The sequence below is a fragment of the Mercenaria mercenaria genome, chromosome 3, assembly GCF_021730395.1.
Source record: "Mercenaria mercenaria strain notata chromosome 3, MADL_Memer_1, whole genome shotgun sequence".
Classification (NCBI taxonomy): domain Eukaryota; kingdom Metazoa; phylum Mollusca; class Bivalvia; order Venerida; family Veneridae; genus Mercenaria; species Mercenaria mercenaria.
In genome coordinates this window covers 44,898,923-45,043,101 of record NC_069363.1, presented here as the reverse complement: position 1 = coordinate 45,043,101, position 144,179 = coordinate 44,898,923, and the positions used below count along the sequence as shown (strand labels likewise).

At 34.3% G+C, this 144,179-nt stretch overlaps 2 protein-coding genes and 1 non-coding gene across 5 annotated transcripts; all 3 read left to right on the top strand.

The window, feature by feature from the left end:
• Positions 1-19,741: 19,741 nt before the first annotated feature.
• On the top strand, positions 19,742-20,479 carry LOC123525806 (uncharacterized). The gene has a single exon (XM_045304957.2). The coding sequence runs from the start codon at positions 19,742-19,744 to the stop codon at positions 20,477-20,479; it is 738 nt and encodes a 245-aa protein (XP_045160892.2).
• A 12,462-nt stretch (positions 20,480-32,941) lies between these two features.
• On the top strand, positions 32,942-33,017 carry Trnas-cga (transfer RNA serine (anticodon CGA)). The gene has a single exon. It is a non-coding gene; the product is annotated as a tRNA-Ser (tRNA).
• Positions 33,018-72,501: 39,484 nt separating this feature from the next.
• LOC123524922 (multiple epidermal growth factor-like domains protein 10) lies at positions 72,502-141,920 on the top strand. 3 transcript variants are annotated; one of them, XM_053538327.1, is made up of 8 exons: positions 72,502-72,706; positions 125,164-125,370; positions 126,531-126,614; positions 130,537-130,647; positions 136,071-137,414; positions 137,669-137,771; positions 138,509-138,603; positions 139,216-141,920. In XM_053538327.1, the coding sequence occupies exons 4-8, from the start codon at positions 130,581-130,583 to the stop codon at positions 139,278-139,280; spliced, it is 1,674 nt and encodes a 557-aa protein (XP_053394302.1). In that variant the 5' UTR covers positions 72,502-72,706; positions 125,164-125,370; positions 126,531-126,614; positions 130,537-130,580; the 3' UTR covers positions 139,281-141,920. The 3 variants fall into 3 exon arrangements, with proteins under 3 accessions (XP_053394302.1, XP_045159473.2, XP_053394303.1); XM_045303538.2 differs by lacking the exon at positions 125,164-125,370; XM_053538328.1 differs by lacking the exons at positions 125,164-125,370; positions 126,531-126,614; positions 130,537-130,647 and having other exon boundaries at positions 72,508-72,706.
• Positions 141,921-144,179: the final 2,259 nt, after the last annotated feature.

The following is a 144,179-nucleotide window of genomic DNA, read 5'->3' as shown; positions in this document are numbered from 1 at the left end:
TTTATTTTGAAATCATACATTGGTCTACATCTGTTCTGTTTATTTTATTCATTTTGCACATTTATGCTGCATTTTCACATATTAGCGAACACGTGTAGTGAAATGACGATTGACATACATTTTCACAACAGCCAATCAGAATGGTTTTGTAATCTAGAACGGAACTTCACCAGTGAAGGTCAAGCAAGTTTATGGTGTAACGTTGAAAAAACTTTAAACTACGCATTGTTTTTCTAAGACAAGATGTATTGAAGAAATGTGACCGGTACACAATGGAAGATAAATTACCACTTGTTTGATATCCATAGTACACATTTACCTAACTGCGTGCTTTAGGTATGAAATGCGCGATTGAAACGGGTTAGTATATTTTCCCCTTCATGACCATGGTTCTTATAGAATACTTAGGGGTAGGGTATAACATGTACAGAGGCATTTTCTTTCTGGTCTGGCACCAGTGAACTGGCCTAAGTGAATATCACCTAAGTCAGTTACATACATATGGACATTTACAGATATTAACATACATCAAATATTTTATTTTATGAAGAGCTACCAGATTTTTCACAAGAAAAACAGGAGCTGTCTAATGACAACGCGCTTGACTATTTGTATACCAGCTTACAAACAAAAGCTGTAGCAGATTTTTTTAAGTTGACAAAGGAGCATAATCTTGCTAAAATCTAAGCAAGAGTTATAAAACTTGCCAGGTGAGGTCATCTCGTGGTGCCAAAGGCGTGCGGAAAATCCCTAAAAAACATGACTACATGCAAAAAGTTTGATAAAAAAGCGCATAATTAAAAAAACAAAAACAAAAACAAATAGAAGCTGTCGTAATCTAACTTGTACTGAGAGGTCATCTTATGATGCAAAAGACATATGTGATTTGTCACTGTAGTTTCTGAGAAACCTGTTTACATGCAAAACTTTAACTTGAAATTCTAAGTTTAAAAGGGGTGTAATTTTGACGAAATAAAAGTTAGAGTTATATAACTTGTCATGGAAGGTCATCTCATATTACCAATGACATGTGTGAAGTTTGAAATCATTTGGCTGTGATGTTTCTGAGAAACATGCTTACATGCAAAACTCTAACCTTTTGTGACGCGGACGCCGACACCGACGCCGACGAAAGGGTGATAACAAAAGCTCTACTATTTGCAAAATAATAGTCGAACTAAATATGTTTACATGTATTCAACCCGTATTTACTAAAACGCCCGTAATATACCAGAAACTGTCCAAACCTAAAAGAAAACTAATTACAATCAAGCTAAGGATTAAGTGAAGCTACCACGGCATTGATTTATAGTAGGGATGGGAACGAATACTGAAATCAATATTCGAATGTTCGGTTTGCCATATTCGAATATATTCGAATATTCGGTTAGTTTTAATGGAAGCTTTAAATTCTTATTAAGTGACTGGCATATACACAACGTATTCATTTGTTTAAAGCGTGGATCATCGTAAATAAGGCCAAAAAAATGTTTATTTCGGGTAACCCGATCCTACATAGCGAAACCCGCCGATCCTAGCGTTTTATTTCACGATTCTGTCAGTATAATCATGAACATATTTAACTAATTCAGTGTTTTAGCTTCAAAATGATACAAAAAATCAAAACGATTATAATTTAGACCGTCGCAATTTTATCTAAAAATAGCAGGTCGTCCCATTTAAACACGTGACGCGCTGTTGTATTACCGCCGCCATTTTAAAAAATTTCAATCGGCGTGTAAAAATCGTCGTGTAAAATGCAAATAAGGCAGACTTAAACCGCCTTCAACATAAACTTGTGCATCAATCATACGTTTTTCTTGATTTTATTATTAACTACTTCAAAATTTAATTCGAATACGGCCGATTGCGGATGAAAACCGATTCTGCGGATGGTCTGAAACCTCGTACAAAATATTGTGAAAAGATCGACAATATCTACAAGTTTGGTATTGTTTTCGAAAAAAAAAAATACAACTTGTTACATAAAACAGGCGCCAATAAAAATGAACAAAAGATAAAAAGATATCACATTTACGGCTTATACAAACTGTTAATCCGTAGCGATGACCCCAGGTAATTATGCATTCAATTTTCTTGTTAATTGGACATCTTTTGACATGCATCTGACACATTGACGCCTGTTGCAAACTGTTAATAAGTAACGATGGCCCCTGCCAATTATGCATTGCTATTTTCTTGGACATCTTTTGATACGTGATAAACTAACATGACATGGTTTTATTCTGTATGTCTTGTTCATATTGCCCAAAATCAATGAAACTTATTTTGAAAAAAAAAATGCAATAATTTTAGGAATATTCGAATTTGATTTTCATATTCGAATATTCGACAGATTTTCGAATATTCGAATATTCGAACATTCGTTCCCATCCCTAATTTATAGATAACAAAATCCCAACTGAGGTTGAGATCGAGGTTCTACCGAGTGTTTATACACATCTTAATATTTAACTGGCGTGGAAGATTTAATTTCTAAATGGTTGTACCATATATAGTATAAATTATATTAATATATCGAAGCTGAATAAACCTCACTTTTTTCTGAAAAGTCGATGACTTGGTTTACCCGACGGTAATATCATTGTGTATGGAAGCAAAGAAGAAAGCCAGAGGCAACAGAAGCTTGAAAAGTCGCCAGAATGACCTTCATAGTGTCGTTGTAACAGAAACAAAAAATATTTCATTATGTGAAATTCATGTTTTTCCAAAAACGTATTATTTACAAATATTGATACATACATTTTGACGTTTCTTTTGTCCTCACTGGTTGGAACGGTACCTTTCGAAACATGTACATAACGTTTTAGCTAAATGTGCCGTTCATGTCTTCGCCATATACATTGAAGAACATGGTCGAAATTGATAACTGTAGAATGTAAAACCCGGCACGAATACTTATATTCAAACTGAAGCCAACGCTTATTCCAATAAACAGTATTATTATATAACAAATCATTAGTTTATATGTTCACACGTGGTTGAAGAACATAAAGCTTTCCGAAAAACAATGTAGATTTGGATACCGTGAAACATATAATTTTAGAATAATTAGTACGCTGAAATTTATGCTTGCAGACACTTCAGATATACAGCTGCGTAAGCTTATTACTATATCCCGTACAATTTAGAAATAAAGTGCAAACATTTACTATTTCCAAGGAAAGGTTCTCACTATCGATATATAATTAAATCATAAATGTTAAAAATGCTGTCTGTATAAAGTGACATAATGCAAAGGCATATATTACAATTTTACGAAGAAAGTCTGTCAAATAGGATAGTATAACACGGTTAGATTGAGAATGTTCATGAGATGAGATGAAAAGTGCAACACCCCTTACTTCCTCAAGCGTTAGAAACTTGGATACAGGGAATATAAAATGATCCAAGAGCCCTTGAAATGATAACATTTAGAACGGGAAACGACCAACATAAATCATAAATGCTGCTGTTGGGGTGGTTAAATGTGATACAAAAAAGATCTTTTTGGAAGCATAGAACAATGTAAACATGCGCCAAAATAACAGAATCGGCTTGATTTGAGTTGTATATACATTGCAACATCATATCTTGTCATATTTTTAAAAACTTAATTTAAAACAGCTTCTAAAAAAATAAACAGTGAAGATTAAACGGTTATTAATAAAACCCGGCCCGGCCCGGCCCGGACCAAACCACGGAAATAGCCGATTCCGATTGTACGGAAACCACCGGAAACTTACGGACGGAAGGCTAATATAATTACGAATGAATGGTGATACCATCATCTTAATCAAGGCAAATTTATGAGTATTTTATTTCATTATTACAGAAACTTACGGACGGAAGGCTAATATAATTACGAATGATATCGTGTCGATATCAACCTTACACATTTAGAATTTAGTAAAAAACACTGAACTTTATCATGCCCGCGAGGAACTTCTTTGATGAATGGGTTAAGACTGCGTGTTCTTTCTGGTTGCAAAAACGTCTTAATATAATTCGTAAACTTGTGCACAGGAAGTCGTTATACATTATATATATAGCGTTGTTTTGACGAGCCTTCTAATTATTTCCCGAAATTTGTATGGGTTTACATTATATACTATTTTATAATCACGTATGTCCAAAAAGTTGTTTATCTTCGAAGAAAGGAATTCTCTCGGGCCTCAAAGAATTTTGTTTCACCTGTGCATTTCTAAAGCCTAAATAATTCTTTGTGTCCGGTAACATGCCTAAAATAGGTAGTAAATAGGCAGATTTTTAAATACTTTTTTGTTCAATAAGACTTTACGGAAATTATTTTTATGTTAAAAAAATGAATACGAATAATTTCTAATATCACTGACACTTTTTTAAAAAAATAGAATGAGCAGTTTTTTAAAACTTTTTATTAAAAAGTTTTTAAAAAATCTCAAAGACCATAAAACATTTAGGGTCATCTGGAACAACTGATACGTATTAGACCCTCCTGGGGTCATGTAAAAATTTAGGATAGGTCGGGATACCGATTACGCACGAAGAATGCAGCGTTGAATATTGAAAAGTTTTACACACGGTATCCCATATTTTCAAAAATATTCCTGTATAAATATATAGAAACATACTGAGATAGGTTTGTTCACGCAATATTTCTGAGTATCTCTGGAACTTTGTCGACTGAATTGATGTACGATGAAAGTCACAAATTGAATATATTGTGGTACATTGCAGTTTGTGGCATAGTTTTTGCACTTTCGATAACCGATTTCGTATTTCGGCAGGTTGCTATGATGTTTTAAACATTGTTTTTTTTCAAGTTTGCAAGTAATCTCTGAATAAAACTGACTAACTTAAGTTATATTCAAATTAGTTCAAAACTATATAGAGTAGAATCGAGATACAAATTTTACCTTTTTTCATTTTTGTACAGATGGTCTCGTAATCCGGAGGTCGCGGGGTTGAATCCTGTCAGGGATTTTGACCGTGACTCCAGCAGTCCTTTCTTTCGGTGTGAGTACTGGTTAGTTTCCAGGAAGCAGTCATCGAGTGTATTTGACATTAGTTGGTGAACCAAACTCGACGCGAAAAAAGAAATCTTTTAAATGGGAACAAAATTACCATTTAACTGCACTCAATATATAGAACGATTCACACTGTTTCGTGAAAAAGACCAAGTAACTTGTTAAGGTTCGTTTTGATATTTACCATGCTCTATACTTTCAGATTATGCAATTAGATGCTTCAAGATTAAACTTCATGGTTAGACATATCTTTCAAACTTAGCAATTTATTTAGGTTGATTTGATATATTATTGTATACAGAATGCCCTTTCAGTCAGTTTGTTAGTGCTCAGCATTTTTGATACATAAACAACAGAAGAATCGTTTGAGCCCGCTAATCATAATTTACAAATAAGTCTGGAAAAAAGCAAATAAAACTTTGTATGGTTTGTTGTTTCTTCAAATCTGACAAATTTCTTCATTAAGATTTTTTGTAAATTATCAGTATCACAGGTACTGCAGACGATTTACTCTAACATTGCTTACTTTACTATAGTCACGTGACCACACCGGAAGTGAACTGTACTTGGATCTATATTGAGCAGCTTTAATGCTGTCGCATTCTGAGACCCTACGTTTTGTGAATTTTCATTGGTAAACCAAACCTATTGTAATTATGCAAATTAAATGTTTGCTCTTTTTTATATTCAGAGTAATTGCACGATAGTTTTGCAGTTTTTTTACGAGAGATCTGAGTGTAATTCTCCAGCTAAAATGGTTTGTTAAACTGCCCATGTGTGGCCAAATCCATAAAGCATCTCAGAAAAGTTTTAACCTTACACATGTTTCAACTTTACGGTAAAGAAAGTGTAATGAGCGGGTTTTTCCAAAAACAAGTTGTATCCTTCATAACTTGTTTAAATAATAGTAAAAGTTGATCTTCACCGATTAAAAGGGCCCGCCCGCTTAGCTCAGTAGGTAAGAGGGATCCTCGGGCGGGGCATATGTTCTACTTTGACTATTTGATAAACGACATTGTGTCTGAAATCATTAGTCCTCCACCACTGATAATTCGAGTGGGGGAAGTTGGCAGTTACTTGGGGAGAACAGGTTTGTACTGGTACAGAATCCAGGAACACTTGAAAGGTTAACTGCCCGCCGTTACATGACTGAAATACTGTTGAAAAAACGCGTTAAACCCAAAAACAAACAAATCACCCGTATAAAACATTGTATTGAAAAAGGTAAAAATTCGTACTTCTTACGCAAATCGCGTCGAGAAATCACATTTTTAGCCCTCAACCCTAAATATATAATAGTTGTACGTTTCTGTTTTTACGGAGATTAATTTATTTTTGGAGTTGTCCAATATATCCAAACGATAATTATGTTTCATTTGGTGTAACAGGCCCATTGAAACCTATATGTTTTCAAATGGAAGGCTAAGTAGTGTGTGTTTTTTTTTACAAATAAAATTATGATAAAAAAAATTGAATTGTAATATGAGCGAAAGTAAACAGGGTCTCCTTCGTTTTCGCGGTATTGTCTTCATTTTCTCCTACCCTATTTTCACGCGCAGGTATTGCACCCTCAATTTTTACATATACAAATGTTTGTATCTGAGGGAAAAAATAAGTTTAATCACCAAAAAAAGTTTACAACAGCATAAATTTCATTTTAATTATATTCTTATTTTGTTAGCCATTTTCGATTTCTTTCCGATCTTTATTGTTACGAGGTGTATAAACCCGAATACATGTTACACACAAAAGCGGCGTTAATGAAAAACATAATATAGTACTTCTTATTAAACATTTTACTGATCGTTCGCCGCTCAGTATGTATCTTTTATTTTCTGAAAATGTTCCTGAAATGTTTTTGAATGAAATAAAATTATAAAATGACTACCAGGTTCATTTTCATGCTGCAGTGCTAGAAAAATTTTGACTGCGCATATCAAAGTCCCGACCAACTTAAAAGTCAGAATTAGCCGGGAAGAATTATTTCCTGTTGTGGCTTTTTTAGGATTTTAAGCCCATTTTCGTCAACATTTTATTATACATTTACATTTTGAATACTAAACTCTTTCTCTACAGTAACTTACAATTGTCGCATTGAAAAATATTAGTCACGGATAGAGTTATTTCGAGGGATCACCCTCTCAGGAATACATTATTTATTTTATTATACCGGAAAATAAATGAAATGGTTTATTTAACGTTAAAAAAGTTATTACTTACCAAATAATGAAGACAAAATTAAGGAGGCTTTACTAGTAAGCATTTAGATTGTCGCGACTTTGCTGTATAAAAAGACTTTTTGATAAGTATAGTCTTGAGGTTACATATCGCTGTATTTATTGGCATACTTCATACTTCAACAAAATCAGCAGCGGTAACATTCTGAAAACGGCGATAACTACGGAACATATAATGAGAGCACTCATTTTCTTAGTAGTTAGTAGTTAGTTAATTTCCAATCCGATGGTGATAGTTTCAGTTTAATATTTGAAAAAAAAATGTTTTCAAAATGTTGCATGTAGAACAAATCATTCAAAAGCAGAAAAATAGGCCGGGTTTACACATCTATGAACACAAGATAAAGTAATTTAATCCTATGTATAAATTAGCGCATCGTCTTGTAATCAGTACGAAAGTATCGATCTCTCATAGGGGGACATGAAATGTAATATCGCATGCGCAGAAAAACAAAATAGCGTTGTTGCGCATGGGATATAAGAATAATTATTTTTTATCATTAAATCAAATTTATAGTCCTTTCCATTTTTCTAGATGCAGTCAATGTTCAACGATAAAAAGTCGGAGAGTATTTTCTCGAAGGCGGAGTCAAACACACATATTGACCTCCAGCTGTGACGCCCACACGTTATTACGTTAAAACAGTGCGACGTCGTATACAATTTTAACTACGAATTTCAAAGATGACCTAAGGCTGCAGACATTTGTATCTAATGTTTATACTTATGAGTAGGTGGATTTAATAATAAAACAATTGTCGCCTTTATGTGTGATCGATATGTGGATTTATCGACCTGTATACCGATATCAAGTCGATAAATTCGACCGAGGTTGATATGCTTTTATCAGGCCGATAAATCCCATATGAGCCACGCCATGAGAAAACCAACATTGTCTATTGGGGATTTTCAGAAACCGTTAGCAAACAGCATGGATCCTGACCAGACTGTGCAGAGTTGGTTTTCCACATGGCGCGGCTCATATCGACCTCACCAAAAGGCAATTATTGTATAATATGATTAGTTGCGCAGAAGTTGAAAATAACGATTTTGCGCACGAGATATAAAAACACTTGTAAATATGATATATTATTCAAGTTAAACTAGTGGGAAAATTGCATTGGACATTGTGTGGGGTATAATAATTTAACATCTGAATTGCACACATTTGTAATCCATTTTAAAAACAAAAAAGTTACCATCGTGTGAATAGTTGTATAAGCATAAGCTGAAAAAGTTCGTAGTCCGGCCAGACCGGGTTTTTTTTAATTCTGTGTTAAAAAGACATGCTAGTATTATTTCAAATATAAAAGAAAGAGAAATAAAAAAAATAAATAATCTAAAAATAAAAATAACGTTAGCAGTAAATTGTTAAAACACGAAAGTTCATTGCTATCACTACCCTCCCATTTATCCATATTAGATATTTACCGGTTTTTTTATTGTTTTGTTTTAAACAGACTGAGCGCTGAGCGGGCATGTTTCGAGGGGTGGGGGGGGGGGGGGGGAGGGAGGGAGTGCGGGGTCCGGGTCGAAACTTTGCGACCGCTCTTTCATATTTTATACTAACAGTTTATTCATTTCTACAACTTACTGTAACTCCAGGTATCATGATACATATCACCCGTTTTTGTTTAAAGCTAAATCATATGATTTATCATTTGAGCAACATTTTATGATATTTTTTTCAGTTTTCTTGTATTTCAGGAACAAAGACCTATTACACAGAGTTATAGCTCTTCTGGAAATGTTTACTTTGACACTTTTTATGAAATTTTGTAATTGCCTCCCTTTAATATGAAAAAATGTAAAAAGTGGACTATTTTTTTAGCTTTAGATATATTTTATAGTTTTATATTCAAATTTGAATACCTCAACAACCTGAAACAAATGGCAAGTATGAAATCAGCGCATAGCTTCGAAGTTCATCTATTTTCGATCTGTCTTGGTTGCGCAACCGAGATAGCAAAAGGAGTATAATAATAAATTTCATAAACTTATATTTCTAGTTAATTTTCGCAAAATGTGTACTATCAATGCAAATCTTTGACAAACTTAATATAAGAGTGTTTATATTTATATGTTCCCTAAGGCAAGATATTTCTATTAAATTAATACTTAATATGCTAAAACGCTATCTTGGTTCGGGCAAACAAATTTTATAAATACTTCCAGTGCACGTTATAGACCCCTTCGTCGTACTACACAACATAGTGTCACATCTTTAGGTGTGAAAAAACGACGTTCCATTAACTAGCCTGTCAAGTTTCTGTTGAAAGTATTCCTGCCAAACTGCTATATCGTGTCTGTCCGGTACACAAAATGACACATCGCCGTGACTGCCGAACGTATTACTTCTTTGATTGAGTGTGATTCAAATATCTTGTTATTTTAGGTCTTTGCTTATATTAAGTGCAATACTTCATCAAACATACGTATCATCAATATTAAATACTTTGCTTCTACTTTTGTAATAATGAAATAAAATACTCATAAATTTGCCTTGATTAAGATGACGGTATCACCATTCAATCGTAATTATATTAGCCTTCCGTCCGTAAGTTTCCGGTGGTTTCCGTACAATCAGAATCGGCTATTTCCGTGGTTTGGTCCGGGCCGGGCCGGGCCGGGTTTTATTAACAACCGATTAAACAACCCATCGTCCTGTTTAATTCTGCCCGATAATTTGCTGTTCTGTACGGTCTATATATTTTTAAGTTTTATATAATAAATGGATTGGTTGCTCCATTCATATATTTCATATAATGAAACTTTGAAACATAATAAATATTTCTCTATTCCTACAGGCGACATATGAAATCCACTTATAAAGGCCTGACCAGTAGGGACACTTTCCCAACCATACATCTAATAAAAGCAGTCTGGCTTGTGAACTTTACCCTCATTATGATAACTTAAATATGAAGGACGTAACACATTCGATATAGACACATTTTGTCAGACAGAATTCATTCGTACAACTAAGAAATACTCTTATCGTGGCAACACCGTTTATTTATGTACTTCTATTGTCATGTGATTATTAACAATATAATTGGTAGCTTGGTGCTTGTCTATTGTAAACTTTTAGTGTTCTGGAGTATGAACACGTTTTTTACATAATATAATTAATGATTTGATAATACTTAAAAGAATGGTAAACTTGAATATTCTGAATAGAACACATAAATGTCATCTATCCTTTGTACTATTTCAATCTACTGAACAATTCATTTTGAAAATATTATAGGGGTAAAATAATATGTAAACTCAGATGCATACATGAAAAGCGGGCAATTAAAATAATAATAATAATAATAATGATATTAAGGGTTACATTGACACTCGCCAAATCTATTACAGAAAAGTAATTGTTTTTGCTGGTTTTGGCTTATACTCGTAGACAAATCGACACTATCCATCTACTGATATTCAATTTGCGACTTCAAGACAACAATGTATAATATATCGAAAACTATAATTGTACTAGAAATAGATATCATGACAAATTCGTTTTGTGAAACGTTTGAGAGACAATAGCGTGATTAATAATCCAAATTAGGACCATTGTTCCTATAACGACACGACTGTCAATTATGCGTGACAAATGGGATGAAAGCTAGACTAAATTGGCAGACTTAAACACAACCTATCAACTCGAATAAAAATTCATGCAGTTACAAATTCTGTGTGCAACTGAAATGCAAGAAACAATGCATGGAAACAAAAAGCTTTCTTACATCAGTGATCAATTTTGAAATATGCAATAATAGTGTCATGGTCCGTATAAGTGTAAATAATACGGAAAATCAAGTCGGAATGCGTGAATGTCAAAGGTAAACCTACTATATCCATTCGCCCTGTATTCCAGTGCCTCGTGCTGCTTAAGACCATACAAAACAACAGAAAGATAAATATCAACTAGAACACTGCCCATTCATACAGAGAGCCTATAGCCATATATAATATATGTACATCTTGTAAGTGCATGCATATATAAAAACACCTTAGATTAGATAAACTGTGTGAGTACTATGACACAGACGCCGCAAAATAAGATACCCACCTCGTAAATACTTTAATAGACCGAGCCAATCTAACATAAGTATAAATACTTACCTCTTCTATGAACCTCGTATACTGCGTACTTCTGGCTAGATTGCTCATATAAAAATGTAAAGATTAACAAATTGACATTAAAGTAAGGTCCGTCACCAAATAGTCAAAGAATTGTCTTTAACTACGCTAAAAGGCGAGCGTACGTACTAATATAGCAGCTCGACGTGGACGTACTGCGTCGGGTGATAGAGAGGTCAGAAACGACAAAGACAGCTGTATAAATATTGGTTTCGGAAACAAAACCGGGCTGTTCGCTTTAGTTCATATTAGTATGCGTACAGTTTGAAGGCCGAAAAGAGCTAAAACTTCATTTCTATTATTACCTCTTCCTACAGTATTCCATATACATATTCTTTTAAATACTCCTAGACTCGTGAATTAATAATTGTTCCTTGAAAGATACGAAGTCTGCTTTTAATTGTTTTTATTAGCAAACACGTATCTTGGAAAACTTGCTTTGAACATTTGTCATCTTTTTTGGCTGAATTATGGCCCTTTTTGAACTTGGAAATTGGTTCTGTTTTCGTATATGTCCGTGTTTTGTTAAGACTTTTTGACATATGGCTTTTAAACTTTAAACACTTGTTTATAATTATAATTTCCATCTGTAGGCAAGAGTACATAACCCTGACAACTATTTTGGCTGAATTATGGCCCTTTTTGGACTTTGAAATTTTTGTCAAAACTATTTGAACTGTGGCTTTGCAACTTATAACACTAGTATATCAACATGATTTCCATCTGTAGGCAAGTGTACAGAACTCTTTCAACTATTTTGACTGAATTATGACCCTTTTTGGACTTGGAAATTAGTTAATTTTTTTTATACAAGTTCATTTTTTGCCTAACATATAACTTAACATATTTGCCATCATGGTTACACATTGCCATTTAGTGCAAGACTAATTGAGATCCACAAATACAGGAACATTTTTTTGTTTAATCAATTTTTTTCTTTTGTCTGAAAATCTATGGAAATATTTTGACCCCATTCTTCAATCAATTCTTCGAATAGTCGAGCGCGCTGTCATCCGACAGCTCTTGTTTATTTTGATGTACACAGGGGATTGCCCTTGTAAATTTTACATGAGGTACGTGAAATTTTACAACCGATCAATTCAGAATATATAAGGAACTTTTGTATCATTTCTTTATAAATATATGTCACGTTATTGCTGATTTATGTTTTTTTTCTTATTGAAATGTATTAATGCATATATCAGCTATGACGTTGCGTCCATTATACTGCCACACGTTTCCCGCAATTTTAACGTAACGTTCTAAGACGTTATATCCGTTATTTATTGATATTATTCCGTGGCCGAAACGTTAGTAAACTGTAAACAGGCTATATGTTTGGTTTTTATCCAGTGTACTTTTTTCATAAATAATGCTTTGGTATCGACAGTTTTATGACATTTATAGAGAGTATACCAACTCAGTAATGACTGAAACTTGTGCATAAAACTAAATAAATTAAAGTAAATTTAAGCTAAATGTTTATTATCAAATTATGTGTTAATTATCACAAAATACTATCATCCGAAATTATACATAAACAAGAGCTGTCTCCGTAGGATGACACATGCCCCCGATGGCACTTTGAATGAATAGTTATGGCCGATGTTAGAGTTTAGGACCTTTGACCTATGGAGCTGGGTCTTGCGCGCGACACATCGTCTTACTGTGTCACACATTCATGCATAGTTATTTTAAAATCCATGCATGAATGACAAAGATATGGACCGGACATGCCCATCAATGCACTATCATGAAAAATGATCTTTAACGTCTAAGTGTGACCTTGACCTTTGAGCTACGGACCTGGTTCTTGCGTGTGACACGTCGTCTTATTGTGGTACACATTCATGCCAAGTTATTTGAAAATCCATCCATCGATGACAAAGATATGGACCGGACACGTCCATCAATGCACTATCCTTTAACGTCTAAGTGTGACCTTGACCTTTGAGCTACGGACCTGGGTCTTGCGCACTGCACGTCGTCTTACTGTGGTACACATTCATGCCAAGTTATTTGAAAATCCATCCATCGATGACAAAGATATGGACCGGACACGTCCATCAATGCACTATCCTTTAACGTCTAAGTGTGACCTTGACCTTTGAGCTATGGACCTGGGTCTGGCGCACTGCACGTCGTCTTACTGTGGTACACATTCATGCCAAGTAATTTGAAAATCCATCCATCGATGACAAAGATATGGACCGGACACGAAAATTGCGGACAGACCGACAGACTGACAGACCGACAGACAGACAGACGGTTCAAGAACTATATGCCTCCCTTCGGGGGCATAAAAATTTAAATCTTGGAATATGCGTTTAAATTTCTGTCGAAATCTGATTACTTTTAAAACAGTTTAACCCCGAAGAAATCAAATCGAAACCAAAACACATTGCTGAAACTTTATGAATATTTTTTCGCAGTCTGAAAAGCGCTAAATTCTATAAATTTTAAATTGATGCCACATCAATTGCCTAATAAAACCATTATGAGGAAGTTAATTGTTTGGAAAATCTTTCCCTTAGGTAAATTTATAAACTTTGTGCCTTAGAGATTCTTCTTCGGAAATTTTATTGCCAGTACTGGCCTCAAGCATTTTGTGAATTATGTTGGCTTTCTGAGTAATTCTAGTTCACTGCGCACTTTAATCTTTAATCCAACACGCAAAATGTGATATTTTCTCATACTTAACTTAAGTATCATTAAATCATTGCAGTTTTGACATGTGGGTAGGTGGCGTTGAGATAATATGCTAAGCGTATGAACCAGTTCGGTAGGTCAAGGGTTAAGATAAAAATCATAATTATGTCCATCACATTTCGTTTACATACATAAGTTAAAAAAAATGTTTGAGGTATTAACACGAAATTTTGAAAATAGGTTGGAATAAATGAGACGATAGGCTCAATGAAACAACCCACAAGTCTCCCCTGACTCCCACTTATCTCCATATTAACCCAACCCATACCTGCCTGCTAAAGCATTCTTTTTTCACCTTTACTTCCTTGTGCCTAAGTATCTTGTCGCCGCTGCAAGTATCCTAACCCGTCCCACCCAAGTTCATGTCTTAGTTCGTATCCGGAGCATTACTAAAAGGAACATTCAAATTGTCTTTAAAGTGATTGATCAAATAAATCCTAAACTGAGCATTGATAGTACATGGGAGATTTTTCAAACATACTGAAATGGTAACAGAAGTTGTTGTATGATCGAGACATGTGCTCAGTTTGATTTAAAAGGCGATAATATATTGGCTGAAGGTTGGCAGAGGGGCGGATTGGGAGGGGGGGGGGGGGAGATTCTGACCCCCAAGTGTCTGTGGTTTTTAACATAATTATATTGTATTATGTGCTAATGTTGATAATTTGTAACCAGTCAGACTAACCAAACTAATAATTAGGTGATTTCTCATATTGCAAAAAATGTACTTCAGACACAACACTTGGCGGCGTCTTTGATGCTTGCATCAATGAATTTCCTTGTAGGAATCTGGAATTCACTTGCGATTATACAAATGCCTTCCTGATATATGAATATAGGGCACACCACGAGTACAATTACATTTCTACGCTCTCATAAAATGTCTGACGATGTCCGGTTACAATCGTTCGAGCTGATTAATAACCTATATAAAAGTTCTGTACAGCAATTAAAGGTCTAAATGTTTACTTTAAACGGATATAAACCACAGTGGGACTTCTTACAAATCTATGAATTGCAGATGGTTTGCAAGAAGTCCCAATAGGGTTTATGCCCGCTTAAATGCAAAAAAAGAGATAACAAAAGTTTTAACTCAGTTTTTATAAATCGTATTTTGCTAGTGAAAACTGGACGATAGAATATGATATATATAAAGTTTTTAGATCAGAATTCGAAAGCATGCATCATTATTATAAGTTCAAAAATGTTAATATAACTTTTTTCAATAAGATTTGTGACAACATCTAAGTTGATATCTAGAAAATACATATTTATTTTCATTTATGTCAATGAAACTGTATTTGACTTGTGTATCATTGTTGTATGTATGTATGTATAAATAACTTATATGAATAAAAGAAGCTCTGCTTCACAAAAAAAAAAAAAAAAAAAAAAAAAAAAAACTCAGTTTTTATATTTATATTTTTATAGTTAATCGATACAACAGTAAGCGGTTTTCTTTCTAAACTGAAACTAATTGTCAGGCTCTATCGATCTTTTAAACATTTTAATAGAACAGCACATCCAAACCCGATTAAATGCAATTTGTCATATTATGTCGAACATCCTTAAATCCAGAAAGATATCACATAGTCAATTTTGAAACTTTACCGTCAGAAAAACTACTTCTAGTTCAATGTAATGTTTTTGTCTAAATGTGAAAAGATTTCTTGAAACGACGACATTTTGTTCATGTCTTTTGCGAATTTTGTAATTTCTCAAAAAGGACACCCTTGATAATATTCTATCAATGTTGTTTTAAGAAAAAAAAACAATTATTGTTTTGGATTTAACGTCGCACCGACACATGATAGGCCATATGGCGACTTTCCAGCTTTAATGGTGGAGGAAGACTGCAGGTGCCCCTCCGTGCATTATTTCATCACGAGCGGGCACCTGGGTAGAACCACCGACCTTCCGTAAAGAAAAAACAATGGTTTTGTTTTCTATCTATACAACACATATGGTAAATGTAAATGTTTCATAAGCAATAGCTATCTAACTGATAAACATTGAAGAACAATAGCATAGCAATACAGCTACTCTTCTTCAACCGTGATTAAAATAACAAATGTGTCCGCTATTTCTGCATTAAGACTTTCGTGAAATATACGTATCTTTGACGACAAGTCATTGCTGTATGTAGCTATATGTAAAATCTCTACAAATATGAAATAGTCCCAACGGGAATACAAGAAAACGTTCCAAACGCAGACAATAATGTCTTATAAAAAGGAGAGGAAACAAGTCCATTTAGTGCAATGTGTTATAATAATACTGAAAAAAATATGTTCTGTCAAACGTTTTTTTTTCTCTCGCGACACTTTTTGTCGTTAACAACAATTTATTTGTCTTTAATAAGATTATGTGATAGATTTATTAAGTATACAGAGTGGAAATGTCAAATATGCTAATAACAGATTAATTTAGCATGTCTTAATTGAGCCGTGCCATGAGAAAACCAACATAGTGGGTTTGCGACCAGCATGGATCCAGACCAGCCTGCGCATCCACGCAGTCTGGTCAGGATCCATGCTGTTCGCTAACAGTTTCTCCAATTCCAGTAAGTTTTAAAAGCGAACAGCATGGATCCTGACCAGACTGCGCGGATGCTGATCTTTTTCAAGATTTTCTCCACTATCTTTACGGAACCATTAAATAGTTTTTACAGAATTCTCATAGTCACACTACGTTTTCACATGCTCTTTGACAGCAATGAGATACGACTGTCAAAAATGAACTAAAAATTATTCAAAGTACATGAACTAGAATTTTCAATGAAATGATCCTTTGAAGGCTGTTAATGAAATCTGGGAAGTGACTCGAGTACATAGACGGTTATTTATCCTGCTAATCACCAGACGAGACTCCAAACGTTTAAATATTAGTGATCAGATTTGTTACAGTATCATATTTATTTGATAGTGTCACAGTGTATGACATTGTATTAGTGAAACCATAATTTAATATGCTTACATAATGAATGCGTCAGACGATAATTATTTTACAATTTGTTTTATCTGCAATACCAGGAACATACAAGGGTTCTTCAATAAATATCTCCCCTTTACTATGCAACTTAAAATTAGAAATATTAAATGTTAACCTTTATGCAATATGTCCGTGCACATTATATCTTTTATTACGAAGCCATCACTCTAACTGACAGCTTGTATAAGTATTAAGGACACCTGCTATTTCTGTCTTACATCATGAACTAACTACGGCGATGTGTTTGAATTAAGGTTCATGTGGACATTTGTATATGGAAGTTTATGTAATAAACGTGGTTTACAAGAAATGTATGTATAGACGTGACGAATCTACTTTCGTTTCATCATCTCATTTTAAAGCTAGCGCGTAACAAATACAAACATGTACTTCCGTTTACATTAGTGTAACCTTCGGAGCCTCGTTTTCATTAATGTATCATGTGACGATAAATACTTTAACGAATACACAATTCTACTTTCGTTTTACGTTGGAAAACATCAAGGTTATAACACACTAAATAGTTGTTGTTCTTTATTGTCAGTACTAATTAAAAATCAAAAGAAAAGTGGGGGTCATGTTTGATGCAAGAAAAATAATTTCAGTCAAACACACAAACTGCAAAATCAGCTAAAAAATGAGACCCCAAATTATACTGGTGGTGTATGATCTAAGTTTCCATGAAAAATTTTTTCATGGTGTTATTTCATGATCAAAATGCTATCTTCATGTCAAGCATAGATCTGTCATGTGATTTTACCAAAACAATAATTATTGCAAAGAAAATAAGGAAAATAGCTCTACACAGCGAAAAAACTGAGGACTATTTGTATCCGCCATTATGCGACTACCATTTTTTTTCGCGCCATTTTTCTATTTAGTGTCTGTATGCCTCAACTTCCGAAGCCTCGTCTTGAGAAATGCATCACGTGACGAATACACAAAATTTCGACGCTCATTATAATAAATGCATCACGTGATCAAATCCAGCCACTGAAACATGAGCTCTTCGTTCAAAACCGCGCCGAAGCATGCGTCAGCCGCTGAAACACAGTTCTTTGTTTCAAGTCCGTGTTTAGATCAACACAGCCGAGTAACAGCGTGCTTATTATAAATTTAACTAATTATATACCTATTCCCGATTTGAAGGATTTGTTTACTCTAAAACATTCTGAAATTTAATCGAGCAAATTTTGTGACTGGATATTACTTGTCTGTTTTTACTATTAAGTTGGATATTTAATTCTTTAATCAAAGATTATGGAAAGCCGCCAATCAAGGGCGAAAAGTAGAAGAAATCGTGAACAATATGACATGAACTGTGTAGATAATTGGGGGGTTAAGGAATTTAGAGAGGCTTTGTGCAAGCGCGGAATTCGTGTGCCGTCGTCATTGAATAAGACAGCTCTTAAGGCCTTATACAAAGAAAACGAAAGTGTTAATCACCCGGACGAGCGCGTGTCATTGTCTAGAAGCAGGTCGCCTTCAAATAAAAATATCACTTCGTCTCAGCCACAAAATGCTAATTTCCCGCCAGAATTTTCTTTGTGTATGTCCACTCTGGCAAATACGATGTCTGCATTTACGGAGACTGTTGAATCTTTCGGACCGGCCTGTTCTTCAAGACTGCCTTCCAACGCCTTAGTGAATAGCACCGGAGATGGAATGCCAACATTGGAAGACATTTTTCCGACTCAAAATACGGATATCTCACAAAACGTGCAAATCGAAAACGAAATTGATAATCTACGTCACATCGCAGCTACAGCTCCCGGGGGTATTCCTGCCAGTAAACTTACTAATATTGATATAGTTTCGGACTCACTAAGACGCCAAATTCAAGCAGGACGTGACGTAAACCTGGCCTCTCTCCTTATCCCAGGTTACGACGGCGATATTAAAGACAGCAAAAACGACCCGAGATTATGCAAAAGATTAAATATAGAACAGTTTCGCTGCGCTTTTGGCAAGTTTAGGAGGATAATGTGCCAAAAATGGCCCGAGAGAAGAGCAGAACTCGAGGAATACGAGATAGACATCGGAAGGATCCATGCTTTCTACGGTGAAAATTTTTATAATTATCACTTAGCCTTCTCAAGCAAATCTGCAGAGGCCGTGAAAAATCGCATTCGAATTAACTGGGCTATAAGGGACGTGGAGAATTTCCAGCTCATCCTCGGAGGATTACGTGCAAAACAATGCAACTTTTGCTGCTCTACTCTACACGCATCAGAATTCTGCCCAAATAATCTAACCCATAATCAGCCTAGCCTCCAAGCTTCCAATATTGTCGCACCTCCACAAAGACACCACCCCTACGTTACCTTCAAGAACCGAGATACGGACAGGAAAGAAAGAAAGATTTCATTCTTCAACGGTTCAGAAATCTGCAACAATTATAACAACGATAAAGGATGTTTTTTAAAAAACTTTCAAAGGATTCACGTTTGCTCCACATGCAAACAATCAGGCCATGAAAAATCTTCATGCAAGAAGTTCGAAAGCAGCCACAGAAAGAAAAGTAATGGACAAAAAGAATGACTATTCAAGGCTACGACCCCTATAGATATCACGGTTTTAAGACATGAATTAAGAAACCACGAAGACAGGAATTTTGTACAATATTTATGCCACGGATTAGAACATGGTTTCGACACTATGCTAAACTCTTTACCTGAAGATAATAAGATTTGCAATAATCTCCTTTCTGCTTTAAAACAACCCGCGGAAGTCGACCTTCTCTTAGAAACCGAACTGAATAATGAATTTATAGAAGGTCCCTATCAATCACCGCCATTTGAAAAGTACAGAATTTCTCCACTTGGAATTGCAGAACGTAAATATTCAGGTAAAAAACGACTAATTGTAGATTTGTCAGCACCACATAACTCGCAATGCCCTAGTATAAACAGTTTGATCGACAAAGAAATGTGCAGCTTAAGCTACGTCAAGATTGATGACGCAATAAAGTCAATAGAAGGCTACGGCAGATGTGCGATATTATGTAAAACGGATATATGCAACGCATTTAAGCTCTTACCAATTAAGCCAGAGCAGATGCCGTATTTCATGGTTAAGTGGAAAGGTCAATATTATGTTTACACCCGTTTAGTGTTCGGAAGCCGTTCATCCCCAAAAATATTTGACAATTTGTCGAGAGCGATATGTTGGATTGCTAAAAATAATTACGACATAGAGTCGATTTTTCACTTGCTAGATGATTTTCTGACCGTCCAGGCGCCAACCTCTAATGGAGATCGAACCATGGCACTGATTACTCTCATATTTAATAAACTTAAAATACCGATTTCTCCTTCAAAGACAGTAGGTCCAACTACACAGCTCGAGTATTTAGGAGTTATTTTGGACTCAGAAATTACAAGCAAGACTTCCTGATGATAAAGTTCAGAGAATTATTGAGTTTATCACGACATTTTTGCACAAAAAAGCAGTCACTAAACGAGAAGTGTTGCAACTTTTAGGTCATTTTCAATTTGCATCAAGAGTGATACTGCCAGGAAGAAGTTTCGTGTCATATCTTATTAATGTTTCAACTACCGTAAAGGAACTTCATCATTATGTACATCTTAGTAAAGACTGTAAAGAAGACCTGTCAATGTGGTTGAAATTTCTTAAAGATTGGAACGGTATTTCTATGTTTTACGATGACATTTACACCTCTTCAGAAGATATGGAGCTTTTTACCTACACTAGTTCAACTAAAGGTTTTTCGGGTTACTATAAAAAGAAATGGTTCTGTAACAAATTGCCCGAACAAATTCCAGAAACGGCTTCTATGGCATCCGCGAATTGTATCCTATCGTAACTGCGGCAGTTGTATGGAGTAAACTTTGGCAATGTAAAAAAGTTATGTTTTATTGCGACAATGAAGCTACGGTAAATATTCTTAACAAAGGGCGATCAAAATGCTTAGACATTATGAAACTGATGAGGAAATTAACGTGGCTTGCTGCCGTGAACAATTTTACTTTCGAATCAAAACACATATCGTGAAAAATAAATGTTATCGCGGACTCTCTTTCCCGATTTCAGATGGACAGATTTCGAGCAGCAGCAGCACCAGATGCAAGCACGCACCCAGAGCCATGTCCACGCATTGCTCAAGTATTGTGGAATTATAAGCAGTAGTAAAACTGTAGTTTCTTATAATACCCTGAGTTTTATAAGAGACAAAAACGGAACTACCTTCGTGCTTTCTAACGAAGCACACTAGGACCGAGAAAGTAACATCTTCCTAATGAATTACTAATGTCCCGCATTGCTTGCTATTTTAGGGGTACAATCAAACTGTGTGGCATTTATTTAGGTCAGAACTCTCAGATAGAAGTGATTGTGTATACACTGTTTATTTGAGTAAAGAGAATCAGTTAGGAGTAAGCTTGCCTATAGATAATATCAAAGTTCCAACAAAAATGAATGACAATATGCAAGGTACATTACCCTAACAAATAAGAAGATTCTCAGATGATCACTTTGTTTTCACTCTTGAAACAATCCAAGCAGGTAACATTTTAAGTAACGGTATTTTAAGTAGCAAGCTCGTACTATCGGGCATTACAACGGGCACAAACAAATACAACACGGGATTATTATGTTTACTTACTTAGCTTAAACCTTATGCAAATATTAATGCCACACAAACCACACTTTCTTATAATCTTGTTTGCATGCATATATGTGTGTTGAGAGTCCACGGTTTGACAGTTCAGTCATGTTGCTATCTAGACCTATAACCATAGGTCGCAACAGCGTGACAGCCAGCAACCACGTCATAACCCAGGTCTACAACGTAGGCCGCAACGGTGGGACAGTTTTCAGTCATGTCACTACCCAGACCTATAACAATGGGTCGCAACGGTGTGACATTTTTCAGATATGTCACTACCCAGACCTATAACCATAGGTCGCAACGGTGTGACAAGTGCAACCAGCAACCACGTCATAACCCAGGTCTACAACGTAGGCCGCAACGGTGTGACAGTTTTTCAGTCATGTCACTACCCACACCTATAACCATAGGTCACAACGGTGTGACAGTTTTTTCAGTCATGTCACTACCCAGACCAATAAACATAGGTCGCAACGGCGTGACAGTTTTCAGTCATGTCATTACCCAGACCTATAACCATAGGTCGCAACGGTGTGTTAGCCGGCAACCACGTCATAACCCAGGTCTACAACGTAGGCCGCAATGGTGTGACAGTTTTCAGTCATGTCACTACCCAGACCTATAACCATGGGTCGCAACGGTGTGAAAGTTTTTCAGTCATGTCCCTACCCAGACCTAAAATAATAGGTCGCAACGGTGTGACATGTGCAACCAGCAACCACGTCATAACCCAGGTCTACAACGTAGGCCGCAACGGTGTGACAGTTTTCAGTCATGTCCCTACCCAGACCTATAACCATAGGTCGCAACGATGTGACAGTTTTTCAGTCATGTCACTACCCAGACCTATAACCATAGGTCGCAACGGTGTGACGGTTCGCAACCACGTCATTACCCAGGCCAACAATGTAGGCTGCAACGGTGTGACAGTTTTCAGTCATGTCACTACCCAGGCCTATAACCATAGGTCGCAACGGTGTGATAGTCCGCAACCACGTCATAACCCAGGCCTACAATGTAAGTCGCAACGGTGTGACAGTTTTCAGTCCTGTCCATAGCCAGACCTATAACAATAGGTCGCAATGGTGTGACAGTTTTTCAGTCACGTCATTACCCAGACCTATAACCATAGGTCACAACGGTGTGACGGTTCGCAACCACGTCATAATCCAGGCCTAAAACGTAGGCTGCAACGGTGTGACAGTTTTCAGTCATGTCACTACCCAGACCTATAACCATAGGTCGCAACGGTGTGATAGTACGCAACCACGTCATAACCCAGGCCTACAACGAAGGCCGCAACGGTGTGACAGTTTTCAGTCATGTCACTACCCAGACTTATAACCATGGGCCGCAACGGTGTGACAGTTTTTCAGTCATGTCACTACCCAGACCTAAAACCATAGGTCGCAACGGTATGACATGTGCAACCAGCAACCACGTCATAACCCAGGTCTACAACGTAGGCCGCAACGGTGTGACAGTTTTCAGTCATGTCACTACCCACACCTATAACCATAGGTCGCAACGGTATGACAGTTTTTTCAGTCATGTCACTACCCAGACCTATAACCATAGGTCACAACGGTGTGACAGTCAGCAAGCATGTCATAACCCAGGCCTACATCTTAGGTCGCAACGGTGTGACAGTTGTCAGTCATGACATTACCCAGACCTATAACCATAGGTCGCAACGGTGTGAAAGTTTTCAGTCATGTCACTGCCCAGACCTATAACCGTAGGTTACAACGGTGTGACAGTCCGCAACCACGTCATAACCCAGGCCTTCCAAGTAGGCCGCAACGGTATGGCAGTCCGCAACCACGTCATTACCCAGGCCTATCACGTAGGTCGCAACGGTATGACAGTCGCAACCTCGTTATAACCCAGACCTACACTTAGGTCGCAACGGTGTGACAATTTTCAGCCATGTCACGCGTCACAACCCAAACCTCAAGCAGGTTGTAATGGTGTGACAGTTTTGTTTGTTTTCAAACAAGTCTTGATGTAAGACCTACCATGTAGGTTGTATTGGTTTTATCATTTTCTATCATTGATGTAGTACTTTAGTTTTGTTCATAGAATACATATCTTTGACTTAAGTATTGCTCAACAAGGATTCCCACCTTCTTTCTTGGGGCTAAACATAAAATTTTGGAAGAAGCTATGCACCAAAAATCCTTATGTTCTTTTGGGCGTTAGGCTTTAATCTAAAGCCTCTACTCCCAAGAAAGAAGGAGGCATACTGGCTCACTTTCTACACCAGACTTTATCTGATTTAAGTTCATCTATGTATATACTTTGAAATATGTCATTATTCTTATCTAGTCATACTTTTCAGTCTGGTGTTTGTTAAGGCCAGCTATGCCAAAATAAAAGAATATTTAAACCAAGTAACAACTTTATATTATTTACTGATATAGACATTGAGTATAAATGGAAGTTTATGTAATAAACGTGGTTTATAAGAAATGTATGTATAGACGTGACGAATCTACTTTCGTTTCATAATCTCATTTTAAAGCTAGCGCGTAACAAATACATACATGTACTTCCGTTTACATTAGTGTAACCTTCGGAGCCTCGTTTTCATTAATGTATCATGTGACGATAAATACTTTAACAAATACACAATTCTACTTTCGTTTTACGTTGGAAAACATCAACTTCCGGAGCCTCGTCTTGAGAAATGCATCACGTGACGAATACACAAAATTTCGACACTCATTATAATAAATGCATCACGTGATCAAATACAGCCACTGAAACATGAGCTCTTGGTTCAAAACCGCGCCGAAGCATGCGTCAGCCGCTGAAACACAGTTCTTTGTTTCTAGTCCGTGTTTAGATCAACACAGCCGAGTAACAGCGTGCTTATCCACCATCCATCCCCACCGCTTCTCCTTGTTGAGTAATGCCAACTGCTTATAGGTGAGCTGGTCTCTTCCTTCTTTCTTAGTGGTGTGGCGTTAGGCTTTAATCTAAAGCCTCTATTCCCAAGAAAGAAGGAGGTAACTGGCTCACTTTCTACACCAGACTTTATCTGATTTAAGTTCATCTATGTATATACTTTGAAATATGTCATTATTCTTATCTAGTCATACTTTTCAGTCTGGTGTGTGTTAAGGCCAGTTATGCCAAAATAAAAGAATATTTAAACCAAGTAACAACTTTGTATTATTTACTGATATAGACATTGAGTATAAACTCAGCATTAAGTTCCCCAACTTGTCAATAAGAAACACTAATTGCGTTCTAATATAAATAATACGTAAAACATTAATAAATATAATGTATATAATTATGTATAAAGAATGTCCATATTCGTCACCGTGTATAGTGTAATGCTTTCAACAGTTCAATGCCACATTTCTAAACGGTAAATGTTGTAAAAAGTGCATGCGGCAAACTACAATATACTGCCTTTTAATTGTATTTCAATCATGTGTGATGAAAATTGACAACTGAAAGAGGGAGGGCCGTGGGTTAGGGTTATTCTGTTTATTATATAATAACGAAAATAAGTAAGTGCTTGAACATCTTGTCCCCTCCTAGCTTTAATTGTGACCCGATATCGGTTCAATAACCATTATTTTCTACGTACATATGTTTATAATTAGGTACAGAAATGGCCGTGTTTTGGTACTATATAAAGTGTATTGCTGCTCAGAGATTCATTGTAACATTTCAAAGTTGTCGTTGGAAAGAACATGTAACAATCTACAATGTTTCTTCTTTCATCTGTGATTCATTGGACAAGGACATTCGTTTTGGAAACGAATCATAACTTAAAATGATTTGTCTATGATTCTAAAAGTGTCGTCGATTGGAACATATGTAATAATATCACTATGTGTTACACAAAATGAAGCCTGAATTCGACAGTAGTAGTGTCATCGTTTGTCTGTATAGGTACCACGTCTCTAATTCTTACCATACAAAGTTAAAAATAAATTAAAATGTAATGCCATCTTTGTACTGATGTAGCTCGACAATACCTAAAAAAAACGGAAAATGCCTTTGCGTGCAAGAAAAATGCTAGCGATACCTCATTCTTTTCCTGGTTAGTTCCCGTCAAGCTGTTTTTTTTTTCATTACAGAAGGTTTGCTATAAATCAAATTGTCAAAGAGTTTGCTAACTGAATCAAAATGTTCGCAAGATGCATGTATGCTGAACTTTTTTGCAGAATACAGGTTTTGCAGATGTGAAATAATTGGATTGTGTGACTTTTTCCTGCAAATTTTAAAGAAGCATTGTTGGTTATTCATTATATTTTACATGTAAAAAGTAAATGAAATTCAAACAATACTGAGAAAATGCGATTATACGTTAATGAATTTGGTTAAATATGGAGGATGCCAGGAAAGATTTGAAAATTCTAAAATGTATTGCCCAGGAAATATTCTTTAGATTTGACAATTCTGTTTCAGATATACAAGGCTCTTTATCATTTGTGACAATTTCAGTACAAAAGGTCACACCATTTCACATACAAGCAAGCAACGTATTAGTTTGAAGCGACGTAAGATGGACGTTTACTTTTGTGTTTCTCAGACCTGAAAGGACTAAAAGTGTTGTTTTACAATTAAGTTTAGTGTAATTATTACTCATCGCATTCTGCATATACCATAAACTGTTTACTACCTTTTCCAAAGTGTATGCAGCAACGCAAAAGAAGACATATCTGATTTTTTTTCAACTTTATTACAGCGTTAGTAAGTCGCTTACACAACAGAAAATAAACAAAAGTTTCAAACAGGTATACTTTGATATACAAAGAATAACGAACCCTTGTATGGAGATTTAAAACTAGTATGTCAAAGATAAATTGCTCCCTTTTAACTTTTGTGTGCAGTGTAACCATTTTTGACATTTCCGTATAAAATACCGTTATTCAAGATAATGTAAAATAAAAAAAAATACATTCTTTTTAATAATACTCCCTCGGTATGGAAATAACTACATAAAATGGTTATTATTAAATGAAAATGTTCTAGATTTTTAAACAAATCATTAGTTGATACACATTCTACTAGTGAACGTAGAAATGATATTTGCTCATGTCATGCTTTCTTGTTGAAGTTCGGGATATATACCCAGGTACCCGCCAGAGTATAAAGTGAAATTTAGATTGGCACCTGCTGACTCCTTCTGTCATATAAGAAGGAAGATCGTCATATAGTCTCAATCTTATCTGTTTCATATTAATTGATAAACAAACGATACACACAACAAACAAACAAACTAAAACTACCTAAACATATACCTAAGATTTTAGATTATGAAAATCAATTTTATAAATAAAGGTGGGTGTTCCTGTATATAATAACACTTAAATATTGATTTGAACATTTTAATGCAGGTTGTTGAATTCTATATAAAAACATCTTAACTATTTTTATGTAGATGCCCTGTCAAAAAGTCCTACTGTCAAGCTGTTGAATATATATTGTATGTAATCTCAAACTACAAATGGAATATTGCGGGAAGAACATATCTGGCTTTGAAGTAGTTGCAATGTATATGCATATTGAATGACTTACTTCAGATATGTTTAAAATTCAACAAAATAAATTCAAAACTGAAGTTGAAAAGTAATGTTATGCACATAAGCAACGCAATAGCAGACTCGGTTCGATTGGGTCTGTTCATGAGAGGTAATGGAATGTGCAACACCTCTCACGCCTCCTACCACCGGCTTCAGTGGAATTCTATTATAGTAAAAATGAATGTTCTTGATGATCCCAAAAGACTAGAAAATAAGACAACACTGAGTCAAAGTACAGGAGACATTTTACAGCCGCCACACGGCTTGAAAGTATAAAAATCTGTTTGCAGACGAGAAAGTATAAAGACCTGCATCTAAACGAAGCAGTATGAAGAACCGTTTTCAATCGACATTCGCTTGTCAAGTAATGTGTGACCGGAATATATTCAACTATGCAGAGTATCAGCGTAATTCTAAGTTTTAGAACTGGTTATATTCAGATATTCGTACTCCAATTATGTTGAAGTTTAGACATTTTATGAAAACGAAATCCATAATAACACTGGACCTTAATGTTTAAAGCATGCATCTTCTCGCTTTTGTAATAGAAACATGTCCAGGTACCGAAACTATAAACGTTCAACGCTCTGAAACGCAATATTGTTTCAAGACTACTATCTCTCTTATATATTGTTTGAAGTTTTTCTGGCGATTAAAATGTCAAGAAATACAAATCACTAATTTAAAAATGGATGTTATTCATTGATTAATCAAGTTTTGGTCAAATTAAGTGTCAAACATTCTCTAAACAAAATATAAATTAATGTGAGTAGGCCGTAAATAACAAGGAGTATAATCATGATACACACAAAGACTGACAACTGCAAAAGTTAATCACACCACGCTCTGCCGCTACATCATTCCTAGGAGAAATAAATGTTCTTGCCTCAATACTACTTTGCAGCATTTTAGATGTTTAAGTCGCCGCTATGAATATCTAATTGTCTCCTGTCATTTATTTAAAAGACAGATATTGTTTCCATGCAGTAAATGCGGGGAATTATTGGAAATGTGATGATCAAACTATGCAGTGTACAATATCTATTAAACTTTTTCAACTGAAAACGACAGTATCAATGTGTATGTATTATATATGAAATTCTAGCATCCATAGAAGCATTTATTCTCTAACCTTGAAAAAAATATTTGCATAGAAAATGCTTGAAACATGCAGCATGTTAGTGTCAAAAGGTATAGAGTATATTGTAGATAATTACACAGGACATAAGTTACACACACATATGACCAATTTATGTGATTGAACAGAAAACCTCATTTATATTCTGTTTGGCTGTTCCTATTCGCATTACAATATGTCTTTTGATTTCATGATCTCTTCCATATCTCACCACAAGAACTGTATTGCGAGTCAGAGCTTTTCAAGAAAAATACATTTTATCAGGCAGTGCTATCAGAGAATAAAGATGGATATTTATGATTATGTTTAATACAATTAAACAGTAATGTCTATATAGTTGTGGGATTTGGTTTCGAAATCCATCGAAATCCTTTCCTGCACTTTGACTACATGCATTCCAAGACAAACATGTTTAAATACTTTTTTCCATACTAGGACCATGGTCAGCCTAGGATAATTTTTCTTGAAGACAAAACTAAGCATCGATTATATATTGTTTGCACACCGGACTCTCGTGCTGTTTATGTCAGTTAGCGATTATATAATGTGCTTAGTAGCTGCGCATTTTTCCTTATAGAAAGGTTTGTTATGGTTAAAACATAACGTTACAACGTTACACGAAAATGATAAAACTTGGCCGGAATTTTGTTGTTGTGCGTCTCTAAACGTCATGACGTCATTTCTGAGCAAGGAAGTAAATTTCCTGTGCTTTGTTTAACTATGCTACTATAAGCAAGATGAAAAAAGAAAGTATTTTGTTCTAGAATTTTTAAAAATAGGCATGCAAGAAAACTAATCTACCACTGGTTGCAGATGAAGATGGGAATATTCGGCCCGATGGTATCTGTTTAGACGTAACTCGACAGCTGAGTTACCGCTAAAACTGTTACGCTCGAGCCGGATATACCCATTAGCATTTACAACCAGTGACATTATTATGCTGATGCATCACAAATTCGTTGCGGTTTTGTTACAGTTTTATTGTTTCAAGTTAAAACTAAATTAACCTTAATTTGATAACTAATTATGTCTAGCACAGATACTAGCTGATATAAAATCTTAAGTTCTTTTGATGCTGCAACTGAGGCAGCAACTGAAGTATTTTTCAATTCTGGTGAGACTGTAATATAACACGAGAGATGTATGATTTTACGGACTATTTTACAGTTTTAATAGAGTGAGCGATAATTTTGCTAACAATTTGAAACCACATGATCGTACTGAAGTCAAAATAAAAATAATATCAAATGCAAAAGAGACTGCATGCCTCTGAATTTAAAGTGACCTGTTTTAATTGTGTAGTGTTAACATCATACAACAGAGGAGACACTGTCCAGATAAGGCGTCCTTACACACTTCATATACTCTACAGTGATTCAAAAACTTGCTTATTTTCATTTATATTTATCAAACACATACTCCTATTTAAACTGAAAATAACATAGGTTTATGAATGCTACCAAAAGCCGTCAACATTGACATAATATGGTGTATGTTTCATAAGAAAATAAGTACAAACGCCATAAACAGTAACAAAAAACGTTCATTTGACATTACTAGTATATCTTTTTTAGAGACATTCAAAACCAAGGCCACATTTGAATTAGCGAAACCATATTATTTTCCCATTATCTAGCATCATCACGGACGGACACCTAGATAGAAGGTACAACCACCGACCTCCCGTGAGGCAGCTTGGTGGTTTCCTCACACGAAAAATGACAAGTTTCTACGCCTAGCGAGGTTTCATAGAGGTGGGAAGCAAGTAATTCGAAGTCAGTGTTCTTAACCATTCGGTCACGAAGACCCCCTGAACTGTTTCGTTATCTGTCTTCTGGCCAGCTTCACTTGCCCTTAAAGGTGTTTCGTTTGATGTGCTGTTTTCTACAAATACACCGGACAAACGCGTTTATTGTTTCTTTAGGCTTCGTTTTTATATATAAGTATTTTAGTTTACATTTTCTTTTGTGCCTTTTTGATTTCGCTAGCATATCCTACTATATGATGTCATGTCATTAAGATTAAACAAGTTTTTTCTGAAATGGATATTACATAGCTGCATTTATGATTTTTCATGTTTTGACAGAGGCAATGTGGCTGAAAATTTAAAAAATAATTGAAACAAAAACTTCAGTCATTTTGATGCATTTTCTTAAAGCTTAAGTATGGCCTTTTCATGAAAATTTATCTGAATTGCTCTCGATGAAATTGGTTCATCAAAGACAAATTTGTTTTGTCTGTAAAAATAAACGCACATTTTCCTTTCCAGTAAATCGAAACATACAGGCGGGAGAACGATTCTATTTTGCATGTTATATGCTAGTTAGTACTAAGCCAGTTTTAAGCCAGTTTATAGTTGTAGTCAGCAACTGACGTATCATATCAACAATAAAATATTTAAATACGCACAAAAAGATGCATAATGTGGAATATAACTGTTTGCTTCAGCTATTCTTACGCGTTTACGTCTAGGCAATTCTTTTTTTATTGCATTGTGCAATACTGGTTTACTTTAGCTTAAAAACTCCATAGGTCCCTAAACACGACAAAAATGAAAATGTTGCAGGCTCAGTTTGATTGAGCCTGTTCATGGACAGTAGTGGAAATGCATGCTACCGTCCACGCCCTCTGGCCCCGGGTTGAAGTTGTAATAAGCATTATTACATTGAGTCCAATCAGTTACTTACGTTTATATTGGAATTAGGCTTTAGCAGGTGCTTGTGGGCATTACGAGAATTGCAAATTTCATTACTCCTCATGATCAGGTTCAGTTAAACCGAATCTCCTATTTTTGTGACTGGATGCGTACATCTTTATAAAGACTTTTTAAGAAAACGCCACTTGTTACTGCTCATACTGTTTAATCTTTCACGTATTATTTGTATACTTTTTGAAAGGTACAGTTTATAAAAAAAATTAATGAAGGGTATTTGTATATGTTCATTAACTACAAATTTATTTCAAATTTATTGTTTTCTCCCATATATCTTATTCTGTGGATCAAAGTCTAATCGTTTGATAAGAGTACTCATCAGCGTATATTATCAATTGTGCTGAAGGATATACTTTTTTGTTTTCGATTGCAATGCATATTCAGGTTAATATAGTAACACAGCAAACAATAAATACACGTAATATCTCTGCCTGTTGCACTTGGCTAGATCATATTTTACTTAATATTTATGGACACTGCGTTGCATTTAGAAACAAGGACAAATTTCCGATGGAAATTCAACAGTTGACAACTCCGCTTTCCTCTTCGTGCAATGCCGGGACAGGTTTGGTACACCATGACATTTAGCTCTTACTAGTGGCGTTCCCAGTGGTACTTGTGCTTCTGCAAAGTCATCGGATACGTAAGGTTGCAGTTCACTGGGTTTTGGTTTAAGCATTTTAACATGAGTACATTTGTGTTTAACAATTTGTTCCTGTAGCTCCTGTCACATGTGTAATAAGAAGGAGTAATGTTATTCATACTGTCTTGTAATAAAACATAATAGGGAATAACAAAAGAGGTTTTGCAACAGTAAATTATTGTTCCAAGGCGCTGTCCTATTCCGTCCCTTCTTCATTTATGTATATGTCTGTTTGATATTTCTATGTTACCATTATTGCACTCGACTGAGCTAATATGTGCAAGGGACCAGTCGCTGTATACATGCATACATTTATACGTACCCATATTTACATGTGAATTACGGTATGAGCGGCTGCGCTTTTTGAATGAGGTTTTGACTTTGGTGCTTGTTTTATCTATTACCTAACTGATTTTTATAATTAAATCAAATTAGTCAGAAGTGCAACGTTTTTTGTCTTTTATGTAAAAGTTTTTCTTACATGACTTACGAAAAAAGCAACACAATTCATTTAAATATTACGACGCAATTTTGCAACAAACATTTTGCAAACCAATGCAAAATAGTCATCTCCATCACTAAAATATTCCAACAGACTTGGACGCTAACGTAATATTTGACCTATTAAAAGCTTAAATTTTACTGGGAAAGTCACCATGCTTCCAAGGCATACGGTACCAGTATGTACTTAAACGGTGCAAATATACCAGCCTGACACACAGGGTCTGATGTGTGGCGTGACTGACCTGATGCTGCAGTTAAATTGACAGCAGAATATGTAGACATCTAAGACTAAGTAATAACTGTTATCAGATATAAATCATTCCAAACATGTAAAATGCCTGACAAGATATAAAAGAAAATTATCAATATTAATGCTGACCTAATAAGTTTCAAATCCGAGGCTTTGTACACAGTCTGATGTAAATCCTTAGCTCTTTCTGAAACAAATGAATTCAGAAAACTTAAAGCCCTTGTACGATTACGAAAACAGAAATGATATCAAAAACTTCAAACAGCTGTACAGAAAAACAAATAAATACTGTAATATGTCTCCAGACAGTAACGACTTGCTATATGAAAATCCCTTCTTGTCATGAATCTTTGCGCCGAACATATTCTTAGGTGTCACAGAACTGGCAAAAAAACCCAACAACTTTAAACCCCAAACTCAACATCACCTAAGACCGCCTCGGTAGCCTAGTGGTAGAGCGTCCGCTTCGAGTGCGGGAGGTCCTGGGTTCGATCCCCGGCCGCGTCATACCAAAGACGTAAAAATGGTACTAGTAGCTTCCTGGCTTGGCGCTCAGCATTAAGAGAATAGTGCTAGGACTGGTCAGTCAGGTGTCGTATATTGTGATTGGGTGGGGTATCATGCCACGTGTCTACGGCGTGATATTTCAGTGAGGCAGCGCTATAAAGTTGGGCATTGTGCTCTCTGCTACAAGTAGACACCGTCGTTTATATAACTGAAAAATTGTTGGGAAAGACGTTAAACCCGAACACACACACACACACACACACACACCCCACCCACCCCCCACACACACACACACACTACATCACCTTATGTCATTTTCTCCTGGCGTGTGCAGGTTCAGACGGTCTTGATTGAGATTGCCAATAAAAAAAAGACTGGTATAACAATACCACAGCTTGGGACTTTTGCATTTGACATTCAGATTTTGAGATTTTTGAAAATAACTAAAAACGAATGGAATATTCTAAGCTGAAGTTAACATAATAAAGATTATTTAAATTTTGCCTGTTACTCTATTCAGAGTGAAAGACTCATAACAAATATTTAGGGAAATAATGTCTGTTTAAAAATAGGTCAAATAAAAAAATGCTCAGATTAATGTACTTTCAAAATAAAAGCTATTACGTTGGCGCGGTAACTGACACATAACGTCATGATGTCGATGACGTCATTTTAGAGAGAGAGAGAGAGAGCAACTGGGAATTTCTTCCACGATAGAAGCCATATGACCTTATCTTTAGCGGATAGACGTTAATCAGACAAAACCGAGAAATAAAATGTCTAAAAACAGCATTTCTTAACACTAATGTGGAATATGACGTTAGAGTTTTGATGTTCTCGATATTTTTCAAAACGGAACACTTCTTTAGGTTGAGTTAATTGTGAACATAGCTTCAAGCTCTACTTAATTTAATATGAAACCTTTTTAAGCTGGGCAATCGTGCCCACTTTGAACTTTCCCTTCTGGATATAATAATCACTACAAATATTCCAATAAAAGTGAATGCTGTTATCAGTCAAAAGGAGAATTCTTTAATATTTGTAATGATGCTTGTTGAACTTATTTTACGATTTAAAACATGTATCAATGATTTTTGTTACGTATTACAATTTACAAAATAATATAGTTTGGTTGCCGTCGATGTAGAACAGCAATAAGTTCCTCCCTTACAGCACTGTATAGTATTAGATCATTTTCATACATGTATAAACAACATACACTTAACACAAGACTAGAACGTTAATATCATATATGTTGTCAGTGTTACCGCCTTTTATACCAAAACTGTTAATAACACAGACGTCGCCGTTTAAGATTAGAGTCATCAAAAAGGTAAACCATAGTAGTTTACTATCATATTGTAACACAATTCACGGTTCTTAATTTACAAGCTGTGTTCCTTACATACCGTAATACGTGGGCCTCGTACCTATTGAGCAAGGTCTAGCCATTTTGATAAAGTATAGTTAAAAATATTTTTCAAGACGGTGTGGCTTTCTATTTTTTGTATTTTTTATGATCATAATTATATTTCATTTGACGTATCTTTAAAACAAAGTTCCGCTTAGCAATAAGGCCGATGTTAGTGGGACAAAAGGGTTTTCTTCAGAGTTCATTACCTGACATGAAAAGACATAAACCTTGTTGCTACTACTTTCCTTGGCTGTATTTTGTGCTTTCAAAGGATCATTTGACAACCTTTCACAACAGAACAAATTGTATTTCGTCTGTAAAGGTTTAAAAGAGGCCTTCCAAAGAATGAAGCCTTTAGTACGTACATGTACCTGTTCTCTGACAGAGTTGAATTTGCTTAGATAGCATGTTGTTAGAACTGAGATGTCCACATTATGAATAAAAATCTTCTCATTGCAATTATCTACACGTAAGCATTTTCTATATATTTTGGTCAATCCCGCTTTTTTTGTTTGTTTTTTTTTTAAGGAAGGGGAAGTGGACATCTTTCATAAAAGTGGTTTTACGCCTTAATTCTTTGCTGAAGTTGTCGTAGTTATAAAAAAAAACAGACATTTACTCGGACAATTATTGTGCTTAACTGCAGAACGGCATTCACGAAAAAGAACGGCGTTCAAATATACATTCCTTTTTTTAAATTATACATGAAAAGTGTCCTGCAGGGCGAGATATATTCAACAAACTCTGCATAAGTGCTAGTGAAAGTAATTGAGAGATGTCGTGCTTCTAATAACATTTTGAAGGACTGGTGAAACATTCTACTATTACACCAAAGTCTAATGGAACATTTGCATAAATGTCCCCACAGTCAGAAAAATTATAAAACAAGTCTAAGATAAGAACATTCGTCACTAGCCATAATATATTTTGCAATCACTGAGTACTTCACGAAGAACATTACATTCTATCGTCTGCGAAATTAGAAATTGGTATTTTGTCTTTCCACGTGCAAGCACCAAACATTTCATATTGAGACAAGGAAAGCAATTATGCTCTTAATAAAGATAGCATAACATCCATAAAATGTGAAATATGGCTTTCATTTTGTTGTACTTTTATCCGAAAAGTATAATATTCTTCTGAACATGCATTTCATTATTTTACCAGTATTCATAACAATCACATTCTAGGCAAGATGATAAATTTGTCAGTTTATGCATTTCAACAGCTGTTTTTAACAAACACATTTTGAAATTACTGACCTTCTACTGTCGCCAGTAACAAACTGAGGAAAAATTAATAAACATGTCAAATGGATTATTTTAGCTTAATACATTTTATTGGTTATGCATGTTAAAGTTAATTTTGAATTTTAGACCTTGTGTATCAGATCTTTATTATTTCAAGAAACACACATCACAATATGCCGATACACACATGTAATATAACTTTTTAAAGGTAGACAATCATGTTAGTTTCTTTAGCATGGAACTCATTTAGATCTTTTACATGTATATCATTTTCATGAATCAAGTAACAAGCTAGGCATGATATCTATAGATGAGATATGTAGCACGGTTTTTAATCTTACAGCTTAGACTATAGAAATCAGGTCCGCGTTTCATGGAGAATCTTAAGTTAGTCCTAAATCCTAGGACCTAGGACCAAAATTAGGATGGAATAGGATTGCACTTAAGACCGTTTCAATAAACAATCCTATCTTTAGTCACAAAAAGTCGTTCAATATGAGTAAACCTGGTTAAAAGATACATAAGATTAATTCATAAGACTTTTAAATATTTGACATATAACATTTTGCATTCAGAATTTTGCAATGAGTAACTGTCATTATGCATTTGGCAATTAGCTCTCAATACATACCAGTCTTCCACACACTGTGGCCTTCCATACAATTCAGTGTTTTGTGGAATATCACGTGTGTGTGTGTGTCTGTGTTTGGGTGTAGTGTTTTTTTCGACAATTTCTCAGTCATATAAATTACATTAAATTTTTAGATCAATAAGTGTCTTTAGTTATGAGTTTTAGGAAAGATAACTCGTCTAAGAGATTTATCGTCCGAAGACCAGTAGAATATTAGTTGTTTTTTTTTCTATAAACCATTCATGGTAGAATTGTGCTTTTTTAATAATTGAGTCATTCTGTTAAGAAATTAATACAGAGTGTTAAACGTACCCAACAGATTGTTTTCTATTGCATTAATAATGTTTTGTTTGTGGTGCTCTGTGCTTCCGAGAAATCTACACTTACCTATTATCTTTTGTACATAGCAGCATGCCAACAACTGTGCTGTCAACATGAACATAATTGGATACGGACGATAAATCTCTTAGACGAGTTGTCTTTCCTAAAACTCATAACTGAAGACACCTATTGATCTACAAATTTGATGTGTTATCTTTCATTACAAACATAACTTACTTACTGAATATAGCTCGCTTAGTTAAGAAGACTTAGTTTGTAAGTATTTTTGGACGGACCAGAGGCTTCTTATTGCAGTAGGGTAAATTGTGGTGTATACACCCACAGATGATATGCAGAAACAGTTAATAAGTGGTTTTTAAGTACCGGAAGTGATATTTAATTGGACCAGAGGTAGAAAATAAAGTCACTTGTATTTTTAAGAGATGTTAATAAGACTTTGTACGCATTACTAAGTGAAAGAAGAAAGTAAAGAACACCAGAAAAATCTGACTCCGGCTAATATATATACACATTAAAATGCAGATATTTTGCGGAACTTTATTATAAATTATTTTCAATTTTAATATGACAAGATACTGGTGTGAGTGTCAGGAACAATGGCCCATACATATTCGAAAGTAAAACCATTTTTCAGGAATATGCACATATTTATACATTCTGTAGACAGAATAATATTATTTAGTTGTAGAACTGTTTGGCAGTCCTGGAAAGTATGAGTTATTGTCCGTAAATATTGATTTTCCTTTAAGACAACGTGAGGTAACGACAAAATTATAACGTAACGGGTATAACTACCAAGAAATCCAGTCAGTTAAAGCCGATTTTCACAAAAAAGATAATCTTATACTTACATGTTTAAATTCGCGATATATGTATAACAATATCGTATTTATTTCTAATATTTTCGGGGTGTTTCTCACGTAACAAATTTTACATCAAGCACGACCTTAGACAGAATCCTATTAGTATAGAAAAATTGAATGGACTATGATCCAAATTGACCAGAATCCAAGAAAGGGGAGACTTTTTACAGATGCCATACGACACTAAAAGACTGTTGTTGTGCTATAAGATGACTATTTCCAATCATAGAATGCAACAAAGCAAAATAACAGCACAGACTCTATTTGACCGAGTCTGTTTATAAGAGGTTAATCAAATGTGAAACACTCTCACGCCCACAACACAGGAATAAGTGGAATTTCAATATACAGTCAAACCTGTATATAAAGACCACCCTAGGGAGAGCCAAAATGTGTCTTTATTGGGAGGTGGTCTTTATTCACAGGTTAAAATACACTGTAAATGTTAAAATGGGAAACAAAACATGTGATCTTTAGAGCCAGGTGGTCCTTGTTCAGAGGTGGACTTTGACACAGGTTTGACTGTAGTAAAATTGAATGGTCTCCGTGATCCCAGGGGATTAGAAGTTATAACAACACTGAGTCAAGGTAAGGGAAGACATTTTACAGCTGTCACATGACACTTACAGGCTGTGATAGGCAATTAACTATATAAGATGATCACTTCGAGGCATAGAACGCAACCGAGCAAAACTTTAGCAGACACAATTTGATTGAGATTTTGCATGACAGGAAATGAAATGTGCAACATCCCTTACGCTCCATACACCGACTTAAAAAGAATTCTATTATGCTAAAATAAATGGATTCCATGATCTTAAAGGACCAAAAAATTATAACAACACTTATGTCCATGTCCGGAGATACATTTTACAGCCGACACAAGGCACTTTAAGACGTCATTTGTGTTAGACTATACAATCTTTGGAAGCACAGAACGCTACTAACTAAAAGTAATTGCAGGTTCAGTTTCATTTATTCATGAGAGGTTATGAAATATGCAAAACATACACGCCACTCTGCCCTGGCTTAAGCGGAATTATAAAATAGCAAAACTGACTCCATGATCATAAAGGAACAGAATAATCATATAACAGTACTGTGTGCAAGTACGGACAAGGACAGTTTAAATATCGAGTACGGAAGGCTACGTTTCTGATAACACAGCTCCCTCAAGCCATAACCCTAATCAGTGTTTGATGTACATGCATATACACATATAAAGACAAAGCAAAACAGACAGATGTAGATAATAAGGGAAGGCAAATGAATAAATAAAAGAACACAGTGCGAATACTTCTGAACAATCGGTGGCGAAATCACCACCAGATGTTTCAACCAGCACAGATGCTCATTCTTTATCCGGATCATTTTCCAAAGGACAAGGGCAGTGTCAATAAATTTAATCCCTACAAGAATGATATCAAATTGAAATGCTTTTACCTTTTAGGGTAAGAAGTCTGAAAATATGTTCCAAATGCATTTTGTAGAAGAAGTCTTTGATATTACTATCAAATGTATTATTTCACAGTATCTTGTAAGGAAACACAAAGAAACAACTATTTATCACATCTTTTGCCTAAACAACTTTCAGTCAACAGTAAACAAGGGTGCCAAGGAGGTCTTATATAACTAACCCAACAACACATGCAAAATAATGCATGCCAAAATACACAACGTACGTAATTGATTACGAAAAACTTCATTGGATTAGATTAAATAAACATTCAAACAGGTTTAGATCTTACTTTTTGGTTGGATTTCACATTATTGGTCTTGAAACGAATTCAAGAATTTTTAGCTTTGCTTATCAATCAAAATGTAACTTTTAATGTGTGGACAAATTAATTATAATGTATTTAAGAAATATAAATGTGGTGTCACAATCCTATTTATAACTATTATCAACATTGACTATACTCTTATGGCCCTAAAAGGTCTAAGGAGTTTAATGATAACTGCTCTAGGAATGTGAACAGTTATATTGTTGATATGCAGATGGATGGCGACGGCCAAATTGTGATAACTATAGCTCACCGCTGTGTACTGTGTGCTTGATAAGCTTATGCGTGTAAATATAACATATGCATATGACTGACAAACATGAACTACTGCTTTTAAGTCATTCATATTCAACGCTGTATTAGATTGCTTTAGACGCATTTCACTTGTTAACAAGCTCCTTTGTGACGCAGTTTCCCCAAAACAATCATTGTCATGCATATTTTCATAAATTCAGACATATCTGGGTTTGATCGTAAGAGGAATGGTATTATCTGTCACGAGAGTGAACAGGGTTATGGACGGTCAGAAAGCAATATTTGGGTCGTATATATGTTTGTTAGATTATTGCGTATCGCTTATACGAGTAAAGGATGTGCTTACTATAACAATAAAGTGCTGGCATACCGCATTTTCAGCGTACAATATCTGATCTTTTATTTCCTTGTGAAAAATACCTGTTAAATGACCCTATGAAAAGATATTTAATGACAACATAGACCGCAAGAAAGGAAAGTAGTAGCAGACCTGGTTGAAAGAGTTTGTTCATGAGAGGAAATGTTCATCGACCTTAATTCCTCAGCACTAGAACAACTCTATTACACATGAATATATTCCATGTGCCACAAGCATCAGAAGTAATAGCATCTCCAAGTGAACCTTTGCGGACAAAGCAACGTTCGAACATGTATTACCATAATAGTTAGATAATTCTCTAAGAAGAACGTCCGGAAGCATAAAACGCAATAAAAAAAGAAATAACAAGCTGACCCAATGTGAGCGAATCTGTTCACCAGAGGAATTGAAATATGTAAGATGCGTCATTCTCCAGTATCGGCTTGAGTTAAAATCTATTATAATACAAGAATATTTAATAGAATTATGCAATAAAAGATAAAACCTTGTTACAACACTTTATTTAATCCAAGGATATACTATCAAGAAGAATTGTTTTTATGATATGAAATGTATTCGTAAACATAACAAAAAATAGAACGCATTGAAATGTTACTGCCTAATAGGCTAATAGAAACTGATTTTTATGTATCTCAAGCTCGTGGGAAAATATGCGATTGAACTTCACAGTTTGTTTTTTATAACGAAACACTTAACATTAAGTTCATTTTTGGACGGTTATCGAAGACATACCGGCCAGTGCAAACACCCCTCCCCTCTAACAGATATATATACGAAAACATCCTTATTCGATTTTTTGATCACTCCTGTGAATTCGAAACTCGTTGGAATGAAATAGATACATACTTTAACAGTACCAAACTGAAAGTTTGTTTGTCTTAATAGGATTCAGTAGACGCTTGCAGTTTACGGATGATTAAAGCGACCCGCTTATTCCTTTGAACTGTGAACAACAATGTAAATGAGTGTTTGGTAGTAAACAAAATAGTACCCGATACATTTCCTATGTACAAAGAAAAGTATTTCATAAATTTCAATGTACACCGCCGAAACTGAAATTTGTTATATATAAATATGTTTATACAAGTTATGACGTCACTGTTTGTTGTGTATAAATATGTTTATACAAGATATTACGTCACTGTTCCGCTGTAGCTGGTAAGTGCTCTCAATTTACATTCAAGAGGTCGGGAGTTCGAGCCCCACCGGAATATTTTACTTTTTTTAATTTCACCAGTTTTTTATATTTTGTTTATGAATTAAACATGAATTTTGCAATTATTTTCACAAAAATCATTTGTGCGAAAACTAAAAAAGGTTTTTGTTTTGATGTCAGTTTCCAATGTACCGCCTCGATAGCCTATTGGTTGAGCGTCCGCTTCGATTGCGTGAGGTCGCGGGTTCGATCCCCGGCCGCGTCATACCGAAGACCTGAAAAATGGTACCAGTAGCTCCCTTGCTTGACGCTCAGCATTAAAAGGGAAACTTGCCTCTTCTCTCATACCCTCGTGGCGATGGATTCCATCAGGAACGAGGTGTCGAGAGCGATTAATATAAGTTGCAGAACTTTCTTCACAATCGACCTTAAATAAATTATGTATAAACTAATGTACCTCCTGTACAGTAGTCTGAGTACATCAAACTTTAAAAAAATTGGGGGTCCAAATTAGTGGAATGTTTGAAAAACACATATTGCTTCTCTCTCCTTTCACATATATTGCATCCATAAATCTTAGAAATCATTGACCAGTGTTTTACACCTTGGATAAAATTGTTGACTACACAAATGAGAATTAACATTCAAAAGGTTCCTACTACCACCCCTACTCTATAGAGATGAACAATATAAAACTTAAAAGCCCTAGACTGTTAGCAGTTTGGTAAATTAAACATGGCTTTTCGAGAATTTCTGTGTTCAGTGTTTTTTCTGTGTAAAACTCTAATCAATTACTTTTTAAAAACGTTTTTGTTTTAAATTTAAAACAAAAATGTTCATGTAAATGGTTGTTTGTCATTCTCCCATACAAGATGTCTAACATAGCAGTGTTTCTTGACCGAAATATGGCCCCATTCTTCCTTCCAAAATGAACGTAATTTGCATTTAGAAATTATGGATGATCATTGATACAAATATCATATTAATTATAATAACAGAACGTAAACTTCCTAATACGGATCCGTAATTACAATTGCAATAACTCCACGTCTTTTAATTTTAAGGGGCACTGGTGGGTTTTCAAGGAGCTCTGCCTTTGAAGTGGCACCGAATTTTATATCAAGACAAGTAATAAAGCTAAATATTTTGAAATATAAAAAGAATACTAATACAGTCGCTGAGTCATGGGACAAAAAGACGCGATCATTTTACTGGAAGCCGCCATATTGGAAGGAAGCTTGAACTTGTTGCATTTTCCTACGACCGGGCATAATTTGCAGTGCGGCGCTGTCGCAACTTTCGTACAGATCTTTTAAAAGATAAATTTCATTTTCAGGCAGAATCTTAATTTTCTTCACAGAAGTACATATTTATTTATTTAGCAAAGTTGGTCAGGCATTATTTCTGTTTTCTGATGGTCGCGTCAATTTACTTTAGAGATATCCGTAACCGCACATAAACATCTCTGAAGCTGAAATTGTATTGTACGTGCACTGAATGTCTAAAATTAGTAACAGTATTTTTGTCTAAGTTTGTTGTTATATAACCTGTATATAGCTAATGTTTTGCATTGTACTCGCACTGTCTAAAGAGTAACAGATATTATTTTTTATAAAATTTCCAAAATGAGCCGCGCTACGAGAAAAACTATATTCTGCGTTTTTAAGGTAACTGATAACATCTCTGATAGACGAAGGATGGGAGCCTAGCACTGGTCTTTCCCAGAAATGATGTTTCGGTAAACTGTCTGTCTGTGAAAATAGCTGAAATATTGTTGAAATCTAAAAGTAAACCAAAAGAAAGCCCGCCCGCTTAGCTCAGTAGGTAGAGCGTTGGTCTACCTCAGTAGGTAGAGCGTTGGTCTACGGATCGCAGGGTCGTGAGTTCGATCCTCGGGCTGGGCGTATGTTCTCCGTGACTATTTGATAAACGACATTGTGTCTGAAATCATTAGTCCTCCACCTCTGATTCACGTGGGGAAGTTGGCAGTTACTTGCGGAGAACAGGTTTGTACTGGTACAGAATCCAGGAAAACTGGTTAAGTTAACTGCCCGCCGTTACATGACTGAAATACTGTTGAAAAACGGCGTTAAACCCAAAACAAACAAACAAACAAAAACCAAAAGAACATATAAAACTAGACAAGTTGTTGAAGGCTATCGTTGATTAATCTGGTGAACATTTTAAATGTAACTGTTACTCGGGCCAAAAATATAGTCTCACATCTGGTGATTAATCACAGTATTTTTGTGTTAGTTTGTTATATAACCTGTATATTGTTTATATTTTTGTTTTGTACTTGCACTGAATCGGGGTGGTCATTTTGGCTAAATTTCCAGTAAAATCTTGTTTCATATTGCCCTACAAAGAAGCATGGGCCCATTGATCCATAGACCACATTTTCTTGATAGTTAACCGACGAACCCGTTGAATTTTGATTATGATTATCGAATCACTGTGACTTTCATATAGGTCATTAAAGTTAGTTCGAATTTCAAAGTCACACAGTTGCCTTGATATTGAAAACGATTCGCAACCGCTAGCTGAATAGTGCGTTTGTCTTTTACAATTTGTCAGCAGACGAGTCTTGTATATCTGTGTTTTACATAAAGGATATTACATCAGTGTCTTTTCATATTGAATTTATTAAACGAGTTGAATAAAATTATAAAAAATGAAATAAGATAATTTTTTTTTGTAAATGCCTGCACGTTGAAAATCCTAACTTTTTTCTTTTAGAATACTTTAAACTAGTCTAACATTGTTTTATTATGTTCTTTCTTTTCTCTTATAACCATGTCTGAAATGAGTTTGTTACAGAAGAAGTTAATTCTACCTAAGTATATAAAGAATTTACAAGCCTCCTAGTAAAACCTTTATTCCAGAATATAACAGTCTTTCCCTCAATCTTCTTTGTGTCCATTGTGTCTAGTGATGAAGCCAAAAAATCTACTGTGCAGCATTTCTGAGACGACAACACATGATAAAAGCAAGAACATGACACTTGTACTACAGAAAACGGATGGATATAATGTTGAAATTAACCTTTATCTGCCACTTGTGCACCACCAGAGGCCTACTGTACTTTATCTAATTGTTACTTTTTTAACGCCAATGCTCATTTTTGCTCAGTTTGGTTGAACACTTTTCAGGACAACCGTCCTTCAGTGCTTTCAGCGCTTTGACTGATATATATATATATATATATATATATATATATATATCAGTATCACAGTCATCTTAATCATTCCTAACCTACAAAAGGTCTGGAACACAATGTATTGTTTAATCGTCTCTATTTTCTTTTAATTTTATAAACCATCAAATGGTTTCACAAAAACATGTCGGTGATGACATAGTCTAGATTTTTATTGATCAAGTTTAGATTAAAGTCTAACATTTCTTGTTAGGAAATGTTAGTGCCAATAACGGTTAAAGTAAAATGATCTAAAATTTTATTATATACCTATATAAATTCTGTAAAAAATCGGCTTGTATTTCACAAGTAAATATGAACAGACAGGCCAAAATTCCGTATTGTACCTTTCAAATTCCGTATTGTACCTTCCGTATTGTATGCTGCCGGACTATTTTCATTAATATGCATGATCCGACACATTTCTATAAAGAGCGCACATAAAAACTTCAGTAAGTTCCATTTAACATCGATAAACATTGAAGATTTCATTCAAGATCAAAACAAGAATCTAAATGGTAAAGGTATATAATAAAAGGGTCATTATAACAGTAGCTAGATCTGGGACTTTGTATTCGGCTCTCGTGGATTTTGCCAGGACGGATCACACTCGGCGCTTGCGCGCCTCGTGAGATCCGATCTGGCAAAATCCACTCGAGCCGAATACTGCATCCCAGATCAAGCTACTGTTATAATAACCCTATTATATTGCTCTTCCGTGGAAACAGAAAACGACAAAACCGTGCGATCAACTACTCGGTGTTTTATACAATTGCATTAAGGAAATTTATCTATTATCAGTTTTTAGCTCGACTATTCATAGAATAGTAGAGCTATTGCACTTGCCCATGCGTCGGTGTCGACGTCAGCGTCGGCGTCGGCGTCTGCGTCCGCGTCCGCGTCCCGATTTGGTTAAGTTTTGTATGTAAGCTGGTATCTCAGCAGCCACGTGTGGGAATGGATTGAAACTTCACACACTTATTCACTGTGATAAACTGACTTACATTGCACAGGTCCCATAACTCTATTTTGCTTTTTTACAAAATTATGTCCCTTTTTTGACTTAGACATTTTTGGTTAAGGTTTTGTATGTAAGCTGGTATCTCAGTAACCACTTGTGGGAATGGATTGAAACTTCACACACTTATTCACTGTGATAAACTGACTTACATTGCACAGGTCCATAACTCTATTTTGCTTTTTTACAAAATTATGCCCCTTTTCGACTTAGAATTTTTTGGTTAAGGTTTTGTATGTAAGCTGGTATCTCAGTACTCACTAATTGGAATGGATTGAAACTTCACACACTTGTTCACTGTCATGATCTGACATGCACAAAGCAGGTTCCATAACTCTATTTTGCTTTTTTACAAAATTATGCCCCTTTTTCGACTTAGAATTTTTTGGTTAAGGTTTTGTATGTAAGCTGGTATCTCAGTATCCACTAATGGGAAAGGATTGAAACTTCACACACTTGTTCACTGTCATGATATGACATGCAGTGCAAAGGGTCAATAACTCAACTTTGCATTTTACAAAATTATGCACCTTTTTAAACTTAGGAGTTTTGGGTTAAATTCTTATATGTAAGCTGGTATCTCAGTACCCTCTAATGGGAATGGATTGAAACTTCACACACTTGTCCACTGTCATGAGCTGATAAGCACTATGCAGGTTCCATAACCCTTTTTTGCTTTTTTAAATTATGCCCCTTTTTCGACTTTCGTATTCATTCAATCGACAAGGCTGTTGAATAGTCGAGCGTTGCTGTCCTCCGACAGCTCTTTATATTTACTGGAGGTACTTAAGCAACTTTAAACAGCTACATAAATTTAACAGAAAGTAATGAGCATTAAAACCATAACTTCATGAAGTTTGGAAATTTTCACCCTTAATGTTCATCTGTTTTCACATTTGTGAATATTGTACACCAAAATGTTGTTTCACTAATTGGAACTTGATAGGTAGCACTGTTGGAAAATGAAGAGCACAAGAAAGAAAATTCTATTTTGTCTTTTCTCGCAATTGTATCCTTTTTGTTCCATTGTTAAAGGTACTACACGCACGAGAAACATAACTCTGCCTTGTATGACTATAAAATAATCTCCCTTGTCTACAGAATTGTTCAACCTTTAGAATATTAAGCCCTGTAAGAAGAGATTTGAATGAAAATTGTTTTTGACACAAAAAAATGAGAAAGAGTGCAAGTAAAAGCTTTAATGGAACGGGTTTTAATTGCGTAACATGTGCTTTAACTGATTATATAACAAGATATTATGACTGTGATTTATTTTCTCTGACACGGCACTTTTAGAGATTACAAATTAACATATTAGCAAATACCTTAGACAAATGAGCATGCGTATTAAATCCATATAAACCATTAGAGTAATATAGAGCGAACATACTTAACTTGAAAGGAACTCTAAGTAAACTAACTGACGAAAGTCTTCTTTAAGTATTAACTTATCTTTTTTTGTAGAAGTACTGCATTTGAAATGATACAATGATTTCGTTTCAAATAGCTTATCACATTCATGTCAATACTTTAGGCGATACTTCATTTCACTATTACCATCATAAATGTAGAGAAGTTTGTATAGAATGCATGAACACCGGAACTGAGGTTGCTTGAAACATGGCTATTTCTGTATGAATTTGTCCTTATTGTTTATTTTCATTACCCAAAGGGTAAATAATCTAAAATATAATCAAGTCAACATTTGCCAAGATAAATCTAGAGGTAATTGAACGTTATTTGCCTACAAGCTGGTATAATATTATAAGATTCTTTCACTGGTCGTAGATGCAGATGGGAATACCCGGCTCGAGGGTAACTATTTAAGGCGGTAACGAGGCTCCACCGAGTTACCGCTTAAACAGTTCCTCGAGATACGCCGGATATTTCCATCTATACCTTCCACCAGTAATTGAATTTTTTTTTCTTGCATGCCATGTTCAACAAATAATAGTAAAAATAAATTCAAACAAATGATTTTCTGATAGCACTTTTTTCTTATAGTATCGTATTAACAAAGCGCGGGAACTATACGTCCGTCAACAGGAAGTACGTCATGACGTTACAAGACGAAAACAACGCAATAGTTCCGGTTTTGTTTTATCATCTGCAGCGAAACATTTTTTTTCTGTTAAATGACGTTAAACTTTATGAATCGAGAAATATGTTATAAAGAACATAGAGAAAATATCAAAGTATTTGATTTTTATCCTGTTTTACGTAAAACATAATTATTACTTCATAAATCTACTATACGGGTGTTGTTCGTTATACGTCATTTACTGCACGAGAGTCATCTTACACCCCGGGATGTAAGATGGAGTTTTCCAGCACCTGTGAAATCAACAGAATTCCAAGTCTAGTATGCAAAAACATACCATGTTCTGCGTCCCCAATTTGTCATGGTGTCCAGCATAACCTAGTTCCATACAATACTTTCTTATTTGCTTTTAAACAATCCAGACTGTTCCTTCTTGGCAGTGCGTGATATACGATTTATTTACGATTATACTGGAACATATCTGTTAAATTATTCATAGGGGACACGTCCTACGATACTTGACGAAATTAATTCAAAAGCTTTTCTGTCACTCTATCCGTGACTTCTTCCTAGGTTCAATAACATTAATCAATTGTGTCACAGTTTTCTTCCTTGACATGGCGGGTTTTCCCCAAAATGGCTTACTTGGAATGCTTCTGTTATCAATATTTGTAAAATGAATATAATGTCGAAATGTACATAAAACGGTATGCAAGTCTATATAACATAAACAGTCGCATCACGTACATATTTCGAAACGTTCTGATGCTACCGTTATTTTCGAAATGTTGTGAATACATGGTCAAAAGTCTAAACGCCACATCTAATAAACGCAGTCGACTATGCAACACCCCAGATAGAAATAGGGAATTTGAGGCAATTTCAAGGCAAATAATCGGCACACCCTCAATACATACTGTGCAACAGCATATTTAGGTACCACATTAAAGGTTGTACCAACCTATCATACAGGTTTTCACGTGTATCACCTTAGGACGGAACTGCTTTGATACATGCGTCAGGCTCTTGTTTACATTTCAATTGATGGTCAGTCGTCGACAAATGAATTGAGTGCATATGTTTATATGGAAATGGTTCGTTGAACATACTATTCTTTCCGATACCATTAAGTGTGTTAGGTATCCACGCGGGGATAACGTTTTGTTAACAATGTCCACGGTAAGGAATACTAGAGAAATTTGATGCATCCTTATCCAGTTCAAATTTCCCCGTTGTGCGTTGCCATTATGTTCGCTTATAAGTACGTTTTGCATTTTGTAAATGTTGTATTTTCCTTGTCCTTGACTTTTAAGTTTGCTAAAGCTACACGGACACACGATGCAAAGCGCCTTAGCAATATACGTTAGACATGTTATTTACTTTAAAGAGAGACAAATCTGTTATACACATGTATGTCCTGATTTTCTTACGTTACATCCGGGTTATTACCAACAAATGCAAAACAATTATATTCTAAGCATTATGCTTTGGACACAGCTCAAACGTAACCACGGCTCTTTCTTAAAACCAAGACGTCAGTCGATTAATGAAAACAGTTCATGCGTGAAACCAGTATCCAAAAACGCACCGATTCTTTATATAGTTCCGGACAGTAAGCATCAAAAAATGCCTTTCAAGTCCAGTAATTATCTGCTTTCGACAAGTTTTGATGTTTTATTTTCGGATTTACAAAACTTAAAACACAAATTCGTCATAATGTTATGACATTGTCTCCTTTATGGTATATACAGGTTCTAAAATTGGTGTGACATGAACAGCTACTTCCTGAATCGTAAGCGACTTAGTAGACAACAATGAATTATTGATTTGGCCATTATAACGCTTCGTACGTAATGTTGTGTCATTTATTATACATCAAATCCGTCATATGACCTTTAGCTGTTGTGTTATTCGGACGTTGCTTACCAGTCCTTTCTGCTGTGACATAAATCAAAGTTCCAGACATATTCTAACACAAGACAATAAAGTTTTTATAGAGAGAATTGATATTCACAGAAAATATTTTATGTAGAATCGATTCATTCTTTGACGCACAATACAGCCTTTAGACAAAGAATGCAGTTCGTTATGTGTGTGTGCATGCGTGTGTATATGTTCGGGTTACGTTTTTTTTTTTTTCAAAAAACATTCTGCAGGCACATAACTGACGGTGTCTACCTGTAGCTGTGAGTATTATGTCCAAGTTTATTATGCTGCCTTGCGGGAATATTGCGCCAAAGACATGTGACATACCCCACCCAGTCACATTATACTGTCACGGGTTTGACCAGTTATCAGTTCCAGAACTATCCTCTTCTTGCTGAGCGCCAAGCGAGGAAATTATAAAAATCATTTTCACGTCTTTGTTCTGAAACAGCCAGGGAACGAACCCACAACATCCTCACTCTAAGCGGGCGCACTAACGTTAGACTACCGAGGCGGTTTATTTAAGAAATGAAATGATTTCTTTCGGTGTTCACGCGAAATCGCGAAATGAACGACAGAATAGGATCGGTGAATCCATGAATCACGCTTTGCTGATCCTATTCTTTCGTTTATTTCGCATGAACACCGAAGAAAATAGTTTCATTTCTTATATTTACATTATAATTCCTTTCCATTTGTAAACTATATAATATTATGAATTGCATATAATTTGTAGAATCTAAAATTAAAATAAGCTTCCCGGCCATTCTGTTCACTAGACGGAACAACTGTGACGTCATCTAAGGAACGTTCTCCCTGACTATACGCGGACGTCGTCAAAACAGCGGTCGGTTATCACTAAGCTGCGATGACGTAACTTTCGCGCCTTTCCTTTTGCTGTTCATACGAAATGAACGTCAAAAGTTTCAATGGAAAAGAATAGGGCGAATGTAAATATTACGTATTATCACATGGTTGATCTCGTTGGAGAGAAATAAAGCCATTTAATAAATGGTATTACGCTTTGACGTTGACGTTGTTTTAAGTATAGGAGACGTTGATCGAATTTACCTGGTCTATAAAAGGGTAAAGAAAGACGAAGCAGGAAAAGCTTACATGTGATAAATATTATATCAAATTTGTGTCTTTCCACATTGTACTAGTATTTAGGAAACTGGTTAAATACAATTTAAAGAATGATCGACAGAGCCTCGCATTTTATTATTTTATTCAACTCGGTCGATATATATAGAGACTTATCCTAAGCCTTCTTTACGCAAGGGAAACAATCTAATTATATAGTGAAATTGTTGAGTGAACACCGTTTCATAATCCTAATCCTGCCCATGTTATATCAGTGCAAAGGAAAGTAACCTGTCTATGATAAATGCCATGTATGATTACACAGTTATGCATCCAACAGTCTTGAAATTGATTTCTTCGATTTCCTCATATTTCTACATATTTCCCCCATACTTTGACGCATATGTATGGGTAGTTGAGATTGTTCTCTTTCCAGCAGTAGCTTTTTCAACATATTTCACCTTGTGAAATTCTGTGGGTTTTGACTTTTTAAAAAAATCGTCTGTTTGTTGACAAATTTCACCACAAAAAATGTCCTACTTTCCCCAGGGCAATCAATTATTTGATCTTTACATAGCTTTGTATTCAGGTTGCTAATCCATGTGGCAAGGATGCATGTTTTTTTCATGATTAGAGGTAAAAAGTGGGTAGTTTGCATGAGGTACTAGGTCAATTGTCACCTAAGGCTATCATAAAGACTTTGCGGAGTTGTCTCCATTATTTCCAAATATTTCATCCGGGATCATTTTTTTCAGCTCAAATAACTCTTTTTCAGGAAATGATATTTTAATAATTTTTTCAGTCCTTATATTCTGATGCAGTTGACTTCACATACATATAACATAGATAGCTCCTACTTGAAGTTTGTATTTTCAGTTACAATGCCTAATATATATATATATATATATATATATATATATATAATATATAATATATATATATATATATATATATATATATATATATATATATATATATATATATATATATATTCAATATGATAAGACACTCATGTAATATCCTCTATTCATGTCAGCTATAAATTCTAATTTTCATGTAGATATTGAACCGTTGAATGTACCTACATGACACAAAGAAATGAAGGTCTAAGTGAAATATGGGGATATTTCCTTTAAAAAGGGAATACAGAAACTAAAAATGAGAAAATACCTGCATTGATCATAAAGAAGAAACATAACATTACATGTATAAGTGTATCACACAGTCTGTATTGCTATTTATAAACTGTGAAATATAGGTACATTTTCAGTTTGTTGCTTGAAAGGGCATGATAGAAAAAATTCTATTCTAAATGCGAAAGAAACTTCATTCCAGGATGATCTCAGACAATATTGTACATTAGATACTGCGTTTGCAGTAACAATGTAGCTGTATATGTAACTGATACAACACTCTTGAAGTAACGAAATACTCTATTTTCATATCATTCGATGAAAATAAATAAGCTATATTCATATAAAAAACTTTAATATCCTCTATATCGTTTACTTTTATTGCACCTAAAATGTTCGTCAGGTATATGTACTTTATGTATGAAACAACTGCATTATGTATGAAACAATTGCATTATGTATGAAGCAATTGCATGACAGAAACAGTTTTGAAAGCATCCCGTGTAGTAGAAACAAAATACTTCCAAAAGGAGTAAAACGCTTTCGATGTTTTGAATAGAAAATGTTGAAAACAATAGATCGCCCAATCACGACATAAATGAAAATGTTGCAGACTCGGTTTGATCGACATTTTATATGTTATTGCAAAATATTAAATCCCTTTTCATCTCTCAGTTATTTCTAAATCTTAGATATATTGTTCGAAACTTTAGATTAAGTAGATGAAGGTTATGACATTTTGAAGTAAAGTAATGAAAAAGTAACTTCAATATGTTAGATAAGGCTTAAGGACAAACTACGAGCATGAAGAAAGTAAACGAAACATTCTTCGGAAGTAACAAGTATATAGGGTACGACTTCGAGGAATAACTTTATTTACACTTTCCCTGAAATTATGGAACATGATTGGATTATGAGTGTATTTTTGTGCAAACCTAAAAGTTGGAAACTCGACAGTAGTCTCTTTGTTCCCATTGTATTCCTATAACAGTCAGTTTCGTCCTGGTTCTTTAAATGTATTATTATATGTATTTTATGTACGTTTAAATCATGTACTTAGCCATACATACATTGGTATGGGTTGCGATTTAAGTAGGCTACGGTTTTTGCATAATATTTATGATTGATTTTATGTGCGTTTAAAACTTGCGAATGAAGAACTATTATAATTATATTCTAAATATAATAACATGGATAAGCACATTTCACAAACCTTACACGAACAGTGACAATATCAAACTTTATAAAAGCAGCCGTAATTATGTCTCCTGGGAAGCCTTTTCCATTAGTGGTCAAAAACAATTACTATTCATTTATAGTAAACTATTTGCCAATATCTTCTTTTAAAATAAGAACAAACTACAAACGGAAGGAACGGCGGAATGAGGCGATAATTTAGTAAACAAAAATGGAACGGAAATGAATCACTTTGTGTTGTCTAAACTAAAGACACCATCATTGTAATTTTATGCCATGTTTTATTGTTCTCGAATCTGTACAACAAAATGCAATGACGTCTTCCAATACAAATTATGGTCTTTGTTAATTGCTGGCAGATTTTCGTTGCTACAAAATTTAAGAAAGAAGAAAATATCGGCTTAGGGTGATCTTGCTGTATACTAAAATCTTGGTTATGATTATACAATTTTGAAGTAAAGTAATTGAATTTCGAGCACAGAATCTGGTGTAGTTTTGTCTACAAAGCAGTATTTTACGTGGGAAGAGCTGTATATTTCAGCCTCTAATTTTACGCAGCGGAATGATTGGTATCTGACATATGTCTGAAGCCCGCAGTATTATTTCAACAACATTTTAAAGGCGTATGCTAGAATTCCCTGTATATGAGATTGGCGAAAATTGGGAGAAATGCCGTTTTCAAGGGCAGATAACTCTTTTTCGATAACGGTGGCCTATGATTTTTTTTTGCATTTTTTTGTTACTTAAATGATTGTCCTTCAATATCCAAAGTTTGAAGAAATTCTGTTATTAGGAAAATTTTCGAACCAAATTCTAGCATACTTCCTTAAAGCAAATTTATATTTATAAGTGAAGCATTTATCATGATTAAAGAAATGATTTTACCGATTTATCTAGAGAGAGGAAAGTGATACTATTTAAACAAGAACTTTAGATTGCATAAGCTATCCTGTTGGCTCGTGCCTACCAATCACGGGGTCGATGCATTTCTTTCACTAAACTTAAGTGGTGCGTATCTAACGAGCTGACTCTGTATATGAGATAATTTTTACTGAAATATGGATCTGTTGATAAATATATATACATATATATAATGCGTAAGGTAAGAAATGTCATACTGTTATAATACTTGGGAGCGCGCAAGATTAACTGCCGGAATATAAAGAGTTTCCTGATATATCAAAAATTATAGACATTGCCAGATATTCTCTAATAATATGCGTCCGACAGTATCTTAATGGTATCGTCTTCTATGTTTCTTTGATTAAGGAAAAAGAAATGCAAATCTTTTTTTGTTTTTTTTTTTTGCTTTTTGTTTTGTTTTGGGTTTATCGCCATTTTAGTAATTTAATGGCAGGCAGTTAACCTAACCAGTGTTCCTGAATTCTCTACGAGTTAAAACCTGTTCTCGCATAACGTATAACATCACCACATGAATCAGAGGTAGGACGAATAATTTCAGAAACAATATCTTTTACCAAATTATCACGGGGCACATGTGCCTCACCCGGGGATGGAACTCACGACACCGCTATCCGTAGATCTGCGCTTACCCTACTGCAGTTGGGTCATACCTAATATCATAATGTTGTTAATAGTTTATTGTTACTTTTTATCTGATAATATGTTAATTTTCTTTGTATCTGCCTTGATGCTGTAGAAATGAGAGATGGAAACAATCTGTGATCGTATAACACAAAGACTTTTTATACACTCATGTATTTTTACTCAGACTTACTTATAAGTCTTGGTATTGGGTACATTCATCAATATTTCTGAAACGAGCGTTTTTGGCGCTGCACAAAAGCAAACTATTCGTGTTTGTTTTATGGAAATGTACTAGTTTCTTGTCAATGTGTGTCATAATTCTGTTAAATGTACAAGACCTTTGCAGAAATACTGGGTACATAAAACACTGAAGGACAACAGTATTTGGCACAGTACATGGTATATACAGCAACACTGCAATATTTGTAAGTGCTAATACATGTTCACAGAGACAGTACCTTCTTCGTCAACATTCATCAACACGACACACAATCCCGTGTGTCTTATTTGCTTAATCATTTTGCATTATGTAATATTGTTCTGCCTTGCATTTTCCAACAATACACATATACGTTACCATTTTTGACATTTTCATTAAAAAAGCCAATTTCAAAAGCAGTAATCAGACATCAACATATGCAATATTGCTAACTTATATTTAAAATTATATATCAAATACATATTTGTTTTCAGAAACGGGACCTCTACATCTGAGCATATGCTATGGAATGCTCTAGAAGTTTAGATCTGTATTTTAATCAATGTTTAATTAATTTCAAACGTCTGAATATACCAGATAATAAACTACTCAGTATATTTGCAACTGCACCATAATTTGAAATGTAAATCTCTGCATTCACACTTATATAGATTATGGCTGAAAATGTAGGAAATAAATTATGGAAGATTTTTCATAAAGACAAATTTTAATAACTGTCCACTAGCATGCTATTTTGTCGTGAAGTAAACATCAAAAAGTTGATATGATTTGTCTGCTTTAATCTATTAGATTCTGAACTTAGCTGTTAATCGGTCGTAACAAATCTAATTTGATGTAGCAATTGTCTTACCGTTTTCGAAAATGCGTTAGTAATCTTTTTCATGTCAGAGTTTTAACATTTAGCTACAGGTGATTATATTATATTATGTTTAAGGTTGCGGTTGGGTTAACGATATACTGACACAATAATTAGTAATATTCAACAAACATTGAATTTACGTTTTGCAAAGTATAACAAGACTTTATCCGACAACCACATGACATCCAAAGACTGTTGTTGTGATATTACAAAATCCTTTGGAAAAAAAGAACAGAATGCAATTATAAGTTCTGCAACTGTGATAAATTATGTTCCTTGTGGTACCGCAATGTCACATTTGTTTGACAACACCAAACCCCAAAACATATTTACTTCTGGACAGACAGAGAGACAGACAGATTCCTTTATTACAACCCAAGTATACATTTACATATACAATATAGGGACTTTCTAATAGACTTATTCATAACAGTATATATCCAGTAGTAAACATAAAGATAGATGCACAAGTTTAAGCAATATCAAATTCAAGCGTTAATAATGTCATACATGTTCAAAATTTGATACAGATGGTGGAGGAATTCATATATTTTTCTGATCAAATATTCAATGTATTAAAGTTGCATATAAAGGCGTCATTATTATATATGTATATATATATATATATATATATATAATAGAGAGAATTAATTAATACGAACTAAATCACCACCACAATATACCAGACCAATTACGGCAAAGCGCCTAGCAGTACAAACGAACACACACATGCCACAGCAAGTCCACTAACCCAATAAGATTAGTTTCGATACTGCTTTATATACGAGCCCGAATTGTACTACACATTCGTACTGGTTCAACATTTGCATATATATACTCAAATTTCTGTTTTTATGTCTCACAAATCAGTAGTGACTTTTTAGTCTTTATAACTGATTGGGACCAGAGAAGCTATATTTTCTCTTTCTGAAAGTTAACTGGATCTCGAGGATACATTGAATATATATAGATAATTTGTGTTAAGGGATACAATTATATTCAGAACAGTTGACTTTCCCATATGTGAGATCCGCTAGGATACAAGTTCGCATTATAAATTATTATATAGTAGAGAGAATTAATTAATACGAACTAAATCACCACCACATATATATATATATATATATAGATTGGTGTTTAGATTGGTGTTTATTGCAGCAAGCATATTGAAGTTTCAACATTTTAAAATACGTTTGAGATGGTCATTTGTCAAACAAGATGATTTTATTCAAATTACATGCGTGAATTGACTCGAATAAAGATATACATATGTGTATGTTTACATTTAAGACTATTTTTTTCTCATAATAAAAAGTAGTGCTAAGTCAATAAAGTTATTAAAAGTTGATACGCTATTTTTGCATAAAACAAATTGACGATAAAAAGGAAAGGCATTAGACTAATGTTTATTTCCGTACTACCTGCATTTGAGTAAATAATAACTTACTACTCCGTGTTAAGGAACATCAGCAGGTTCTTGAACATTTATCCGATGTAATTATTACTATTACTTTGTATAATGTTCTCTTTTACACGTCGATTTATTCTAAACCTCATACAATATGCCTATTGTATATAGCTCCCGTACATTAATCAACTGAATAAATTGCTTTTATTGCGTAGCTTGATGTATATACGCACATAGGTTTACTAAACTCCAGTGTTACGTTACCTTATTCGATATACGATTGAGCATGTTCATAGACGTTAGTGGAAATGCAAGTTACCGTCCACGTCCTCTACACCCGTGTTGAGCAGAACTAAACATTTACACATGTTACAAGTACCGAAATTAAGTTTAGAGACACCCGTGGCGGTGTACATGGAGACTTTAATGGTGCAGTGCCTTGCTAGGCGGCGTATGGTTCAAGTTAAAATAATGGATTTGACCTGAAAGAAAAAAAAAACAATTGACAGAACTTAAAAAAAAAGGAATTTAAGGAAAGGATCTAATGTGCTATTAATATAATTATATTCTAGCATATAACTGTTTTTGTCGTTTTCGATGGGAGTTTTAATAGATAGTGCAAGTGTGTTAACAGAGAGTTTTTCGCTCAGACGCTGTTAACATAATTATATACACAGGTACCTTTTGAGGCAAACCGTAAATGTCAAGAAATTGACGTAAGTGTAATTAAGCAACGGTGACATTCCCGCGCACCTAATGAACATTTAATGACCTTGACGGACAATATTTTCATTTCATAGCTTTTAAAACGTGTTACACTAGAAAAGCGTTAACATGTGTTTGCTTTGCGTAACGACATCTGCTTCATCTCTTGTACGTTGGTACCATCACCCTAGTGGGATCGCGCATAAGCCATTCCATAGGAATTCTGTAGATGTTATAACACAAATACATGTACATGTTTCATCCAATCCCAACATAATATCTGCTCAGATGATATCAAAACTATTCCACTGTTATAACACTAATATAATCTACTCGTTCTTGCATAGACATCATAACACATTTTAACATTTTGAATTTATTTTCTGTTACTATTTTCACACCATAGAATTTCCTTTCCATATAGTTGATAGTGTTCTCTTTATTTCTAAATGTCTTTGCTATTTCATTTTTCTGTTCGAATACGGGTTAGTTTATCCTTACGAATATTTCACAACAGAACACGGTCGCCTTATTGAAATGCCTAAAAGTTTGTGCAATCTTGACCATTTTTCTGAATAAATCAAAATTTACATATAAATACTTAGCGTACCAAACCCGATCTATTCCATTCTTCCGAAAATAAAAAAGTGGAAAACCACAGGTCGTCCAACAGTTTATATTTGTACAGCACTTGTTACGCATTGAACCACAGACTTCTTTAAGTACTATGCTATTTTGAAATGTATGAATTAGGTGGGTGGGGTACATAATATTATTTCTGAGGAATTTTGAAGTTACTGTAAAACAAACTTTTTTCCAATGTGACAATACATTTAAACCATGAAGACTAAGTACTGAACTCTTACTTTAATTAAAAGACTTAAAAGTGGTAAAAGTTATCAGCATGTTCGTGTCACAATTTTCGGTACAAGTATTCTATATCATCAAGCATAAATGCGAAAAACTGCAACATACATAATAAAGCTGAACTATCCGTATAAATGAGCTGAGCGTTTTTTTTTTCCATTTCCATTTCCATTTATTACTTTATTAAAAAAAACACATTACAATTAACAAGGTGTCGGCAAAATTTGTCATTGTTCTGAATGTTAAAGAAGTCCAAACTATAGGTATGGTGTGCAAGAAGGACAGGGGCGCTCACATAGAGCGCATTTAAACGGCTTTTACTGCTAAGATAAATATACATATCTTTACCAAAGTCCGCAAAGTGCAACATAGGGAATGGCAGTATTTTTTATAACAATATTATTTATTTACAGGCGGGAATTCTAACTGACCATTCTATTCAGAAAGCTGCGTTTTCGTGTACCTGATATTTTCCACTTTGGTTAAGAAAGCATTTTAACAATAGATAATATGACCGACTACAGAAGTGATATGACAGTAATAAAAAATACGCTTGTCCTAGAGGATGCTACAACCTACTGAACTTTAAAGTTTCAGTTTAATATTATATTGAACACCTTTGCCGTCAACATTACATCGCCCCTATTGGATGTAACCTATGTATAATATAGGTTTAATAGTGTAGGTTCAATGTGTGCGTACACTTAATGCCCACCACACTTTTGCTTTAATTTGAATTTAAAAAGAAACTAAAACTCTATGATAAAAACCGACTATATCGTTTCAGATATGTTAGGCAGTGAGAAAGCAAATGTATCGTTTAGCATGGATGATTTTGCACAGTGAATACATGCTTTTTACATTTAATTCCACAAGTGCATCCGCGCTACACTAGGAAGAGTGTTCTTATAATGTTTTGTTTTTCATTGTAACATTCAAATATTAAAACTTAAACATATATCTGGCAATTTCACAGGGACATTGCACGTATTGGATCGACATTTTATTTATAAGGAGGATTCCACGTCGGTGATGGGCAAAGAATTCGAAGTCAGCGACCTTAACCGTCCGGTCATGGAGACACCTATAGAAGCAACTTTTGAAATATTTACCATTGTGAAATTCTCACGCTGATTTTCATATCACGTAAATTGATCAATTTTGTCTCTGTTCCTCTTTTGCAAGTATTAAACTTATTAAATATTCAATTAAATTTCGTCAACAGAAATGATACCCCAAATGATATTTACCGTCAGAAATTACAAATGGTTTGTCCAATACACCATACCTTAAATTACAAAAATTTACACACCACGAGGGTCAGAAAGCATGAAATTTACGTTCTTGTACGTACATGTGAATCCACATGTTTGAAATGTAAACAAATAAATAAAAGTATTTCATTTTCGTGGAAAAGATGGAACTTTGATTGTCAATGTTCCCGATACGGAATATATACATTTGCATAAACATGAGACGTGTCTTCTTATGGGACTTACAGGAACACAGTAAGCGGTTGTTTATTTATTGTATTAATGTTCTAGTAACCTTTGGCACTGTTTTCGAGGACAAGTCGGCTTTGTGACACATATATGAAAATTTCTATGCATTCTCTTCTTGTACACTGTTGGGACACGCTTTTGAGTGATATTGATACTTTATAATTTACTTAGAGAGACATCTTTTCAACATTATTAAGTTTCTTTTCGATCCCCACGCATTTCTCGTGTTGTTTCGACGATCTCAGTTTTACAAAAGAATTTTACGATGTCAAAATAGCATAGCTCTTAAACAGAAAATATGCAGATTTTCCATCGTATCGTTTCAACTTGCAATGTCACTGCCCTTACATGAAATGAAAACGGAATTAAAAAGGCACCGAATATCTAAATAAATAGACTATTAAAGACCTTTTATTCTGGTTTGGTGGACAAAGTGACTTCTGTTCTTTTTAAATTGTACGCATTAGAGTAAAAACGTGTCTCGGCTAAATCAATTTCCCAAGAGGAATAATGTAAAAACAGTAGGAATGAAACGCAAATAACTAAGTCCTAAAAGACAAACGTCAAGTGTAAATTTTAATATAACTCAGCAGCAACATTACTCATTTGCAGATGAAAAATGCTTTTCAATTAAAATGACCTTTACACACGCAATAAATTATTTTTTTTGTCAAAGGATGGAACAGAATAAAACATAATGCGTTTTTCTCGGTATTAAGCTTGCATTATAGTTGTCATTTTTGGACAGCAAGATATATCAATGAAATGTTTAAATAGCGAAATAAGTTTCCAATCATCAGATGGACAGTACACTGATAGATTTGTTCGAATGCCCATATAGCTTGTAGAATCATCAAGGAACATCAATTGTAGACGAAGCACAAGAACATTGGCAATTGAATTTTTTAAGTATTAGAATAGTACATTTGACTATAGTAATTGATATACATTGTACATTGCACTTTTTCACACTAAAATCAAACATTAGATATTATAAAGCAAAAAACATCTTAATTGTCTATAAACAACGCACGGTTTAGTTTGGCATTTGCATTTGTAACAGTCTAATTATCTATTATTCAGAAATCAAATGCTATCTTACATGTTCAAATTTTAACAAAGTTCACATTCCCTCCAGATGTACGCCTATGTATAAATGCAATCCATGTTGTATTTTTCAAACCGACATATACGACCGTCCTGATTGTTGAACTCTGGATGACAGGACTAAGAATGAAACTAATCTCTGTATCTGTGAAATGTGACTTTAAACCTTGTTCTTCTTTGAAAAAAAAGTAAGTTTCATATCGATACAATTATAAAATAAACCAGTGGAAAACCACAGGCCGCCCAACACGACATAAACGAAAATGTAGCAGGCCCGGTTTGATTGAGCCTGTTCATGGACGGTAGTGGAAGTGTAAGCTAACGTCCACGCCCTCTAGCCTCGGGTTAAGCAGAACTCAACATTTACACGTGTTATAAGTACCAGAATGTAATTTAGAGACATCCGCAGATGTATTCATACGGCGGTGCACATGGAACCATACAGGTACATCTCTGCTTTGATGGTGTAGGGTGACTCTAGTTGCCCCTCATGAACTATATCCATATATCGTCAAATTTTCTCATATTCTTTTAGACATGGCCTGGCGCTTGGGTAGGACCGCTGACCATCCGTACGTCAGCTGTATCGCTTCTCCACATTGAAGGATTCTACACACCAAGCGGGGCTTCGCGTCTACAGCGGTTAGTGGCAAGTGATTAAAAGTCTGTGACCTTAACCATTTGGCCACGGAACCTTACCTTTCTAAAATATGTGAAATGTATCAATATTCTCGACATTGTTGAACCACAGTTGCACTGTTACGGCTCAGTATCAAACTGTTTGTGTAATTTTTGTTTGCAGAACATGCAACACGAGTATATTTTGCTTTTGTTTTTTTTTTTGGGTCAAATGAGGAGTTTGTAAATAACATAATACTTTGGCAAATACATAATTGATTCCGTTTTCGCTGTCCAAAGACGACTGCATCCGTGTAAGGACATATTAAAATACACAACTTCACCTTGAATCTACACTGCATCAAAATCCAAAATTACTTTTCAGATATTATTTTTACAGGTAGATTTTTTTTTCAGCAAACTGCAGTCATTAAATGTGGGTGTATAGGTCACGGAGAAATATTATATAATGCCAGAAACGTGATAGCGTTTATGAACCATGATTGATTAACCATTATTTGGTTTTAAGATTTAACATCACCTTTGAGCAAATGGTATTTCAGTTTGAACAGGGTAATCTTTCCGATTTTATTGTTCATTCGAAGCAGCTTTCCGCATATAGAACATATCATTTACTACATAGATGCAGTAGCGGAAGAATTGTTTCTAGATACACTGTTCTTTTGTACTATAGGGACAGTGAAATGTCATGCCTGGAAGAAGCACTTCCGAAAACAAGATGTATATGAAAACTGAAATAACTTTGGAATATGTACATTAACTTTCCAGCTTTGATGGTGGAGGAAGACCCCAGGTGCCCCTCCGTGCATTATTTCATCACGAACGGGTGGCTTCCTCGCATGAAGAATTCAACGCCCCGAGTGACAAGTCAGTCTTAAAGATTTCAGAATCTTTCTTTATTTTAACTCGCAATTCATAGACCTCGAGGACTGCGACTTATTATAAACATAGGCTAGTTTCGCGTTTAGTTCTCGACTTGCACGCATCATCAATACGTTAAAGCTATCGTAAAAAGTATCAAGCTGCCATTGAAGAGGTTGATATTTCATAATTATACAGGTAACCATAGGTGAAGTATTATAAGTATATAATTAGTATCGAATTTCAGATTTGATGAAAGGTATTTAGGCAAAATATACACTGAACCAAAACTGGATTAAACAGTTTCCGTAACTTTTCGTTTCGAAATCAGCTACAGCGTTCACATATACGCCGAATGTTGATCCAACTCTCTGGGAGAAAATAAATAGAATCATATGAAATGACTACAGTTTGGATGAAAATGATTTTTCTGCTTGTATATTAATTACACAAAGGCGCCGGAATGCAATGGGTTCGTGTGATCCATAAAGAACGAGAAGAATTTGAAGAACCATAGTCTTGTTGGATTCTGGGCATTGCAAATTATTTGAATAATGTTTTTGCATTAGCAAAGAAAAATCAACTAACTTGTGGAAATATAAAACTTATTGATCACAATGTATTCTAAATTGTTCGGTTTAGCTTTGTATCTTATTCGGTGTTTATGTTAAATGGCCCGAGTACTTTCGTGATAACGAACATGAGTTTCAAGATATGAAAAATATCCCGTTGAATAATTATAATTAAACTGGAACATTTTTAATCGGATTTTTATATATACAAGGTATAAACTACAAAGAACGGCTATTTTATTTATTTGCATTTTTCAAAACCGAAATGTATGAGAATCTTGGCCACATTTGTCAAGCTGTGCAGTGCATTACATGATTAGCAAATCAATATAAGATGAGGTGTAATCTTGAATAATTGAACGACGCTCGCATTTCAGTTGACGTTTCCTTCAATTAAGTTAAATAAAATTAATTTTCTTTTCCTCACGAAATAATTAGCCAACTTCTTTGCCTATTTTTTATCCAACGTTTGCTGTACAGGAAGGAAAACATACACTGTGTTTTTGTGTTTAATTCCAAAAGTAATTCATTTACATAAAAAGGGACCAGCACTGGTTCTTTCCTTGAAAGAGGGTTTTGTGTGTATGAGTCACGTACACCGGGATCGCTAATGAACCAAAGAACCAGACTAATAACATAAGTTACCTGAACTTGCTTGTCAGAACATTTCTCTATGGTCTTTGGGCTTAGGCACTTTTAGTTGAAATAAGGCAAAATTTGTATGACCAATCAGGGTACATATTTAATGCATATATGGACCATTCATGGTTTATGTAACATGCGTTTAAACAGAAGACTTTAGTTAATATACTTCTTGTTTGTTCCTTTTTTGTATTACACTTTATCTCTTGAGTTCTAGGTATGTCACCAAAAGTAGTTTATGTAAGGTCAAAGCTTAGCGAGGAAATTTTTTCATCAAGTGCTATCATATATCAAAGATAGTTGTATGAAACTAAAGAGTTGTACCTATGTAGTTGCAGTTGTACATTCCCATTCTATTAGAAAACAGTAATTTCATGAAAAAGCTTAACATTTTACATTCTCCGCGAAACCTGTATCAGTGTGATCAAATAAAGAAATAAATGTACAAAAATCCTCATCATATTTAGACTTTCTAATATTTTATTCAAAACAAGAAAATTCTGATGGCAGTGTATGATTGACTCAACTGACTGGTACTAGGTTTGTTGTATTTCCCTTTCAACTACAGTACTGAAAGGGAGTGACTAAACCAAATGGCTACAAGTCAAAAGATTTCCTGCAGCCAGAAGTTATACAGACCAGAAATTGTTATTAATGTATGTGTGACCATTCCGCCTAAAAAAGAAACTTATGGGTGAATAACGTGCTTGTTCATAAGGCAACAGGTATGATCGTTATCGCCCGTAAATTGTACGTAAACTTCCGAGATTAAGCGGGGATCATAAGTCACCTTATCTACAAAATCGATATTTATTGCCTTCAGGTCATTACTCTACATAGTATTTATGTTATAAGCGGATTAAAGATACTTGTATAGGGATTATGTGACATCAGCGAAGGAAGAGTGAAGTTTGAGATATCATAAAATTCAAAGTCAAATAATAAAGAAAATAAGTACTTAAAGTGCATATCATATCTTTCCCTTGCATCTTTATTTACATATTTCGTTGGTAGTACCAGAAAAGTATGTAGTCGTTCTAGGTAGTACTTAAAGGTCTTTTATCCGTGAAAACATTTTATCACATAAGTGTGTAAGGCAACATTGTAATATTTCAAACTTTATTTAGCAATATACATTTTTACATCAACACAAACTATAACAATGTACGTATATAATAACCATCAAAATAACTTCAGTTTCATTTATGATCATAGCATACTGAAAACATACTATGTTAATATGCAATAAACTTATAAAGAAAATACAACTGTGTACGCATGTTAACAACTTTTCTCTTTTTTATATATTGACCAGTATGAAAATAGAATGGCTTAATTCACAGTCAAGTCAAACGTTTGTTTTAATTTATAACTTTGTTAAGTATAATAAACTCGGGAACTAACTGAGGATATTTAACTAAAAAGGAAATGCAACATTGTGTAATTTGTCCATTTCTTTCTGGGCCTAATAAAGCGGAACGAGACATCTGTTTGAAATAATTCAAATTATCATTGCTATGTATAAGAAATAAATACAGTTTTATTTTGAAAATAGAAATGAAAAACCCACGTTAAGTTGCAATACGTTTTGTTTATCGGATATACACATCAATAGCTTACAAACGTGTAGTATTTTTTCAGAGTAGAAAGTATGACATATATAAACACATTGTAAAGATATAAAGAATTGACAATCATTTCCACTTAAACGTAGAACACGGCAAAATTTGCAGTTTCCTGTGTGCCTTACACCCAAGTTGCACGTGCAAAGTATGTACTTGAAAGAGGGTGACAAAGTTATTCAGAGATTGATGCCCACGGAGCGATGTACCCTGTTTTCATGTACGGAAGCATGCACACTTCAGAAATTGTAACATTTAATTTAAAAATCAAAAGTGTCGCTTGAATAAGCAATAAACAGAACAGATAATGATCTTGAATATGGGATACAAGCGAAATAAGGTAGGCTATAAGCCAGATGATTGTGCACTTTTTAGAAGAGTTTCAGATTTGTATGATTCTCGCGTATTGTATCATAATATTACAATTTTGATGTAGAACCAATCGCTGCATGAAGTATTTTACAAAATATAGGCCGATTTTTAGGAAACTTTACCAGTGGAGATTTTCATTGTACTTTTCATAACTTTTTTATTTTTTGCTCAATTCTAAAAATATCTGGTATAAGTATTTGTCTTTAAATGCTGATGCGACACATATATTTGTTTAGTGTTTGTTGCAAAATTATTGGACCGTGTCGAACTTTATTGATTTAAGCATTCTGCATGTAAAAGGTGTATATATTGACTTATTTTGTAAAAAAAAGCATGTAAAGATTAAGGTTGGAGCCGTGCCAACTAGAATTAACATAAAAGTGGATAAAATGTCAATGTACGCATAAGTAGATTGATCTGAAACTTTTTAGTTAACAATTTCATTGCAATGTTTTCATACAATGTTCAGAAGCTTATGACAAAAACAACTGGACCGTGACAAATAGTATTTATTGCAAGTATTCATTTGTAAATATTGACAAATACTACAAAAAATCATGCAGATGATAGCCAATAAGACGTTCATATGAAATAAGGCAAAGTATCAAAATGAGCTTTACGACTTTGTTACTACTCGAAATGCGCAGATTCTTGAGAAAGTGCTCAAATAAGGAACGAAGGTAGTAATTCGTCGATTCTGCCCCTGTGGTCACACTGAAAACTGATAGTAGTCTGTGTCAGTATATAGTGTTTTCTTTCCCGTCTAGATAATGTATTTAAATGCCAAATATAAAATGTACTTAAGCTTGAATGTATGTGGATGATTTAGAGCTACGTAACGTTATATTGTTCTATGTTTGTGTAGAAACTGCAGGGTAGAATGTAAGTGAATGTACGTACCTGCTGAAGTCTTCCTGCGCAATATTATCGTTTTATCAAGTATCTCAGTCACGTGAACATGACTTCACTGTTTTATGGAAAACCCAATATTTTTTTTATTTACTGATTGAAAAAATTAAACAATTGCCATTTCTTACAGGTACGAAGATAGTTATTAGCTAGATATGTCCCTGAAGAGCCGTGGCATTTTTTTCCAATTTCATTCTAGAATATTTCTGCAAAAATATTATCATTCTTCCATCTAGCTGGAAACTTTGATAAATAATTGATATGTAAGTTTGAGCAACCGGATGACGTTACATCATTATCATTATTATTGTACCACATATATATATAGCGCCCTTTCCATGATAAATATGCAAAGACGCTTTACATAGCACAAACGAAGCCTAGCAGGGCGCGAAATTAATCGTCTTTAATAGATCAGTTAGTTAAATGTTTTTTACGATATTGTATTTTGTTTCATGATTAGATCTGCTTACATCAAATTTAAAATGCTAGGTATCTTACTATCGTAATGTAATTTTAAACTGTTTTCTATAATAGCTCAATTACCATTTGTATTGAACATTATACAGATGTTGTTTATGTAAAGCACTTTTGAGCATATTTTTATATGAAATGAGTGCTATATAAATATGGTATATAATGATTATGATAATAATAATAATAATAATAATAATAAAGGGGGGGAGAGACATCCCTTTTGGATACATGCTTGTCCGGTTAACTTAGTTTAGTTCTTTGTGAATAGACAATCTGGTTCTTTAAACGTGTCCGGTGTATAGCTACGATACACACAAAGCCGTCTTTTCTTTGGAGTAACCGGTACAGTCCTCTTACCGGACGTTTTCTCTTCACTGCACAAAAAAGAAACAATTTCTCCACGACAGTTTTAGAATCCATCGAATGTATAAAACGAGCTCTCTGTTAAATACGAAATTAAATGTATCTTTATGTCGAGTTCTGTGTATCTTTATCAGTTTGTTTTGCAAAGTTGTGCGCATACCAAAACAACACACACACTTTTAAAATTTTGTTATGATGTTTGAGGTGTGTGCCAGGACGACACAAAGAAACGTGTTGCCTAAACCATGCGAAGGCCAATGAAACATCACGAAACATCCTAATAGCCACCATAGATAAATCAATGACATCATTTACATCTGACTACATACTGAAGTTATCACGTATATCGCAGAATAATTGAAGACGTGTTTCAGATGTTATCACCGACGAAATGAAATTGTTTAACGGGCTGAATAGAAAACGACAAGTTTTATATAAAAAAGTATACATATCTTTTTTTTTTTTACATTTGATATATCTATAAAAATTCTGTTTTCGCTCTAAACAAAACAGACACATTTGATAAAAATATCTATGTCTATATACTCAGGTATTTTTGTAAATGGTTTATTCAAATCCCCTTCGTAGATGTAAATATTTCTTTGTCCATTTTAGGATTTCTGTGTACTGAAAACTCATTTTGATGTGTCCAATCAAGAAATGCCCGAGTCATATATACATATTGATGGAAATGATATCTCGACTTGACTTATTGTACACTGGCTTACGAAAGAGACACTGAGTTTTGGTTCTTGTGCGATTGTAGAGTCAACGGTAACTCCTAAACATAGTCACACATTTCCCTCCAACCATTTCTCATAATATTATAAGCGTTTAATTTTGTACATTTGCTAGTCAGTCACACAAAGTTTTAATAACAATTTCATAATCTGGCTTTAAAAAACGAACCATTTTCTTGTGGAACTTAAGAATTTCTGAGCCCACTACCTGTTTTCTTCATTGAATTTTCCACATTTCTCTAAAAGGGTCCCGAACTCCACTTCTACTTTTACTAAAATTACACACACGAGTAGTCGTATGCGTACACTTTAACCTGATTTGCTAAGTTTTTTTGTCAGAGATGGTGTAAATGTCCCATTTATCTTCTATCAATTTAAAATTACGCGGGGAGGACCCTGGACTCCATCTCCGTTTTCTACTCTAGTTATGCAGCCGGGAAATGTGTACATTTCAGCCTGATTCTCTCAAATTCTTTATCAGAGATGTCTTAAAATGCACCATTTTGTCTTTTATAATATCAAAGTACTCTTAGGGAAGACCATTGAAATCCCAATTATGCAGGCGACTAATGCAAACATTTTAACCTTATTTTCTCATATTTTCTTTCGAATGTTGTTTAAAATGCACAGCTTTGACCCCGAACACAACCATCTACGTGTACTCCAATTATGTAAGCAAGTAGTATGACATTTTGCTCAGATTTTTGTATAAAATCGCTTGAAACTAACACAGTTGTATTGTATAGTGTCAAAACTTAAACTTTACAAGACCTCAACTTGGCTTCAATATTGCAGACGAGTTGTGAGTACATTTCTGAAATGTTTTGTCGAGACTGTTTTATCTGAAATAACTAAAAATACACCATTTTGTCTTGCAGAATTTCACAGAAAATCTCAGGATGTGCCCCTGTAACACTGCATTAACATATGCTACAACTCCACGTGGGTTCTATGGTTGAAGAAAAAAATGTTCAAATAAACTGATGAATTGTAAAATCGCAGTTTGTACCTACCCATGAAACACTATAGCGTAGTCACACCCTTAATTGTATAGCTGCTAACAACAAGTTCAGTTACAAGGTTTACTACAACTTATATTCTTACTTCATGTTTACTCATATAAAATCAAAACAGAAAAATGATAAAGAATCTTAGAACACAAATTTTTATAGCATATAGACTATATCTTGGGATCTCACAATTAGATTTCGTCCAAAGGACTTACAGTAAAACATCTTTGATTGGCATTTAAGTTATAATTTTTATCTACTTTGGAGGAAAGGCAGACATTACACATCACGTACTAGCTAGAATATTGATTAGATAGACATCATATATACCACGTCTGAATTAACATATTACTAAAGTTACGAATTATGAATATAAACGCACGTGATAAAGCTTGAAAAATACAAGGATACTGTTAATAAGGAACGTGATGTAGCATACATATAACACCTGTTGTTTACAAAATTGCAAACAGAATTCGTGACCCGGCAAATTGGTTACATGTTTAACTTGAAAATGCAATATATATGTAATAGATGTACATTGAATGGACATTAGAAGTAAATAGAATCAATTACAAAACAATAATTCATACACATATTATAATACAAATATATGAATTCTGCCTCCGTGTTTTTTCAAGGCTTGTTACGGCACTGATGTGTCTGCGCATTTCTAATGTCTATTTTATAAAAGACAAAGGTAAAGGTCTTGCTTATTATCGTGTCACCCCTTTTAAAAGACTAGCCAATTCGGTTTATGAGACACATTTAGTGTGCGTACCACCTGCCTCCCAACTCCTAGCACTTTGCGAAGGGTCGGGCGGATAGAAGTCGGTAACCGTTCATCGAACTTGCTCGTGGCTCACGAACCGGACTTTTCGGAACGAGTCCCATGACAAACATCCCCCTTCGACATCCTGATCCCGAGGAGGACGCCTTAACCACTGTGCCACGGTCACCAGTAAGTGTCGATACATAGAACATGAAAATGTGAATAAATACAAGGGCCAATTCCCCTCCACCCCTCCCCCTCTTATCACCTGGCGACTCATTTTGTAGATTCCCAATGACAATCGTATTCATATTAAGCTCAATATACATGTATGCATGTATGAAGACAAGGCTTTGACATGTTCATTTATTACCAAACATTTTATACTTTGCGTTGCGGCTACTAAAAGGTTATTTATTTATGACTCCTGATTAACTTGAATTTCAAATGTCACTAGATAAATATTGTTTTATTAAACGGCTTAGTCCTTTTGCAATTATGTCCTGCAATGCTTACATTAAGGGAACATCTTAAATATTTGTAATGGTGACAAACTTATGGCCAGTAATTGTGTTTATGTTTTTAATTTTCCTTTACTCGCATCTGACCTTGATCTGAAGGTTTAAAATTGTTCTTGACCCTGAGAACAAATTGTTGGATATTTCTGAAGTACAAAAAACTGAAATAACGGTGCTGAAAGCAAAAATCTGATATGTGTCGGACACTGACAGCCAAAGATACACGGACAGAAGGACAGACAGACAGATTTAAAATACTGAAAAAAGCTCGTACATCACGAAATCCCCCCTCAAACCCTTGATGCATTCAGTAACTGCACAAAAAAATGAACCTATTCGGTCATTGTGCACTGAACATTTGACGTACTGACATCAAATCAAAATAAAAGTCCTTTGTAAGTCATAAATGACCTCTAGATCAAATCTGATTTTAGACCAAAGCATTTTCTTGTTATTTGACAAAATATTTTAACTGTTCTGGGTCAATGTTTTACCTGTGATCTACTGATCTCATAATCAACAGGGGTCATCTGCTAGTCATGATCAACCACCCTATCAAGTTTCGTTAATTTCGTGCTTCTTATCCTAAGCGTACTCAAGTTATCATTCGGAAACGGTTCAACTGTTCCGGATCGCTGTGAACTTGACCTTTGACCTACTGGTTTCAAAATAAATAGGAGTCATCTTTTGGTCATGATCAACCACCCGATAAAGTTTCGTGATTCTAGGCCTAAGGGTTCTCAAGTCATCGTCCAGAAATTGTTTGACTGTTCTGGATCCCTGTGATCTTGACCTACTGATCCCAACATCGACAGAGATCATCTGTTTGTCGTGTCTCGTTATCAACTTTCAAAATCCTATGCCAAAACATCCTTGAGATATCATCTGGAAACGGTATACCTGTTCTTCATCAATTTGACCTTGACCTTTGACCTACTGACCTCAATATCAGTAGTGGTCATCTGCTGGTCATGATTAACCTTTCTATTAAGTGTCGTGATTCTAGATCCATGCGTTTCCAAGTTATTGTCCAGAAACTGTTTAAATGTTCCGGGTCACTGTGACTTTAACCATTGACAAAGTGACCTAAAAATCGATAGAGATCATTTGCTGGTCATGACCAACCTCCTTATCGACTTTCTTGACAAGCATTCTTGAGTTATCATCTGAAAACTGTAGACCTGTTCTTCGTCAAAGTGATCTTGCCCTTTGACCTACTGACCTCAAGATCAATAAAGATCATCTGCTAGTCATGATCGACCTTTCTTTTAAGTTTCGTGATTCTAGGACTAAGCGTTTACAAATTATCGTCAAGAAACTGTTTAATTATTCCAGGTCACTGTGACCTTGACCTTTGACTTACTGACCTCAAAATCAATACAAATAAATTTGCTGGTACTGACCAACTTCTCTATCAAATTTCATGATCCTAGGTTTAAGCCTTCTTGGGTTATCATCCGGAAACCGATTGTTCAACATATTAAAAGACCGACAGACTTCTAAACAACAATATACTCTTCCTTCTTAGAACGGGGGCATGAAAATAGGGCTTCACAACTAATCAACATGTCATTTACTACTTACAACATCGTTTTCGGAAAGATAGCTAAACAAACCTTTTCAAAAATCAAACATTAAATGTACCATTATAAGTGTTGTCCAATTTTTCTATAATTTTACAAATTCAAGGGCCTTTACTCTCATACATGCATATCTGTTTCAATTTTTAGCCCCCAGACTGATTAATAATTTCCTCCGACATACATTTCGCATAAAATGTTGGGAATTTGTATTTCATAAAGAAGTATATGGTGGATGTTGTATACTAATACCTTTTATAAATGATTTCAAGGGGCATAACTCTGACCCTTATTATTTACCATAAAAGGCTTGGTAGAGGTGGGTTCTACATCTAAACTGTTGCGTTATAGATAGTAGTATTGTATTAGATAAAGATCAAAGCTCTTCTAAAAAGTGCACAATTCGGCCATATTTTCAGCCTTATAGCCTACACTAAAAGCGTAAACTTACAACATTTAAAAGTATATCATCATTTAGATGAAAGATTAAATCAGCGAATGCCACCGAAGCAAATTCGTTATTTTAAACCATTTAAAAGACATAGCGAATAAATCGAAATTATCCTTCTTTATCTAATATGTCAAAAAACCGATAACATCAACTTCATCCTATCCCAGGTATAAAGTTCAAAAGTGAATATTTATCTAATTTTTATCATATTGTTCGTATCTGGTGATAAAACGGGATGGTATGTGAGGATATAACCGTTCCCTTAAACTAGGAGCTGGTAAGTCATTTACTCTTTGTTTTCATATATTTATTTCTACCCTCATTAATAACGTCATGGTGCCTGTGAAACAGACATTTTGATCCGACATTTCCGACATTTGAATTTTGATTACAAGTCCCCTCCCAAGCACCAAATTATTAATTAGCATTTGTGTAATCAATTAGAAAGGACATATAATGTACTTAGTTTATATTAATTTATTTTAGCTCGACTGTGATGAAAGTTTGACACTTATCTAAATTGCTCTCGAGCTCGTTCCCTTGAAAACAATCCAAGTACTAATATCATATGCTAAGACGTGGTCATGATCCAAGTGGGGCCCGAACACTTGTTCTCCTGACTGAACGGCCGATAACCTTACCACTAGATCACCGTCAAATATAATTTGTATTTGATTCTGCCATTTCCGAGTTTTGTATCTGAAAACGAAAGTTATGTCTTTTCCCAAAGAGTCTCTTTTTGAACTGTCTCATATGTAGGTCACTGACCGTAGTTGACTTGCATTTCACTGCATAATATTCTATTCCCCGGTTCTAAGATATTTTTTCTGGGGAAAAAGGTATAAGACTGAGTGAGTCTTTAAAATATTAAAAAGCTGGCTGGGGAAAGACTTAAAATTTACCGTAACTGGAAACTACCTGTATACCGAGTCGTCTGCTCGCATTCGGAAAAATCCGGACAATTCCGAGTCGGCCCGAGTCTTCATTTTAAAAGTAATAGTGATGTTATAAAACACTCAAAGGGTAAGTTAAATCAAATATTTTTTTAAAATTATTTTTACACAGTTGAGTCGAGCGATAATTTTCTGTAGATCATCACCGAAACAAAAACGATTATTTTCTCCGTTTCTCGTACTTTGTACAATATATAAACAAAACTTACCCTAAATTTTGGCAAAAAATAGAAATTTACAATTGACATCAATGGAAAACATGGGTGGTACGATTAAAAGTCCAAAGGGTAAGCGAAAGCGTAAACTTACAACATTTAAAAGTATATCATCATTTAGATGAAAGATTAAATCAGCGAATGCCACCGAAGCAAATTCGTTATTTTAAACCATTTAAAAGATATAGCGAATAAAGCGAAATTATCCTTCTTTATTTAATGTGTCAAAAAACCGATAATACCGATTATTGGAAAAATTGAAAGTTCAATATGTTTTTATTATACAATTACGCTTTAATGTAGGAAATATTACTCCATTCTACATGATTTACAGGTAGATCTATGAATTATGTATTTCTTAATTTATGAAGGTTATTGTTTTGAGCAAAAATAACTATATTCCCTTTCATGTATAACATAAATTTAAGCTCAACTCATATTCCTTGACTGTTGAAATACTGTACTAGAGCTATCACAAATGTGATTCATGCCTTCACCTGGAAATCGTTAACATAGAGAGCAAGACAACAAAGGAGAATAATCCAGGAAACTAAAGAGCCATTTAAAATATCCTTTATGCACAACTAGGTATCAATATTTATCATTGCTGAAAGTTTGAATAAATTATATGAAATAATGAAAGAGGAATTCAGGTCACAAATATTTCTCTATATAGGGTGCCAGCTTTATTGCAAAAACGGCGTTCCATAAATGCGATAAGCCAATCGCATATCGGTAAAAAGTCACGTGAAATTACCCAGTCCCCATGTGCTACACTACTTGTTGCATTCCAATATACCTGCGGCCTTTAGGCCGCAGGCAATAATGTAAACAGCAACAAAGCTACTATCTCACGTTTAATTACCTAGCTATATATAAACCTAATGTTTAGCGTCAGTCGGGCGAATTCAATTAACCATTTTAGCGTTGACATTTAAAAAATATGGCTGATATTTTTAAGTTTTTCTATATATCTGAAACGATTAACAAATTCTTTCCCAGATCAGTTTCCACATTCGTATTGTCCAAAGTTTGTACAGAATACAGGAACACTATCTAGGTTGACTCACTTCTGTTACAGAATAGATAAGTTGTATCGTGTCGAAAAAGCAAGATTTTCCTATCTCCATATCCAAAGGGAACAGGCCATCTATTTGCGCTATATTCAAACATATTCCATCTGTATCAATTTTCAAACACACGCACGCACATAAAATCACCCAGTTGGTAAGTAGGGCCTTTTACATATCATCAATGCAATTCTGCATCCAAGAATTCGTGATAGAATACATTTGTATCATATATACGAGGAGTGTTCTGAGAGTTATGCATTTTGTTATAACCTAATTATGTGCAAGAAACTTACCATCGGTTAAATTTTGATCAAAAATATTAGTTTTGGTGAGAAACACTAGTTTGATGTTTTGACCTCACTATAAGTCTTTTTAGTGTTAATAAAAGTTAACTCATATATTTGTTTCACGAAGTCTTCCAATCGGTCGAAATACAACCCTAAAATTTAATCGGCCGTTAGCTTAATCACCAGTTAAGATTTCCACTAACTGGGTCCAGACGAATCCCTAACACTTGCAATTGCAAGAGAAAGCATATCCTAAAGGCTATTACAAATTTATATAAAAAACTTTAAGAGCCGTAGAAGCACGAACCCTATGTATTTGCAGAAGACAGAGCATTAAGGGAACCAGCAGTAAGTACGCGATGTAAAAGGCAAGAAGACGGAAACTAAACACTTCATTCCCGTTAGAATATTAGAACCGCCTGTGGAGTCAATTACCACTTCCGTCAGACACAACCAAAGAGGAAAACGTAGCGTCCAACTATAAAAGGAGAATACTAAACATGTGACATGTCTCAAAATAGTCGTTATTCTTCTAATAAAACGTTTTATTTACAAAATACAGTTTGAAAATTGCAATGACCCAAAATCTTGCTAAGTAGCAAATTTCCTTCTCCATCGCTTGTCTTTGTTAGAGGCATAACCTATTTTGGTATGTTCTCATTTGATTTTGAATAAACCAAAACGATTTTTTTGCGTGATGTATGATTTATTTATCATCATCTTGGAATATCGCTGCTAAATTATTCATAGATCACACTTCCTACGCCATTTGACTTAAATGATGCAAAACCTTTTTATGTGATATATATCGTTTGGCACTTTCTCGGATAAATAAAAGTATCACATTTATCGCTATTTCTAACTATTTATTTGTCCTAAACGACTAACTAAGGATCATAAATTATTCATATATTTGTATAAGTTACGACATTGGGTATGGGAGCAAATGTAAGGACAGACTATGAGAACGCTATCATCACTTTCAAGAACAAGAACTTTAGATGTGGCCGGAAAGTTAATGTCTTCTAAAGAATACGGTACGAAGATATACTTTGCGAAGGTCAGCGGTACAAATGTACCACCACTGCATACAGGTTGATTACCAAAACGTACATGACCCTTAATGCATGCAGCTGTACAAAATGTGTACATTCTCAATCTAAAGTTAAACAATTTTCTGATAGGGCTAACATGAGAAAAGAAACAAACAAGCCTAAATTGTAAAACTGTAGAACAAACATAACTTGAAATGCATTAAATAGAACAATGTAGTTTAAAGGGCATTTCTTTGAGCATATGATTTATTAATATGCCTTGGTTAATTGACATAAATGAACAAAATGGTCGTTATAATTATGTTATGATTATAAAGAGAAGTGCTCAAGACTTTACTGCTGATTTTCTGCACGTAAGGACAGAATCCTAATTATTCATTTTTAAAGGGGAACAACTTTTTCAGAATATTTTAAGTGTCCATCGTACGGGACAGTACGACAGAACATGCAGATTGTTGGTAAAGATTTTATTCGTTTATCAAATATTTCTGTGTTTTGGTGATATACTCCTAAACCGTAACGGAATGGTATTGATGTATATTTACCTACATTCTATATCACTATTACTAAAGGTTTTTCGGATGCCATAGAATAACGTAGCCTTTAACCGTTTGGTGACAATTTCTCGTTATTATCTGCCTTGTTTTTTTCCAAAATCACAGACAACAATTTTTATACCCTAGTTAACAACAATTATTCTAGGACTTTTCAGTATTTTTGGGAAAAGTAATGTTTAATTTGAGCAGTGTTACATAATGATACTACAAAACACGTATCATCTAGTTAATATCATTTCATTTCATTCGAAAATTCCCAAGCTTGAATAAAAATTGTCAGTTATATAAATGAATGACTTAATAATCGTATTACATTTTTGTTCCATTGTTATGTTTTTTAACTTGGATATAGCCCAGGATCTATTACGCTGAAGGTGTAGCTGAACTGTCGTATTATGTACGGTCCGACTTACATCCGTAACATATATATTGAACAGATCAGATATGTTCTATGAAAAACAAGAATTTAGTGCACTTTAAGAAACTTCTACAAGAAATGTTAGTTAATATGTTCATTCCAAAATTATTATTTCCGTTCCCATATTTATGATGGTTTGGAGTAGGAATTCCTGGCAGGACTTTTTTCTGTCTTAGTTGAACAGAAATACAGTGGACGTTGGCAGAAGAAGCTCTAATTAGAAAAGGTGTTAAGTTTTCTTTTAAAGCGCCATTTGAATGTCTTATACTTATTCCTTATCCATAACTTCTGTACAGAAGTAGATGTTTGTCTTAAAAATATGTCTATCTAATAACGGGAAAACTGGTTCATTATTTCAACAACATGCCGTGTTTGCTACAATTTCATCAGACCTCTGGAATTCGAGAATGTGCTTGCTATAATTGTATGAAAAGTATGAAAGAAATAAGACAGCATAAGACGATGCCAATTACAGTGATAAATGATTTAATCAGTTCTGGCGTTTACAACATTGGGAATTCGTCCATCATAATAACATCTCCTCTTACTCATTGTTGTAAAGTGTTCCTACTCAGTGGGCTATTTGCGGGTCTTTCTGTGGCCTACAACCAAACCATACATGTAATAGTCAAACAGAGACCAAAATTGTATAAGTGCACTTTCTAACACATAAACGTAATGTTTGTAAATTTTCCCTTTCTCAAATTATTACCGTTGTCACAATCAACTAGTTTTCAGAAGTGCTGTTGTTTTCCAGCAGGGTATTTCTTTGTCAAAATGTACAACAGAAAGTGTATTTAATAGTTGCTCTCTCTCTCTTTAGCAAATGTGCGTTATATAAAAAGAAACAGATTTGTTTAAAAATGTATTGCAAGATTTAAAAGAAATTTCAGGTTATGCTGCTTAACCGTATCAAATAGGTGTTGTCATTCTTATCGATGCGCTTGTTTTTTACGGTCGAGAATAATGAATATAATAGGTTCCAAAATAATTTAACATCAGCTGATTTTATGGAGAGTCCATCGAGTGTAAAAATTGACTTATGCCATAGTTAAATATGTACCATATTTGATGAAACAACAAACTTCGTGCCGTACTTATAATAAATAAACCTGAAAAACAGAACAAAATGACCAAGAACAATAATATTGGAGTCTGTATAATCCATCAGTGTTCACTTACTTTATCATGCTTGGCATTGTTAGGTATACCGTGCTCCTCAACTCCCATATTTCCCTTTATTTTGAAGTGAATATAAATGTCCTCTATTGTTTAAAAATGACTCAAAACGTAGATATTTCATAAGAAAACTATGATTTTGAAAATATCACCATGGTTGTTAGATTCAGTTCAAGGCAATAATTATTAAGATGTTTTCCCTTTAAAATGATGTTTTACTCTTAGACTAAAGGACGTTATCAATACTGATGCAGATTGTGCAGATATATAACATATTTGGTCTGCAACAAATTGAAAAAATTAATTTGAGTTAAGTGATGTATACACAATTTGAGCGGTGATCCTTTCTGATGGTTAAAGTCGTCATTTGTTTGATTTCAAATAACAATGTATTTAAACATTTAACCATTTTACACCTTGTTAACAGATAACATCTCTCCGTCATAAATCAAGTGTTAAATTGCCTCTATAGTCTAGAGTAGACCACCCGCTCCGAGTGCGGGTGATCCTTTGTTCGATCGATCCCCGACAACGTCTTACCAAAGACGTGAAAATAGTACCTGTAGATCCCTGTTTGGCGCTCCAGCATTAAAAGGAAAACTAGCTTCTCTGCTGTCATAACATCTTGGAGCCTTGTTTGGAGGAAGTAGAGACAAACTTTATCACACTTAAAGGGAATTTATGGGTCTCGTATTGATACTGTGTCTTGAAACAAGGAAATGAAATAAGTGCATTTGCATCATTCGGCAAATCATTTCTGATACTGACAATCACTTTGGAAGCTGACACTTAGAAAAGTCAGGTACATATATTTTCCTAATATGCGTTTGATCCATACATTCAAATGAGGGCAACTATTTTTTATCTATATTTTTCTCATTGTTACATTTAATTCAACTGTTATAAAATAGCACCGTAAATTGTGGACAGAATATTTTCATGTTAAATAAATAAAATATACATGTGAGAAAGTTCTCATTTTGGACACGAAAAATATTATTAAATTTCTTTGTGTTTCCTGGGGAAAGAGAGTAGACATATACAAATAATTCATCATAGTTTATTTTAAGTATTAATTTACCAGAAGCTTTACGTCGTTCATTCAAACAAATGCTCCAAGTTCCAATGGGATATTCTCATTTCATCAAAGGCTTTATTCAAAGCAAAATGATCAAAGTCACGAGTTGTATTTAAAGTCTGATATACATTGTTCATTGCATTTAAAACCAGTGCGACTTGACAATATTGAATTTAGTCTAAAACTGGATTTTTTAGCTATTTAGAAGCTTAAACACTTATATGATTTTTTGAAATACATACACTTTATTTTTTTGTGTTGTATCAATTGGAATAGGATCTCTACGATGTATTTCTCTGAAATAAGAACTTATGTAAATGAATTACGATAAAGATCTCTATCAGATTTGCTAATTTGTTTGATGTTGCCAAAGTATGTAAGAGGCATTCTATTATTACTTGGTTATTAAAGTATTAATTTATTGTACAATGAATTGACTTGAAGATATGAAAACATTAACATGCAAATGCTGTTAGAAATTATGCTGCATTTAAAATTAGTTCTGCCTTCGAGATTGTTTTTCTTAAATGGTGAATTTGTGATTAAACTTAAACTTTTCAATATCTAAATATACCAGAAAGCCATGCAAATAAAAAACGTTAGGGACTGTGCTTTAGTATTTTTGCAAAGTTGAAAATTTGGGCCTTAAATTTTTGAAATGAGTACTATGAAAATCATACCCTTTAGCGACATTTTCGCAATAGAATGTTTTTGTTGTATGTAGTTTTGATAAAATTTAATGTTTGAATCAGTCTATAATTTGTAGTGAAATACAATGTATATGAGGTGCTTTATTTTGCCCAGAAAAATAAGGAGAGAGAAGAAAATGTTTTTTGAATAAGTATATCGTTTTCTTGTTTCCCAATAGTTCATGTCGATCCATATTTTATCAGGATGATTTACAAAATTTAAAACTACTTGGCATGAAATGATACTACAGTAGACGCGTGTCAGCGCGATATGACATTTACTCAGTCAAGGTACACGTTTAAACATAATTAGATCACTGTTTGAAAAAGCGTCTTTGACCGGTCATATCATTGATCCATGGATTATTTTCAAGTAATAATCGCATAATTATGTTTTTGGAACATTCAAGTACGGCAGTTACCTTAACCACCTGCCAAAAGACCCATGGTTACTTACGATGGATTAAAGTCTTAATCTATAGATGATTGATGAGAGGCCTTTAATTGTCATTGTCAGTCTCAAATGTTAAAATTTAAAAATAGGGATGGAATGTGTATCAACATTAAGACTGAGTTGCGCACCAAAGACCAGGTTCTTAAATTAAAACACAAGTTCACACATAGACGTATTAAAGGTCTTATTTTATGATTAGGTATGCACAACATCAGGACTGTCCGTGCCATACAATGTCTTAGCTGCATTAGTAATTACAAGAGTTTTAGAATAACACGCAATGCAAAATTACAGTATGAACACTAGAAACATTTGTTCCCGAGAAAGGTGAGGTTCAAGGCTAAACTCTAACTGTCTGTTATTCAAAGGCCATCGCGGGCTTGTAAATACTATATGAGCACAGGATTGTTGTAAATTATAGACTAGCTTAAAGGCCTACATCACGTTGTATTGACAATACAATTATTATTGAAATGTATTCGGAGTGCAATGGTGTTTAATATTTATTTGGAAGGCTGAAATTATAACAGAAATGTGCTCAGTTAATATGCTTTACTCACAGGTTTGAATAATTATAAACTGTGTTTCATTTCCGTACGCGAATCGTTTATTTACGTATTTCAAATAATTGACTCTACCATCATTATCGGGTCCGTTTTTCAACGTGCGAACTACCAAGTCTTCTATGATAAATGTACAATCTGATGTGTATTTAAGATACGAATAGTAGTTGTGCACAATTATCAGGTTTAAACTTTTGCCATTTGCATACTCAGTCCCATTGTGTGTTTACTTGTTTATGGTGTGCATTTCTTTCACTTTGACAAATGTATATATCAGACGTAGATCCATTTCAATAGACAGGTTATGGGTTAAATAACGTTCATCGAAAAACAGGTTACTTTGATATAAAAGACCTAGTTAGCAATTACAGAAGCCTCTCAACGTTCGTTTCATTTCAAACAAACTCATCACTAGAAGTTTCCAAGATGTAACTATTCTCGATTCATAAAGGGTCTCTTATTTCAAACAATAATTGTACAAATGCCTACACTGGAGTTGTAATTTAAAGTCTGATAGATACGATTGTGTCCCAGTCTGACATTTAAATACCATTGCGAGGCCTTTGGCAACAAATAATTGACACTTTAGTCGTATACTCGTAATTACTTGAGTTGGATTGTTTGATATTAACGAGTATTTTAGAAGCGTTAAACACTTATGTGTTTTTCATGTCATTCCCTTTATATTTTTGTATAGTTTATACAAAGTAATGGAATATCAGACTCTCTTACGATTATGTACTTTGTGACGTGACTGAAATAATGTTAACTTATAAAATAGAATGTATAAGGATAACGATATCTTATCCAGAATTTTGCAAATGTTGGTTTGGATGTGGCTCAAACGGTAATGTATAGAGGCACCATTCTATATTGCCCAGTTCCTACTTGGTATATTACAAAGTATTAATTTATCATGTACCAACGCTTTATGTGCACCTGAAGGACTCTGAAAGAACAATGCAAACTGCATGTATAAAGTAAATTATGGCACATTCTAACAAAATAGTTCCTCCTTCGAGATTGTGTTTTCCTTTAATCCGGGATGTATATTCCTGATGGTGTCTACTAGATACAAAATAAACGTTTAATGATCTTAAATTGCTCAGAAAGCCATAGCAATTCAGGAAACGCTTAAGGCGACTGTAGTTTTACTGGTAGTAACATTTCAAAGTTAGCAATGTAGGGCTTTATTTTGAACATACTATATATAAAAATGCACCTTTAGGCGACCTTTTCCAAGCAAATAACTTCCTTATAATGTTGTATGTAGACCGTTGATTGAAAGAGATAATTATGATGTTCAGTCAGTCTAAATAATTATGTCAGTGGCATACGTACAATGTATAATGAGGTGCGTTTTCCATTTTGCAGAAAAATGTAGTTAAAGGAAGATGACCAGAAGAAAATGTTTTACCTTGTAATAAAAAGTAATATCGTTTTCTTGTTTCGATAGTTCATGTAGAATCATAAAAATTATATATTTAGTTGAAAGTTACAAATTAAGTTATAACAACTATCTTGGCCCTCTGACTAACATGCAAACTACAAGTAGACTCCGCTGTCTCATTTCAGCTATATGTATAATTTACTGCATCAAAGGTCACTGTTTGAAAACAATAATTCCAGGAATCACTTTTTGAAAAAGCGTCATTTGAGCCGTAAAATATGATCCTGGCAATTATTCTTGGGAAAGGTTGAGATAATTCCGCTTACACTTTATTGTATGTTATAGGAATCAATATCAGTAGGCAGTTTACCTTTAACCACCTGCAAAACATCCATTGTTTTACTTATACGCATGGATAAAGTACTGTAATTACTACAGATTGATAAAAGAGAGCCTTTAATTGGTCATTGATCAGTAACTTCAAATGTTATAAATGTAAAGAAGAGGTGATGGAACACTGGGAAATCATTACATTTATATACTTAAATTTGCCAACTCAACAAACAGTTATTTTGCAAGTTAAAACCACAAAATTCCACAGGCACTATTGATCGATTGATTGAAAATTCTCTGATGTCTTTATTTATTTCTGAGTGTATGCAGCAAAACAATTCCAGGACTGTTCGATGCATAACAATGTGCTAGCCTGCATTTTAAGTAACATTTACAAGCACAGTTTTAGGAATAACACGCAATGTGCAACCAGCAATTTACAGTCTATAGAACACTATGAAAATATTTGTTTCCCTTGAGTAAAGAGGGTTTAGGCTATAATGCTCTAAGCTGTCTGTTATTCAAAGACCATTTCCGCACGGGTTTGTAAATACAATAAACTAGCATTCAGGATAATGTTGTAAATTGAAGGACACCGCTAAAGGCCATTATATAACGTCTGTCATTGACAATATCAATTACTTATTTGAAAGGTATCTGGAGAAATGGGAGCATTCACTAATATTTGACATTTGAAGGAAGGCTGAAATTATAACCAGGAAATGAGTCTCCAGTTAGAATATCGTCTGCCTTCCACGTCCATTAGAAATACATTAAACATGTGGTATTAATCTCATATGTTTGAATTATGATGATTTCAAAATATACTCTAATCATTAATGCGGGTCCGTTTCCTTAGTATGCATACCAAGTCCTTCTAATAAATAAAAATGAGCGAACTGTGTGCCTATGTAGAGCAAACGTGCGAGATATCTCGGTGCCACACTTAAGAGATAGCATTTCATCAATTACATTAAAATGAGTTCCTAAAGTGATGCGTCATTTCAGAAGCAATGATGATTTTAGAAAGCTGGAAAGATTTCTTCATATTAATAAATCTGTTAACATACATATCGCTACGCCAGGTTCAATACTGATGGTTCAAAACAAAGTACTATTATATTTTGATGGTAAGCAAGACCGCTAGGCTACTAGGCTACTAGCCTGCTAACTTCAGGCTGGTAGGCTGCTAGGCTGTTGAGATCGCGCTGCTAACTTCACGCATATGCAATTCTTATCAAAATAAAAGTGGTCAAAAAATAACTGAGTCAAGACTATGATAGTTCTTTACACAAAATAAGCTATTCCGAAAGGAGCTTAATTGAATAATAGAAACGTCGTTATATCTTCTCTTTTTGTGGCATACATTTGGAAGGTAACTTTTAAAACAAAAAACGTAAGATTAGAATCCTCCGAAAAATTGTGTAAAGAAGTGCGGTCAAAGCCACACATTGCAAAGCCGGTAAAGAAAACATTACACAACACTAGTGGAAAAATATAACAGACAGTGAGCTTCAAATTCCAGTCCAAATTTTGTGTAAAACGTAATAAATAAATAAGAGACCCTCTAAAATATCACTACAACAGTGTACTAAATATCTCATCTTAAAGTCAAAGCACAAAGAGCTTTACTTAACCAATTTTATATACTTCATCTATCCGTTATGAGTACGATTTAGGGAATATTACACCTGAGTAATCTTCGTAAATAGAATAGAAAAATCGTAGTGATTTACTTTACACAGAGGTCCATCACCAATTAAAAGATCTATATTGTACTTTACGATCGTTGCATTTTATCGCAGCTTAATAAAATATCAGCAGTTTTCTAAAATATTTAGTTAAAACTGCTACGTTTGACTTTTGTATTACACACCCATAAGATTCCGAGTGTGCAATATCATATATTATAGTATTCTTTCACTGCTTGAAAGTGCAGATGGAAATATCCGGCTTGAGAACAACTTTTTAGGCGGTAACAAGTCTCTGCAGGGTGACCGCGCAAACAGTTACCCGTGAGCCAGATATCCCAATCTGCACTTACAGTCAGTGATATAATTTTTTTCTGGCATATCATATTAAAAGAATAAACGTAAAAATAAAATCAAACGAATGATTTTCTTCTAAGCACTATTTCCTCAGAACTTCCAGCGTATTTAAACAAAGTCCAGGAAATAACGTCCGTAAACAGGAAAGACGTCATGACATTACAAAGACAAATACTTCCAGTTTTGTTTTATCATTTGCAGCGTAACATTATGTATTTTTGATAAAATTACGTTTTTTTACATCGAGAAATATACTGTAAGAAATAAGAGGAACTATCGAGGTATTTGATTTTTAGCTCACCTGTCACGTAGTGACAGGGTGAGCTTTTGTGATCGCTTTTCGTCCGTCGTCCGTCCGTCCGTCGTCCGTTCACAATTTCCTTGTGAACACGATAGATACCACATTTTGTACATGATTTTAATCAAACCTGCACACAACTTGTATGGGCATAATATCTCAGTTCCTTTCGAAAACTGATCAGATCCCTTCATGGGTTCCAAAGTTATGGCCCCTTAAAGGGCCAAAATTTGCCATTTTTGGATTATGAACATGATAGAGACCACATTTTGCAATCAACTTTAATCAAACTTGCACACAACTTGTATTGGTATAATATCTTGATTCCTTTCGAAAACTGGCCTGATCCAATCATGGGTTCCAGAGTTATGTCACCTTAAAGGGCCAAAATTTGCCATTTTTGGCTTGTGAACATGATAGAGAGCACATTTTGCAATCAACTTTAATCAAACTTGCACACAACTTGTGTTGGCATAATATCTAGGTTCCTTTCGAAAACTGGCCAGATCTCACTATGGGTTCTAGAGTTATGGCCCCTTAAAGGTCCATAATTTGCTATTACGGCTTTTGCAGCCACATAGAGACTTCATTTATGGTTTGATTTGATACAAACTTGCAAAATATCTTCAACAACAAAAAATCTTGGCTTCCATGATGAATGTGTCAGAACTAATCATAGGTTCCGGAGTTATTTTATATCTGGTTACCTCCCCTGATTTTAATCAAAATGGATTTATATCATTAAGTACTTATAGGACTCATTTGAAATTTCATTATTGTAATTAGTTGGACTGAGACAATCAGGGTACATAACATTGGACTGTTTTATGTCAACTTACCTCCCTTTATTTTCAAACAAAAATTGGTATATTCTTCGTAACTAATGAAGATACTGATCTGAAATTTCATTTATGCCATCAGATTGACTTGAACAATCAAAGAAGATACATATTTACTGAATTTATGACAAATTACCTCCCTTTATTTTGTATATAAATGAATATACCTAGCAGCTTCTCAGATCGGTCTAAAACGTTATTTATGTCGTCCATGGTAAGAAATAGTCATATTAGATAACTCTTAATTGAACGTTTATCGATATGAATACTTTTCTAATATATTGTTGTAAAGGCTTGTACTCTGTATCATCTATATGCATATACCAATGCATGATTATCTCCCCTGATTTTAATAAAAATGGATTTATCTCAGTAAGTATTTATAGGACTCATTTTAAATTTCATTATGGTCATAAGTTGGACTGAGACAATCAGGGTAGATAACTACAGACTGATTCTATGTCAAATTACCTCCCTTTGTTTTAATTAAAATAGGTGTATCTCAGTAACCAATTAAGATACTGATTTGAAGTGTCATTTATGCTATCAGATGGACTCGGACAACCCGGGTAGATAACTTTTGACTGAATTCATGAAGATTTACCTCCCTTTATTTTATGTAAATGAATATACTTCAGCAGCATCTAATGAGATTGGTTTTAAATGTTGTTACAAGAGAATATTTTGTCCTGACTATATTTAGTGTGTATGCCTATGTGATCTATGTCAAAACTTGATCAGCAGTGGTGCTCAGGTGAGCGATATAGGGCCAACATGGCCCTCTTGTTATTCCATTTTATGAAATATAAATTATTGCATAAATCTTCTACATAAATGTAGTTTGCTATACTTCATTTAAAGCACGAGAGTTATCTTCTATCACTGGTAAAATAACAGGAAATCACAGGCCGGTATGCAAAGAGGTATTTTATCTAATGTCCAGACAACCTATGTAAGACTTCAGTAGTGTGCGATAGCTGTTACCTTAAGGTCTAGTAGAACATCATCATACCAATGTATACCATGTTTCAAATGATAACCAAACAGGCATGTTTATAATGCTGCTAATGAACTTTCATGTTTGACATAATATTATGTCTTAAAATCTTGAAACAGACTTCAGGAAAAGATCACCTGTCTGGATAGTTCAGTTTTTGAGAACTATAAAACGAACACATTTTTACGTCCGAGCAATAGGTAGGTTCTTCGCTAATTTGATCACTTTTTTTCTTTTTATGAAATTCTCATGATTCATCCGTAAAAGAGAATATTGATCGTAAACTGAACTTCTCCCAATTGTTGGTAAATGAACAACAACTCATTTTTTTTCGCCTAATTTTACCAGTCTAATGTATGTTTTACCTGTTCTCTAGAACTGGATATTCAAAGTAGAGTTGCCCACCTCCCCTTATAAAAGACAGACAGGCAGACGTTTGTAGACAAAAAGGACAGACGTTTGTGCAGAAATAAAGATGATAATAAAAATACCCGGAGAAGATGTGTTGAACCAAGTGATGTGGAATTTTAACAAATGGGACATTATTGCAAATGCATCAAAACGAAGTTTTTTGTAAGAGGTGTTGAACTGTCCGGAAGTATGGTTTCATGCCTTTAAGGAATGTATCAGTAAATTGACATTTTTATTATGTAAAATGATAACACTTTTTTGAAATGTACATTTGCCATGCACTCCTTCGAGTTTTTTACCCGTCGGTCCGTAGAGTGAACGGTTTCCGCCCAATGACTGGAATACCCCTACGTTCAGGACCTTCAAACTTGCTAGAACTATTGGGCTTATGCAGTATAAATCTTATAGTATTTGGGGTCAGTAGGTCAAAGGTCAATGTCACAGGGGCCCAAACATTGGAAACAATGTTCGCCTAATAACTGGAGATCCACTTGATCCAGGACGTTCAACTTGGTCAGAAAAATTGGGCTTATACGGAACATGACCTCCATTGTTTTGGGGTCTTTATTATCAAAGGACATGGTCACAGGGGCCTGAACCTTGAAAACGGTTTCCGCTCAGTAACTTCAGATCCACTCGCGCCATAACCTTCAAATTTGGAAACATGATTAAGCTTATAAAGTAAATGAATCTTAATGTTTTTGGGGTAAGAAGGTCAAAGAAAAGTTTCTACTCAATAACATAAAAACCACTCAAAACAGAACCTTCAAATTTCGTAGCTTGATTGGGCTTATAAAGTAGGTGTCACCAATTGTTTTGGGGGTCCTTAGGTCAAAGGTCAAGGTCACAGGGGTTACAGGGGTTCGAACTTTTAAAACGATTTCCACCCAATAGTTCAAGAACCATTCGACCTAGAACCTTCCAACTTGGTACTATGATTGGATTTATGAAGATGATACCCCTATTATTTTGGGGTTAGTAGGTTTAAGGTCAAGGTCATAGTAATCACGAGACTGAAAATTTGACAACACATCATGGGGACATACAAGTTTAACAAACATCTCCTGTTTACGTTAGGTAGAAACGGAAATACGTACCTTCCTAAACTGGAATGTTTGTTTTCACGTAGGATGAGCTTCTTGACGGTAATCAGTTGTGTGTGTGTGTTTTTAATAAGACTAAAATGCTCTTTGCGAATAGAGAAGTGAAACATGCTGAAATTAATATAATTACATATTTAATGTTGTGCCCAAATGGTAGTCGTCTCGTCTCAGACCCCTTACAAAAAGAAGACTACCGGCGCTCTAAGACTAGTACCAATTTGAAAATCGATTTCTTAAGACAGTACTGCCACGTCCACGCCTGGCCTACTACAAAAGCTTTTCTTATTATTTGACAAGCCAAGCTAACATAACATGATATCATGTAGTGTGTTACACTCATGTTTTGTATAAAAAAGATCAGGATCATAATAAATGTAGTATAACCTAATCCTCGTTCATGCATATTATAAAGATTTATGATGTGACGTTGAGGAAAATGATTTGTCTGAGTAAATATTAATTTTAGATAAATTATTTTGATCGATTTAAAATTCAAGGCTGAAATGTCACATATTTCTCGCATTAAAAGTAAAAAATTATACAACAAGGTAATTGTGTGAATAACTTAATCAGTAGTTCTGTGTGAAAATTTTATATGTATTCAAGAAAGATTCTCGCACCTTTTGGTTTACATAATATTCATCTGTCATAATGATTGTATCTAGTTACATTGAATTTCACTCATTCGCTTTAAAGTTATTGTCTTAAAGGCGAAAGAGTAACAACAAATCATTAGTTTGTACGCCAACAGTTATTTAATAAATAGTCGTTACAGAGTTAAGGCTTTTATGTTCAACCTGTAATCTTTCACTGTGAAAGGTGGCATTGAATTCGCGTTACTGGCCTTAAAATTGTACCAAAGAAGCCGACAGGTAAAACGTAAAGACAGGGAGAAAATTTCACATACAGAAAAGAATGACTTTGAACGGTCATGGACAAACCACCAAAGGGCAATGTAAATCGGTTACAAAACCTTATTAGTAAAATATGTAAAAGATCCTTTGGGAGCAAAGAATGCAACCTAGAAGAATAATAGCAGGCTTGGTTTGATTGAGTCTGTTCATGAGAAGTAATGAAATGCGCCTCCTAGCACCGGTTTAGGCGGAACTCTATTACACATATGTTGAATGGATTCCATGATCCCAAAGGACCAGAAAATCCAAGTACGGGGAGACTTTTTACAGCTGCCACACTACTGGTACCTTACGTATTTGGACATAAAAATCAAAATGCGTTAACTACAGACATGCTTTAAAATATATAAATGCATCAGAAATGGAACAATTTTTGTGGCAAAGTTCCAATACATTGTCATACAGGATGGGATGTCTTCTCCTGTAACCGTCACATTTCCTTGACATGTAACCAAATGAATGCTTTCATTTGCAGTACATGGCGTAATCTAGCCCTAAAAATATATCGTAGATTATATATATTTTATATGCCATTTCCCTTCTTCTAGACATTTAGTACAAACCGAACTTTTGTCAATATGAAAAATTAAGATTTCAAGCAAAATCCTAATTACAAATTAGTCATGATTCTGCAAGCTACAAGGGTGTAAGAATTACGTTGGTTAAACTTGAGTTTTGATAACAAAGACTTCATTATAATTATACATTTATTCATTTCCTCATACTAAGTTAGCTGTAAGATAATTTGTTGATTTTCTAGGTGCTTCTTAACTATTTTGCCCTTATTGTGTATCGAAGCTTATTCATACACGCAAACATTGTCAATAAATGAAAATGTTGATTACATCAAAACTATTTTTTCGATGTTTCTCTACTAGAAAACATTATGCCAAGCATTACAAATACATTGCTGCATAATTTTTGTGTTATAGATGCCTTCTCTCTTGTTATATTCTCAGAATAGATGTCCCTTTACATTTCAGGGTGATTGTTCTTCGTTTTGTGAGGTTACATTTCATAAACACTTTAATATTAAAACTATACTTACACAAATACCTACATCCAAATTGATACATACATTTGTGCTAACATATCTTATGACATGCTCATGACCTTTTACTTGTTATAATTTATTGTTACAGTAACAAATATTTTAGCATTATAAACAATTGTTTGTAATGGTTGTCATTGTCTCGTCACGTTTCATTATTCCAACATAAAAATAATCCTTTTAATATATGTATACTGGTATATATCGATAGGAAATGCGTTCAGTTAGGGTGGAAGGTTCGTGCAAGGTCGCTTTATATCACCCCCCCCCCCCGCCATCCAAGTTCTATTTCTTCTATTTCATGTTTGAATTTATACTGCAAGGTGGCGTTTAGTCTCCCTAAAGTTATTTTCCATAATGTATGCCGCTAGACTGTATCAGATTAAATATTTTGCTTGTTTGCGTTCTTTGCTTCTAAATTATTTTCTACTCCATACTTTATATAAACCTATACTTTAGTTTCTAAATTCAAAACGAATTAATAATCCAATAGTTATTATTTTATACAGGTTTGTCTAAAATGACTGGCAAATCTGGTTCTAAAGTATATTCTGATGAATTTATCAATACAAAAAAAAATATTTTGTTTCTGCACATAGATTAATTCATATATTGCATTTATCAACATACAGTCTCGGAGAATATTTTTCATTTTGCACATTAATAACCTCTCATAAAGAGACTCAATCAAACCGAATCTGCTATTATGTTGCTTGGTTACATTCTAGACTTCCAAAGAATCATTTCGCAAATTTTATTACGTAATCACCATATTCGGCCCAGTTGAAAACAAGAAATATGATTAAAAATCATTCGGTATCAGCTCCATCATGTCTATGAATTTTGTATAGAAAAAACATTTTAGGAACTTACACTTTACATCGTATAATCTATCATGCTCTAAAATATGACCACCTTTTAACATGAAACGTATTGCTCTAGTTTATTTATTACTTATCAATGGTTTGATATTCTAATGATTAGTATCTTTAGTGAAGGAGTATTCCGTTATTTACACGATATTAAATGGAAATATGGAAATATATGTCTTCTGTGTCAATGTATTTCGCTTCAGTAACAGTTTTGAGCATCATTTGGTATACATTCATGACTAAAGAACCTTTTATGCACAACTACGTACCCGAGTGGTTAAGGTAGTTCTGTACGTTTAATTAACCGGAAGAGAGACCTGGCGTAACGTCATTTATCCGGAAAACGTAGAATAAAGCCTGGATTCGACGTACGAAAATGAAAATCATTTTATGAATTAAACTGTGAGCAAATTTATTACAATGGCACTATTACTTTATTTCTAAAGTCAAAATATGATATTAAAACATATGACGCGTTAAAAAATTCAAAATAATGTCTTAAAATTAGCTTGAAATGTCCGGTTTACTTTTGTTATGGTCAAATATCTCAAAAATAACCACACGGACCTTTTTTTTTACCACATTATAAGCCATATGTTGATTGACAACTATGAGAAGTTTTATCAAATCTACATTGTAGAAAAATTTCTATTCGCGAAAATGTTATGGAAGTTATGATTTTCTCATAGACTTCCATTATGAAAAATTGCATAAGGTCCCAACTTTTAAAATCAGTCTAACAAAATATAAAGCACACGGCCCTTTTTTATTTGCTGAATTTTCTTGGTATATTCTTAAGTTTTGAAAAATCAGAGTTTAATCAAATTCTACATTGTAGAAAAAAATTCGATTCAAACGCGCAGAACTTCCTTAAGATCACTGATTTCGAATCACTACGGTATCGAAACAACGATTTTGATGTAGAATTCTGAATGTAGGACTTACGGAAGGTCAGTGGTTCTATCAAGGTGCTCGACCTTGATACAATAAAGCCCTGGGGGACAACATGGGTCTTCTTCCACCATCAAAAGCTGGAAAATTTGCAACATAATTATATAACCTAATTGTGTTATGAAAATTGTTTTTTTCCCATAGACTCCCATTATGAAAAACTTGCGTAAGGTCCAAATTTTTCAAACCAGTCTAGCGAAAATTCAAGCACACGGCCCTATCTTTTTGATTTGCTGAATGTCTTGGTAATTTCTGAAATTTTGAAAAATCAGGGTTTTATTAAATTCTACATTGTAGAAAAAAAATTGATCCGAACATGCAGAACTACCTTAAAGACTAAATAAAAGCAACTACTTAACTAGAACTTTAGCCTACATATAATTACTCATCTATGTCTATGTAATTTGAAAACATGACAAATTTCCATTGATTTAAACATGATGAATTGGTAATAGTCCTGGATCCTTTACCTAGAAAACAAAGCACTGTCTGTTAAGAGACTGATAAATGGATTTCTTATTTGTCGGCTTTGCTTTAATTATTGTAATATTGTCAAGTTTACAGTACTCCTTAGTCGTTAAATGCGAATATATTTTGATTTACATTTGTGACCGAGGAGTTTTAAGACTGACCGAATATCAAAACTTAAATTTGTACTCTATGATAAAAATCCGTCTCCATGATGTCTTCACACTGAATTTTAAAAATGATCAGTATATTTTAGTAACACGAGAAATAGCAAGAGCTGTTTGTGAAAGACATATGCCAATATGACAATTCTATGAGAGATAAAACAATGTTTCAACTTTATTTCACGTTGGTGTTATGTAGTGCTTAATTAAGATACCTTCTATAAGTAATTTTGTTTCATCTTAAAGTGGATATGTTTGCAATTTAAAATATGAGCCAACACTTTGCCAAGCTCTTGTACTGTTCTGTTTATTTAATGTGGCATTTTCTCGATATGAAAACACCCAAAACGTTAACTTCCTGGAACACGATGGACGACGCGTGAAGAGTCTTTATTTATCAATTCTAAACTCAGTTATATATCAGATATGTTATGACAACCGCTATTGCCATCAGTACAAGTAACAGTATTTTCGTTTGTAATTATTTACCAGTTCACGTTGAAGTAACTTTAGAATGAGCGTGAGGGTTTGTGCATAACAGACATGTTTAAAAGTGTTTTGTTCTCTGACCATTCCAAGTATGTGTTCCTTTATTTGATTGCTTTGTTCTTGTTTTCTGTCTGTTTTAAATTGTCAATGTATTTTTGGGGTAAACGTTTGTCGTTTACACATCCATACATACATTGTTGTATGACCTTGGGTAAAGATTCTGAGTTCTTGAAGCTAGCTATTCCTTTTGTAAAATAAGATTAAAACAAACATTTCTTTAAACGCTGGTGATTCTTAAACGCAGTTTGTTTTATTTGTTTTGTAACAACTGTTATTCTCGTTTCGTTTTATTCTCAATAATAACAAACTGTGGAATTCTTCTGTTTTGCTCTAGTCTTTCATTCATTAAAAAAAGTCCACCATAACTAAAAGGATTAATTAATTTTGCAATCTTGACAAAGCTTCCCAGAGACATCAATATAATTATGTATAATGTTGGTGTAATTTTATAACTAATGTTGATGGAGACGAAACATTCTGGCTTTTCGACCTGGCTTTTATGGTGAAGAAACGATTTCAGAAAGAAATAGACACCTATTAAAACATTAATTTCAAATATTTGAAACATGTCTCCTTTTAATTGTTTCTTTAATATTCAGGATTTGCCGATGAAATTTCAAAAATGACAATGTAGTTTTCACGCCATTCTTTCAATCAACGGAAGGAAGTGGATTGAATCCGACTTGGCAATGAAAACGACAAAATCCCTGAGGATAGGTAAAAAGAGCGAGATTCCACTTCCGCTGGTTGCAAAAATGGCGTGAGAGCTACCTTGTCTTTTTTTTAATATCAGCAAATTCTATATACTTTAAACAAGCATTTAAATCGAAAATTGTGGGTTATTTGGTGACTATATATGTAAAATATTTCAAATAGGAGAAATAACGTGAAGGCACTGCGGGTAGTCAAAACAGCGGCTATAATTATGTCCAGTCGTAGGATACTTGTGAGGTAATATGTTAGAGCTGAATATGTGTGAGAGAACAACGACACTACTATGTGCACGAGTCCTTTGACATGAACTCATACCTGGTAGAGCATTGCAATATTGTATCGATTTGTCACGTTTTACATCCGACAACAAAACTGGCTTGTAAATTTAATCCTTCCTGACATTGAGTTTGCAGAAATGATAACAAAGTGTATGCTTCTCATGCTGCAATGTTCAGATAAGTACTTGTGACAGGATTAAATAACATTAGACTATATGGTGTAAGTATATTTCTAGTACAAGAACTGGTAGTTTGATAAAGTTTATTGCCTTTAAGGTAAGTATGTGTTCAGAATTTCATATTAAAAAGAATATTTAGGTAACAAAGTTTCGAGACAAACGGTCAGAAGAACAGAGGGACAGAGTAATTTCCAAACAAAGCGGACCCGTATTATATGCTTTATTCAAATCTAATATATCATAATGAAGTCTAGTCCGAATGTAGACTACTTTCATAATATGTAATATAGCGTACACAGTCACTGCTGCTAATTCATCACAGGAGTTTTGAAGCGACACGTATCGGAATTAGTGAGTCTCAGTGGAAGATTAACAAAACACTATATAGACGTTTACACAAATCATGTCAGTAGTGCATTTTAATAAATGTGTTCATAATTGAATTGTATATCCATCATATTTATCATCGTCGCTAATTTACACACAACAAACTGTTAATATCACTTATTTTCGAAATTCAACGTTTTTATCAATCATTTAAAAAATGTGTATAACATTTTATCCCCTCAGAAATCGTGAACGGTTGATTTTTTTACCCGTGAGTAAATTATTACAAGGGCAACGCAACTATCTTTCTTAAATTAAAATATGATATTAAAACATGTAGTACGTTAAATAATTCAAAGTAACGGGTTAAAATCAGCTTGAAATATGTGGATCACTTTAATCATGGGCAAATAACTCAAGAACAAGCACAACGGGCCTACACATTTTATTTAACCATATTATAGGCAATATGTTTATTTACGACTGTGAGAAGTTTCGTTAAATTCTACGTTGTAGAAAAAAAAATCTATTTGCGAAAATGTTATGAAAATTGTGATTTTCCCATAGACTCCCATTATGGAAACTTGCACGAGGTTCTAATCTTTCAAGTCAGCCAAGCAAAAAATCAAGAACGACCCTATTTTTTTATTTGCTGAATTTTCTAGGCATATTCTTAAGTTTGGAAAAATCATGGTTTAATCAAATACTACATTGTAGAGTAAAATGTGATCCAAACATACAAAATTACTAGTACCTTAAGTTCGACGAATAATTTATTCGAAAAGTTATTACATTTTACATGTGCAAAAAATCAACAATTTTATTTGTTTGGCATAAATTGTGTTTTAAACATACAAAAAATACAATGCTTCCAACTCAATATGAGACACCTATAATACCCGACTGTATAAAATGCAGAATAATCGGGTTCAAAAAATAAGGTTAAGCAATTAAGTCTATATTGGAATTTGGTCTCTGCTTAATAGATAATTCTGTTTACACCATAACCGGAAGATATATATATTTCGGCAATTTCAAAATACTATAAATATTTCATTAGCTCTTTGATAGTGCTGGACAGAGTAAATTATTTCATTAACTGCAGTGCTATTGCTGTATACTGTAAACATAAATTTTCATTTTTTGATACTTTACCTAAACCGGACTGTAGATTGGAAGGTTTTGTTTTAAACTTGATATTAAGACAATTTGCTCAGAAGGCGTAATTTACAATTTTCATTTTACATTACAGTAAACAAACTTTTCCAAACTGAAACCTCTAAGGATTTACTCTAAACACAAATATTTTAGATTTGCCTTCAGGCAATCTTTTTCTAATTATTCACTGTTTTCATAATATCTTATGTAGCCCGTTATGTTAAGCAACTAATGTTTTATAAATTTAAGTGATTTTAGGGATGCATATTTAATATAAAGTACATAGAATGAAATGTGAAACAAAACCCAACAGTTTGAGGGTAACAAATGATTAAGCTGTCTGTCAGCATCAGACAGGATACATGAAACAAGCGTTTTGGTGAACGTCGTAACAGCGCTAAGATAGCAGATACCAGTTTTTGGACTTTTCGCAAGCCGGACGGAGACCGTCTCCCTTCTGTTCAGCAAATATCAACTAAACACAGAGATTTGAAAGAAATAAAGCACAAATAAATGTTGACTTTGGCCAATTTGAATCTAAGGCTTGAATACCTAAATAAGTGTTTCTGACAATTTAGTCCTACATACGTATATAAAAGGCACTTGAAAAAAATGGGAATATTTCCTACCTTTTGACTATCTGAAGGGGTGCTTTCTAGAATTTCAATTAAGAATATTTTCTTTACATCATTAAAATCACATCATTAAAATTTGACGTCATTCATTCAAGGTGATTTTCAAAATATTTCCTATCTTTCCTTTGCATAACATATACAAAACAATTATGCATGGACGTTTCTGTAGTACAAAACGTATAAATCACTTAATTATAAAACTATTACATCGATGAGCGTCCATTTGCTCTGCTACACAAAAAGACGTCATGTCTTACTTTTTATTTATTTCATTTTTTAATTATAAGATACAGTCCTTTGTTACTGCGCCCCTTAAATCCCACGTTTGTAACACCTAAATAGGGCCAATCCAATGTACATCTGAAGAAAACAGATATAAATGCCCAAGCTGTTGTGCAAAAGCATGATACAAATGAAATGACATTTAAAATTCGTACAAAAATAACCTAAAACATCATTGAATTACACTAAACTTGAACTCCAAAATATATCAGCCTCCATGTAATGAAAAAATGTTGCTGGCGAGATTTCTTACGCCCTAGAGAAAAAGAAAATGAAAAAGCTTTGCGTAAAAACCTGCTCTATGATTTTGTTTATCTAATTTTTGCTTTTGTTTGTTTTTTTAGCTCACCATTGCTCAGGTGAGTTAATGTGATTGCTCGATGTCCGTCGTCTGTTCACACTTAGTTTGTGTTTGTATGCAATAGAGGCTGCATTGTTTACTTGATCTTCATGAAATATGATCAGAATGATTGTCTTGAAGAAATCTAGGATAAGTTCGAATATTGTTTATCTATGGTCAAAACCTAGGTCACCTGATTAAATCAAAGAAACACCTTGTGTATGCAATAGGGGCTGCATTTTTCACTGGATCTTCATGTAATTTAATCAGGATGTTTGTCTTGATACAATCTAGGTCAAGTTTGCATATGGGTCATCTTGGGTCCAAATTTAGGTCACCTGATCGAATCAAAGAAACACCTTGTGTATGCAATAAGGGCTGCATTTTTCACTGAATATTCGTGGAAGTTATCAGAAATTTTGTCTTAATGAAATCTACGTCAAGTTCAAATATGGGTCATCTGTGATCAAAAACTAGGTCACTCGGTCAAATAAAAGTAAAACAGTGTGTGCAATAGGGCTGCATTTTTCGCTGGATATTTGTGAAATTTTATCAGAATAATAGTCTTGATGAAATCTAGGTTAGGTTTGAATATGGGTCATCTGGGTCAAAAACTCAGTCACCAGATGTTTATTAAATTTAATCACAATGATTGTCTTGATGATGTCTAGGTCAGGTTCGAATATGGGTCACATGGGGTCAAAAACTAGGTCATCCTGTCAAATCGAAGGACAATATTGTGCAAGCAATAGGGACTGGGTATTCATGAAATTTAATCAGATTGTTTGTCTTGATGAAATGTAGGTCAAGCTTGATTGGACGACAAACATACTTCAGAGGATGTCAAATAGAGTTTTCACGGCAGCAATACCAGTTTTGGCAAATATAACAGGCATGATACACCACATCTTGTGTACAATCTGGATAGAACTTGGCTGCAACGATACCACATCCATTTTAAGGTAGTTCTGCACGTTTGATAAACCGGAAGTGATGGCGTGACGCCATTTTTCCGGAAAACGTAGAATAAAGACTGGATTCGGCGTACGGAACAGAAAATCATTTTATGAATTAATTGCAACCTGTGAGTAAATTTATTACAATGGTACTGTTGCTATATTGTAAAGTCAAAATATGATATTAAAACATATCACATGTTAAATAATTCAAAATAACGTCCTAAAATTAGCGTGAAATGTCCGGTTTACTTAAATCATGGTAAAATATCTCAAAAATAAGCACACGGACCTCTGTATTTTATTTCATCAAATTATAGGCCATGTCTTTATTTACAACTGTGAGAAGTTTCATCAAAATCTACATTGTAGAAAAATTTCTATTCGCGAAAATGTTAAGAAAGTTATGATTTTCCCATAGACTCTCATTATGAAATATTGCGTGAGGTCCCTATTTTTCAAATCAGTCTAGCAAAAAATCAAGCACACGACCCTATCTTTTTTATTTGCTTAATTTTCTAGGTATATTCTGAAGTTTTGAAAAATTAATGTTTAATCAAATTCTACATTGTAGAAATAATTTCGATCCAAACGTGCAGAACTACCTTAATCAAAAATAAAGGGCGAGCTATAACATTGTCTCATATCAACTACAACTATCCTCATTAGAGACTTACCCTAAGGAAAACAATTTGTTTATATAGTGAAATCGTTAAGTTAACATCGTTATCAATCATGATCCTGTCCATGTTATATTAGTGCAATAGAAATGTAAGCTACTAGTATCTATGTTTCATGCTATACAGGATAACACAGTCATGCATCTGACAGTCCTGAAATTGTTTTGTTTGCTTTTCTCATATTTCTAGATCTTTTTCCCATACTTTGACGCATATAAATGAGTAGATGAGATTGTTCTCTTTCTAGCAGTAGCTTTCTCAGCATATGTTACCTTGTGGAATTATGTGGATGTTAACATTTGAAACAAAATCGTCTGTTTGTTGACAAATTTCACCACAAAAGAATGTCACACTTTCCTCAGGACATTAAACAATTTAATCTTTACATAATTTTCTTCTCAAACTGCTGAGCGTTGCAATAATTATGCTTAATTTGTTCATGCTGAGAGGTAAAATGCATGGTTTCCATGAAATACTATGTACATACATATGTAGTCTACAATCCATTTTGTTTCAAATATTTTACCCAGGATAAGTTTTTTTCAGCTCAAATAACTGGGGTTCTTTTTCAGAAAAAGATATTTCAAATATTTTTTCAGACTGTGTTCTTTGATGCAGTTATCTGTCCATATATCTAAAATAGATAGTGCCTACTTGAAGTTTGTAATTTTAGTTCTAGTACCTACATTCACTGATTGTGTAAATGTTGTTGCCTCATTTGTATTCAGGCAAAAAGAAGATGAAATTGTGGGCTACCGAAATGGCCAGTCAGAAGCACAATACGAAATGTTGGATAGTGGGTGGTCTAATGGAAATAAATGAAACAAGCAAATTCGATGAACTGGAATCCCCCGCCGAAAGGGTCAGAGTTGAGGAATGGCAAAAAAATATATCCAGCAAAAAGTTAAGAATGTTACCAAGCAGCAAATAATTTCATTAGTCAAAATCAAAAGAAAATGAATTGTTTGTTTGGGTGGTGGGTGGGGTGAGGATACAACAGTTTACATGTTGATTATAAATATTGATAGAAAACGAAAAATGAAAAAAAAACAACACGAAAAATGAAAAAAAAATGGGGGGGGGGGAAGTGGTGAGGGGGAGGGGGGTGACCAAGGTAAGGTGGTGACCAGGTGTAGGTACACAACATCACATGTTTATAATAAATGTCCATGGAAAAGAATGAAAGAAGTTTAATGATATTCTTCCAATTGGTTGGTTTGTTATGTACAGATCTGTGGATTTTTAAACAATTAAAGGGCAATAACTATATGGAAAATTGACCAATCGAAAAAAAACTTGAAGGGCATCATCGCAGTATCTTGGTTCATGTCTATTTCAAGTTTGATGAAATTCTACCTGCTAGTTACTGAGAAATGGCTGCAGACGGACATTTTTCATTAAATCAAGGGCAATAACTCTGAGGGAAATTGACATATCAAAATAAAAACTTGACGGGCATCAGCACAGTATCTTGGTTCATTTCTGTTTCAAATTTGATGAAATTCTACCTGTTAGTTACTGAGAAATGGCTGCAGACGGACATTTTTTATCAAATCAAGGGCAATAATTCTGAGGGAAATTGACCAATCAAAAAAAAACTTGACGGGCATCATCGCAGTATGTTGGTCCATGTTTATTTCAAGTTTCATGAAATTCTACCAAGTAGTTACTGAGAAATGGCTGCGGACGGACGGACGGACTGACGGACGGACAACGCCATTTCAATACCCCCCTCCCGATTTCATCGGCGGGGGATAATAATTACCAGAAGACCATTTGTACCTACTGTAATATTCAAAACTAATGGGGCCAATCATGCTGTTTTATGTTGGACACACTTCTCATTACAATAAACTATTGTTAAAATGGCACACACATTACTAGTTCATCTGCTCAGCCTGTACATAATCACACCTACTGCCTCTGCCTATTGCTGATATTTTCGAATCATTAAAATTGTTCTTTTACAAAGACAATATTCATCAACGACTCACCTGAAGGTTTTGTCAGGCTCCAAGAAAACTGGACCAATTCCATATCGACCAGTCACGGAAAAATATTTTCTTCTGAAAGATTCCGAGAATATAACCCCGTAGAAAAAAGTGAAAGCTATTAAAAGCTGAAAGAAGCCAAAGAGGAACCATGCCTATTGCTGATATTTTCGAATCATTAAAATTGTTCTTTTACAAAGACAATATTCATCAACGACTCACCTGAAGGTTTTGTCAGGCTCCAAGAAAACTGGACCAATTCCATATCGACCCAGTCACGGAAAAATATTTTCTTCTGAAAGATTCCGAGAATATAACCCCGTAGAAAAAAGTGAAAGCTATTAAAAGCTGAAAGAAGCCAAAGAGGAACCATGAAGAGAAATATAGAAACAAGCTTATACAAAGGATAATAACGAAGCGATGAAGAACCATATCAATTACCTGAGTCCCCACTGTGAGCATTAATGTGATTGTGAACAGGAACTATTACATGTACACAAGTTTTAAAAGTTCATTATTGACTTATTTATTACTATTAAATTCGTTATTATACAAATTAGCATACAGCGATTGAACTGTGGCAAAACCTACAAACTGATCTATATATAGATGACCTTGAACCTCATTTGACCTTTGCAGTCTAATGTAGTGATTACGCATAGTTGCTTCCCTTTGATTAGTAAACACCATTTGTAATGCCAAACGAAGAAACGTTGATTTGTACTTAACTTATGTAGTAAGTAGTTCTGACTGGTAAAACTGGTTTAAATAAATTCATAAGTTTCCGCTATCTTGAATCATTTATATGTTTTGAAAAACATTTATCAAGTCGATACGAAGCATCATTTAGCAGACGCTCATTAAGCTATATAAGCAAGGTAAGAAACGTAAATAAAACGTTATAGGCGCTCATTGAGAAAAGAGCAATATTAGTATGGGATGAACCTGATACCCCTTATGTCAAAATGGATTCATCCAAGTAAGTAGCATATAAATAAAGAATTGGCACGGTACAGAAGGCAGAACCGTATTTGATGTCGGGATGAACACTTGGTAGGTGAATTCATATTTTTACTGTAACTTTGTTGTTACAACTTTCTACGAGTTCCTTTCCCGTGTTCTCAGTGAACTTGTTTCATGCGAGAGAGTAGGTTCAAGCAGTTAGAAAGTGGAAACCGGGTTGCAGATATATATTGTTTACTTATCATTGTGATAGATCACTCGTATTATAAACTGATAGATCAGAGGTATTTGATAAGCCTCGAAGAGACTGATAGGACAGCTTGATAAGTGTAAATACTCTATGTTTGTTTTATAATACTTTTAACTAGTGATAATCTTTGTTATTTCTTTTAAATCATTTACGAATCATTTGTGACGAATCAATAAGGCGAGGTAGCCCTAAGGAAAATTATATATATATATTAAGATATTGTAGTGCTTATTGCATGTAGTATCGTTAGTGTCGTATAATCATATTATCAGTCCGCTCAGTGCACGTTACACTAAAAACATTTTATGCCCATTAGCATACAGCGATTGAACTGTGGCAAGCCCTATAAACTGACCTAAGATAGATGACCTTGACCTACAAAGGGTCTTCACCTTTAATTACAAAACAAAAACACAACCAGACTTTACCGTTTCGCCTTAAGCCAATATCCTTATTTATTTCGCACAAAACAATCCTTGCGAGACGACCTACAAACCGATCTATGTATACATGATTTTGACCCCCACATGATCTTCATAACCAAACTTTAAACCTTAATAAACATCAGTTTTGGTCCTTTAGCCCACATAAATTTTCCAATTTAGTTCATACTCACACTCAACAAGCCTTGTGTTAAGACCTACAAAATTACCTATATATTAATAGATAACCTTGACCGTCATATGATATTCACCATTAAAATTAAAACCACACAAAACGACGTCTTTGGTCATACGCCCGAAGGCATGATTTCGCGTTTTGAAAACGTTTTGAAAAATAACCTGTCAGAGAAGTATACTTTGTAAACAATCAGTTCACTTATGACATGTTTTCCTGAGTAACAGTTTTGTTGTTCTTTTGTGTTAAATGTTAAAATACGTTTTCACCGTTAACATCAATATTGCGCGTGTGCTAATTTACCGGTTAAGAGGCTAGGAATTATGACAAAAGGACATAGTGTTTTGTATAGCCAAGCTCTATATCATCATTGAGTTCATATATATATGCAAATTTTTAACCTATGGGACTACAGTTTACATGAGAGTAGGCCAAAATCTAATACGAGTAAGAGCAGTTTTACACCTTTTCGTTCTTTTATTGATTTGGAAGGTGGTGATTCTTTAGAAGCAAGAAACAAAGTCATGCGAGAAAATAGTAAACTTGATTTTCCGGAGTCTGTCCCTGAGAGGTACACACATGTATAACAGCGGTCAGGTCCCGACTTGTGCAAAACTTTACTAGTACACAGAAACACTGAATGTACTTATTAATCCAAAAACCGTAAGAAATAGTAGCAACTCTGGTTTCAAGTACATTTTTTACAACCACAACACGACATTTAATCACTGCTGATGTGAAAGCAGCCGATCCTTAAAGGAATTTAGTACATCCGAGCAAAATAAAGCAGACATGGTTTGAATAAATCTAAATCATTAGGGTAATAAAATGTGTAACACACTAGCGCCCACTCCCCCTGGAACACCATTATACATAAATAGTACATGGACTCAATGATCCCAAAGGATTAGAAAATAATATCTAGAAGATTGTTCAGAATAAATATCTTTGAAACGATTATGATTATTCCACGACGCCTTGTGCAACTTGTCAAGATCCGTTGATTAAAAGTGCTCCTTGAAAAAGAATATAGTGCACTTTTAGAAATCTTTATAACTTTCGAAACGCCATGGTAGCAAATAATACATAATATCTCCTGGTAATTTTCTTTCTTATTTCAGTCTTGTTAAGGTACTGGTACTGAGGATAAACCCGGACAGAAAATGAGGTTTCTTACCTGTAATTTTGTATTTCTTCAAATTGTTATCAATGGTTGTAATCAAAATAAAGCTTAACATTTGCTGAAAACTTTACTTAATTCAAATTTATATTTAGTAAGCAAACTCACATGAAGTGAGGCCCTGAAATGGGTATGTAAAATGGGGACTGTACGAACGTTGACTGATGATAAATTCGACCACTTTGTCATTTATAAAATTTTCCTCATAGTATTATATTGAAACTTTCCCAAAAATGCTGCAAGAGTCATTCCGGATCAAATAATGAAAAGTTACCCAATGTCAGGCCTTTATTTGTTGACAGTGAGCATTCGTATAAACCCCCTTCCCCAGTAATTTTGAATAAATATTTTGTTATACAGATAAATGTAAGTCATTTATTTATACAGAATATTTACCAATTTTGTTTTTGTTTACACCAGTTGGTGTTGTAAGTGGTTGCTATTAGACGGTGTGTTCAATTATATAAATAACCGATTGCAATCCGATAATTCCAAGGTGGTCGACTTTATCATCTGTCCGGGTTTATCATCAATACCAGTAGAGATATTTTCAGACATAGCAATTTCCTGTCATAGTGAAAAAATACATCTAATGATTTCTCTCACCACGTTTAATAGGTTGGAAATAACTACCATTATGTTTAACGTAAATCGGAACCACATATTACTTATAAGCGTAATTATAAATTACGTAAACACTTCGCCGAATTTACTAACGTAATTCAGATTTGATTTTAAAACTTAATACAATGTAGTAATTTAAAGACACTTAAGTGGTAAAGTATACCATAACCCGTTTTGTTTATGGAGATGTTGTTTACAAAATTCGTAAGGTGTCGGGTCATGGCTATTTCCAATTGTTTTATAAACGTCCGATTAAAAGTGGTTATGATCCAACTGTTTTGGGATACACCGCATGTTCAGTGTTCAACCCTTTTTCAGTAGCTTTTTTGATTGTGTCTGACGGACAATGATATCTATCTTCTGGCCTGTTTTGTCGGACCTATGTTGTTTCCCTTCATGATCTCTCTTCTAAATAGCCATTTTTGCGTTTTTGTTCTTAAGGTTTGCCTTTTATATCAATTTATAAGTGCATTTTGGTGATTTACATATCCTGCCTTCTGTTTCCATTGCGAGTGTTAGGGATTCATCTGGTGTAGACAACTTTTATTTACACTGCTGTGCAACGTTGGAACATTGTGGGGGTAAGAAGTTATGTGTACAATAAACCGGATTAAGCTCCCCAGTGGTGTTTTACCACCGACCGTTCTAATGCGGTGCCCCACCGTGTTCCTTTTTTGTTTGTTTTGTTTTCTTGTGTTTGCTTTCAGTGTTTGTGTGTAGGTATATGCACGTTCGCGTACTGTGAGTTGTGGTCGTGGAGTCTGCGTTTTTTTATAACGGGTTTATCTCTGTTGGTTATTAATCGTTGTTTGTGCAGACTGAATTAACTGTATCGGATAAGGAGTTTTAGTGTTATTATCAAAATAAACGAATACTATTATAATAAAGGAGAATTGTACTGACTTCGCTCAGAGAATTTCCTGTCATCAGAGATAGTTACGTTAGATAGGTATCCGCAGTGGCCTTTTTCTTTTTGAGTAGATCTCGAAATAAAAGCGGCCTTTCCCCAATAGCCATAGCCAGGGGTCATAAACGCATTTGCGAACGATTCGTTCCACAAGAAATTAATTATATTCAGCACTGGTTTCATTGGATGTTCTTTCAAACGGGCGATGTTAACATGTAAAATATATTGCAATACTCATCGATAATAAAATTTAATAAAAAAAGAGAAAACAATCTAAAAATAAAAAAAATGCATTTTAACGTATTTTGTGTATTTGTTTTCAGTTTTACACAAAACACGTGAACACAATAATTTTGAACAAAGACACATATCCAGCTTAAATCGCTACGTTCAAAGAATGCATTCATTGCACAATTTCTTATAGATTTGTACCTGATATATAACGGAAAATGTAGAGACTTGCCCTAAGCCATCTTTACACAATGGAAACGATCTATTTATAGAGTGATATTGTTGAGTGAACACCGTTTGGCAATCTTAATTCTGTCCATGTTATATCAATGCAATGGAAAAATAAGCTATCTATGTTAGTTCTGCTACACAGTCTAGTGGAGACTGTTGCGTTGGGCAGTAGCCTTGATAATGTACATTGAGTGGTACAAATCCTCTCTAAAGTCTGCATTACTGTGATTCAGGTTCGCAGGACATTGCAGAGGATGTTTGGCAGTTTCTAGGCATATGAGACAAAGCCTATTTTAATACCCTACTTAGCTGGTAAGCTTACATTTGACATGCCTATTCATTAGTAGAAGCCAAGCATTATACAGAGGTTAATTTTTCCTATTGTAAATGTCATATCGCAGGATTATATGCCGTAGTAATAAAATCTCTAATATCTTTTGGACGCATAGAATACAACCAAGCAAAATAATAGCAGACACGGTTTGACTGAGTCTGTTCATGAGAGGTAATGGATAGTGCAACTCACATCACGCCACCTAGCATTAGCTTTAGCGGAATTCTATAGATATTGAATGGATTCCATGGTCCTAGAGAACCATAAAGTATAACAACTATAGCCATAATTATTATTACCATTGTTTTAAGCTGAAAGAAAAAATTACTGTAAACAGTTCTAGGCTATGGTATAGTTATTTCAGTACTATAACAATACAAAGCAGCAGGTGGGTAAATTGTTTACAAATTAATGGGTATGTAAGTAGCACAAATTAAGGATTGCTTATACACAGAACAATAAATTGACAATAGCACAAATTCAGTACTTGATAATTCTTTCAAATTCATACATTTACAAACTGTATTTTATTTTGCAAATTAATTGATTTGGATAAAAAATTGTGTAGCTTACAAGTTTTATATACCTTTTATACATATCTGGACTGGACATTGTATTTTTGTACTTTTATTGTTAGTAAATTATCTCAACTATACATCTGTGTCTGTGTTGCAAAGTCCTTTTTTAATTTTCGTCTCAGCGCTTTGAAAACAAACTAATATCAATATAAAAATTGTTTTCCCATTACTTGATGCACTGCTATATACCTATCTTAGCCAATTGTTGCACAATTCTTTGTAATCACAAGCAATTACACATATTGACAAAACATTTATCAATATGAACAATACATAAAATAAGTTGGTAGAATAATATTTTGCTAATTTGAATGGTTTTGAAATCAATTTCTGAGCTTTTTCCTTTGACATTTTAGGTACGTACTGGTTTAACTTATGATTTCAATTAAACAGGGGGAGGGGGTGGGGGGGGGGGGGGGCAACTTTCATTCATAATTTTTGCATGTAAACAAATGTTATTTTATACATCAAGGAATGAAAGTAACATAGGATAAGATAATGTGTGTTTTCAGTCAGGACACTATATAAAACATGACCTATATACTTCAGAAGAGACAATCCAGTGTCAGTAGCGAATTTATAGAATTATAGTGCTGGCCATCTTGGAATATAATGACCATAATGATTTTTATCTTAATATGATTGTCTTGATTATATAAGGGTATACATTTTATATACGACTGTTCCAAGTAACATCCTTTTACGTGATGTAATCAATTATTTCGACATTTTCAAATAAAAGTTTAAGTTCGGCGGCCATCTTGGATTTTGGAGGCCATATTGATTTTTCAATATAAATCGCAAACTTATTCGAAGCGTGGTATATATTCCACTATTGTTCCAATGCTTTTTAACAGGATGCACACACTTGTTTTTCCATTTTTTTAGTAAACTGTATTATGGCGGCCATCTTGGATTTTGGCGGCCATCTTGGATTTCCACAAACCGCTTCCCAGTCTTAAATGAAGCGTATAATATTTATGTACTACCGTGCCAAGTTTCATGCTTTTCACAGAAGGTGCACAATTCGCACGGATTTCTTGGAATGTAACACAGTTATGCATCAAACATTCCTGAAGTTTTTATTTTATTTTCTAATATTTCTAGATATTTTTCCTATACTTGGACGAATTTATATGGGTAGCAGAGATTGTTGTCTTTCCGATGGATTGTAGCATAGTACAGACTGGATGTTATTGAATAGTGGTCCTTTGGTATTTTGGAACGTGATTTCTGACTGGCCAATAGCGACACACCCTATCGCACAGGATTATACGTATATTATCATATTACTTCCAATAGCGGAGAATGCAATCGGAAGACCGAAAGGGAAATTAAAAAAGTTAATATCACGTTTAGCAGGTGCTACTGGTTGTGGTTTAATTTACTTATTTAGGTATACTTGTTAGTAATGGCTAGTGAATGTGACACGTGCTCGGCTGAAAACCATATTTTAGTCGATGATTTCGTACTGCTTCGTTGTGCCTAGGACTTTCAGCAGGAAGGTCCTCGTTTCCTGGTAGATTTTTCATGAACGGGAAGCGCTGGTCTCATTTTGTAACAAAATGCATACTGCTAGTTTGTATAATTGTCTGGAGCGTTTCACATATGCATGAGAAATTAACCCATTGCTCGTAGGCTCGACCTTCTGGTTTATAGCCTTGTGTAGATCGTATATATCATTTGAAAGGGGCTCATATTTCACAGTATTTTTCATTTGGATTGATTTAGGATGAAAGCATGGATTTTATCTGTGCAGTCATATTTTATCGTCCCAAGTAATACTCGTGTCTTGAAAAGATGTGGCAAATTGGGATCTACAAAATACATGGATAAATTGTTATATGGAGAATAAGCATGTCCTTTTTATTTTGTTTCTTTGGCAACAAATGTGGTTGTGTTTGCATTAAGTAGTCTAGAAATATTACCAAAAATGGAATCTGTAATAACGTTAGAAGTTACGTATATTTTGTTTGCATGAAGTTTTGTAAATAGGTGGAAGACGATGACACATTCAATTCACATTAATTTTTTCCGTTTGTCTTCTGCCTGTTTGTCTATCTGTTTGTCGTCAGTCAATCAATAAAAGTGGAGTCTGTCATAACTGAATAGAAACAAAAGTTTGTTTCATAAAACCTGAGATATAGACATGATAGATATAAATCAGTGGGTAGTGTACAAATCTATTTATTTTGTCCCTTCATCTGCCCGTTCTTCCGTCTATATGTACAAGAAATATTTTGTTGAACCCCGACTTATAGATGAAAGCTTATTTGGAGAATATGCAGATTATTCAATTAAGTTTCAGTATCAAACGCGGTTCCTATGATAGCAACTATGACAAAGTTCTAGAGATTACTGTGTTTATAAGTATCAAGTGTGCTTCTTATAACATATACTTAGACTTAACTAGTCTATTTTGTAGAGAACATCACCCCTTTATCATATTAATCTTCAACTCGATATATAGTCTATTTTGTAATAATTACACATTTCCCGAACGAAATCCACTTGAGGACAGTCAGTTAGTCTGTAATAATTATGGTGCATTTATGAGATGATACATCCGTCCTCATGCAATTTCAAATAGAACTAGATTAATTCATTGGAACTGAATCAATTTTCAAGCTTTTGATCCGTCAAAAGTCGTAACTACGCTACAAATATTGATATCTAAGGCATATTCATTTATGTTTTGTAATGAGTGTCTTCTTCCGTTTTCCATCGACTCTTTACATAATTCAGATAGCATGCAGGAACTGTTGGTACCTCAGAGATAAAATATATATCCGTATGTAGCTTAATTTGACGTAACTGAAACATATATTGTCCATTTTTATTAGAAAATCTATTTTAAACCTACAAAATGGCGACTGTCAGAATAATTTCGTTGATTAAACGTTTTCTTAACCTTTACGTGAAGGGGACTATTAATTTCGGTCATTGATTTCCCAGACAAAATATGCGAATGAATGTCTGATTGCCAAGAGTATTTTCCAACCTGACAACTTAATATCTTAATCAGCCCATTCTTTGCTTATAATAGGCACACGCAATCCTGTTATTACGTAAGTAGGTTTGTTCATCAACGAATATACCATCACATTACTCATTTGGGAAACTTTCTATTTTTCATACTGTTATGTTGTTGCTTTGCTTGAATAATGTCAATTTCCACAACTACTAGTACCAAAGGTTACGCATTTCCTATCACTTCTCGTGATGGATAATACATTGTAGTATTCATCATATTTGTGATTATTTCTATAGTCTTGCAGTCGAGAATTAAGTTCGAAAGATGAATAATGTGAATGTATCAGTGACAGCATAGACAATTACTTCACTGGGATTGATTTGACCAGAAATGTAATACCAGGGCTATTTGTATCAGATACAGTTCCTGAATATGACAGAATATCAATTTTGTGTAGCTGAATTATTTTGACGTTGAAATATCCCTAGATCACTTACCAAGGCAACTTCATGCTGTGGAGTTCCGTTCTTGCATAGAAAGCGTAGAAACATTTATCGTGTATTTCTTTTATTATCTTTTTAGAACCTTTTCTAAATTTATATCAGTACTTTAAACAAGCTGGACTCCAGATTTTGACTAAAATGATCTTTCAATTATAATTTAAGTTTGGTCGTATCAGGAACATTAGAACATGACTTTTCGGAACTAAACTATTTCTAAAAATGCTAAATCAAGAAAAAACATGCCCGAGCCGGGGATCAAACCCGGATTACCTTGGCAACAGAACCTTTCCAACCGTCTTGACCAGTACACTACGTCCGTTTAAATAAAGCTTTGTAATTAAGACATTTCACCTTCGGTATCCTGTGACAAACGCTTCTTTTTCCAGAAAAATATTGCAAGAATTCTCATTTGTTTCCATAACATAGAATCTGTCAGTTATTAAGGTTATTAATGTTTAAATACTTCTTAGAAAATATAGAAACGTACGATCTGGAGGTCAACAACTTACAATACAAAATGAATAAGTGCAAAGTTTACAAACAGAGGCACTACATACCAGAAAATAAAGCCAACGTGGGGTGAAAATGGGTTTATGAGATGCCAACTTCACACAGTGTGATTGTTTAAATAAGAAACTATCATAAGATTTGCTACCGAATGGATAAATTTAACGTGATCTGATTATGGACTATACAATGTAAGGCACAGTTTGCTGTCTGAAAATGACAACATGTATATTTGGCATTGACATCGGATTAACAGAGTTAATAGAAGCAATGAAAACAAATCATTTTAGATTTAATGTCGACTAGTTGACGTCATGGGATATACAGTTTATAAAGTAATGTACAACATTCAAAGAACAGTATTGAATACTAGAATTATATAATGAATTTCCAACGATGAATTAGTATTTGATTTTTGTCACACAACACACTCTTTTATGTAATACAACACGTTCCAAACGTAACTGCATACGCTGCCTTAATGTCAACATTGTACAGGTTTCAAAAGATGGTGTACTGAAATAGAAAAAAGTAGCGATTCCCCAAGTCGCTCAACACGATTAAGTTGAAAATGTTGAAGGCTCGCTTTGATTGAGCCTGTTCGTGTACGATAGTGGAAATGCATGCTACCGTCCACACCCTCTAGTCCCGGATTGAGCAGAACTCAACATTTACACATGTTACAAGTACCAAAACCAATTAAGAGAAAACAGCAGGTGTGTTCAAAAGCACATGTTACATTCAATAATACGGTAGTGTGTAATTCCATGAAAAGCGCCGTATGGTCCCCAATTAAAATAATTGGCTTGCCCTAAACGGTAAAGCAATGGGCAGAACTAAACAAACTGGAATTTAGAAAGGGGATCTTAGGTTATGGAGCTTGCATATCACAGAAACTGCCAAAAGGCAAACTTTAAATGAATTGTGAAAAGAATCCTATGATGGCTTTTCAAAGAAGCTGTAGGTGCTGTAAATGTTTTCTCTGTCTTGTGTAGTGCAGAAACGAAACTTCCCTCAGCTGAGTACACACCTCACAGGTAAAATACGAAATATGACATTCACGAAAGCACAGCATAGCAATCTTGCTCGAATCATGTATAACTTATTAAATAACTTATAGACCTTGAGCTGACAATAACCCCCATCCCCCCTCTAGGGATATTTCTACGCTATGATTTTCTTAAAGCATATAATATAAGCTATCATTCCAGAACTTCATGCCAGATGGCAGTCGGGTTCTTTTTACGTTACAGCCTACTTTGTATGTTACCATTAATAATTTCTAGAAAATATTGACTGGCACTACAGTTAGCCATAAATGGTTTACTAGCTAAACAATATATCAATATATAAAGACAGAATATACAGAGTTAAATTTTGCAGGTAAAATTGACACTTATAGGCATGTGCTTTACGTAATCAAATGTACGTTACCAAAAATTGTAATGAAAATAGAAAATATAACTATGTGATTTTATTTTTTTTTGATGTGTCTATGTCAAAAGTGTTATAAAAAGGGATTGTGGTTATAACAGATAAGAGCTTGATATTATTATATTGGTTGTAAAATATTTCTAATTATTGACAAAAAATAAGCAGTAATGTATAGTAAAGAAGATTAAATAATATTATGTTAAAAATATGAGTTTCAAATTTATAATAATTATTTTTTAAGATAGTCGAAAAATGTTTGGGATTTGGTAAAATATTTTGTTCAAACAGATATGCAACATGTACAAATTTCATAAATATGTATTATAATTACATTTTAAAACATAAATATATCACAAATTATAAATCTATGTAACGAAAATTACTAATTAGATAAATCATATATAATTTTCTTCAAACTGAATTTACCATAAAGATTAACAAAAAATCATTTTTCCATGTGAAATAAAACTGATTTCATTGAGTTGAAAATGAAATGAAATGAAAAAAACAAATAAATAACAAATGTCTGAACTGATATGCAGAGAGTGAGTGCTCAAACTTGCTTTATATATATGGCACCTTCGAATTATTCGATCAATGATAATGCTACAGTCTAGCACATGTTAAAAACGTCAGTAGATACAAGTAATGAAGTTGGTCAGAAATGTACTATAGCGACATGTTGCTCGGCTGTTGCTAAGAAGGCATATTCTTTGGTTCTGCAGTCTAGAGATGGATTTGGTTACTAACATAATTGGTAGAATGGGTATGTTTCACACAATCTGTTCTATATTTGGGCCTGTAGGAAAATTAATGAAGGGCAGTGGTCTTGCAGAACTTGTAATAGAATCAGGAATTTGTTCTAGTGGTTCATTTAATAAAGTGTTACCAGGTAAACGCTACAACCATACCCTAAAAGAACACAGGACTGTAATGGAAGCTCTTGAGTGTTTGCTTATATGCAAGTTTGAAGAGACAGAACCCCGCAAGGAAAGCATTTCAGAAGACACTAATATTGCAGAAACAGACTGAAAGTCCAATGCAAAGAAAAGATGTTTGAATTAATAACTCTCATGGCTTTGAAGAGTATTTACATATAGCATCTGTGTACAAACTGTGCCTTTGTTCTTTGCATTTGACCACAACAATCGCTCCCTCCTCATTTACCTGTTGACATTGATGAATACTGACCCAGGTACAGAAGAGCTACTCTAAAGTAATGATTTTAGTGTATCTATGTTTTCTGTACCGGCATTGAGAAATGCTGTAGATATTACTGGCAGACAATTAACAGACATTACAAGTCTGAGGTTGGCATACTTGGTTTCAGTTGAAACTCTGCTGCATATTTCCACAGGTACATGATTTGTCATTACAGAGCAATGTATGTTGTAGCAACACTTCAGAATGCAGACATACATAGAGAAGACATGTCCAACCACAAAGAAGTATAACCTGCTCAGACAGACATGAATGAAGAGGAAGTTAACAGGGTTATGATGGCATAGAATCCTTCACAAACCCATTCCAGGCTGAAAAAAAAACACCAACAAAGATGAAATTTACTGTGTGTTGTCTGGTATTCCTGCGAAAGCAGAAGTCGCTCATGACCTTAAGGCAACTAAAATAGATGGAATGACAGGGGATGGATTATCAAAAGAAGATTGATTGAAAAATCAGTTCCCTTCCAAGACCCCGTGAAGAGAAGAAAACTTAAAATATTTTTTCACAGCTGAAGGTAAAAGGAAAGTAATTAATTCTCAAAACAAAATACTACAGATAAGAGCAGAACGTAACGTATATGATCAGTTGGTACTTTTAGCTGTCCAGCACAACATAGATCTAGAATTGACACTTTCTTTTTTCTCTAGGGCCTGTCACCTGGCCGTTATAGCTACTGCGACTGGAATGCCAATGAGAACAGACAAGTCTAAACTACTTCACCATGTACAGGCTGCAGTCGTCCAAAAGGATGACATTGTTTTGTTGATTGACAGTAACGTCCTGCTGCAAAGCTTAGTAACCATCCCTGCAATATTCCAAGACGTAGCCGAAGCTGTGTTCAGTCAGCTACCTAAGATAGCTCGAGTCGATTTTGTAACTGACACTTACTGTCCTCGTGACTGAAAAGCATTCATGTCAAATAGTGAAAACAAAACACAGTGATCAATCTAATTTTTGAACAATGAAAATGTGATTCCTATGCACCTAAGATGAAGAGAAGACAACTGTATTTTGTCAATGGTGAAAAGTGATGTTTACTCACAAGTGAAGATGGGAACAAAGTTCAAGCTCAATCAAAGTTAGATCCCCGGATATAGACGCGTTTGTGTTATTGGTGATATCTTCAAAAACACAAAATACTGTTTTATTTTACACTGAAACAGGCAGTAAGAGACGCCATTTAAATGCTCACAACATCTTTTTACATCTTTATAAGCAAAGGAGGAAGAATCTGCTCAATTTTGCCTGCAATACACCATCTGACTCGTTGACATAAGCGGTGCTTTTGTTCGCACAGGGAAAGTAACACCGCTCAAATTAGTAGAGAAAAACCAGGTGTAGGTTTCAACATCAGCAGAAGTAGTTCATACACAGCACTGATCTGATGACCTCTTTAGCAGCATCGAAAATATTGTCTGTGCAATCTATGGATTGAAGAATACATTAACATCAACAAACTACGTATGACATGTTTCTCGCAAAGTATTAAGTACGTGCTGGCGATGTCCCGAATACATATAATGGTATGGACAGGAGTCTATTTCCTCTGTGCCAGTTATCATTTAGAATGCACATAACATTCGTGAACTATCAGTTTAACCAGTTCTACCAAAAGTAGATGAAAGTGGATAGAAATTTGGATCAGAAAATTTGTTGGAATATGACTGGTGTTCCGATAATATAGTACTTCAAGAACTAGCTGAAATTATTTGTGACACATCAGCAACATGCGACTCTGATGACTCCGATGATGACTATGAAGAAGTAGAGATGACCAATATAATTGATACCATATACGAAACAAGACAGTGGTTATGATGACTTAGGTGACTGAACCCCGCAACTTAATTGTTTCTCAAATTTGATCTATGTGAATTTATCCGGTTAAACAGATAAGCGGTTGTAAGTGTGTATTTTTCAGTTACTAAAATACACATTCAGTAACGTATCGTAACGTAGATTACAATGTCAGTGCTGGGCTGTATGCATTTTTATATCAAACTAGTTCAAACTTGATAAGATACTCGCATTATCTAAGTTTGAACATCATTATAAGGATAACATAAACAATCTACTGACCGAGAAATGAAAATAATATATCGTGAATTTTAGTAACGTATATAATAATGGTGACGTACTTGTTCTTAAAACTGTTGAACGATAAATTCTTAAATACTAATGTAATGTATATCTGAAAATAATATACTTTAGACATATCTGATATTTTCTGACAATTAAACCTATTGAATTAATTGATATGAGTATTTTTATAAAACAGAATGGTAACGTAAATTACAAAATGAATTGATCGATTTAGAGAACAAAACTAAACCGGAACATTGACAACAGCATATTCTGCATATGACTAAACCCACTTGCTGATGATTTTGGTTGTTTCTACCATATAAACTACCACATTCCAATTTTATCATTTATCAAATAATTGTTAAGGTAACGTAAATAACAGGCTGTAACTCATAGAGAACCCGCTTGCCAGATGGCAGAATTCAGAAATATGATGTATATACAAGAGGCTTCAAAAATGATGGGGTCTACAAAAATCCCTAGAATGGAGGGGAGGGGGGGGGGGGGGGGGGGGGGTTTCACCTTCCAGCTCTAGGCCTATTAACTTTTGAGTTCGTTCTTTCTGCAACTCTATATTCGGCTTTAAATTTATGACCATTCTCTTTTATCATATCTAAAGTGTAAGCATGAGGTCAAATCTAGATCTTGTCAGTTGCCTACAGAATTTCCTGGGCTTACAGAAAATAAACATTTCTCAGATATTTATTTTACCTCTCTTTTTCTAATATCAGTAACTTGCATAAGAAAACATTTCCCTTACAATCATTAAATGTATTTTAGTCCCGACTCTTGTTAAATGAATAAAAATGCGTTACGTTACAAATATTTGCAGTAATTGACATTTATTGTCAGAAGAAAAATATATTCTAGGACGAAATAAGAACGAAATTAAAGCAATGTGTTACATTTATTGTACGTAATGTACAGACAGAAAGTTTTCTTTCCGTGTCATTTCAATGAATTTGTTTTGCACTTATTTTAAGAATGACGCATATGAACATTTCAATGTCGGTCCGAGCCGATTTGTTTTTAATGCAAACGACCCGTTTCTGATTTATTAAGACTGTCTGAAGCATCACAAAAACAGTAGAAAGAAGATAATATCAGTCGGCGTTAGCCGTGGTATCTTGAACAATCAGCCTTCTATGGTGTGCAACTAATTTTATTTTGAAAGTATCTCAATGAAAAAATGGTTCAAAGTTTTTATCCTTATGCATTGTAAACTAAATCATCTTTTAAAGTGTCTGTGTCTGTCTTTCTCTGTGGGTTGCTCATAACTTGGGAAGAAGGTATCATTATAGATGTAAAAATGCAAACTTATTCTGGTTATTTTGATAATATGTATTGATCAATTTAAATGAAGTTTTTTTTATGTCCAGGTTAATGCAACTGCTTACGACAGCAGTCGTAAAATGTGGCACTCACTACTTAAACATTTCTCTGAAATAATTGCAAATTTAGGAAATATATAGACGATAATTATATAGGAATGTATTACTAGCGGGCAGCTAGGCTTTTTATTAAATTTGTAATCACACCATTCAAGCTGTAATCTGTTTGGAGTTAATGTTGCAATCACATTCTTGAATTTTCACGTTTAATGAAATAACGAGAGACATTTTTTTTTCTGAAATAGCTATTGTCATATTATCGTGTTGTTAAAATATCCGAGATTGTATCAGATAATTATTGTGAAAGAGAAAAAGTTGGAACTCGCGCAGCTTTAATTATTACCGGAAGCTACTGATTGTTTCGAATTTGCTTGGAAATGTATTTTGTTATCTTAAATACACCATGATAATTTTTTACTGTCAAAAATCCATTATTATTTCGTCTGAACTGAACAGTTTAAGAATGCACACAATGTGCTTCAGATTCAATTTTACAATTTATACCTCAAATAATAAATTAAATAAGAAATAGGAATTTGTTTTTTTATTTATTTCACTATCTATTGTACAACGATATTGATATTTAGATAATTTGTTAATTTACTAGGGTCTCCTGTCAGTCTCGGTGATATCGCATAGAATGTCACATGTTTAGTTCTCTGTAAATTTGTACTCTTCATTTGCAACTAGTCATACAACTCATTCCTGATTGTGCTACCGCTCCAATGGTATGAGGTCCCACAGTCAGCTGCTGAGAAGAGAGCAAGAGTGCCATTCATGCAGGCAGCTTCCTCATGACACCCCGTTCTTAAACTGGGCGCTCCAGGCTATCATGGCGGTTGAGTTGTAACTTCGATTAGAAGAAGATGCATAACCTTTCTCAGCAAAATACATGTATTAATAAACTATTAAATTCTTGGTTTCTGTTCAAGAATTTATTGACATCTTATATGAATGTTCTTGCAATAAGTATTCAAGAGTATAGCAACGTTTTACGTTCATATTATTGAATCATGATATATTCCATTATCAGTTTTGTCAAGAATCAATTTTACATAAACTACACGATAAGTACATGCGTGCTTAACAGGCTTGTATTTCATATTTCTTTTCAGGTTTATTCGTTCTTTTTGTCTGTGTAGTCTTAAGACTTTACTTTGTATTTTGATATTTGTATTTATATTAATCAAGTATGCATCTTTTGAAGGAAAAAGGTTTGGACGGGCATTTGATGATGGAGCGTGAATTTCTCTGTTATATGGTTAGATATGACAGGCAATAGGTTCTAAAAGATAAAATGTAAACGTAGATTTCCCGGAAGCACAACGCACCAAAAACACAACCATAAAGCCATGCACCGCACAGTAGGCCCACAGCAGAAAAGAAGCTGTAACGGAAAAATATTGTAGACAGGTTACTTCAAAAATCCAACAAAAAGTATATTATAAATATATGCAAAATACAGAAAAATGGGGTGGGGCGGAAAGGGGTAGATAAAAGGGTCGGATGTAGGGGAAGGTGGAGTAAGGATGAATATTCAACAGGGAAAGCCAGTATTCCTGCAACGTCGCAGACAGGCATGTACAAACACACACACACACCCACAACTACCATGCACAGATAAGCAAACAGAAACGTAAGAAAAAACAAAACTGTGGGGCACCGCCCATAACAAACACGCACAAATACACATACACACACACACGCACATAGGCAGGAAAAAACAACAGTAGGACACTGCCTAAGGACGACCGGCGGTCAAATTATCGTAGGCACGATATTAATTTACTCATAGTAAAAAGAAGAGAGGCAGCCAACGGCAAGGAATGCGATAGGCGTAATGGTGGAAGTGAGGAGAAAGAGGAAAGAAACGCTAACAACAAACAAGACAACATACACAACACAAAGTACGAGACGGACTGAAAATAATTTGTAAACAGGGGCACCGCCTTGGAACGGTCAGTAACCTATAAAAAGTTCAATATAATTTTATCTTTTCTTTTCCTACCTGCTATGTATTACAACACCTGTACTTAAATAGGAAGTTTTGTAGCATTTTTACCATAACTGTGCAGAGAGTTTTATGTAAATCAATGCATAGAATTGACCAATTCTTGTTTGCTTATAAACCTATTGTAGTAATAAATATTAATTGCCTCCTATTTTTGCAAGGTCAGTTAGCAAAATTACCGTTCCCAAGGGAGAGGTATATTTGATATATGGCACTAAGCTTATTTTTGTTGCTTAATGAAGTATTGTGCCAGCATTAAAGATGTTTCATTTAAGTGCCATCAACGAGCTGTGTATCATTGCACCTTTGCATTTTTATTTAAAAATCTCCTATTTGTTCTGTAATAATCATTCGTACCGAACTTTTAAACTATCTCTTTTTCAGGTAATGTTCTGGCTCAAACTAACAATTGGATCTGATTATCTAACTCAACAACTCCAAAATGAGACTTTCATCTAATAAAAACAACGTTGTTTTTCTGCTACAGCCAAGCTACTCTCTTATCATAATCATTTGTTTTTTACAAGAACGTTACCGGTAAAGTGTAATAAACTGTAATTAAGAAACCTCATTATTTCAGAGGAAAACGCGGAATCAGAGGATGATTAACCATTACTAGGTACCTTGAAATGAACTCGTGCTGATGTCACAGAAAAAACGGACCATTTTTATTATAATTGCATGCCAGTACACGTAATTTCATGTGTATAAAAACGCACTATATCGTTGTTTCGCGTATTTCAAGAGGGTGTTTTTCATAATCTATAAAATACGTGATGTTGGTTTTATGATTCTGACAGATTGTCATGACGACAGTCATCTTTTACTGCTCACACTGCCATGAGTTCAGAATTGTCCTTAAAACAAGTATGTCAAGCAAGAAACATTACACATACACTGAGTGTACGTATATACATAGAGATAGACATGCTCTTCTGTTTTTTTGTCGTATCAAATTGACAAGCAAGCTTTGGTGTAGTTCAGATACTACATAAGAAGTGATTTCCAATTCTGAAATGCTGTGCAAACTAAAGTTAAGTTCTGCCCTTATGAAAGTACTTCTCGTGCCAGTTGCCGCTTAGTTATCATTGATTAACGTTGTTGTTTTGAAGACTTCATTTATTAGAAGAAAAATAGAGAAAAAATCAAACCCCGAGTGAGATGACATTCAGAAGTCGGTTACTGTAGCTTTACAAATGAGATGAATAATCACACGTTAGGAGAGGATGAAACCTTGAAAATACAAACGTTATGTTCTGGGGGAAGAGAAAGTAGTGTGAATTGAATAAACATTGTTTTCTTTAGGAAATTCGTCAATGTTCTTGAAGTGTAGGGACTATTATAAAAGACTTAAACGCCGTTGGCCAAACAATTCCAGTCAACAAGAGAACCAGTAGACCCAGATGTTGAAACTTCATAATTATACATGTAAAGTAGATTACCCCAACTGATTTTGGAGTCACTCCATCAAAGGTCAAGGTCACAGAGGCCTTATCATCGAAAACCGTTTCCAATCCATAACTTGAGATTCACTAGACCCAGATTGTTGAAACTTCATAGGATGATTGGACATGCCGAGTAGATGATCACTATTGCATTTCATTCATTAAGCCAAACATCAGTGTCTCTTTGATTTTCGCTCCGGTCCCCTATTGACTTCTTGCCTATTACTATTATGATTTGGGAGTGTATATTAAGTATAGGAGCCTTTGGACGAATTTACGAGGTCTAGTATAGGATTAGAAAGAAGAAATTTTGATGTTTCAGCAGGAAAAGTTTACATGCGATAAGAAGAATATTACTTATGTGGCTTTCAATATTCAATTTATTCGTTGAATAAATTTGATAAAATGCACTGTAGAGCCTTGAATTTTATTTTTTTTTTATTTTATTTGTTTAATAAATTCAGTACGAAAAGACACTTGTGTAATATCTCCTATTTAATAAAATACACATATAACGCAGACAAAGGCAAAACTGGACATCAAGAAAAAAAGACAAATAAGGGAACACAGTGGTGAACTGCCTTGGAACAGTCAGTGGAAAAGACGCCACTAAGGAACTAGAAGTAACCAAGTCATTTATACTTGCGCCAGTTTTTTTTATACAATATATATAACAATTATACTTCCCCGTGTTACAAGGATGTTATAACTGTAACATATTGGACAATACATAAAAACATACCCAGACACACAAAAATTAGAAGACAAAAGAATGGCAAAAATAATGGCAAAATTTAAGAGTGTACATGGCACCAGTAAGGTCACGTGGAGACTTTTCCAGCTTTCTGATGATATAGCAAGTCCCTTTTAAGTACTATTTGTTTTCAGTCACTGGCAGGCGCTTGTAATGGAACCAAAGACGTTTCCATCAGTCAGTTAGATTACTTAATCACATTTAAATTCATGTGTACTTTGCTGGCTTGAACTGAGTCTCTATTACCTCTATTGCCTTGGAGATAAATTACAACCAAACCATATATTAAATGGAATTTGATTTCAAATTTTCGTTTCAAGCTTAAAAGCTTTTCGGCAAAATACTTATTGTATCAAACGTTTCATTCGCAAAGAAGCTAACATTATCAAACGTGTCGTTCAGTAAGTCATTAGTTTTGTCCAGGATAACAGATTGTTGATCTTCACCATTTAATTATTGCCTGTGTATGTGTGTTGCAGGCATTGCAGCAAATGTTGCATTGCAGATGCATTGGAACATCAGAGTATAACATAAATATATCATGTCCTCCTTATCAAGAGTACTTTAGACAAGTAAATGGACCCGGAATATTTATAAATCGTCATCTAGTTAAAGGTTTAACCTTCATATTTTAAATTACAGAATCAGATACATGCAGCTAAGGGATTACATATAGCTTTAGTCAGATCAATTCAAAGTAATTATTTTGTAGGTTTTATCAGCGATATATCTGCGATACTTCTAATACGTAGTTAGACGTTATTGCATTAAACAACACGTTTTACAGTATATTATTCTGTCTGGGTTAAGTTTTGACAGTGATAATTTGATTTAGCTACAAATATTGATAGTTTTTATTTCCAGAAGCTCCAACCATGAGAAATCAATATTTGAGTTACCGAAACGTATTGTTTTTATTTGTATACGATTTAAACACTCCGTCAGCTTTGTTATCGTTACCGCAAGAATCAAACAAGCACAATTAAAATTACAGACACTTCCTGCGACAATTATTACTTTACTTTTTAACAATTAATGTAACATTTGTATCTTATAAAACGAAGTTATACAGATTATAGAAATGTTTTTCTTGTATATTCTTATTTTATAACTTTTAGCTTATCTTTACAAAGAAAATAATACCATGACTTTTAGAACATGTGATATTAAAGATTATTTGTATCACACACAATACATTTTACTGATGTAAAATGTTTATTATTAAGGTATTTGAATTTTAAGTAAGTCAACCGTCCTGCATGGAATTTTACAAAATACCAGTTTTATATTTATGTTACAAAACATGCTACAGTGCCAAAAAATCAAAATTAAGACAATAGAATATACATGAAGAACATTTATTACCTATTTGAAGATTTACAATGCTTTTAAGAGAGTCACCGAACGAATTTTGAGACATGACATTCAGAACGCCATGAAAACAGTATGACGTCGTCGTACATGGCGTATATTTTTATGTCATTTATGTCACTTTGCATATCATTAACTTAACACCATACATTTGAATATTTTAAAACAGTTTATTATGATTTTACTTGAAGATAATTTAACCATGCATGTTTGGTTTTATCACAGGCCTTTATCTGTACACCTCTATATCCTCATGGTGCATGGGTGCTTTGCAATTTTGTTGTCGTGACAACATAAATAACATTTGTTTGTTAGATACGGTAGTGTTTGAATAACTTTAGAAAACTTAATTACAATATACCATTTTCTAGTTTCTACATGAACACAAGAAAAACAATGCTTTCTCTTTATTTTAAACTATATGTTAAACATTAATTATATCTTGTCATTAATACAGATTTCTTTCATGGAACGGTCCAATTGTAACTTGACATACACATGTACATGTCATCATGTTTAACAATAAATTATTCTTCACGAAGAGGAGCTGGGAAATTAAACAAATAGAAACACATATATATATTCAATGCAGTTTACCACATCAATACAATATAAATCATAATTACATGGAAAGTGGTTACAAGGTTACCAAGGAGTGCAAAGGATACTTAAAAACCATTTTGTAGTCGTATTATTAAGTTTATTTCTTAAATTCTCTAACACAAATTGTTTTATTTTATTTTCCTGTTTGAAGTGTTGATATCTGTTTTCGGGTTTTCTACCCCCTACCCCTTCCTGTCCCCTTTTTCTATATTTTGCATAAAATGAATATGTATTTGCTGGATTTTTGAAGCAACCCGTCTTTAATGTTTTTCCGTTACAGATTCTTTTTGTTGTGGACCTACTTTGCAAATGCGTGGCTCTGAGGCTGTGTTTGTGGTGCTCTGTGCTTACCTATTATCTTTTCTTAATTTAGTGTTTTCCTGAAAATATAAATGTCATTGTACCCATTGTAAAAATGAAGATTTGTTTGAAATTCGTCGAGAAGCATGAAATAATAAAGATAAATGTACAAGAAAAAATACCTTTCTATATAGTTGCCGAAAACCTTGATTACCTGAAAACTAATTTGACAGACAGAACTATTAACAATTCAAGAACTGTGTTCAGATTCTCAGTATAGACGTACTTCCGGATATTGTGATAATACTCAGATGTTTTATCTGACTGAGGAATCATGATATGGAATAACTTCTCCCTTGTTTGAAAATAGACACTTTTAATTAAAATTTCATATTGGCATGTAAATCTATGTAAATAGAAACGATTAGAATTGATACTATTTCTTTGTTTGAATTAACAATTTGATATGTTATATTACGTACACGGTTAAATGTGGTTGCTCACTCAATTCCTTTATTTGTTTTTTTTCTGCCCTGCGTTGTCTGTATGTTTCACTTTATCTGTGTTTTTTTGTTTGTATAAAATATTATAAAGACCCTTAAATAGACAAGAAAGATTTTTTGTATGTACACGGAACAGTAGGAAGATACGTATGCAGTCGAGAAAGTATGACGATCTATATATGAGACGCGTCATGAGAAAAACAACATAGTGGGTTTGCGACCAGCATGGATCCAGACCAACCTGCGCATCCGCACAGTCTGGTCAGGATCCATGCTGTTCGCTAACAGTTTCTCCAATTCCAATAGGCTTTAAAAGCGAACAGCATGGATCCTGACCAGACTGCGCGGATGCGCAGGCTGGTCTGGACCCATGCTGGTCGCAAATCCACTATGTTGGTTTTCTCATGGCACGTCTCATATTAAGACGAATAACCATATCAGTATACATTCGAGAAGAAAACAAGACAGTGTGAAACATGTATTTGGACGACAAAGTATTGAATATCTGTTAATGCACAAGTAAGCGGGGTTTTTTTCCAGAATGAAACAGTACGCGGATATGTTTTCAGCTGATGAAGTATAGGTATTTAGACGAGCAAGTACTTGTATAAGTATGCATACGATATAGTATGAAGGCCTGTAAGCAAACGAAAAGGTCCATATGTAGACGGAGAAAAAAAAAAACTCGCGTTGTATAAAATTTCAGTACAATCGAATGATATTGCCGAAATACAGATCGGTCGTCCGGGAATTAAATGAACAACCCTCGTAGACGAGGAAGTTTTAATTATTTGTAGGGAGGTGAGAAAAGTAACAGATCTGTATGCCGACGAGAAAGCAATAAATATCTTTAAGTAAGCGATGAAGTATCAGGATGCGTAGGTAGATTAGAAAGTTTGAAATGTGGACGAGAAAGTATGTTTTTAGTAGACGAGAAAGTACGAAGATATGTAGTATGAGTGACCTAATTAGTTGGCAAACTATGATCAAGGCCCTTTATTAAAGAGCAAGTGAGACCTTCGGGTATAAGGGTATAAGGAACATGTTACTTCCAGATACGAAATGGAGAAATTCAAATACAATTCCTGGAGGTGATAACTTTGTATTGATTAAGTATATTTAATGACATTGGTTTATAACAGGACTGGGCACGGTCTAAGTATCACTGGTGTTTTATTGCATCATCCGAACTACTAGAGATGTTATCAGTGATCTAGACATTTATTTACATATTGAAAAATAGATTATGTTTTTGGTTTTTTAGATCTGTTCAAAGCAAGTAAAGAGGTATGGTGAATACTTCCCAGCAAATAAAAGAATACACCAGTTTCAAATTTCAGTGTTTTTCACCTACTTTTGGGGCACTAAGGAAGGTAAAAAGGGATTCTAGCTGATTTATGCACTTGATGGATGACTTCAAGCACATTTGGTTCCTTTCAGCCGTAACAACAGAGTTTTCTTCCTTCATACTGTAATAATCTATCGGTTGACGATGTTAATAAGAATATTAGAAAAGCAGAATCAACATACAATTGATTCAAAGCTCAAATGATTGCTAAGTTTAGGGTTTCAATGCAAAAAATAAATTTAGTATCTTAACCCATATCCTGCTAAATTTCTTAATATCCATCTTTCAATTTGGACGGTACCATTAACTGTTAAAAGGGGTGCTTACCAAAAAGATACTGACCGAATGGCAAACAGTGCAGATCTTGATCAGTCTGCACATCAACACTGGTCCTCGCCGCTTTTAGTTCTCAACGGAAGATGTCAAATAACGATACAGATACGGGTTTCATTTCGATATGGCAATAGTAAATGTCATGAAATACCATTCATTAAAGGACAACAATATTGTACGTCAACAATCTGTTGTCGTGACAAAGCTTTACAAAATTTGATCTGTTTTATGTAAAAGTCGTTTCAGAATAGAAATGATATAAAAGAAAGATATTATATTTAATTCGTACTCTTTGACTCTAGGCATCTTACTAGAAGTTTTTCAGAGGTTATTCCACGGGATTTCCTACCTTACTTAAACACTAATAAAAGTGTTATGTGTTGACATCACGTCGATCTATAAAATATGGCGCAATAGATATACGCCCAATTTCATCGGCTGTGCGAGGCGAAAAATACTTTAAAAATCACTCCGTAGACGCATAAGTTCTGCATATCGCTTTGACATATGTATATTTGGTTCTGTTATGATTGTTCATTTCCTGATTATCATTTTAGGACTATTTCACAAATATTCTACCCTACTAGTTACAAATGTCAAGAAACAAGAAACAGTTAAATGAATATTATTTACTGTTTAATCACAGTCTGGACGAATTGTGTGTTGATTCGTTATTTAGATTCTTCCAAAGAACAGGCATTTCCTAGGCGTTACAAACAAGGATAAGTAATCATAAAAGTAGAGAATGACTCCGCCAAACTCAACATCTATGTTTTTGCTTCCAACTGTTTTCGTGTTTTAAAGAATAAATGATCAAGTCCTCAAGAAAAATATTTCAATGCCTCTCGTCATATCTACGTCTAAAATATACTGTCTCACATCACCATCGCTTTAGTTATTTACAACAAGATCAAGATCTTTACTGTCTAATGTCTCATTGTGTATTTCAGGATTTCTAACCAAAAAAAAAAAAATGCGAAAGATGATTTGTCACACAGGTTACTATTAGCTACGATCTTCCAGGGATAACAGAAGTAAGAAAATGTATACTTTGTTACGTAGTCTTTAACATCACCAACGGTTTCAGTAATGATCAAACATATTTTAATTGTTAAAATCAGATCTTATATTTACACTCGTGACAGCGACACTTATACACGTAAACGTCTTATGATTTCGGTAAAGATGCTTGGTACCAGAATGAAACAAAAAATATTCTCTTGCTATCTTGGAACTTCAACTTCATACATGCCACCTATTACTATTAATTTGCTGACGTAGAAGTAGACGTAACGTCATGCTGCCGCGTTTCAAGAAATAGTCTTATGGACAGATTGTCTGTTTTCATGAGCTGAATTATATAATGAAATTTTTTAAACTGGAAATGAATTTTCCAGTCCTTAAAGCAAGATTTTCTCTGTTCATATCTGTATATTATTTGGTATGATTTACTTGAAAGCTTTTGTCTGCAACTTAAATAAACATTATTCTATATCAATTAAATGCCATAAAGGAATAAGTTCGAGAAATATTTCCAAGAAAGTAGATTATTATCACAAATGTAGGCGAAGACATATCCCATGTGACATAACATTACGAAAGCATATGGGAATATTGCCACTTAATAATGCGTGAACACTGGGAGGATCGGTATCGACTGGTTAATGGATTTTACTACTTGAACTTGGCCCTGATTGATTTTTAAGGCTTTCAAAACAAGTGTCTATAAATGTTTAAGTACAGATGAAATACAAAGAGTGGGTTTTTGTTTGGATTTATTTAAAAGCAAGTGGAATATTCGAGAGTAATTTGTGCACTTGAGTGACGTTATGAAACCGTTGAAACTTAGTACCTCGAATTACAAGGGATCAAGAGTTTTACTTCAAGATTACGAAACTTGACATAAAATAATATTTATGCACGTGTTTTCGGGACGAGGCTTGAAAATGCGTTCGAGATAAGTGTTATTTTGCGATATCTCCTAAAGTTAAAAGAATAATTCAAATGTCAAATGTCAAGAAACAGGAGATATGTAAATAGACATTATTTATTGCTTATTTGTTTTTTGCAAAATCGTGTGGTCCTAAATTCTTCTAAATTACATCATAGCTATGTGATAATTTCCAGAAATGTATTTACTAGACCGACTGTGTAAAAATGGTTTTACACCTTTAGCACTGAGCGAGCGAAATCATCGACCTTTTTAGACCTTCTGACATCACAGGCATGTCAGAAACAGAAGGCAGTGACCGGCAATCCATTCGATTTCAACCACATGACTATGCCATTATTAACAATATTTCTGTTTTGTAACCATTCATCTCGTATTCTTTGAAAAACTAACTGACAGTTTTCAAGTATGAGCCATTTTATAGGTGGTATCTCTCTCACAGAACACTCATTTTGGGCACGTACCAATCACTATCGCCAGTTTGATAGACTTATATTTCCATCTGCTGATTGATATAAATTTGAAAATTAGATAAAAGCAAGAGGGTCATGATGACCCTAGATCGCTCACCTGAATAATATGAGCTACATGTTTCTAATGTCAAACTGATGCTAAAATATTAAGAAAGTAGGTCATACTCATGGTCCCTGAAAGACAGTTTTAAGATTGGTGTGCAAAACTGTATCTGTCATTCAAATTTCAAGGCTGTATCTTAAAAAACAAGGAAGAAGGTCAGTACGTCAAGGTCACAGTCAAGTGATCCCTAATTACTTTGGGTCATCAGGTAATCATAACCAAACTGTCTAGGAAATATGATCAGATAATTTTTGAAGTATTTCTTCCTATATAACTCATATAAAAACTATGTGACCCTCGGGGCGGGGCCTCATTTCACCCCAGGGGCATAATTTGAACAATCATGTTAGAAAGCTACTAGGCAATACTACATACTGAATATCAAAAGCATAGGCATTGAACTTTCAGTAAAGAAGATTTTTAAATGTTTTTTCCTATGTAAGTCTATGTAAAACTTGGGACTCCCAGGGCAGGGCCTCTTTTTACCCCATAGGCATAATTTGAACACTCTTGGTAAAGGGCCACTAGGCAATGCAACATACCAAAAATCAAAAGCCTAGGCCTTGCAATTTCAGACAAGAAGATTTCTTTCCCTATATAAGTCTATGTAAAACTAGGGATCCCCGAGGCGGGGCCTCTTTTCAACCCAGGGGCATAATTTGAACAATCTTGGTAGAGAACCACAAGGCGATGCTACATACCAAACATCAAAGGCCTAGGGTCTTGAAGATTTGTTTTCCTATTTGTCTATGTAAAACTTAATAACCCCCCGGGGCGGTGCCTCTTTTCATCCAAGGGGCATAATTTGAACATTTTGGTAGAGGACCAAAATGCAGTGCTACATACCAAATATCAAATGCTTAGGTCTTTTGGTTTCAGACAAGAAGATTTTGTAAGTTTATTCCTATATAAGTCTATGTAAAACTCGGGACAGGGCCTCTTTTCACCCCCGGGGGGTGGGGGGCATAATTTGAACAGTCTTTATAGAAGATCATTAGATGATGTCACATGCCAAATATCGAGGCTCTATGCCTTGTGGTTTTGGACAAGAAGATTTTCAAAGTTTTCCCTTAATAAGTTTATGCAAACCATGTGACCCCCAGGGCGGGGACATATTTGACCCTAGGGAAATAATTTGAACACTATTGATAGAGGACCACTAGATAATGCTACATACCAAATATCAAAGCCCTAGGACCTGTGGTTCTGGACGAGAAGATTTTTTTTCCTTTCGGTTGCCATTACAACCAGAGTTCTATATGGAATTCAATTCTTTGAATTATTTTTAAAGAAGACCATCCGAGAAACATCCCTGTGAAGTTTTATCAAAATTAACCTGATGGTTTAGGAGGAGATGTTGTTTAAAGGAAAGTGTGGATGGACGGACGCCGGACCATGAGTGATCACAATAGCTCACCCAGAGCCTTTGGCTCAAGTGAGCTTATAAAAGTACTGGTAAAGAGAAATTTATTCCTACGCTCTAATGAATATGCCTGCGACTGATGCCACTGTTAGAAAAATCTGAATTTAAAAGACTTCAATTCTAATATAAATTGATGCAAAATTAATGAAAGCATCTCGCTGAAGTCAAGACGTTAGTAACGCCATCGATACATTATCACCGTGCACCGATTTAGTATAAGTGTCTGCTTTCGAGGAATCATAACTTCTGACTGCATAATCATAACCATGTCAAGTTTGCAGAATAGTTAGTAGAAAGGTTGCAATTTGTGATGATGTATTTCTCGTTTTGCTTCGTTAGAGTATCTAGAAGCTACAGACAAAGTATACATTATTATTCAACGACCCTCGTATCTGCTAACGTTTTCCTTGATTGCGTTCTGTGTATCCAGGATATTATTATAGATATTATTCTGTTAAATAATTCTGTTATAGCATTACAATTTTTCCTAAGCAGCCACAAAGAAAACCAAGAAAACAAAAGGAAATAGCATCAGCATACGGAAATTAATTTTTGAACATAATTGTATAGTCACCAGTTGAAATAATGGGTTTGCCCTAAACTAGAAAACAATGGGCAGAACATACATGTCGTGCTAAACTATCTGAAGAAATCGAAATGACTGAAATTACGGAAAGAATATTCATTTTCTAAAATACTACTGACCTAAACATTTCGGCATTCTAGATGATTTGGTATTACTAAATGCAGAATACAAATCCTGATTCTTTTCCTCGGCCCTAAACCTAAGACCTTTTGATCATGATTCAGTAGAAGGAAATTAGTAAGTATGTACTGTGAGTAAAGGTTTTTTTTTGTACTGCGTGAACATGTAAAAAAATGTCGAGAAAGTCATATGTTTTATATACATGTTTTCCTACAAAAGACCGATTGGTTGCAGGATATGATACATACATTTGTTTACATGTAAATTGCCTGATACAGTAGAAATAACTTACTCATTCAGGAAAGAAGAAAATAATACATACGTACATTGTATGTGTGACAACAATGACGAGCATGGCTTTCTTGTTTACTTCAATCATTGTTTTACAAAATGTGAACTTATATAATGCAGGTAAATATTTGCGTTTTTCTGTCATTGACATAATTTTTTTCTTAGTTGCTCCTTCATATACGTTTGTTAAGTAGCTGTAAACCTTAAACGCCTTCTTACAGAATTTAATGATTGTATATATCATTATAGATATACTTTATATTTTTGCTTTTTAAATAAAACTATTTTATGCTTATGTTTTGCACGAACTTTTGCTTTAGAATGATTAAAAATTGTATTCAAGTGTATATTTCAACAGTACTGAAAATAGATTAAAGCTGGAACTGAGTAAAATATGTTAACTTTTTATCAATATTCTACTGATTCTTTTTTCTGATAGCGATTGTCAAAAGAATTGCAATCGATATATAATTATATAGCTTCAACAGCGAACCTGATTTAAACGAATTAAATGATCAGCATTCAACGTTTCATTTTTTTTATGGAATTTTTATGAAAACCTGCCGGTATACAAAGCAGTTGCATAATGGAAGCAGAATACTACAAACGTCCGATTTTTAAAGAACGCAATTCACTCCGGGATAGGTACGTTCCGACGTAAGTCAAGTCTCAACGATACTATCACCGACAATTTTATCATGTGAATTCTCTCTACAGCTGATTTACACAGGAAAGTGTACTGGATTACGTGTTTTGTGAAGAAAACTAAGTTATACGGGAAAGACAGATTTCATAATGCAATATGCAATAGCAGTATGACTTGTTAAGACTACATTGCGAAAAATCTACTCTATATTACCTGCGTAAACTTGAACCGAAAGTAAAATTTAGCTAGATATATTGATTTCACATTGATGAGCAATTACACACAAGTACAATCAGTTAAATGCTGTCACTTGTAAATGCTTTGCTGGATCTACATTTTACTATCTTCAATATCTTGTCATATTCACTCATTTAGCTTATAAACGTACATTTTTCATTTTGATGCAAGCTCTACACGAGTGTTGCAACGTCTCATCGAAAATTAAAACACTGTGACAGTTTCTCACTTACGGTGTTACTAAGTATCAACGACGGAGATTTCATTTGAGGAAGAAAACATACGCATTGAATACAAGATATATGTACAAAACTAATAAGTTCAATCATTTACCAGACAAGAGATGATAAAAAGGGTATTGCATTGTATAAAGCGCAAATATCTAAGCATTTCCAAGCCTAGATCCTCTCACAAATTCATTTTATCTGTCAAAGGACTTTTTTCTTCAAACTTCAAATAGCTGCTGTATATATTATGACATCTATTATGAATTCTTAGGGTACCGGACCCTTTGTCAATGAAGTTGCTGTTTTAAGTTAAAAAAAAACAAAACGAAAATTATTAATTAACTATGATGCAACTGACATGATAAAAGTTCATAAAAGATAGGTCACCTTGGTGATCAAGACCAGATGTCACTTAATTAGACCAGATCATAAAAGTTACTGAAACATATAAGATGTCTTTGATGTGACTAACTTTAATGCCCTTCGGTCATCAATGCCGTAACTAGTACGCACTCGGATAAATATATCACGTGACGGAGATGTTTTGTAAATCAAAAGTAAACATATCACATGATATCTAAATTTTTTATAAAACCTATAAGAATATTCTTTGGAACTTTGACGGACATTTCCTTTAAAACGATGTTCATATTGATATAAGTTCTTAATTCGTATGATCTGGATCAAATCAAGAATTTAAATTACAATTGGAATTTATTTACCTAAGGAAAATATCTAATATATCTCAAGGTTTATATTCTGGTCCATTTTCATATTCTCAGTATAATCGACAGAAACCATTACCCTTTTAATTTATAGAATAATGATAATAACCTTAAATTCCGCAAAAAATGAATAAATCATGGTCTTAGAATGTAAAGTGTAAAAAACCTCTTCTCTCTGTTAAATTTCACGGCTGCGGTCACCACACCATCACTTTAATATCATTTTTAAATTTAGAATTAATTTTAAAGAAATCAATATAAATAAAAATATATCTTATTAAATAAAATAAAAGCTATTTGATTACGGAATGAATTGATCCCCATTTGGGTATAACTGGATTCATAATCAAAGGAGGGATTGTGTAACTTTAGTATGGGTGACTGTTGGGACTATATAGGTGTGCGTGTTGGGGTGGGGAATGGTATGTCAGTTGGAATAAATGTTACCCCGTCGACAAATCTTTATTTTTTAATTTTTAAAATCCATTCTTCAACTTCTCTTCATTAAACTTTTAATTTTAAGTTCGACTTACCACCTTATGAACACATCTTCGGATGTCTCTAAATTGTCTTTTATACTTTTATTATGTGTAAATATTGAGTTTTGCGCAACCCGCGGCTAGAGGGCATGGACGGTAGCATGCATTTACACTACTGTCCATGAACAGGCTCAGTCAAACCGAGCTTGCAACACTGTTTTTGTCGTGTTGAACGACCTGTGGAGTTTCCACGTTTTCTATTTTAATGATATTATCATGTAAGCTAATTGCGACAGGTTGTTAGTTCTGTCAGATCATGTTATTATATAAGGAATATCCGTGCAAACATAAGCTTTTTAACTTGTTGGAGAAGATCAATTTCCTATTTTTCTTTAACCTAAATTTATCGAGATGAAAGATCAACACTGCTGAAAAATATATTACTGCCTGTTTAGTATCAACCCATTATTATCAGTTAAAATGCGCGTTAGTTAAAATATCTCTCATTTTCAGCAAGGCAGTTGTGGATGTGCAAAGACTTACATATATTCTCCTTTGTCCTGCAGTGTTAATTTATTATAATACAGACTCATATTGATGGAATATAATTAAGTGTGATACTTCTTTAGTATAGTTTATATTGTGCGGTCATGTCTTTTGCCCTAGAGTGCATATGCGCAAAATTTACTACCGTTGCTAAGGATCGCGCAAAATGTAAATCCCTCTTTAGAGTCAGGTACCTCGCAGGTCATTGTGGTAAAATATGTAAAAGTGTTGGGTAAACTTTAACAGCAAGCATTTTATTTCACTATGCATGTATCTACTTCCCCTAGTCGTCAAATCTCTCATAACAATTGATTAATAGTTAAAAGTTTTATGGCGCACTGCTCAATTTAGCTAAGACACATAATGTTTCCTAATACTAGTATCGATCATTTTTCATTATCCAGCATCCGCCGCCACCTTCAGTTTCTACACCTTTCTGTTTACACTTTTCTGTTTATTTTTTCATTTTTTTTACATTTCTCTCATTTAATTTGTCATGTCTTATCCGGATTGTAAATATCTCTCGTTCATCCTCAACCCCCGCCCACCCACTCCCCCAACGCCGCCACTCACAACCTGCTATCCTTCCACCTCTTCCTAATTTGTTTTCACATTTCTTACACTAACTTTTAACATTGTTTCTCATTCCCTCATACTTACCTCTCAACGCCCACCAACTCCGACTTCCCCAACGATCTGAGTGTTTTAATCTCTCACACTTGCTTTACTTATATCATATGATATTAATATTTTGGTGAAAAAGTAATTCAAAGGTACTAGTACATTAATAAGTTGTAAATTGTAGAATATGTTGATTTAGACTGTACATATAGTAAGTGTTGTAATTCATATTATGCATAAAATTAATCAATATTGAATTGTTCGATTATTTTTGGATATCTTATATACGTAGTAATCTGTTAGAAAACAGAAACGAAATTACTCCTATAGTCTATACGCTATGTCGGTTAGTCACACGATGTAGTAGGAATGTAAAATGGAACATTTTACATGAAACAGACATTATATTACTCTGGTCTCGCGGGATTCGTGTGTCTCTAAAGAGTAGCTCACGAGAAAGAGTTCGGATGTGAAATAGAACTGATTTGTTATTTTCTAAAGAAAATGGATTTACTTGTGTAGTGTCTTTGGATCTCTAAAGCTTAAGTCATGCGACAGAGTTAGAATTTAGAATAAAGGTAATTCAGCTGTATGTTATTTTATGATCAATACCAGTTACAATAGAATAGGTTGGTTATGGATATTTTATATACATATTTATCTGCTTGAAAATACATATAAAATTACTTGTATAGTCTGTTATTTATCTTCAGTTTTATTGTCGTTTTCCATAACATCAAATATTTTACTGTAAATAAATAATGTTGGCATCTTCACTTTTAACAGTTTTCGTATGGGACTGTTATTACTACTTTCCTTCGGAGAAATAGCGAGTTTTCTAGAACCATCGACTTACACTGGCAAGGTCAAAGGTTACATTTTTACCTTTGAATGGCACGTTTTCATTATTTTGACGTCTCATCTGTGTAAAACAAATAGTCACATTAAAGATTGAAAGTCTGTAAAGGTTACATGACATATATGATACTTTACTCATTTGTTACGTTGCAAATCTGTAATAATATTTAAAAAAAAAACATCGATGAGAGCTTGTAACATATGATAGTGTCATCGTTTAGAGTTTGCAACATATTCTATTAGACTTCGTAACATTATAAAGAATATCTACGAGCTTTATTTTTAAACTACATGCAAAATAATGATTGTAAGATCACTACTGACAACAATTTATTATCTCATAACATCTACACATATAATTGTCGGAAAATATAAGCGTTATGTTTAGTTTTAATATAACGTTCATTTCTTTAAATTGTAGTATGCATGGTCTGACTGGGTGAAATATAAATCAACTGTTGATATACTATGAGACCAATTGGTAACAAGGAATGTTATCTGACCATGTCCGTTGTTGATCTTTTCTTTTGTTTTGAAATTAAGTATTGTTGTCATGTTGTAGGCATATGGAGCGGTACAGTAACATAATTGTTGAGATACCATATCGTGTGTTGTTGATATTTTGCAACACGATATCGTTTAAGACTTGACTTACGTTGGAACGTGCAATTACCCAAACATAAATGCACACAAAAGACATAAAATACATTCGCGCATATATATATATATATATATATATATATATAGTAGAGAGAAAATAACGAACACGTACATGCCACTAGTCCACTAACTCAATAAGAATTGTTTCGACGCTGCTTTATATGCACGCCCGAATTGTATTACACATTCGTACTGGTTAAACATTTGCATATATTTATATACTGAAATCTCTATTTTCATGTCTCACAAATCAGTAGTTACATTTTAGACTTTTTAACTGATTGGGAGTAGAGAAGCTATATTTTCTCTCTCTGAAAGTTAACTGGATCTCGAGGATACATTGAATATATAGAGATAGCTTGCATTAAGGGATATAATTAAATTCAGAACAGCTGACTTACCCATACGTGAGATCCTATATTTATATAATTTTTTTATATATACATACAGCTTGAACTAAACTCATTTTTATGACAAGGAGATACATAGTGATGTGATTATAAAAGGTAAGAAGAATAGAATAATACCTTAAGTTTTTTTTTAGGTGAATGTCCAATCGACAACTGCAGACATTGCACATCTCTCAGTGAGTGTTCTGTATGCGACGTTGGCCGCTTTGGTAGGAAATGTGAACACAATTGTCGAGCAGATTCTTATACATGTCATCTTTGTAGTGATTCCTTTTTAAAAGCATTTAAGTCAGAATCTGCTTGTTTTGATTGCCAAGAACGGGAGTATTTTTCAAATGATAAATGCCACTCTTGTCCACAAACATGTGTTTCTTGTGTTGCCTCAGACAAATGTATTGATTGTAAAGCCGGATATTTTGGACCAGCCTGTCAGAATATTTGTCCCCAAAACTGCAATGCGTGTTCCAAGCATGACTTGTGTACCACTTGCAAAGAAGGTTGGGTAGGTAGTATGTGTCAATGCAGTCAAAATTGTGTTCAAGAAGGCGACGTGCTTGAATGGTGCAGTATAAATGGGACATGTTTAAAAGGATGTATTAATGGAAAACGGGGAAGAACGTGCAATGACAACTGTCTGAAAAAAGAAATCTGCCACAAGTGTGATCAGTTTTCAGAACGTTGTTTGGAATGTTCTGATGGACTATATGGAATGAATTATTGTGACCAGAAGTGTGACCGGTGTATGCCAAACGGTAAAGGGGATATCAATTGTAGCATCGAGACTGGGGAATGTAACAATGGGTGTCTTGATGGATTCTTTGGTCGCAGATGTGACAGAAAATGTGCATACTGTATGCCATTGTCTGAAGATTCTGATGAGAAAAAATGTGACATTGATAACGGAACATGTAATAACGGCTGTATTTATGGATATCATGGCAGTAGTTGCGACAAAAAGTGCGGACATTGCTTACCAGATAGGGAAGGTGTGGTTAAGTGTGCTATTGACACTGGAGAATGTAATACTACTTGTATCGACGGTTTCTATGGCCAAAACTGTGACAGAAAGTGCAGTCGGAACTGTTTTAATTCGAAATCAGACTCAGCTAGATGTGATAAAGAAACAGGAAGCTGTTTATTTGGTTGTGTACCAGGCTGGTACGGCGAAATTTGTGAAACTCTTTGTAGCAGTACGTGCTCTAAAAAGTCTTGCAATCAACTATCGGGCAAATGCGACAATGGATGTATTACTGGCTGGTATGGAGACAGGTGCAATGAAATTTGCAGCATTTCATGCTTTAATAAATCATGTTCCCATCAGTTAGGACATTGTAAACATGGATGTGCTGATGGGTATTTCGGCGAAAGTTGTGAACACGTCTGTATTGGCAATTGCAAGGACGATATTTGTGACAGACAGACTTCACTTTGTTTGACCGGATGCGATACGGGATATGAAGGGACGTTTTGTAATGAAAGTAATATATTTTAGTACATGGTTGTTTTATGCTCGTAATTATTAAGAATATTAGTAATATTGACATCGTGTTTAGAACTATATGAATTAGACAAATAGTATTCCCAAACTGTCGTTATATGCTTTTACAAACAATTTTTGAACCAAAGTTAAATAATAAATAGTTTGCTACCGGTATTATTACAGTAAATAAATTTGTTTGTATTTTAATCATTGCTTAATATATTCCTTCCTGACACTATTTTGCCTTTTCAGCAATGCAGACAGATTTCGGTCCTGTTGTTATAGGAACTGTTAGTGGTTTTGCTGCAGCTTTAACATTATCATTTGTTATTGTGATGACTTGGTGTGCAATAAGGTTTGTACTGTCCTTTGGTTAATATACTTACCTCTAACTGTACTACTTCATACACTTGATAGCATTTCTCTCTAATCAAAAGCAGGTCTGTTCAAATACCATCAATAAAAAAATAATTTATTGTTTCTTCATATGAAACTAACTATTATGCACATAACTATCTCTTTTCTGCGGAACAGTGACGAATAATTTCCTTGTGCTGTTTAAATCATGAAAGAAGGAAGATAAGCCCTTGTTAAGTCGAAGATGACTAACTGTCGCTATAATTACAAAAACGAAACTGTGAAATAATATTCTGCTGCTTAAAGATGCTCTCAGTACAATACAAACAATTAATAATCAGTGCCACATAAGCTTTGTTTAACTGAGATCAATTCGCAATCTTGAGTAAGGGATTATATTTCAACTCCTTGTCACTGGCAATAGTGTAAGACTAAAGCGGGAGACGACAAAAAAAACCAGCTATAGAATTCTCACTTGGAACTAAAGTGCATTATAAGATAACTTACATACAACTGAATATGATTAGATCCGTTTATTGGGCAGAGTACTGATGCATGGTTCGAACAATGCGTACTAATTACTACAATTAAATGTAACACAGAAACCGAGGGGCACTGTTAATTTGTACTGGTGGCTGTGTTGTTTTTAATATGCACATCCTGCCACATTAAAATGTGACCAAACTATGGCTCATTATGAAAATCGTCTTAAGTGTTCAACATATTGCTTTGTAGGTTTGCTCTTTGTGCTAAGCGCTGTCATGGTGTAATTGCATCCAACAAAGTTAATATTGAGCCAGTTTACGTTGAACTTTCTGAAGACGAACACGGTAAATAACTGTTTATAAGATCTAAACATTATGCTCACTATGTTAAAAATAGAATATTTCGGTTGTAAAAATAAGCAGGTCATGCCAAGTTTACATTTTATAGTCATTTCATCTTTTGTATGAACATTTATGAAGTGACCTGCTACAGTTATTCTAAAGGTAATAAGTTTTCAAGTTAATGCAGGAACTGGAATAACTATACATCACCATTTATAAGAGAACAAGCAGGGCACTTTTCAAAGTGTGGTCAGGGTCGACGTAAATACATGGAGCGTTTAAAATGATAACTAACTTCTCTTAGTAGAATATTTATTCAACGTATACTTAAAAGTTAGGTTTATTATTCAAAGTGTAGTCAGGGGCGGTGTAGATACATGGAATTCTTGAAACGAAAACTTAATTATGTAACTGGTTACATTTATACAAACGATATTTGTTCGGCTTCACGTGTATTTAACTTGTTTTGAAAGATTTAAAGTATAAGAAATGTATATGGTAAAAATGCCTTGCCTAACAAATTGTCCGGAAAACAATTTGGATAGTTCTATAGCACCATTTGTAAAGAAAATATTGAAACCGCTTTTTATATATACGAGTCCTGTTTCTTTATAGACGACATCATGGAGACACATTTCACTGCCGAGAATTTACATGTGGAAGTTTGTACAAATTCTTAACTTGGAACTATGCATGAATGTGGGAGTATAGCAAATATCAACGAAACTTACGACACTCCTGCTTACAGGAAAAGTAAAACAAACTGTTACACTGAAACTGCATCTATTTTAGCTGATACGGCTGGGAAACCACAATATGTCAATGTATTGAACCTGAATATCAACCCTGACGAATCTTACAGAGGTCACGAAATTCCAGTTTCTGTAAACCACAACACATCAGTATCCAGCGCAAGCACTTCAATGACATGTGGGTATCATAAAATATGAGGCTTTGGTGCAGATCTATTACGTTCTTCCGAAAGTGTATGTGTCAGTGCAATGTCTTCAAATGAAAACCATATTGTTTACGATGTTCCTGAAACTGTCGTTGTTAGACATAGGAAGTATCGAAGGGCAGCGTATACCGGTGGTTGCATTTTGACACAAACTGAAAAAAAATCATTCGGAACAGACTAGAACTTGAGACACATGCAAATTGAAGCAATCATAGTGAATGAAAATGATAGTTGTAATTACTTACACCCAGTAATATGATAATGTAATAATAAACTTTGACACAAGTTAAGACTTTGCTATTTACAAAACAGAGACAGTTTCGTTTAGCAATCATTGTACTGATTGCACCAGATACAAAAAAAAAAAGATTTAAAATGATTTTTTTCTCTGTATCAAAGTTTTACTTGAAAACCATTTGTTTGCATGTATGTTTGCTTAGAGTCGCGATTGGTTACCAATAATTATTTCATCATTTTAAGTTTGAAAGTGTGTGCACGATGTATACAGGATGACTAGCCGTAACATTCATGGTGTAAATAACCCAAAAAGAACACGACTTTGAGTTCAAATTCATATTTGCAATGTCATTAGTATTTTCGCTAAGAGAAGTCAAGCATCCGGTGACTTTTTAAACCATCTTCTTCATTATCCTTTCGTTTTTTCCCATATATTACCCTGGATATCTCAAGTTACTTGGACATGTCACTTGGTCACTGTGTATCATCATTTTCTTTTCCGTGGCAGAAAACTCTCTTTAAAATGTCAAAGCATTTCTTATCTCTGACCGATTGTTAAATGTGGTTAAAATGGTGTTTAACAACATTCCTTCCTCGGTTAACCAACTACAAACCTTGCTCAAGTTATTATGATTCATTTTCTTTGGTAGACGTTCTATTTAATTCTTGAAACAATCTTTATTTAAAACAAAACAAGGCTGCTATGGGTGACTCTACTTTTCCCAGTACGGATCTATGGAACATCTGGCTTCCAACATTTTTTTACTTTACCCTCTTGCGTGATTTTATTACCCTATGAGGTGCTAAAACAGAAAGGAAAGTATACCAAGTTAGCTAACGTTTTGATTGCATATAGCTCTAGAAAGCTAGAGCATTTTGCTCTTCATCCACTTACGACTGTGTCACTTAAGATTGATTACGGTCACTATTTTCATATAGAACTAAGTATCATGCTCCAAGGGTCTCAGAACAAAACGAACATAAAGAATAGATATGCCTGGATGGGTATGCATGATTTGATCCCCCCCCCCCCCCCCCCCCCCCCAACGCATTACATCCATTATGTCTGGCAATGATTACTATTAAATATTTTTTAATTCTCACACTTGATCATGTTCTAATTTTGCTTCTTCAAAATAAAATGAATAAAATCATAGGCGCTATTAGTAGTCATTTTGTATGAGTTATATACAGTTATATACAAACTGCTTAAAATGAATACATCAATGACGTTTGAAGACTATGAATGGATGGGAAACATCACATTGCAAGGTCAGAGAAAAGCTACCTCTGAAGTACGTGTTTTTGTTTTTGAAACACTGTTAAATAAAAGTAATTGAAAGCATTATTATTAAGAAATATACAATTTTATGCTTCTTAAAATTGTCAGCCCCAAATGACGAAGGAGCCTGAAAACTTTGCTAAAGATGATTTTAATATAACACCATCGCTTGCTTAATTATTTAGTACATATTTTATAACATACAATGTCAGTTCAGCTGACAAACAGTAACATGTCAACTTTTTTCGCATGTGTTCGTCTTGTGCCATTCAAAGTTAAGCTTTCAAAAACCTATTAATTTCTGCTTTAGCTTTTTTAACTAAATCACGTTATTCTAATATGACTAGCAATGCTTAAATATTCACAACGATATCATGCTGACGTCTGTCACGTCGACGTGTTATTTAGCTTTCAAATTTTGTCAAATATTTTACTGAAGGTTTAGGAGTATATCATCAAAATAAAGAAATATTTGAGAAATGAAAATCATCTTTACCAGCAATCTATCCGACGATTTCATGTTCTGCCGTACTGTCCGTTACGATAGATACTTATACTATTCTTAAAAGGTTGCCTCGTTTTAGAAATGAATGCCATTTGTAAAGAGTGAAATTTCAATACTGGGATGTTATTGCAAATGCATAGAAAATACGATATATAATAGCTCTTCGAAAATGGCGAGATTTTAAAGGCGCTGTACTGTCCGAAAGTGTGGCCTTTTTATGCAGTCCGTTTCCAGAATTCAATGTTTATATCAGTATACTGACAAGTGTTTTGTGGAGTAATATACATGTTTTATATGCTGTTCTATTTTCAGGTAAATAAAACGCTTTCTTTCTATGATTTTGTGTTATTTGAATTGTTTTCTCAAAAGGTAAAGCATGTATACAACGAAATTATTATTATCATTATACCAGATTTATATAGCGCCCTTTTCATGATCAATTTCACGTTCAAGGGCGCTTTACATAGTTCAAATGTCACGTAGAACAATTGTCTTGATTAATTCACACACACACACACGCACGCACACACACACATACACACACACACACATACAGTAGGTTATTTGCTTTGCAGAATAATTCACCATCATTTGTGCCCTAATGGAATGCAAGACGTATTACCATTTCCGTTGCTGACGTGTATAAACAAAGGAGCGTGACGACCTACCTTTTGGTGCCACATTTGCGCAAATAAATAGTTCTGACATATTTGATCTAAATTTTACAATAAAAGACATATTAGAAGGCGGTTATACGCCGTACGAAATAATTTAACACGGGCTGCGCCCTCGTGAGATTATTACGCCCGACGAATAACCGCCCATCGTGTATAAGTGGAGTTAAAACACGGTTTTGCTATAAATTATTTCATAATTTTTTTCAACAATATTTTTGTGCTTGGCACCCGCCGTAATCGCAAGACCATTTGTTTTTATTTTCATTATTGTGTAGTTATGATACGTGTGGGTTAGGCAACGTACATGCAGAATAACATATATCTCGAGCACAAAGTAGGCGATTCAATAGAAAACAAAAACAAAATAAAACATAGATTGTTTACTGGAGTATGCTACAATATCGACAGGCTCATTTTCACGTAAACTTAATAAGTATTTACGAAAGATGGCCGGGATTAGAAAAAACAAGGTGAGGCAAAAGGATATGCCGTGTTTGTTAAAATAACAAGCTGGTGTTATTTGAAATTAAATATTCTCTTCTGATGGTGGGGCCTCCGTGGTGGAGTGGTTAAGGTCGCTGACTTGGAATCACTTTCCCTTATCGATGTGGATTCGAGCCTCACTCGGGGCGTTGAATTCTTCATGCGAGGAAGCCATCCAGCTGGCTTACGGAAGGTTTGTGGTTCTACCCAGGAGCCCGTTCGCGATGAAATAATGCACGGAAGGGCACTGGGGTCTTCCTCCACCATCAAAGCTGGAAAGTCACTATATGACCTATAATTGTGTCGGTGCGACGTTAAATCCAACAAAATCAAATAAATCTTCTGAAGGTAAACTACATTAAACCACATTATCCGATGAAACTGTTTTGAACTGGTATGCTAATAACTTCTTTAACCTTTACCCTGCTGATAGCAAGTTATTCTGCCTTTGAGACCAGTGCAGACCAAGATCAGCCTGCATATTGGTGCTGATTATGGTCTGCACTGTTCGCTATTCAGTCAGTAAATTTGCAGTGAACACTGCTTTGAATAATAAATGGTTTTGCCCAAGTTGGATGATGGACCAGTCCATTTTAGAAATTTAGCAGGGTAAAGGTTAAATAACTTTTGTCATGAATAAATATATTATTTACTACATAGAACACACTTCTACGGAAGAGCATTAGTGCCAGGTGCGTTGTATTTATTAACCCGAAATTTTGAGATACTAACTCCAAGTTTCGACTTAGTAACTCGAGTTAATAACACGAAATTTCGACTTCGTATCTTGCCCTTTTATCCGCAAAATTTGAACGTCTGTCCGTCGGTCAACGTCCAAAAATTAAATGTAATCGACGACTTTTGACTCTTCGAAGTGGAATCATCTTTCTACACATCTATATAGTGTACCTTGTAGCGACTTGAACATATACTACCATTTACATGTATAGTATGTTCATGAGGTAGGGGCTCGAACTAGGTCGAAAAACCTTCCAGATATGGTCAAAATAGTGAAATATTCTAAGTTTTAATACTTCCCGGTCACCTTCTATGACCTCTCCTCAAAATCTAGATCTATCCTGGTACTCAATCTTGGTCAGACTCATTACTACACGTAAAATAGTGATATTTTAAGAGGCTAAACACTGTACCTCTCTGCCTGCTAGAACATGAGGCTAAACACTGCACCTCTCTGCCTGCTCGAACATGAGGCTAAACACTACACCTCTCTGCCTGCTACAACATGAACTAGAACTCGGCGGGTGCCAAGCACAAACATATTGTTGAAAAAAAGTTATGAAATAATTTATAGCAAAACCGTGTTTTATCTCCACTTATACACGATGGGCGGTTATTCGTCGGGCGTAATAATCTCACGAGGGCGCAGCCCGTGTTAAATTATTTCGTACGGCGTATAACCGCCTAATATGTCAAACC

Excerpts from the sequence above, each read along its gene's own strand:
- LOC123525806 (XM_045304957.2), top strand. The coding sequence starts at position 19,742 with ATGCTAAACTCTTTACCTGAAGATAATAAGATTTGCAATAATCTCCTT.
- LOC123524922 (XM_045303538.2), top strand. The coding sequence starts at position 130,581 with ATGACGAGCATGGCTTTCTTGTTTACTTCAATCATTGTTTTACAAAAT. Across the intron at positions 137,772-138,508 it reads ATGACTTGGTGTGCAATAAG|GTTTGCTCTTTGTGCTAAGC; the intron begins GTTTGTACTGTC and ends ATTGCTTTGTAG. Across the intron at positions 138,604-139,215 it reads ACTTTCTGAAGACGAACACG|ACGACATCATGGAGACACAT; the intron begins GTAAATAACTGT and ends GTTTCTTTATAG.